A 136,731-nucleotide genomic window follows, 5' to 3' on the forward strand; every position below is an offset into this window, starting at 1 on the left:
AACCGACGGTTTCCCTTCTTGAAAACCGAAGGCTCAAGCATCATATTACGAAGAGATGAATCCCTCTCCGAGATGAAGATCTCACTTTTGTTTTTATTTGGGTAGAGGCCGCTCCAAGAGGAGAAAACGTCCAAACCCTTTTTAACAACGTCACCGACGCCCAATCGCCTTGACGTGAAAGGAATACATCATCGGCGAAAAGAGGTGAGTCCGCTACTGCATTTGCATCTCCGAAATATTTGAAGTCATTGCTAGCAAGACAGGGAGAGCAAGATTCCGAGAAAATTTCCATGACTAAGGTAAATAGGTAAGGTGACATAGGATCACCTTGCCTAAGTCCTCTTCCAGCGAGGAAAACCCATGCAAATCACCATTGATAGAGATGGAATATTTTGGCGTACGTACGCAAACCATAATTAGCGAAATAATCCACTCAGAAAACCGAAGGCACGGAGAGCAAGCTCCAAGAAATCCCAATCAACCGTGTCATAGGCCTTATGGAAATCAACTTTAACAGCACATTTGGGCAGATAAGGCTCTAAGTGAAATCCAAAGCAAACAACTCTTGAGCGATGAGGATATTATCTCTAATCCTCCTACCCTTTACAAAAGCATTTTGTGAAGGGCTTATCAAATCATTTAAGACAGCAGCAATGCGATTAGCAATGATTTTCGTAATGACTTTATAAATGGTATTGCAGCATGCGATAGGCCTAAAATCAGTGACTGCACTTGCGTTAGGGACTTTAGGAACTAGGGTGAGGATAGTGGTATTTACCTCCTTTAGGAGCAGTCCAGAAGAGAAGAAATCTCGGATTGCTTCCACCACCAATGGCCCCACTAAGTCCCAATTAGTCTTGTAGAACTCTACCGAGAATCCATCGGGGACTGGGGCCTTGCCTTTGGCAAGGGAGAATAGAGTATTCTTAATCTCGAGGAGAAACCTAGGCTCACACGGGACCGCACTGAGCATCGAAAGTGGGTGACGAACAAACGTCTTCAACTCCCGGCGAAGGTTTAGGTAAAGCCTCATGATGAGAGAGCAGATTCGAGAAAAAAACGGACAAAAACTTGCGGCACAAGAACGGGATCGGTGATAATAGCCCCGGTGATCCTTAACGGAAAGGATCCTATTAGTAAAGTGCCTCCTCTTCACCGAATGGTGGAAAAACTTAGTATTCTGTCACCTTCTTTTAGCCATCTCACTCTCGACTTTTGTCGAAGAAGGATTCTTCTTGATTCCTCGGATCAATAAAGACACGACGCTGAGATTTTTCCAACTCGGCAAGAGAAAGGTTGTAATGGGTCCGATTGAAGGCTAACCCGAGTGCTTGAAGGGCCTCTCTTGCTTCGGCCGCTCTCACAGAGATATCCGAGAAGGCGTCTTGGTTAAGTAACTTAAGTCGAGCTTTGACAATTTTCAGCTTGGAAACAAGAATGTACATTGGAATGCCTATGATGGAAGAGTCCCAAGCCTGACGAACAATTGAGTTAAAGTCCGGGTGGTCAGCCCAAAATTCAAAATACTTAAACGGCTTCCTCCTTTGGACCGGCTGAAGAACTCTGACGATCATAGGAGTATGGTCCGAGATACCAGGGTTCAAAAACGACGCCTCAGAGAACGAGAAATGAAGGTTCCATTTGTTGTTAACCAGAACACGATCGATCTTCCTCATCTTCCTAGCGTCTCCTGCCGAGGTAGACCAAGTATAACGGAGGCCAACATATCTGAGATCCATCAGTTCTGTTTGTGCTAAGCATTGGCCAAACTCATCAAAATAAGGGATCCAGTCGTTGGAACCTCCAACTCGATCGGATGGGTCTTTAATGGCGTTGAAATCCCCAGCAACAAGCCAAGCCGAATCCCCGCATCAAGTCATTAAAGTGGAGGAGGTCCTCCCACAAAGGTCTACGACGCAGAAAAGTATGTTCTCCGTAAATAGCGGAGATACAGCGGCTCACACCAGACATATTATGCTTCAGACTACCATGCACAGCTTGGTCATTGATAGAGATAGGCACAAAATAAACAAGATCCTTGTTCCAACCAACCCAGATTCTACCACGAGAAGAATACTCATAGTTTGCAATCCAATTCCAACCACTAATTAAGGAAGCCGAGATAGAATCAAAATGTTCCTCGGGAACTTTAGTCTAAAAAAGGCCAATCAGGCAGAGTTTATTAACAGCAGCAAATCTCCTGATCTCTGCCCGCCTAAGAGGGTTGACCATGCCTCTAATGTTCCAAAAGCCAAAAAACATATCAAAAAATGATAGAGAGTAGAATTACCTCTTCTTAGGCCTGCGGCCTGTGGCAGGCGCTTTTGAGGCCACCGAGGGTGGTGGATCAGGAAGTAGCACGAGGAGCTGTTCTTGCATACTTCTAACACCATCCGGAGCTAGGCCTTTTGGCGAAGGCGAACCCACAGACAAAACATCTTCATCATTTACTTCCATTTGAGTACTAGAGTTGCATATTTCATCCGAGCTTCCACCGAAGTGAAGAGGAGGAGCTCCTTCTCAAAGCATGCTTTTTTCTTTTTCCTACCTTTCCCCTTCACCTGCTTCCATTCTGGATCAGCAGCAGGATCTGAGGACATAGCCACCAATTCACCACCATCCTCAGATGTAGAAACCTTAGCAACAGAGATCTTCGAAGGCTTAGGAGGAACAAGTGCAGTTGCCTCCAGTTGCAGCTGAGAATCAATCTCAGGATCTATCATGTCCATGCTTGGGGTAATAAGTGGAACTTGTAAGTCCACCATAGCCTGTTTTTGACAATTCTGAGGGAGAGCAGGACCATCTGGACAAGTAGGGGAGTTAGGATGCACAGACTTGTCTTGAGCAGGATGGGTTCCAACACTAGCATTGAAGACCTGATTAGCTTCTGCAGAAGGAACAACAGAGTTTGTAGGAGCAGCTGTTTTACAGCTGTGACCAAATATATCGCACACAGGGCAAGCAAGCGGTTTCCATTCATACTCAACTTCCACTTCCACTGATTTACCATCAAGGAGCAGCTCAATAGATTCACAAGTTGGTTGCTGGGCTGTTATTTCAACACAAACCCTAGCGAACGTTAGCATTGTCATATGCTCTGTCCGCTGATCCACATAAAGTGGTTTACCCACTGCACTAGCCACCTTTCCAATGGATTGAGCTGACCAAAATGAAAAAGGTAAGTTCCGAAGTCTCACCCAAACCGGAACGAACGATGGATGTCTTTCGAGTTCCAAACCTGGTTTCCATTGCTGGAACCAGAGAGAATTCCTTGCACTTGTTATATGGCCTCCTTCAAGGATTTTCCTTGAACTCCCTATCAGGTATGCGCAAAACAAACAGTCCCCGCCCATTAGACATGACTTCAAGTAGATTCGGACCCCAGGATTTTTTAAGAGCCTCTTCAATAACTTTAAACGGCAATCGCCTTCCAATGAAATACCCCACAAGACACTCAAAGAGCTTGGGATCAGCAGCTTCAAGATCAGATTCTGTCATCTGTATAATTGGTTTATTGTTCACAAAGGTCGGAGGAGTATATTCAAGATCATATCCTTTATGTACTCCACTAGCAACAACAGCCCAAGACCGAGTTACCGGGTTTTTCGACTCACCCATGCGTTGAGGGCGCTTGGATGTCGATCTACCTCTACTCTTTCCACGCGCCTTAATAGGAGCAAGAGGAGGTCGCGAGTCATTGTTCTCAATCGCAGCAGATGGGGGCGAAGGATTCGGCCCCTGTTTGCTCAGAGAAGGAGCAGTCAACGAGGGTTGCCCATGAACAGGATGAACAGGAGAGGAAGGGCTTCGATTACTCGGCCCCTCATCATCAAAACGGGCCCGGAGGGGTCCGGACTCCATCAATTCAGCAGACTCGAAACAGCAGAACCGCGAACCAAATAACCCCTAACCCATCGCAACCAAATTAAACCCACAGGAAAGCACGTACCAAGCAGCACTTAGAGGGTTTGAAGAGCAGTCAATGGCGCCCAAGATCCCCGAAGAACAGCTCCCTCCCTGCGGTAGACGAACGGAGCTCCGGGGCCTCACCACTGGAACACCGCAAACTCCCGAAGTCGCGCAGCAGCAGAACCCAAGAGGCTGAAATGGCTAGATCCGGACTTGTAGGCCACCTGCTGCAAAACGGTTCTGTGGGGATGGAGAGGGGTGCAAGGCGAATTCGTGTTGTTTACTCGATAGATGTCCATTGCAAAGAAAACCCGCCTGGAAAATAGCCTAAAGGTTCAGACCCAAAAAAAAAAAAAATCCTAAAGGTCCAGAATATAAGAAACATAGCCACCGAATACTGGGTACGGTAGTACCACTCTCGATATGGCTATGTCGCACGTCGTTTTAGAGTATCGATCCTCCCGTTTTCCAGGCATATTAGTTTATGTTTATCTCATCATTTTTTGACGTGGAATCCATCCTTTTCTTTTGTTTATCTCTTAATAACCGGCTAGAGAACCCTAACCCCATAGCCCTATGAATGAGCAGCATGTAGGTATTAAAGTAAGGTTGGCAGTGAGTAGAGGGCAGGTATTGAGTAAAATTTCTTAATTATATAGACTACAAAGTTGTTTTGTTTGACCGACTACTGGTAGGAGGATGTTACTTTCGAAAATGACAACAGTTTTACTTACCTAATTCGAGCGACTTTGCCTGCAGATTTACCTGTAGAGACAAGGGAATAGCAGCAAATTCTTAGTCAATGGATATCCCACCTAAAGGCACACTTCAAGGTGATGTATGTCGTCAGCTTGTATGTTTTACGTCAAGATAAACTAAAACTAAACTCGTGCAAAGACTGCAAAGGAAAAGAAAAGGTTCAGTGGCTTAAAGCATATATCCACGTAGATATTCAAGCGAACCGTGGATTAATTATGCTTGTTTTTGAAAATTTCGGACTGCAAAGGAAAAGAAAAAGTTCAGTGGCTTAAAGCATATATCCACGTAGATATTCAAGCGAACCGTGGATTAATTATGCTTGTTTTTGAAAATTTCGGATGCCTTATTAAGATAGAATAGAGACGTACTTACTTATAAACTGGGACATAGAAACTTAGGTCAAGCTTTTATTAGTATATTGAGATGTGCAAGTAGAGGAGTGGCCATAATCAAAGGGAAATTAATAGGCACCAAGAGTTCCCACCTGCTCAGGGCGCAGCAAAAGTTGAAAAAAGACCTTTGAATACTCCAAGAAGATGTGGTAATTCAATTTTCTTCAAGAAGAACCCAAACTGAGTTGACTAGAGGTCCCAGGGATTGAGTGACATCGAACTCGAGTGCGAAGAGCTGATAATAAGATAACATGAACGGGACCACTCGCAAGCTACAGCCATGTTCCAAGGTCCATGAATGGTGTGTCCAGATATGTTGCTGACATACTACAGCTGTCCTGCTTTGTATCTTATTGCGTTCCTTTTCGTTTTTCTGCATATAATAAAGTCCACAAGGTCATTTGATAGTATTTCCCTGAGTAACATCTAAGGAAATATCAAGTGACTCTCGATTAGGGTTTCTCTTTTCTTTTTTCACTCTAGTGATTAATTATAACCCCTTCACCTTTTCACGTACTGTTTCTCCTGCTTTTTCCAGGCATGATTATCTCGAGTTAATGACCTCTTTTCCTTGCTTAACGTTTTCTCTTTATTTGAAAAGGAAGATCGGGAAGCAAGTCATAGACGATTTGATGGTGTCATGGAGTTCCTTGAATCGGAAGAGAAAGAGGGGGTCTCTTTCGTGCAAAGAAAGCCATGCAAATAAATGCAAGTGGTGGCCAGAGATGAGTACATTAGGCATGGGAAGAAATTCATCTTCACTGAAAAAGTTGTGTTCAGACAATGATTTCGTATGATTCAGTCATATTGAAAAGGAAGGTATTTATACGACACATGAATATCGTGTCATTTAGACAAGAGAAAAGTTAAATTCAAATTGAATTTGCCACCTCTCGTCTAGTTGATAAGTTTTTTTTTCTTTTTTTTTTCCTTCTCTGTTTTGTCAAGTAGTTACTGACGAGACATTTCCAATGAAGGGGAGAAGTCAAACATTTGAAGTGCCTCGAGTTTCATAATTAAAAGAGGGAAAAACGACCTCTCTATGGTGGGGGCATGGATTCTTTGTATGGTTTAATATCTCTATCGAAGTCTCAACAAATCTCAACTATTAATAAATCATTAAAAAATTTCACACTTATCTTGATTCATATGAATTGATATATTATTAAAAATTTTCAAAATTATCCTTCTTCGTATGGATAAATAGTGGGGCGGAATGGGGCACCGAAAGGAGGCACAAACGGGCACTAGACCCGAGAAAATATTGGGTACGCCTTATGCTCCAACGTGTCAAACAAGAAGGCGGTGGGAGCGCAACGCGTGTCCTCGTGGGGCCCATAAAGTCAGGTGCCTGTTTCTCGACTCAGCGCTCCTCTCTCTTCTCACTCTCTCCCAAATAACTCACGGCTAGTGGCTGGTGGCTTGGCTCGGCTGGTAGAAGAAAGGACGGCCAGCGAGTAATAAATGCGCAAACGCTCCCGCTTAAAATTCCTCTCTCCTCACACTTGAATATTTTCGGGCACTTTCTCTCTCCTCGTGAGCTGCACTTCCTCTGTTTCTTCTCAGCGCCTCACCCCCTCCGCCTCCGCCTCCGCCTCCGCCTCTCAAAAAAGCCTCGCCGCCGGTCATCTACCTCTGGCACGTCGCCTCCTCCAAGAGCCCCGCCAGTCACAGCTGGTTCCCGACCCCCTTCGCCTCCGACTGTTTCCAACGCGGAGATCGAGCATAAGTTTTGTGCTCGCGTTGGTCTCTCGGCAACTTCTGGACCTCCGTCCGATTTCCTCCCTCCGACAAACTCGTCATCAACTCCGACTCCGAGCCGCCGCTGCCGCACCCGACGGCGTCCTCCGTCTCTCGGCATCTCGCTCGTCCTCCCCCTCCCTCAGGCCGAAGACGCCGCCGGCCTCCGCCGCGGCCGTCGGCCTCCGGCAGAGGGAGGCGGCCTCGGCTTCGTTCCGAGCGGCGCGGGCTCCCGCCGTCGGCCGGGTGCTGTCCCCATCGTCGCTGGCCCGATCGGTCGCGAGGGAGATCTCGGTAGATCCGGGCGGGGTCGCACGGCGAAGAAGGAGAGGCGCGGGCTAGAGGGCTGGAGAAGGATTCCCGCTCGCCGTGGACGAGGTACGTGGACCGGGCTACACCAAAGCACCGGAGCGAGGGCTTTCCTTGGACATGAGCCGAATCGGGTTCACGGACGAGTTCGTGGAGGAGATAAAGCCTGGTTCCAGGCTGCGTTCAAGGCGATGGAGGAGCTGGGGATGGGCGCCATCGCGAACGTCATCATGTGCACATCAGATGCTGTGCTAAGGAAGAAAGCTTTTGATGTACTGGAAAGGGTTAGTGTTTTTGACTTAAGATCGTCTGCTTTTGCATCACTAAACAGCTCGTCGCTCTTGTAGTCCGTTTCTCTCTTGTTTAAGTTGTGCAATTATTTCCCAGTCTCCACATGCTTGCTGATATTGCAATATCTCAAAGGTTTGATGTCTTAAAGCCCTGATTACAAATTGCAACTCTTCCTTTATGGCAACTGCATTAAAGCACGCTTAAATGACATAAGGGTGTCTTTTCTTTACATGGAAGGATGCATAATGTGACCTGATTGCCTACAACTTGTGTAGGTTGCCATCCTTCTAGAAACAATAGAGCACATTTTTTAGTAGTTATTGAGTTCGATGGTCCTCTGTTGCGGATAAGAGTGGCAGAGTGCCATACTCTTGTCAGGATTCTAATGGAATCTACCTGTTCAATTTCAATCTCCGTTGTTTATGCTTCAGATAGGCTGCCGTACTCTATTAGGATTCTTCTGGAGTTGGCCATTCGGAACTGCGACGAGTTCCACGTCAAGAGCAAAGATGTCGAGAAGATCATCGACTGGAAAACACTTCTCCTAGACAAGTCGAGATCCCATTTAAGCCGGCTAGAGTGCTGCTGCAGGTACATGGAGCTGCGCATCGTGTGTCATTGATGCTGATTGGGGTTTTGAAGAGTTGCGATGTTTGATATTTGATGATGCGTCGTCATTTGTATCAGGATTTTACTGGGGTGCCTGCTGTTGTTGATCTTGCTTGCTTGCGTGATGCGATGAATAGCCTCGGGGGAGATCCGAATAAAATCAACCCACTGGTGAGCTTTATATGTCAGCATGTCGCTCGTTCCAGCTACTCGTTGGTGGTGAAGGAACTTTATCTTTGTGTGCGCAAGTAGTTGAACTGTCATTTGTGAACATGTTAACCATCGTGCAGGTTCCAGTGGATCTTGTTATCGACCACTCTGTTCAGGTTGATGTGGCAAGGTCAGAAAATGCTGTCCAGGCTAATATGGAACTTGAGTTTCATCGGAACAAGGAGAGATTTGGCTTTCTCAAGTGGGGTTCAACTGCATTTCATAATATGCTTGTTGTTCCGCCGGATCGGGGATTGTCCACCAGGTAGTAAAACATATAGTGCCTATATACTGATCATATGTATGACTTTAGCATAAGAAGTGGAAAAACTGTATATACCCGTGGTGGAACTATTACATGCCGTGTCCTTTGAGAATATGCAATTTTCTTGCTTTACCAGAATATTGGCCTGTGTCATTGAGTTGACAAACTGAACTGGAATCTATTTGCAGGTTAATCTAGAATATCTTGGCAGAGTGGTCTTCAACACAAATGGCTTGCTTTACCCGATAGTGTTGTTGGTACTGATTCACATACAACTATGATAGACGGATTAGGAGTTGCTGGTTGGGGAGTTGGAGGAATAGAAGCAGAAGCTGCAATGCTTGGCCAGGTAAGAGAATTCAATATATTGTTATTATTATTATTTTTTTTTACTGTGGATGGCTGATAAAGTAGTGTCATTTGACACTAGTATGTCCTTTTCAAGATGTTATTAAATTATGAACATACATCCATTAATTTTTTCAGTCATTTCTTAGCATTTCTGTTTTCATCTCTTATTTTGATGCAGCCAATGAGCATGGTCCTTCCTGGTGTGGTTGGGTTTAAATTAACTGGGAAGCTGAAAGATGGGGTAAAAGCAACCGATCTGGTCTTGAACGTAACACAAATGCTGAGGAAGCATGGCGTTGTGGGCAAATTTGTTGAGTTTTATGGTACATCTTCTGATTCCCCTGCATCGTTAATCCTTTCTGTTCAAGATATTCCACAGCCACCGAATCCTTCTTGTTACTGTTGTTTTTAAATGTTGTGTCACTTTTGCAGGGGAAGGAATGAGCGAATTGTCATTGGCAGATCGTGCCACCATCGCTAACATGTCACCCGAATATGGTGCCACTATGGGCTTTTTCCACATTGATCATGGGCAGTATCTTAAATTGACAGGCAGAAGTTTTAATCACAGAGATTTTCGTCATAATTTGTAGCGAATTGTCATTGGCAGATCGTGCCACCATCGCTAACATGTCACCCGAATATGGTGCCACTATGGGCTTTTTCCTGTTGATCATGTCACTCTGCAGTATCTTAAAGGCAGAAGTGAGGAAACTTTAAGTAATCACAGAGATTTTCGTCATAATTTGTACTGAGTACTGAGTACTTGCTTGTGTTAACTTAAGCAACTTCATAGGTTGCCATGATAGAATCTTACTTGCGGGCGAACAAGATGTTTGTGGATTACAATGAGGTGAGTTTTATGAATGTTTTTGACTTTAAGAGTACATCATTATTTCTTGCTAAGAATCTGTGTTGGAAGCAGCCCCAAGTGGAGAGAACATACTCCTCTTATCTGGAACTATATCTTAAGGATGTAGAACCATGTATTTCGGGTCCCAAAAGGAAATCCCCAGTGGATACAATACTGTTGCCATGAAGTAGGTTTAGTTTTTGCCCCCCTCACCCTTCTATTGGCTAAGAATCAAAGCTTTCCAGGCCACAGGATCGAGTCCCATTGAAAGAAATGAAAGCTGATTGGCATGCATGCTTGGATAATAGAGTTGGATTTAAGGTGAGCCTTTCCGGAATCTTGTATACTCTTTATAAGTGATCGTGCATGGTCATGGGGCTCTTTGTTGGTTCCAAAATTTGGGAAGTGAATTGCCCTTCGCATGCGCTTGTACTTTGGTAAATATACTAGAACAAAATAGTTAACTAACTATGTGTTGACTTGTGCTTACTACTGACATTGATTCTACCAGCTTTTCTTTTTTTTTTTTTTTTGATTTGTGCTGCTTTGACTGTGCAGAAGTTGATTGATGAGCAACTTTGTTTGTCGAAATCTTAATGCAGGCTTCTCTTACGTACATTGAATTTTTGAACTATGTTGTTGAAGAGTTTAGGAGCCTTTAGATGGGCAAAATGGCATATGCTTCATTAAGTATTATTGATATTGATTTTTTTTTCTGTGTCTTAACTTAGGATTTTGACTGATTTTCATCCATGTCTTTGCAGGGTTTTGCTGTGCCAAAGGAATCACAGGGAAAGGTTGCAGAGTTCACATTTCATGGGACTCCAGCTCAGCTTCAGCATGGGGATGTTGTTATAGCAGCTATCACTAGCTGCACAAATACTTCAAATCCTAGTGTAATGCTTGGTGCTGCTTTGGTAGCAAGGAAGGCTTGTGAATAGGATTGGAGGTTGGTTGACAAAAACTCTTCTTCTGACAAAGTAGAATATATTAAGCAATACGTTTAGATGTTCATATGGATTTTGCTACACCCGTCACCTGATAGTATAGGCTCATGTGCATCTGCATGTATCTCTGCAAAAGTTTACTCGATCTGCTGTCCACTGAATTGATTCTTCGCTCATGTGTAATATCTTTAAGCATTATATAGTTGCAGCTGGAATCAATGCAGCATATTTTAAATTTTAACAGAAAAATTTGATGAGTTGGTACATTTGATTGTAGATGACTTAGTTTTTTATTTTTTATCTGAACAAAATAAATCTTGTGTTAGGTAAAACTGTGGATTAAGACAAGTCTTGCTCCGGGCTCTGGGGTTGTGACCAAATATTTGCGGAAAAGGTGCCTTTAATCGACCCAAGTATTCTTCCCATGTTAGCAACCATGGATCTTCTTGCTAAGCTAGACATGTTTTTGCAGTGGTTTGCAGACATATCTGAACCAATTAGGATTCCATATTGTTGGCTATGGATGCACTACATGCATTGGAAACTCAGGAGATATTGATGAATCAGTTGCATCAGCTATTACTGAAAATGGTATAGATTAATTCATAATCCTGCATAATATCATCAAGAAAATGTTATAAGCTCACTTAACTGTTGAATTTGCACAATGTCAGATCTTGTAGCTGCAGCTGTATTGTCTGGAAACAAAAATTTTGAAGGACGTGTTCACCCCCTAACTAGGGCTAACTATCTGGCTTCTCCTCCTCTCGCGGTTGCCTATGTTCTTGCTGGCACGGTGTGTAACATGCAATTGTATTTGCAGTTGTTGGTTCTTTATTAGCGATCTACTCCAACCTTGGTATTATCCTCGGAATTCGCTTTTCTTTGTGATTGCAAATCTAGTTTTTGGCACATTCCTCATGGGAGACAACCTTTGCAGGTAGATATTGATTTTGAAACCGAACCCATTGGGGAAGGAAAAGATGGAAGAAAAGTATACTTGAGAGACATTTGGCCATCAAATGAAGAAGTGGCAACTGTAAGCCAATATTTCTGCTAGGAGCTTATGGAAATCTTCACTTTGACTATTAATTATAGAGATCGTAATTGGTGATTCTGTTTTTTTCTCTCATATAACCTGTCTTCAGGTTGTCCAATCGAACGTGCTTCCATAATGGCAACATATGAAGCTATCACTAAGGAAATCCTATGTGGAATCAGTTATCTACACCTTCTAGCACTCTCTATGCTTGGGACCCAACATCAACATACATTCATGACCCACCATATTTCAAGAGCATGACAATGTCTCCTCCTGGCCTTCATGGCGTGAAGATGCCTACTGCTTACTAAATTTTGGGGACAGCATTACGACTGACCATATTTCTCCGGCTGGTAGCATTCACAGGGATAGCCCTGCTGCAAGGTATCTAATGGAACGTGGGGTTGATAGAAGAGACTTCAACTCTTACGGAAGTCGCCGTGGGAATGATGAGATCATGGCAAGAGGAACCTTTGCTAACATTCGCCTTGTCAACAAGTTTCTTAAAGGAGAAGTTGGACCTAAAACAATCCACATCCCCAGTGGGGAGAAACTATCTGTTTATGATGTTGCCATGGTAATTTTCTTCACTCTGCAGACCCAATACAGACACCGCATCACAAATGACAGTGTTGTGAGTGATGGGGCCGCAGTATTCATAGTTGTTGGTTGGATAAGCCATTCTATTTAGATTGGCCCTGAGAATTATGCTACTTACCATGTCTATTGCTAGTTCTTTTCTGCAAATTTTTGTTTAAGTCTGAAAGAAGCTGATTTTTTGTTTGGTCCATTCTTGCCAGCTAGATCAGCCTCCTAGCAACATCCTTCTGGGTCATCCCACTGTTAGTTGAGATTCATTTGACAGGTCAATGTGATATCATCTTAATTGGGAGAACTTTTTAAAGAAAATAATCTGATTTTAACTGTTGGCCTGCTGGTTAATATTCTATTAGCTGAGTATGGGCTCCATCAATGACTCATTATCTGATTGCTGGTGCCATTGTGGCTCATACTAGCTTTGTCTCTTGTATGGCAGAGGTACAAGAGTGAGGGGCATGCCACCATTATTTTGGCTGGTGCTGAGTATGGAAGTGGAAGTTCTCGCGATTGGGCTGCCAAGGGTCCAATGCTGTTGGTGAGCATTTTCATGTTTTTTTATTCAATTTTTTGTCCAATTTTTTCCCTGTAGGCCTAAGCTGTAATTCGTGTCAGGGCACGAAAACTGTCATAGCAAAGAGCTTTGAGCAGATTCACAGAAGCAATTTAGTGGGAATGGGTATCATTCCTCTATGTTTCAAGTCTGGGGAGGATGCAGAAACACTCAACTGACTGGCCATGAATGCTACACCATTAATCTTTTGAATAGCGTGAGCAAAATAAGGCCTTGTCAGGACATCACGGTGGAGACAAATAATGGCAAGTCATTTGTGTGCACAATACGGTTTAACAGAGAGGTAACGATATTGATCTGTCACTTCTCTATATCCTTGGAAGATTCATCATCTTTTCATCTCCTTGCTAAGTTTCGGTGGCTTCCATATGTAGGTTGAGCTGGCCTATTTCGATCATGGGGGCATCCTGCAGTACGTCATCAGGAACTTGATTGGAGGTAGACATTGAGCGACCAGGCAGGTTCAACAGCCGGCTCTTCTCGGTGTTCCTAGCATTTCCATCCCATCCGGTCAACATGGCTGGAGTAAATCTCTATGTCGGAGAGTTCTTCCTCCAGCTGTTATGGGAATAAATTGGGGGAATAAATGGGACGATTTCTGCGTCCTTGGATGATTATCATTCTAACTCTGTGGGCGGCAGATAAATTAACATTGCAAGGTCTGCGATAGCGTTCATGATATGTGGACAAACTAGTGTTGGCCTCTCATTTTGTTCAAAAATCTTTGGGTTCGGTTTTCATCGGACAAATGATTTGGATTTTAGAAATTTGCAAGATTTTTCAACTGTGTCCCGAAATGTGATCTAGTCAAGCAGTTTGCCTCTTTCTAGTGTAAGATGGTGGTGTAGAATTTTGCCTAAGAGAGGATCTCTTTCAAAGCTATAAAGACAAACGCATTTAGAGAGAGAGAGCATGAAATTCATTATTGAGGTGGTGGAGTCCCATATTCACGTGTACTGGGAGTCATGTGTCGGGGTTGTCCGTGTAGAAGTTCCAAATGACAACCTGACCACGTGACCATTCGTCTTGCTAATAGTCGAGTGAGAACAAAGTGAGATTCGTCGTCTCATTGGTGTGGTTTGGGTCGAAACCGATCAAACCATTACAAGGCCAAATTCACAAAGAGACTTTGTACAATGTGTGGAACGCTTTTTGTAGAGACAATTTCATATGGGAATGGCTATTTGATGCATGCCGATCCCAGCTCATGCTATCATCAGGCCGTATCTTGGCTAGAACAGCAAATGACCATTCACAACTCATGTGATGATATCGGACTCCGTATATAAAGGGCGGGTGGGGAATGCAAAACGCGCCACCCATAGCTTTCAAAAGTTCATGATAATAGCACTCATCAGCATCCTCATGTTCTTATGCTCATCTGATTCCCAGAAAGAGGGGAAGGAAGTGAGGAAGAAAGGTGAACCGCTGTACAGCCGATCATTCTGTACTACAGTAGAACTACAAAGACAACACAAAATTGCGAGTCATGGCATGCTGGTTGCTGACGTGAAAGGTGGACATGAGACCCGGAAGATGGGGCCTTCACCTGAGAATTCAGACATGTTACAGTAGTAGGAATTTACGAACTTTTGGACCTGCAAACAAAGGCAGGTGCAAGATGGAGTAGTTACGGGCAACAATCGGCACTGATATTTAAAATCTAGGTAATTTCAGGAAGGAAAATCAAGAGACCAATAGTTCAGTTTTACTTGGTGCTATATTTACTGAACTGAAAGTACATCTAATCAGGAAATCTTCCTTATCTGTAGCATGACCAACATACTAAATGAATGAACTTATCCAGCCAACGGTTACACGAACCATTTCTGAACATTCCTAAATGTATAAGGACAACCTCAGCAAACTTTACACCTCCCAGACAGTAAACATATTGGGCTCATTCAACCTAGAACTGCACATAACATCAGCTATAAACTGACGTAGCCTGATATCTGTCTTCATTAAATAAAGTCACATAGGTGTAAAATAGCGCAAGAGAGACCATAAATATTTCATCCATCATGCAATTAACAGATGGTTAGACACTAGTAATGAAATTTCTATTACTAACGTCCAGGGTGAGACACTTAGAGAAACTATCACTAAATCATATATTGCTAATGATTGCTACTGCAAGGAAACACGACCATGAACCACTTCACATTGAAAATGACAGTTATACTGAAACACAGCATTTGTATCCTAATCATCTGTTCCCAGCAGAAAAAAATTTACCTTCTGCTCAGTATCTCAAACTTTGTACTCATGCACACACAACCACTTAGTAGATGACCGTTTGTTCCCCTTAATAACAGGGCAACCACCTGACATGAATCAGAATGGCTAAGTAAATGGTGACAGAAACTAGAGAATAAATTCGATAACTCATTTACAAGATCGACATATAATTTTAGTAAAATTGTACAGACTTTGACATGCTATCATATTATGAACTCTAGGCATGACCAAGTACACATAACAGCTGAATAGAGAGCACAACTAACCATGCAAACTGGATTTATCCAGAGAACCATCAGGTTTCATACTCCAAAAAAGAAGTGCATCACCCATTTTTGGTTTAAAGGAAAGTCCTATCTGTCCGTTTCGCAGGAATATTACATACACTAAGGGTGCGTTTAAAAATGTTTTTCTGTTTAAAAATTGTTCCAAAGAAGAAATAAAAAAAAGTGTTTGTTTCAGGAACAATTTCTGAATAAAAAAAAAACGCGTTTGTTAAACTTGTTCGGGAACAAAAAAAAATAAATAGAAACATGTTTGGTAAATTTGGATAATTTTTTTATTTCTTTTATTTTTTCTATTTTTTTCTTATTTTTCCTTTTTTCTTTTTTCTTTTTTCTTCTTTTGGCCGGTCACCGGCCAAGGCCTTGGCCGGCGACCGGCCGGCGAGGGTCGGCCTCGCCTTGATCCGGCGAGGCCGAGCTTGCCCAGCGGCGGGCGAGGCGCCTCGCCCGGGCCACCGCCGAGCGACGCCGACTCGCCCAAATCCGGCGAGGCGAGGCTCCGGGCCATGGCGAGGCCGACCCTCGCCCAGCCTACGGCGACCCTCGTCGGCCATGGCCGAGGCCGGCGACTGGCCAAAAGAAAAGAAGAAGAAAATAAGAGAAAAAGAAAAAAAAAAAAAAAAAAAAAGGAAAGTGTTTCTCAAATGTGTTTGAAATAAGAAACACAATTTGTGTTTCTTATTTCTGTTCCTTTTTGTTCCTGGGAACAAAAGAACAAAAAAACAGAAAAAGTGTTTAGAAACAAGAAAAAGAAACACAAACAAACGGGGCCTAATTTATTAGGAAGAAGCTGCTCATTGGTACATATCATGCTCTCTCCAGAAACGATAAAGCACATTTTTGGTGAAAGGAATGTAATCACCAATTCCAATATTAGTATTTTCATGTGCTATTCAGAATCAAAATGAGCAGGCATTCGCGTATATGACAGAATGCCTATTCAGAATCAAAACAAGACACTTTCTGACCTTGCCACATCAACATGAACAGAGTGGTCGATAACAAGATCCACTGGAACCTGCACGATGATTGACATGTTCACCATTTCAGCATGATACAATTGAGTGAATCAGAGAAAGTGTTACCTTAGGGAAGAGGAAGACTCTAGAAGGCACTCATTCTAGGGCATGCACATGTAAGGTGTCAAAAAACATGTCATCCATATAAGGAGATACCTGTTGATAGTAAAATGCAAAGAAAAGGGTATCCACAGAACAAGGGTCCCTGCCTAATCATTCCCAAAAAGCTTTTGTCTTCACGATGGGTGCTTGTACTTGAGGAAAGCTAGGAGGCCTGTCAACAGGACGCCTCTGTAGTAGACAAACATCATTGTATGAACATATACTAGAATTACTATTACTTTTATAAGCAAAACGTAACATAAAACTGTATAACACAGGTATATAACTACTTGCCCTGTCTGAGTCCTTTGGTTGAGGAAGATTATAAAATGCAGCCTCAAGCATTGCCTGATTGTATATCCGATCATGATGGCCTCCATGACTCAAACTTGATGAACCAAAATTATCACCAACAGCACCAAGGTCAGAGCTACTGCTTCGCCCAATAAATCCCAGGTTTCGAGAAGGTTGAGTAGGCTGATAAGGTTGCCCAGGGGATAGGTCAGTATCTCTAAGAAGCTGAGCAGGCTCTGCAAAAGAGCCCACTAATCCAGCCTGTGGCATAAAACAGACACAAGAACCTATGTTCACACCATCTTTAGCACCAAAACTTACGCAAGCATGTAAGCATATACATTAGATGCACATAGACGTTGGTTGCGTTTAGGTGATACTGTTGAAGCATTCACAAAATGCACCAGGAGTTAGCACATGTATGAAGATCAAGAAACATCAGAAACACTTAATCAAGAGAACTAGCCAACATCAGACCAATCTTACTACAGTTAACAATCACTTAGACTCTCTACATATGAAACCATCTGATATAGTACCAAGAGGCGAGCAACATCCAGGTAAGAATTCTCCTCAGAAAGATTTAACATTACCCTCATCACTCAGATGTTTTCCTCTATGTTTTAGGAATTCATGGTTGGCTTACTAATGTTTGCCTGGTTATAGTTCAAGCCCACTAGTCATGAACCCCTGCCACCCAATGCTAAGTCACAAGTCTGCACTTAAACTGACCAACCAGAGTCCCCACCTAATTTATCATGTCATTTCACTAATCATTCAGTTTGAAATTATACATTTATGTTATATCAGGAAGCACTTAAGTTCAAGCATAGTCAACTCGATCAGGATTCTGACTTCAGTAGCAATAAAATAAAGTGAATAACAATTTCGGCCATAAAAACAAACCAACAAATCCAAAAGATTAGATGCCATTAAGAGAAAAACAAAATTCTTTGATATAATTCCTGCATCATATGAATCTAAGGTCCTAAGTATTAATTCTATTACATGAGAAAAACAAAATTCTCTGATATAATACTTGCATCATATAAATCTAAGGTCCTAAGTATTGATCCTATTACACAAATTACGCCAGGAATATGTATGATTGGATCGGATCCATCTACAGCTAAATAACTAATGCTAAATAAAGTCATGACTTTTGTGATAAGGGTCCCAGCACTCAAGCATATATTGTACTGTGTTATCAAAAAACAAAATACATTATAAGGCACTGCACCATTGATGTTAGCAATTTCACCTCGTACAGCCCAAATACCAAATTGGAACTTGGGTCCATGGCACAAGAATGTTATGAACAAGCGATTCACGGTAGTATCTTTTGAAAGTATCACATGGTCAAAACTATACTACAGTTGCATAAGGTCCACTAGAAACAAGTTTTTCTGTGAAAGAAAAATCATTGTCCTATTTTAGGACTCGTGAAGCTAAAAGCATTTGAACCTCAACAGTGATGCAATAGCTTGATAGAGCACAAGCATTTCACATGGGCATTGGGAAGATAAGCAAGAAATACAGGAGGCAAGCCATCATGGGCAAAGCCATAAATTGGTGGCCAGTAGATAATCTGACAGACAACATGACTTTGATGTATTGATAAACCAGAGGCAAAACCAGTGGTCCAGCATGATAAAATAAGAAAACCAGATGCTTGGATTAACCACTTAGCAGAGTGCAGAACCACATGGCTCAAATTAGATTGTGTATGGCTTCAGATGAGAAGTATTACTCTCTAAATAGTTGACACCAAAGCTTCACATGACTTTACATCATAAAGAAAAAGCAAACAGTATCCATTGATATTATAAGAAAAATACAAAAGAGCATTTCTAGGAAAAAGAGAAACAGAAGATTGACAAGTAAAGCTGCTTCATCAATGTTGAAATGTATTAACTTACATCTGATGCTTGTGGGAATATCAGATCATCCTCATTCATTGTATTCTTGCCCACTCCATACCTAACAGCAGAATCAGCACCTGAATAATCAGGTAGATTCTGCTCCCCAGCTGCTCCTGAATTTTCCCCTTGCCAACTTCTGCTTTATGCATGCCTGGTATCAAATAACTATGGTTTGCAATACAGGCTGATGAAAATATTTTGAAGTAAACCGCATCAACAACTGATCTTAAGATAACTCCAATTGGAGTCTAGCCTTGCTGAAGCACTCTAGCAGAACAAAGTTGAAAAATAAAGTGGCCTCACACCCAGAGTTACTGAGATTTTTCATCAACATAAGGAAATAAAAATTCAAATACAAACATTTGACTTTCATTGCAAAACAAAGAAAATAAAAGGTAAGAAAACATGATTTTAGAAACTCATTTATATGTTTGAAGTTTTGAAATATTTGACATTAAATAAAAGTAAAAAAGGGAGTCCCAGTGAACAAGGCTCACCACACAAACAAACAAAAGAAAGGCTGAAAACGTTAGTCCTTCCAAACAAACAAAATTACAAAAAACAGTGGATGGTTGGAGTATTTAATAGATAAAGATAGAGAATTGCTCCATGAAGAAGAGTCCTAAGGTCTTTGTATGCACAATCAATTATTTGATGAAAAAATAAAATATATAATGTAGCAATAATTTAAAGCTGTAGTACAGAAATGGGTTTACCATTTGACTATCGATGGGTTTTAAGAGTTAGATTACCTTTTGAAAAGGATGAACTAAAATTGTGAGTTTATATAAGATGCCAGGCATATTATCAGTGTTTGGATCAAAAAATGTAACTTGGGAATCTAAAATTCCCGAGGCAAAGTATATTACATGAAGTTAATTCGTCAAGTATCCTAATTATGCATTAAACAATAGGTATACCTGTACCCCGTTTGTGTAGCTTTGTGGGATTCACAATGAAAGTGACAAGGCTTCATTCAATAAGTCAGGTTATGGGGAAAAAGAAAGTAAACTGAAGAAGGGCAATGAATCGCAGACTTATATGACTAATAATAATATTATATATGTATGGATAACAAAAACACAGTCCATTCCATCTACTGTTTTTTCTTGTTACGTCCTTTCAAGGAAGAAGTATTCAAAACTGTGTTAGGCTGCCTCCATGCAATCCTAGCCATTTGGAAATATTCAAATTGAGTTTCTAAATTGAATAATAAAGCTCCATGCACAACCATGCAGACCAGCAACAGTATACAGGTAGCAAGTATGAATGCTCATGACCCAATGGCTGCAAAGCAGGCCCTTCCTTCCAGAGCTAAAAGCCCGAAAAGACAAGAGAAGGCTAAATTCCAGAAATTGGAGCCATTACATGTCTTAAATGATTCAGAAACTCTAATTCTGAGTCAAGCTGATCCCAATATTTGATGGTACTCTGTATTGTTGCAAATAAGAGCTATGTAGCGGAATCTCTTGGACCTGAAAGAGCAAAATATTGCTGACTGAACCGTTGATGGATGGAACCCAGTTGTTGTTGCAGAGCCAAGCCAGATACATTGTTAAGACCTGGCATTTGTGATCCTAGCCCTATACTGACTTGAGGAGAGATCGATGAGCTTTGAGAATTGAACTGCACAATTTTTGTAGAAAGGGTATGGAAAAAGTAATTGAACTTCAGAACAAAGCCAAAATGACCACAAAAAAATTAAAAAAAAAAATTGCTACCCATATGTGGCAATTACTAAAAAATACAACACAAAGATTACAGCATATGAAATGCTTGCAAACTGTTAAGTAGAAACCATCTCATAATAACACTGTGAATACACTGATCCTACTTCAAGTCAGGGATAGAATATACAATTGTATCTTCAATAGGCATTAATAGTGTGGAGTAGATGGACTTATTGGGGGTGGATACTAAATTCAAGTGTTGGCTCAATAGATAGTACAAAAATTGACGAGACAATTTTACTCATGACTAATAACAAGGTATCTAAATTCAAGTGTTGGCTCAATAGATAGTACAAAATTGACAAGACAATTTTGCTCATGACTAATAACAAGGTATCTAATAAAATGCACACAGTGGGCGTGTCTGCCAAGAACTAGAGAGAGATTTGAAATCTATCACAGAGCAACTAACTTCCAGTGATAACTGAAGATTGTGTCCTAATATACTCACTATTGACGGAAGAGTATTTGATAAAGAATAGATAAAATTAATCGAGAAGGAAGAACCTGCTGCAAGGGGGGGGGCTTGCTGTTGTGCAGAAAACTGCTTCTGATTTCCTCCAGCCAAGGGAGGCATGCCCAAAAAGATGCTGTGACCTTGTTGCTGCATTTGATGAAAACGCTGTAAAAATTTCTCCCTTTGATCAGGGGCTATTTCAGTTCTCCCCGGGCGTGCCCTTGGTCAAATGTTGTACAGAAATTCTATGAGCAGTTATATCAAACAAGCATCAGGGAAAAGCTGGCCCACACAGTGGTAGCCTCTCTATATACAAAATGCTCAGTCGCCTACCCAATGAGGACTGCCCAACCATCTTTCTCTAATTACGTTTCTTTCCCTCTAAAAACTCTGCCAATATGCTCTCCTTTTAGAAAAAGTACAGAGAGGATTAAGGAAAAAATTTATTTCCATTTTTCTTTAACTTCTGGGAAGACTTTTGCTTACCAAAGTTCTGCACGGAGAGAATAAGTCATAACCGGTCCACTTTACAGATCTCTGGTCAACGGACACCAGAGTAACAAGTTCCATCAATTGTGCTGACTACAGTGCTTTTGACTACCATACAACCATAATCAAATCATTTGTAGCTAATTATACCCCCTAATCCTCCCCCACCCCACCCCACCCCAAAAATATCATCTCAAGCAATCTTTGGCACAAGAAAAGCAACCTCAAGGGATGCCTTTGTTTGTGAAAAAATTCTCCAAGAGTGTCTTTGGTAACCACTACTGATGATTTTGAACTGTTTAGTCTGAAGAGGGCAAATTCAGAATCTAAACAAACAAATGCAAGCCATGGCATTATAAACATAAAAACAGGTGTAAATATGTTTCAAACGTGGTAGATACAGACTACATAAGATAAATGAAAGCTGAGTCCAAGATGAATTTTTGCATTACTGAGGCAAACAATCAAATACATGCCAATAGTGATGGCACTCAAAAGTGGCTATGCAGATTTCTACGCATGGTAAGACAGATGCGAAATGATATGAACCTAAGGATTCAGTTGATGCAAAATGATAGATTCCGCCGTACAATCAAATCAGAGAACTTTATGGTTGCAAATTTGGAACATGAGTTGGCAAAGCACAATCAAGAATTAAAAATGATTCAGCACCCAATCAAGCATTGAAAGAGGTACACAATAGCATACTGACTGATTCTGGTTAAAAGAAACTCCAGGCCTCCACTCCATGCCAGTAACTATAGGAGGTGAAAAAATCCTGCCAGCCATAGATGAACCCTCAGCACCACTACCAGTATCAACAAATCCAGTTACTTCATTAGCCTTCACCCCCTGAGGTAAGAAGATTCTATTGTCCAAGGGGACACTAGAGACTGCATTGTTCCACTACTTCCAAGTCTTTGCTCAGCTTCTAAAATATTCCTCTTTGCTATGTCTGAAGTAGAAGGGGCCAAAATATTGGTTCCGCTACCTGAAAGCATGTCGGCTGAAGGTATACTAGATGACAATTGACTGGATAGAGCACCCCAGCCATTCCACTCAAAATCCCAGCCTCATTAAGGGAGGTAGATGGTTGGCGACCTGGGAAGTTCACATTTTCTTCCTCCTTGCCAGAAGTAGAAAAATTAAAAGTAGATGAATTGGCAGAACCTTCATTTTCTAGGACACTAAAAACTTGAGTAGGACCAGGAATAACTGTTGAAGTAGTCGACACACCAGATGGGCTATGAGAAAGAATATTTGATGAAACAGAATCAGCATGAGTTCCCATAGGTGTTGAAACGGCACAAGTTATGGTACTAGTTGTGGTTGGCTGAATTGCTGCAGTAATATCTGAATTGGCATCTTTAGAGCTTGTGTCTTCAACTTTCTCTTGGACCAAGGATCCTTCTTGATGATGAGCAGTTGTAGTAGTATCCTAAAGAAGCAATGATCAGCAGGCCACATCAAAATAAAGGTGAAGCACAGCAATTTTGAGGAAACAAGCACAACTTTAGCAGCACAATCATGGCCTTATCATATAATCTAAGTTGAAAATAGAATAATAAATATTTACCACCAGGAAGGACCATGCTCATCGGCTGCATCAAAATAAGAGATGAAAACAGAAATGCTAAGAAATGACTGAAAAAATTAATGGATGTATGTTCATACTTCATAACATCTTGAAAAGGACATACTAGTGTCAAATGACACTACTTTATCAGCCATCCACAGTAAAAAAAAAAAAAAAAAAATAATAACAATATATTGAATTCTCTTACCTGGCCAAGCATTGCAGCTTCTGCTTCTATTCCTCCAACTCCCCAACCAGCAACTCCTAATCCGTCTATCATAGTTGTATGTGAATCAGTACCAACAACACTATCAGGGTAAAGCAAGCCATTTGTGTTGAAGACCACTCTGCCAAGATATTCTAGATTAACCTGCAAATAGATTCCAGTTCAGTTTGTCAACTCAATGACACAGGCCAATATTCTGGTAAAGCAAGAAAATTGCATATTCTCAAAGGACACGGCATGTAATAGTTCCACCACGGGTATATACAGTTTTTTCCACTTCTTATGCTAAAGTCATACATATGATCAGTATATAGGCACTATATGTTTTACTACCTGGTGGACAATCCCCAATCCAGGCGGAACAACAAGCATATTATGAAATGCAGTTGAACCCCACTTGAGAAAGCCAAATCTCTCCTTGTTCCGATGAAACTCAAGTTCCATATTAGCCTGGACAGCATTTTCTGACCTTGCCACATCAACCTGAACAGAGTGGTCGATAACAAGATCCACTGGAACCTGCACGATGGTTGACATGTTCACAAATGACAGTTCAACTACTTGCGCACACAAAGATAAAGTTCCTTCACCACCAACGAGTAGCTGGAACGAGCGACATGCTGACATATAAAGCTTATCAGTGGGTTGATTTTATTCAGATCTCCCCCGAGGCTATTCATCGCATCACGCAAGCAAGCAAGATCAACGACAGCAGGCACCCCAGTAAAATCCTGATACAAATGACGACGCATCATCAAATATCAAACATGGCAACTCTTCAAAACCCCAATCAGCATCAATGACACACGATGCGCAGCTCCATGTACCTGCAGCAGCACTCTAGCCGGCTTAAATGGGATCTCGACTTGTCTAGGAGAAGTGTTTTCCCAGTCGATGATCTTCTCGACATCTTTGCTCTTGACCTGGAACTCGTCGCAGTTCCGAATGGCCAACTCCAGAAGAATCCTAATAGAGTACGGCAGCCTATCGGGAAGCATAAACAACGGAGATTGAAATTGAACAGGTAGATTCCATTAGAATCGACAAGAGTATGGCACTCTGCCACTCTTATCCGCAATGCAGAGGACCATCGAACTCAATAACTACTAAAAAATGTGCTCTATCGTTTCTAGAAGGATGGCAACCTACACAAGTTGTAGGCAATCAGGTCACATTATGCATCCTTCCATGTAAAGAAAAGACACCCTTATGTCATTTAAGCAGGCTTTAATGCAGTTGCCATAAAGGAAGAGTTGCAATTTGTAATCAGGGCTTTAAGACATCAAACCTTTGAGATATTGCAATATCAGCAAGCATGTGGAGACTGGGAAATAATTGCACAACTTAAACAAGAGAGAAACGGACTACAAGAGCGACGAGCTGTTTAGTGATGCAAAAGGCACGATCTTAAGTCAAAAACACTAACCCTTTCCGGTACATCAAAAGCTTTCTTCCTTAGCACAAAGCATCTCGATGTGCACATGATGACGTTCGCGATGGTGCCCATCCCCGGGCTCCTCCATCGCCTTGAACGCGGCCGGAACCGAGGCTTTATCTCCTCCACGAACTCGTCCGTGAACCCGATTCGGCTCATGTCCAAGGAAAAGCCCTCGCTCCGGTGCTGGTGTAGCCAGTCCACGTACCTCGTCCACAGCGAGCGGGAATCCTTCTCCAGCCCTCTAGCCCGCGCCTCTCCTTCTTCGCCGCGCCGTCGACCCCGCCTGAGGTCTACCGAGATCTCCCTCGCGACCGATCGGGCGCCGACGTGGATGCACCCGGTCGACGGCGGGGAGCCTGCGCGCTTCCGGAACGAAACCGAGGCCGCCTCCCCCTGCCGGAGGCCGACGGCTTCGCGGCGGAGGCCGGCGGCGTCTTCGGCCCGAGGGAGGGGGAGGACGAGCGAGATGCCGAGAGACGGAGGACGCGTCGGCGGCGGCGGCGGCTCGGAGTCGGAGTTGATGACGAGTTTGTCGGAGGGAGGGGAGGAAATCGGACGGAGGTCCGAAGGTTACCGAGAGACCAACGCGAGCACAAAACTTATGCTCGATCTCTGTGTTGGAAACGGTCGGAGGCGAAGGGGGTTGGGAACCAGTTGTGGCTGGTGGGGCTCTTGGAGGAGGCGACGTGCCAGAGGTAGATGACCGGCGGCGAGGCTTTTTTGAGAGGCGGAGGCGGAGGCGGAGGCGGAGGGGGTGAGGCGCTGAGAAGAAACAGAGGAAGTGCAGCTCGTCACGAGGAGAGAGAAAGCGCCCAGAAAATATTCAAGTGTGAGGAGAGAGGAATTTTAAGCGGGAGCGTTTGCGCATTTATTACTCGCTGGCCGTCCTTTCTTCTACCAGCCGAGCCGAGCCACCAGCCACCAGCCGTGAGTTATTTGGGAGAGAGTGAGAAGAGAGAGGAGCGCTGAGTCGAGAAACAGGCGCCTAACTTTATGGCCCCACGAGGACACGCGTCGCGCTCCCACCGCCTTCTTGTTTGACACGCTGGAGCATAAGGCGTACCCAATATTTTCTCGACTAGACCCTTGTCTTTATGAGGGGAAAGCTATCCATTTCTTCCCCAAATATCAAGAAGAAGAAGGAGGAGGAGAAAAAAAGAAGAAAGAGAAATGGCTTGGCGGACTAAAACGGGCTAAGCCCAACTCGGCCCAATATTACATTTGTGTAAACCAGGAGAAGCTAGAAATGGGCCAGGCTTCCCAATCCTCAATGGGCCATCTTGGTTACCTGCATTTTGTAGGGACTTGACTCGAAATTGAATCAAGTTTATGGGTGAAATACTGGGGTCTTGTAAATTGGTTAGATAAACGTAATTTTAAATTTGCTTATACCATAATCAATTGTGTTTTGAGGCTGTCAAATTTCTTCTAATTTACTAGAATGGCCCATTAAAAGGACCGCGACTAGGAGGATCGATGCAATCTTTGAAATCCCACGTCGAGCTCGCATGGATGGGTTAATTAACTTGTAATCATGATTCCCCGATTTATAAAGTGGGTGTTCTCGAAATTGGCATGCTATACTCTATCTGCTCTCGGCTATTTTTTGTACTCGAGGTGCCTTACTTACTATATAGCCTTGTGAAAATTACCGATTGTTTTCATTTTAAAATATGTAATTTCACCTCATTGATTCCGAGAATTTTCGTCATCAACTTAACTCCATAACTTGTACTAAGATTAGGCAGCTTAAAATTGCTGGACTCAATCAAGCTAAACAACACTTAAACTTATTGTATAGATGTTAATTCATTCATAAACTTTTCAATCCCGCCAATCTAATCTTAAATCTTTACTTTACACATAATTCCAATATAATTATTTTGATCAATTTTCGACTAAAATCACTGATGTGACAACATCCCATATAGGACAATTGGCAATGACTAGATTGTCATGTTATCCATTTTCGACTAGGAGGACTATATTGAAATTTCATGCAAAGATTTACTACTAAATTAATTAATTTAAAATGCTTAGTACTTATTTGATATCCGTACAACAAAGTTAGGATCGACTGAGTAATTTGTCCGGCATTTCTATCACAACCCTCTTCACTAAATAAGCTTTGGATCTTGTATTGCTTCATAAACTCGCACCGGAGCTCTAGGACAGGTGATGTATTTTAATCAAGACTTGACTCCTTATGCACGTCTTTGTCTGGCGAGTGTTTCTCGCCTCTCTCGCATCTCCCAAAGCATTTTCACGTGCAAGCTAAGCAACCTTTCACTTTGTCCTTTTATTGCATTGGCTAGCCTGACTTATTAAGCCAACCTTTTTTGACGACCTGACCGCAGAGAAACTTCGTCGGTGTCCCTAGGAAAAATTGGCCATCACTCTAGGGCGATTCCAGGATATGATGAACGATAGGAATCGAGCATATTTAGGTTGTTTAAAGCAGCAAAAAGCCTTGTTTTCCTCGGACCGGTTTAATAGACCTAAGTTTACAAGTCATCCACATCGCCTAGATTGATTTTATCTTTGGTTTTGATCTGCTAATGTCCTTTTCTTCTAACACACAGAATGTCCGAACACTAAGCAAGGTCGTGTGACTCGACCAGTCACTAAGGCATGTAGATATTGAAACATTGCACCCATCTCTCAGATAAACTTGAAGAGTGGTGTATATCTACATATTATATTCACACATTCTTAGACAGAAGGTGATGATTTCGTTATTGACTACTATATTTGTTTTGACTGATGAAATGCAGCGAATAAAGTTTTCAATTGCTTTCCTCTATAATCTAAGCAGCTACCCAAATTTTTAAAAGATAATGAAACATTATAAGCAAGTCTACGTATCGACATATGCATATTGTGAAAGTTTCGTGTGCTTAAAATTACTTTAGAAAATCAAGCTTGCACCTTATGATTTGGAAAAACAAAAACAATGAAATAAAAGCCACTCCAAACACACTCAAAAGAGGGACTATGCAAATCTGCTTTCCCATCTATGCTATTATATGGTGAATTCGCAATTTAGCATCAATGACAACCAAACACGGATGACAAGTTTATTCCTTACGCATTTTTACATATTTAGATGCTTGTGTTCTAGAATTCCCAAAAAAAGTTAATTTGCTTTTGAAATTCCCGAGCTTTAATTCCCTTTCTGACTCCATTTGTCTCCATCACGTGGCAGCAAAGCATACACATGAAGAGTAAATGCATGCAAGATTTTAGGACCTGGCAAAAATTAATGAGTTCCTCAAAGACCTAAGCATTTGTTTCTCCTCTTTCTTTTAATGGTTTTACACCGTACTAATAATTTCATCCTCATAGATCTGATCTAAAATGTTTTTACACCCTTTTTTGACCACAGTAAAACCAAACTAAACATAAATTGTAAAGACGCATAAAAAAGAATGTGATTTAGAACTGCACTATTCGACATTTTTACCAGAGCAACTTCTTCCAGATTTTGTTTAGTGTCTTGATAAGCCAAGGCTAGAATTTTTCAAAGAAATAAAATTGGATCCAAAGACAGTTAGGTCTTCTGACTTTTCTCTTTTTTGTGAACCGACAAAATTAGGGCATTCATGGCACATGTGGTGAATGATACAGCATTGCTTACACGAAACCAGGAAGCAAGAATAGAATATGTTATGTATATAGAAGTTGTAATTGGGTCAACACGGTTAACGCAGGATCGGAAATTGACGAAATCAAGACCTTGGATCTGAGTCAACTCGCTTAATTCCATCAAGATCTGCGCAGTCCAAAATTGTTAAATCCATTTTTTTCAAAGCCTTGGATCCACCGAAGCGGCTGGGTACCATGTGGATTCAGTCAATGCTAATTAGGGTTATTTGATTCTACTGCATCATATTATATGTGCCCAATTGAGCCCACGAGAAAGTACAATGGTAAAGAAAAGGGCACTCGGCAAATTCAACACATTTGCCGCCGGAAAAGAAGATCCCCACACGTGTCGCCGGCGACCGCCACTTCAAGGTCAAGCAAGAAAACTAGTGCACCCCAGTGGAGGAATTAAAGTATATGCTTTGGTTTGGTTTTATTCATTCTTCCTCTATGCACATAAATCTAAGGGAAAACACATAGCAATCATATGCAAGAGTAAAGAATGACTTTGTCATATTCTTGATCTGGCATAAGATCTGTTCGACTCTTTTTTCCCCTCCAGATCTCCGGTGAATTGAGAAAGATTGTATGTATAACATCAATAGGTAGATGAGATTCAAATATCGGCATAGGAAAAGTAGTACTCTTCTTTTCTACATAGCAATCGTATAGAGCCTTAAAGTTACGCGTCGAAGTATACAAGCACATTTTCCAACACCATTGTAGAAGTAGGGAATTCGTGGAGAATTAAAAGGGCATTTAGTAGCTGGATCAACCTTCAATCATAGATAATCGTGAGCTCAAAACTAGTTTTATAGAGGTCCACTCACATATTTGAACAAATGGACCTACTTTCTTTTGGACCTTTAGTTAAATTAATGGTATCTGTTCTTTGGGGTGATGAAAGGCCATTCATGTTTTTGCCATATTTGCTTACTTTCGATCCATATTAAAATGTCTTAAGAAAAGTGTTTTTTGACTTGTTCAATTTGGGTATTTTCAACCCAAATGGAGGGAGAGCAGGCATTAGGAACTTAGAAGGATCAGATTTGAAATTACAAATAGTGCACTTCCTAGGATTGCCATCTTCACAACATCTGAATTCAAGAAGATTTCATTTCATATGATCAGCAGAATTGTAGAATTCACTTATATCTACACGACACTTTTCATTAACATTGTAGCAGTAAACTCGCCAGAATAAGCATCGAATAGTCATTTTCATTCGAAAGAAAAGGGGAAAATGTTTATCACTGGATTTTACTTGGCACCTACAGGTCGGTGTGATGCTTGATTTGGTGCATTGAATTGCTGCATAATTCATGCAAATTGTCAGGCGTATATAATATTTTATGTGCCGAGAATCTAGAGATCAAGCCAATAATATTCTCCAAATTCAACTTAAGCAAATCTCAATTAATTTAATGATCACATTCCGTTCTCATGCATCACCTAATATTTTATGAGGGAAGCTCACACTTTAAAACATCCGTGAACTCTCTTGGCTTGCACTCTTGTAGGGCGCAGAAGCGAGAGAGAAATGGCTTCAGTTCTCATCAACCTCACCACCATTCTCTCTCTAACTCTCCCTCTAATCCTCATCTTTGCCCAACCTCATGTCGCACTCTCGACTGACCCTACTGAGGATGACGACAGCTTCTATGTGCTAGACGAGCCGCTGCCGAACCTCCGCTCCAGAAGCCGATTCTTGGCAAGCATCATCAAGAAAGGCACGCACTGCGACCCCGTCAACGACAATGTCTGCAATGGGATCTCGGCGAACAACGGGACAACCCTCCTGTATTGTTGCAAGACCCATTGCCGCAACGTTCTTGGGGACCGGAACAACTGCGGCGCCTGCAGCCAGAAGGGCAACCTCGGGGAGCTGTGCTGCAACGGGACGTGCATTAACATCGCGTACAGCACGGACAACTGCGGCAAGTGCAACAACAAGTGCTCGCCAGGGCAGACATGCCAATATGGGACTTGCGGCTACGCTTAGCCAGACGCTAGCTTTAAACGACGGACGTGATGGAGGTCGAGGTTTCGGAGGTATCTGAGGATGGAAAGTGTAGGCTTAGGTATGAATGAGAGGGTTTGATTAAATACTTTTGTCTGCATTTATAAGAAGGTTCAGGGTCTGGGGTGTTTCATACATTGTCCAGAATTCCATTACTTTTAGGAGAGGAAATCAAGAAAGCTTTACATTGTAATAATAATGATGAGACGAGTTTCATAAAGGTATGTACATCTTGGGTGCCAGTGTGGTACTCAGATTTTCCAGTTTAATTCGTGCTCTCTCTTTCTCTCTCTCCCTCTCTCTCTCTCTCTCTGCCCTTTTGTATAGCTGCCATTTTGCCATCTTGACCGGTTTCAATTGCAAGTGAGAGAGGTGCTGCTGTTAGTCACTCTCATATTTTATTAAGAGAATAGAAAATTGACGTTTAGGAAGAACCCAGCATTTAATTTTTCTGTAAAGTATTTGGAGGAATTACTCTACAAACATGTTATGTAGCTTCAAGGATATGTTAGGTAAATGAAACATTGTGCGTGACATGCATAGTACTTTATTTTCCAGATACACGTTGCATACGAATGATTTTAGTCGTTTCTTATCTGTTTATGGTATCATAAGGTTGGACCTAACAATGCAACAATGAAGCAAGTAGGCTAAGTAAAATCTTAGCTCAGGGGTGTCGAGAAGTGTCGGGGCTTTACCCCCCTGAGATTTACCTGGTGGTGGGGGCGTTCCCATGTTTTCGGCCTGGGAACCGAAGTCGTGGGTTTGATTCTTGTCCGGACCAGTCCAAATTTAAGTGGAGGTTATCACGGTGAGTTGTTATGCTAGTTTTCCTCTAAATAATCAGTTAATTACGATCTTGTCTCGGATCACGAAAAAGAAAAAAGAAAAAGGGTTTTAGGGCCTAGCTAAGGATCCGGGACACTCTTGAATGCTTCGAGGTCCTAGCTGCCAAAACAGGGGGCTCCACTGATGGAGGGTGGCGCCTAGTTAAAAGTCGTGGATTTTTATAACGAACAATCAAATAAAATAAGGCTCATCAACGAATTACAGTAATTAAAATTGAATTCCCGTGTCATCTTTTTGTGAGGCAAATTGTTTCGTTCGTTACAGCATCGTTTGAGTATCGTTCTTGCTAGGGACAATACATATGAGAGAGAGATGCTGATGAGAGAGAGAGATGCTGATCGGAAAGAATGCAGATCCTAGAAAATGTCAAACGACTGCAAACACCAATGATGCAGCCATACAACGATCCGAACGGGGTTCGCCATAGCAATAATCTCACAGCCCTGTGCTCGCCACAGCACTAGCAGAGCCCTAACACATCTTGCCATGGGCCCAAACTAGCGCTACGCGCGAGCCGAGACGGGCCCGGCAGGAGGATGGCCGTGGTCAAATTGGTGTTCCAGCCGGCGGGGCTGCGAGCTTAGTTACTTAATCGTTGACTACGTACTGTTCAACCGTCCCGAATTCCCCTCAGAACTCCCGAGAGTAAAAGGTCTTAAAGGCTTGGACCCCTAAAGCCCATAATTCAAAAAGGACTCAATTAAGGTGAGACCCTGGGCTAATACCGCATTGGTGGGGTGTGCCAGGCCAAGGCAATAATGCAACGCCAAGGCGACGCTAGAGGACCCCAGTGGCAAGCTACTGTGATGAGCCCTCCCCCTAGAAAAATTAATTTAATATCATGTGGACCGATGGCCCATATATCTGATATTAAACTGATAAGAACAGATACTACACTTGATCTTAGCCAAAAGGCCGAGAAAGGTATTTTTTCTTACGGCCTCATGCCTCGCTACTTGTATGACGACCCGCCCGTCTCCCTGCTCTCCCTCCCGATGTGGGACTCATCAAAGCTCTCTATCGCATCTCACGCTCCCTCCCTCTGACCATCCGCCTGCGAGGGCTCACAGGCGTCTTGAATGTTTGGGCAGCGTTTCTTCACATTTGTTCGATAGCAGAACACTAATCTGCGAAGAAAAACTTCAGAGCCGAAAATGAAATGACGGAGATGCTGCTAGTTCTTGAATTCCTCTCTGGGATTTGCATTCATCGAGCAGAGCTTGCTGCTCCTTCTGAATTATGTCTGTTCTGATCAACCCCAGTTGTCTTTACCGAGAGCGAGAGCCCTATATTTTTCAGGTAGTATTTTGGATTGCGGATGGATACAGAAGAAAATCATGTACTTCTCACAATTCTACAAATCGGCAAATGGATATGCCGATGAAGAGGTTTTCTCCATATGAATTTCTCGTTTTCCACAGTTAGAACCTTAGATAAGCAATGGAAAAAACTACTGGGTTAAGTAACTACAAACACTGGGAATCCATTTGAACATGCACTAGACACATGCAATCGTGACTCAAAAGATTGCTAATTCGGACCTGCACATTACACGTGCACATTCGCAATCTCATTGCCGGTTTGGTGGTTTGATTCTCCAAGACCCCAAAATTTTTACAGCTTGTGCGCGCGCCCCACCTAGCCCATGGGCTAGCCAGATGAACTGAGTATCGAACCAACTTTTCGACCAGTTTCAGCTGATCCAATCCTGTACCAACATAAAAATCTGGTTCGATCTTCTGTGTGGCTTTGAAAATATTGCTTGGAACATGGTGACTACTAGGCCTGTTAGGTCAGTGACTCTCGGAAACCTGACTTGTATGCGAAACTGATAAGCCCTAGATATTACGTCAGCGCACGCCAAAAGTTACAAACTGATAAAATGATGGAAAGGATATTCAGGTGTACCATAAGCTCCAACCGATGAGCAACAATTGACTCTGAATATATGGAAAAGCATCTGAATTGAATTGGAAAAGTTTCCCATCGAAAATAGTTATCACCATCAATGAAGCTTTTCCAAATGTCTAACATATAACATCAACCAATGTTACTCCATCAACACTCGACCGATACCCAAAACTCAAAATCTCAGGTGTACTCGAAGGATCAACTTTGGATCCTCTGCAAGGACAGTTTCTGAAAGACAATTTGCTGACCACGATACCAGCAATGTTGTTGCAGCTTACAGGTATCGAATGAGCTCCACTGCAAATTTACCCTTTCTCGTTGTGATGATTTCCCCTATCTGCACAAGAAAAATTCAGATGACCAAAATGTCCCGTGAAGGACTCTAATGGAATTCACTAAACTCACATATGTCGTTTATTTTACATACCTTTAATCTCCCTTGACCACTAACAGAGACAATATCCCCACTCTTGAGTGTGGTTCCGTTTTTTGTTACAGTTGTCCAATTAACACGCACATCACCATTACTGCATAGAACAAAAGCGTTACTGCATTCTACTGCTGACCGATTAGTTAAAAGCAATTCTCATGTGTATCAGACAGTATAAAAACTAGCCTTCTCTTGGCTCCAAACTTCATGTAGGCAACTAGATAACCAAAATAAAGTTAGTTTTTGCCTGGTTATACTGTATCTTCAAACCAGCCATGTAACTTCCTAAGTACTGATGAAATCAAATGATAACCCACATAGCTTTTAACATTCTACAGTTCATCTGCTAACCAACATCAAATACATGAAGCAAGAGTTAGCTAAACCTAATGCAATATTGATGATGGTGGTTGGTAACAACTTTGGGACAACATAAAGTCATATCAGCTCAGGAAGGCAATGTGAAGGCCAGAAGTTTCCCCTGCATTTCTTCCTTCAAGGGGTGCATTAGGTGTGCTTGCATGTCTGTACACGTGTGTGCATGAGAGAGAGAGAGAGAGAGAGAGAAGGGCGGTCTTTAAAAGCCAGAGAAAATAAACAGATGCAAGATGCATTTGCCACTAAGAAACGCTCAATTCTGTGGTATGACCAAGAGGAAAAAATAAAGCAGAAAGGTTAAATTGCAATTTCAGTCTCTATTAAATGATGAAAGAATTGGTACTCTGCCTAATAGCAATGTAAACATAATGCTCCTATCTGTGCTCAATAGCACAGCATCATGTCCAAAGTGCAGTATGAGAGAATGGATCTGAAAGTTATACCTGATTAAAGCAGCTAGCTTTGACCGAGACATCTTAAATCCCGCACTAGCCAGAGCATCAACCCTTAACGATGCTTCCACCGATCTGAATGACTTGGTCCTGCAAACAAACATTCAGGCAATGAGCAGCTTTGCAAGTATAACATCCACAAGCATGCAAAACGGCATGCAGTGTGTGCGCAGACACAGACAGAGAGAATCAACCTTGGTGGTTCATATTCAAGAGTGAGCAGTGGTATTCTTGTGCAAGAGACTGGAACATTACCAACCTGCAAGAAGTTAGTATGAGTAATGCTGGATCAGTCGGAATGTCATGGTGTATATAACATACTCCTATGCAATTCATATATCTCAAGAAGCTCAACTCCACAGCGCTGCACAGTGGATGAAATCATCTTTCACTTACTTTTGATGTGGTGTAAAATCCTTATTACACTAATATTAAAGACAATTTGCCTTGGAATAACCAGAAAAGGAAATAAGAGTCAATGGATGTATATTTTCAGTAACTCATCAGAGGAATCTCTAAAAGGAGCAGGATGATACCCAGTTGCATCAGCTAAAGTAAAATGCATGAAAATTATCAAGTAGATACTCATTGTAATTCAGATATAGCATGAATGTCAACATGTCAAAGTTATGCCAGGGGAGATATCGTGAAATGGCAATGGAAACTCCTCTGTGTGCAAAAATCTTCACTACCTTATCCAGAGTTGCTGTGATAAAGTCCACAAGTTCAGGAACAATGAGGATTTGAGCCCCCCTTTCTCCCTTCAATCACCAATTTTAGCAGAGGATGAATACATTGCATGAAAAGAAGATGCAAATTTAACAAGATCTTCTTCCAGTAGAAAGGCTAAGAAATAAACCACATCTGAGACACCTTGGATACAATACAAATTATCTATCTTCAAGACAGCAAATGAAGAATCGATGGTAATGACAATGCTATATTCATAGGAAGTTGTTAGCAGCAATGGGATAACTACTAACTTAACTTACAGACATACAAGAAAGCAAAAGGTAGAGGTAGAGACAGCCTGATGTTTTTAAACAGGTTCCATTTACTTCCACAATGGAAACACTAGTATATTCAAATAGTATGTTCCAAAATCAACCGTGTTCTTGTTTATTAAAGCCTTATTTACCTGCAAGAGAATATCTCCAAGTTTTTCCCTTGCAATTCCTGTCCCAAGAATTGCACCAAGGAAGTCTCCATGAGAACACGAGTCAAATGAAAAATTCCCTGTGATACTGGAGAAGTACTCATCCAGAAATGAGAAAAAAGGGTTTGAAATACACTTTAAGATCAGATAAAGGTAAAAATAGGAAGCAATATACTTGCACGCACTTCCTACCTTGCTGCTGCAACTATGTCAGGTTCACTGGTCAAAGTGTCAATATGCCCAATGGAAATCCTGCATCGCTCAGCCTGGGTGCCTTGTAAAGTATACAAAGTTATTGGGTCACAGAGTCCATGAAGGAAAGATGCAGGATCAAGCTCACAGCAGGAGAGTAAATTAATTTTTAGATAAAGACCTATAAGAAAAACACAAGCTATAGGCATATGAAAGTGATTAACCTGTGGATATCCTCCTTGAGCTATGGCTTTGATGTCAGCTAGCTTTTCCAAGAGAAGCATAGACTCCTTCTGCACCGGAGGAGTGAGAAAATCGGTGTGCAAAACTATATTTCTTGATGATGTCCTTTTCGCCTACGTGAAAAACAAAACTTTCAGAACCTTATTTGCAATGAAGTTCATTCTTGGCAATAAAATTCAAAGATCTTAACATCAGTAAAATTGGGAGGAAAATGAAGAGAAGGAATACATGTTCAATCTAATCATTTCTGAGAAGTACCATTTCAAGAATGTGCTTCACTTCTTCAATGACATTCTTGTCCCCCAGTCCTTTAAGTAAATCATCCTCGTTTCTCTTTACAGCTTGTGCCAGGTGACACATTTGTGAAGCTATAATATAATAATATAAAGCTTGGTCAAATAGTATAGAAAGCAGTAGATTGCCAGCAGGGTATTGCGAAAGCAAAATATTAAGGACATGTGTGGAATGACTTTTATTTTTTGTTTTTGCTTATTCTAAATTCTTTTGGTTGTACCAAAATCATGCATTATGAGTTTTTTTTTTTAAAAAAAAAAAAAAAAAAATCCAATATCACAATACTTGAATGGCAATGTAAATTTACGTATTTTTTAATATTCTGAAAATAGAATAATATTTATAACTTTAGAACGAGAGCAAAAACAAGTGGTATTTCTTGTGTTTGCTTAACTGTAAACAAACATGCCAAAATAATAATAATAATAATAATAATAATGACGATAAGAAATAAGAGTCACAATAGATGCACTAGAACTTTATTGTTGTCCCATGTTATAATTGCCAAAAGGATAGCGTCCATGACTGATCGAATGCCTCCATACTCAAAGTTACTGAATGTTAAAAGGGACATCTGTGGCCTTATGTCCTGAAATGCCATTGCAAGAAAGAAAACCCGACTACCTTTTCCCTAGTTATATGGTGATGGTTTGTCAGTAATATTCCTCTAAGGGGATCTGATAAATAAACTCACATTGCTACAGGTAGGTGCTGCCACCCAATAGCGGTACCATCAAGGAAACCTCAGAGAACAATTTTTCGTATCATGAAGTGGCAAACACAAATCTATATATCTACACTGTATTTAGCCAAAAAAAAAAAACTTTTAATCCAATCAGCAGCAAAGGATATAACATTAAGGTAAAACCTTTTAACTTCTTTCTTCTGTAGATGCCTCTAAACTCTAAAGAACCAATCGCTAGATTGTTTCTGTTTCAACATGTTAATTGTATTTAAGAAACTTCCTTGAAAGTGCTGGCAAGCCAATATTAACCAACCAAGCAAGTGAGCTTGGATTCAAGCAGTGTCAGAGGAGCCCAAGCATCAAGAGTGGAGACCATCATCAGTATCTCACGCATAACCTTCATCATTCATTCTTTCATTGCAAAGAACAAACATGCCATACAACTAATTTGGCCACTCATTTAGTTTCTTTCACTATGGTGCCCATACGCATTTAACACAACTTCAAGTGTTCTTCCCCTGCACCATTTAGATTTAAACAGAATCATCAACCAAATCTTTCCATTCAGTTACCAACATATCTATACTCAAGAAACCAACCAAGTCCACCCTACAGCTAAATTCCACGTTTCTTTGGATGATTAACAACATTAACATTCTCTTCTGCTGCCCCTAGTAAATTTACTTCCGTAGCTCCAGTCAAAGCTTTAGTTTACTGCCATCATCTCATCACCCACAACGAATTCGGGCAATTTCATTGCCCATTTCCCCCAAAAATCACATCTTTCACAGACATTCGCTCCCAAGATAGGCCAAAATGCGTGGAGAACCAAAGACGAGTGATGAAAGTTCTAATTTACTACCATCATCTCATTACCCACAACGAACTCGGGCAATTCCACGGCCCGTTTCCCCTAAAAATCGCACCTTTCACAGACATTGGCTCCCAAGATGGGCCCAAATGCGTGAAGAACCAAAGACGGGCAATGGTTCGGCCGAGCCGGAGGTACCTGAATGGCCAAAAGGCGAAAGGAGAGGCGAGAACCGACGAGTTGCGGGGTAAGAGAGGCGCTGGAAACAGATTGCGCGAGGCTGGGGACGAGGGTGAGGACGCGACAGGGCTTGAACTGCTCTTCGCGCAATCCACTGCGCTTTGCAGCTGGCGAGAGCCATGGCCTTCGAACCAGTTTCGCTAATCCGACATCATCTTGTGGTCCTACTCCTGCTTTTACCTTTCAAGTTTTCCCCCGATACAAGATATTATTACATAAATCGGGTCGAATCATTTTTTCCAAAATGAATTATGAATTTCAAAACACAGACTACATACTTATGAATTCCATGGGATACATCCGCTTGGTAATAGTATACGAGATTAGTTTTTCTTTATTTCCCAAATTACTAATCCCATGTTAATTAAAAGATTGAGATGTTAATTAAAAAAGAAACTTCTATAAAGAAATGTGTGTAGGAATGATGCACCGTGAATATTTATTTTTTAGGACAAAAGATGCCGTTGAGCTGAAAATAAGAGATCTAATTGACCTTGATAATTGATTTGATCGTAGGATCCAAATTTAGGATCCAAATTTGATAACTAGATTTTTATATTTCGATTGATGATTCTTGCTATTCGCTATCGTTCACCAATTTAGAGAAATATTTGCTCAGTAATAATAATAACAATATCGATGTAAATATTGCATCTTCAAGTAGGGGAAAATCATAATTATAATGGCAAAATTGTATACTATTAAGGGTAAAATGTCCTTTTATCGTCGATGGGAAATATATGCACCATCTTAAAAAAAAAGGGGACGTCAGGCACTAATGCATTAATTATCTTCTTTGACACTCAGTTTCGAGTTGTCCATAGCTTTCTCAGGTTTTTGGCTGTTGATTTGGATTGAAATGGCCGCGCCAGATTAATGTGCATATGCATAACATTATCGGACCGTTCGTGGAGGACGATCCGTGCATGTGGTATGCGCTTCGCACTCGTCCTCATGAGGTACTCCTAGCGAACCACCACATGCATAGCGCACCGGCAAGCAACGATTCGACTCAAATGAACGAACGGAGACATCTTGCAAAACTAAATGCTTCTCAGCCTAGATAGGATAATAGAAGGAACATGATAAAACACATTGCATGAGCAATACTGGAAAAAAGAGCGTTTGGTGCGTTCTATCCCAGGCAAGTTCTCATATTTAGATGCTGATGAGAGATCTGAGGCTGGGAGCCTGACATAAGGAGTGTTTTAGGCCAAAATGATCCGGTTCCAATCCGGAACGAGGTATATACTGTCGTGAAAAATCCATTTTCCGCTTTAAGTAGATCGACCGTGCTTAGCAGTTAACAGGACGAGCGCTGGTTGACGGGAACTATATCACCCAATGATTAGTAGTACCGTAGAAGGATGAGTGGTACTGCATCCTTGCCTGTTTCGCCTTCCAAGGATGAGCAATCCAAATATCAATCGCCAAGCCACACGCGCACATCCCACAGAAAGAGAACCCATAAAATATGAGAGCAAGAATACTATATATTAAGACAATATTCCAGAATATCCGACCAGTCAAAATTCGAACAACTTTAACTATAATCCGCAAATCTACTCTGCCCGCTATCCGGAGGTCCTATGCCAAACTGAGTTTCTGAAAGTATTTTGAGTTAAAAATCCCATTCCTCGTTGGGACTGAAAAGAACTAGGTTACCCCGGAGTTAAAGCTTTCTATAGGCAAAACTGCCCGTTTGCTAGGCCTCATCCATCCAGCGGTTCTACCTCCTCGTCTTCCTCAGGGAAGAGAGTAATATGCATAAGCTAGGGCCACCAGAGCTCCCAAAACAGCAGCGGGAACGGCCCACATCCAGTAGGCCTGCGACCTCCTCCGCCTCAGGATGGCCTTTGGAACCGATTCGACTCCTTTCGTTCGAGTTTTCACTCTGTAAGCACTTTTCTTTTGAACCTTCTCCTTCGCAAGGGCCAGAGCCTCAGGAGCTTTCCCAATCGTCTCTGCTTCGGCAGCCTCCTCAGTCAGTTCCTCCGCATCAGGATTCCACGTCATCACTTTCTTCTTTTCCTTCTTTTCACGATCCTGAAGAAATAATATTTCACAAGAGAAAATGAGCTTCTGCCAGTTTCAAAGCTAGAACCGAGTAGGTAAAGAATTGGAAAATTTATTAGGCATCCAAAGACAACATGTTAAGCTTCAACGTTCTGCTGCGCAATGGGAAAAGGTAGTTCTATCGTCACTTTCCCGTAATGCATAAAAAATATGTTAAGGGATTCAATGAAAGGGGCAATTTCTAGTAAAGAAAATATTAGATGATTACCTTGAGTTTCTTCTCAGCCTCCTTTTGAGCTTTAATTGCCGCTTTCAGTGCATTTTCTCTGCCATCTTTTTCTTCCTTTCTAGAGCCTGCTTCTGCTTTTCAATTTGCTCCTGCCTCTTCATCTCCTTCAGCTTCTCTTTGTCGACTTCAGTCACTTTCGGAGCCTCCTGCTCCGGTGTCGCCACAACAAAGTCCTCAGCGTCCTCTTTAGACTTCGTCCCCATAAGCTCAAACGTGGCAGCTGAATCAATCGCTTTCTTTACAGCTTCTTTCTTCTTATTCTTGACAGTAGCAACATTGTCTTGCGAAGGTGGTTTGAAATCTTCTTTTGGCCCTTTCAATTCAGTTTTCACCGGTTTTTCTTTTCTGGATACAGCAGTTGTTCCCTTGGTCACTTCAGTTTTCACCGTTGTCTCTTTTCTGGATACAGCAGTTGTTACCTCGGCAACTGCTAATGGCTTCTCATTGGCATTCCTAATTCTTCCATCTCTGCTCAACAGTCGGGCATCCAATGATGGCAACACTCTTTTGAGGTAATCATCTCTGAAACTCTTGCTGTCGTTCCAGAGGGAGAAAAACTTCTCAGCCTGAAAAGGAAGCGACGGGTTAAAGCAAAGGATGAAAGCGTAACATGCAATCTACATCAAATTAAGAATTAAGGATCACAAACCACATTCAGCGCAAGCTCCTCAAGAGCACTAACATCCTTCTTTGCAAAAAGGTCTCTTGCGATGTTCAAAATCGCACGGCTTTGGTAAAAAGGGGCATTCTGAAACAGAATGGAAAGTAAAATGTTATGAGCATCATCTACAGGAGAAAGTATCATATCTCTCGACTTAATGCTCCTATAATGAAAAACATGTTGCAGTCCATTTCCTTTCAGCAGCAGAAAAAGTTACCCCGTCAGTTTCTCAAATCCCCAAGAAGGATCAAGATTACATTCGATCTTTAGAAACTGAGGAGCTTATTGATTTTGTCTGAAGTAGCTAGGCATTAATTCTAAGCACAAGAAAACAGCACAGCATCCAGAAGATTAAAAATTTTAAATGCTAGAAAGTTTATTTATTATCATCTAACGAATATAGTTAATACAACCATACAAATAGAATTTTCTAGAAAATATTTCTAAGTATGCTGATCATAGACCAAAAAACCTGCTAAATAAAATAAAACCCAGTAAATAACATTCTTCCTAATTGGCAAAATGTATACACAAATTCCCCACTAATCACATTTTTGAGTCATAAACGGAAAACAAAAGCCTCTATTAGGCCATTGAGCATAAAAAAGACAGTGAAGGATAAGAAGACTGCCTACAGCTACAAATCGGAATAAAGGTACCAGTCACCACCAGTCTGAGAGTAATTATTATATATTCTTCAAAGTACCATACTAAAACATATGTAGCTTTAAGTAAACCATACAGATCATGTCCAATACTGACCACACATTAGCATTATTCACACACAGATGACTCGAAAACTAAGCTGCTAAGTTGGCAATCCATGTAGAAGCAATCTAAGAAAGGCCAGCACTAGGTGTGTATCTAAGAACATACCGCCTCATCACGCCGTTTCCTCAGGTCCTGCAAGTTTTCATATGCTTTGTCCCTCTTCTCAATGGTAGCTGACAGCTCATCTTGCAAAGACCTTATATCATTCTCTATACCCTCCAATTCTTCCCTGAGATTCTTAATTTTTCCCTTAACTGTCTGCTGCTCCTTCCTCACTCCATCCAAGCCAACTCCCATATGCTACAATAAAATAATGTTACTGTGGTCAGATAATTTCATTATTTCCTGCGTGTATCAAATCATAAAGAACAAGGGTGTGTTAAGCTGTGCTTTGAAAGTGCACACTCCTTACTTTAACCTGGTCCTGAATCTCTTCTCGCTGACCATATTTACCCTGCACATCAGCCCTCAGTGCAGCATTTGCAATAACCTTCTCCCGTGTGCCCTCAAGCTGTTTTAATACCAGTAGAAGTTGCTTCTCTTCAGCCAATGGAATGCTCTCATGCTGTATGCGGTAATTCAAGCTCTGGATCTGCAACAACCAGTAGCAACCAACAAATCATAAATTAAAACAAAAGGCTAACAATGTATTAAAATAAATAAGGACAATATAGAAGGTGGTCTATACGCTTAAAACTACCAACTTATGAGCTCATTAAGTTCTTCTTCTGATGAGCATATGCCACTACCATGACCAGCATTGTTCCCATTGCGGAGCTTGCCTAGAGCATCATGCAACGGTTCCATTTCCTTCCTCTTTTCTTCAGCAATCATATTTAACTGCTTGTTCTCATTGCCCAAAGCTTTCAGCTGAGTGATTATGTCTGATCGCTGGGACTGCATATGAAGAAAATATTGATAAATGAAATATGCTACCAAATTGATTGCACTACGTGTGTTCGTGGGAGAGAAGTGAGGCTGGTTGGGGGACCAAAGGGGTAATACGCCTTTGCTTTTTCTGTGTATTTTGATGTTTGGCATCGAAAGTCCAGTAAAAAAAAAAAAAATCAATTGGCCATGAGGAGAAACCGCTACCCTGAAATATATGAGATTGTGCATTTTCTGAGTGAAAATAGATCCAAACAATGCCAATGTATTGATGAATTTGTAAAATAGAGGTGTACAACTTATTATGATTGACTCTTACCATTCTGTTTTAGTAAAAGTCAAACTTAAGAGTTTTGCACGAAAATTTGTAAGAATCACCCCCTGAAACCAGGAGACATACACTAGAGCCTGAACCACCTAAACAAGCTTTTAATGCCTTATAGAGCTAATTCCACGAAATGGCCCTTTCGTGGTGGTCAAAGCAACAATCACCATATAAAAGATTCATCTATTTTTCCCTAAGCAACCTAATCTAACTGAAAGATATGCTTAACCAAACTAGAGTTTTGAGGCAACCAGTAAAGTTGACATAGGCTACATTGGCATAAGACTGATTTCGACTGCATGGCATCTTAATTCAAGAACTCTCCTACATAAGGCATTAAAGCAATGATTTTGCTTCAGAATATGAATGTCACCAGCCACCAGGGCAAGCCTTTTTGAGCAAGGGGTACAATACACAATTGGTTAGTAATTATGTGCTAGCAATGCTTATTTAAATTACTCAACATTCATGGTCAAAGTTTGTTATAAAAAAGCAGCTTTTGCATAGTGACATAACCTTTTTTTCTCAAATGACAAACGATGAGAAATGTTGACATCCATACTTAACCCTTACGTACCCTTCGGCACGTCACATTCTAATATGCTTAACGTAAGGGTGACAATAAATGCACGAAGCCTGTTCAGTTCTCAACTAACATACTCAACCCTAGCGAAGTAAAACAACCATCAATGACTATCGTTTTCTTAAAAATGTAATTCACACATGTTTTGTCCTCAAAACTCTGGTGACCTCAAAAGTGATGGAAATTTTCTTCCATTTGTAACAGATTGAATATGCTAAGCAACAGGAACGCCCCCTACCCGTTGCTTGTCATTGGCCTTTCATATCAAGGCACTGGATTAGAAGAACGACAAGCTGTGAAGCCCTCAACCCTGAGGTTTGACTATCTCGTCTACCATACTCATAATGATTTAAAAGGGAAAGGATACCATTCTAGTACAATGACTGGTACTTGAAAAACTGCGAGTGTTTAAACTTACCCTTTTTGCTCTCAGTTTGTCGGTGATCTGGAACCTGGCTTGATTCATCCGTTGAATCTCCCTATCGGCTAGGTCAATTTTGACCTTTATCTGAGGATCATCGTGCGACCTGCACTTAGGAATATAAAAGGAGTGAATCTTATCTGGTGCCGGCCATTCATCAGCAGCATCCTTGGGTAAGTTGGCATCAGAAACTTTATTTGCTTCGCTGTTTGCCAACCCATCTCCATGAGAACCAAACTTTATGTCCGCATTGGGGATCAATCCATGTTCCAGCTTCCCATTCTGGTTCTTAATCAGCAAAGACCTGTCCGCCTCAGCTAAAGCCTCCACAGGTGGCGGTGCCACCTCAAATCCATTGACTTCAATAGCCATGTTTGCTACTGCACCAATTAAAAATCATGTGTGCAGAGCCAAAGACAAAAATTAAATAAACAGTCATCTAGCCACTCTCCCCCACATAACTCTCTTACCGTCGTTTCTGTTTTCATTTTGGGTTAGCCGTCTCAAATGCACAAGAATGTCAGACTTGAAAGTTCATTTCGACAGCCATTACTCTTGTAATAAAAAACTAAGGAAAAAAAAAGAAAAACGAATAGCAGACCCAGATCTTTTGATCGAAGACACCCAAGAAATGAATCTCCTAAGAGCAATTCTCAACAGCTCTTGATCATTTGCAAGGACAATGCATAAAGACACCAAAATTTAAGCACAATCAAGGTAAGAAACAAAGCGCAAAACGAGCTCCATCAAAATGAATGTGATGTATCTCTGCATGTTGATATCCGAATCCAAAGTAAAAAAAAAAAAAACAAGAACCAAAAATCTGGGCAGCTTCATCTTCTATCAAGACCATCGCTCACGATCCCACGATCGGAAAGAAATGCAAGAAATCAAACGGGCACATCGCATCGTTCCAAAACATCAGATCAAACATGCATGCAAGCTCAAACGAGAGATCAAACACTAGAACGACGGGAACCCCACAGGAGAAGCACGACCAAGAAAAACAAGATTTTTAGGCGATGACACTCCGCTTTGCCTGATCAAGATTAACGCCCGCTGAAAACCCAGAAAGAAAAAAGAATAAATAAAAAAACGGCCGGGAAAGAAAGAAACACGATCGTAGCAACACAGTCTGAAACGGGTCGAAGCAAGAAGATTGCCAGGAATAGAGAGAGAATTCTCCGGGAAAGAGAAGCGACCAGAACTGGGTGTTCCGTCGACAAAGAAATCTAAAGAACTGCAAACGGGTCAGATCTCGGTCTCGTTTTCTCTATCTGACAAGCCTCTCTGAATCAATGAGTCAGCCGTTGCTCCTAAATTCGGGAGAGAGAGAGAAAGAGAGAGAGAAGGAGATGGTTTCGGTTCTTCTTAAATCTCTCGGAGCAGTGAGAAAAAGAAGTGGACTTTGGACTCGGGAGGACTACCGCCTTTATAGGCAGTTTGAAGAGCAAGGGCAATTTCGGAAACTTACTTTTGCATGCAAGGACATGGATTGCTCTTTCTTTTTCTCTCCGGGCCCCTCCTGAATCCAATTTTAACTTTTTCGAACCTCATCCACATTGGAGTATTCCGACGTCATCTGTCTTTTGGAACTCCTGTAAGAAAATCTTTGATTATATTAGAGTCAATCAAGCACTTCAAGGAACCAAAAGAAGAAGAAGAAGAGAGAAGAGACATTAGAGATGTTGACGGAGCAGTATTATCTCGCAAAGTCACATTTAGATGGTTTGGAATCTATCATAATTGAAACAACAGAATTCTAAAAAAATGTATGTCTATTTATATAGGTGTTTGTCCAAAAATACAGACTACCTGACTTTCTAAATAAAACGGATGACCGATGATAATTTAGTTGTTTCTGTTTATATCTTCCTTATTGTGTAGGATCATCCAATATAATCATTAAAATATCGTGATTTTTTATGTTGGTATTGATTATGTATACTTTTTCTCTACTTGAACTGAGATTCAAACTGTCTATTGACGTCACTAATCAATCGCGCCGCCAACTGTTGAATCAATTTTGGTGAATTCATTGATTGCATTACGAAGAATATGACTATGGCTTATCTTGGTAATGGAGAATGAATAGGACAAAGTCTCATCGTTTATTTCGTCTAAGCCAATTTAGCAACATATTCAACTGTCGAACAAATTAAAATAAATGGCACCATTGGCATGGAATCATCGAAGTAAAGGAAAGTTCAGTAAAAGTCATAGATTTTGTGTTTAACACATCCAAATTATATGACTCTTTGAAAAATTTCAATCCAATCATTCCGGCGAATAAATAAAATTGCTTTGTGACACTCGAAATTACCAACGTGACATTCTTTAACTTACGAATTTTCAATATTGGTCTATGACTTGATTGCATATCTCAAAGAAATTTAGAATTTGATTGCAAAAGCTAAAACTGTGCAAGATTTAATTGCAATTTGTATATGGATCTAAGGCTAATGATGTACCTTCCCCCAATAAATTTTGACCAGACTTAGAGAATAACATATGGTCAAAATTACTGAATCAACTCCATTCAAGAGTCCAATCTAAATAGCATGTAATAAAATGGATATTTATAATCAATGACTCGATCTGAACTGTTTTTGCAATGTGGATTTATTGCAAATCGCCCCGCAATTAACAACTCTAATCCAACGCCCCTACATGGATTTGCCATTTGGACACTCATGTAAGAAAATCTCCCCTCATTAATGACGTGGAAAATGGGTCCGAAACGGATAATGCGAGAGGATGTGGGGGCCCACGCCACGTGGATTTGCATTTTTAAAAATAATTTTCCTTTTCAAATTTTTTTTGAGTTTTGTCGTCTTTTGACTTACGATGCGGAGTTTCGGGCAAAATCCGTTCGGACGTGGACGTGAACCTTTGTGTTCGCAGGTGAATCTGCGGGCCGCTTTTTGCATAATTACCATAATGCCCTCCAGTATTATGCTATTTCCCTAGAAGGCCCACTGCTTTGACTTTTTCCATATTTGAAGCACAGCGAGTGGGGGAAAATTGGAAATTTAAATCGGGGCATTGCCCATTTAACTTCAACTTCCTTTTCAAGCAAAATTTGCCCTTTTTCTACACAAATGGTAAATGCAAAAAGCCATTTCCATCTGGCAAAGATGGTGAGTAATTTCCATAAACCAAAAGCATTTAATATTCAGAATCGGACATACTTTTAAAAAAGGAAAACCGTGAATAAATCAAATACTTCAATAAAATCTTATGTAAATGACATTCTAACATTAAATAGGACACCGTGAGATTTACTTCCTTTATTGACATGAGACAAGATCAAGTCTTATTAGGGGAGAGTAATGGTGTAATTCTAGAGCTATGCCCTAATATTTCTAACTAAAGAAAGAAAATAGTAATTCATTCAATTCAGTAATAAGAAATTATAGTAAGTACGAGATTTGTCTAAAGTTTCTCATGAAATATTGCGAATAGATACATCCTTTATATATCTATGCTGTTATATAGAGTAAGGGGCAGCTATCTCTTTTAAAGAATATCAATTTTTTTCCATCTTTTCCTAGATATGCTCAATTACTCATTTATAAACATGGACAGATGAGTCAATGAATAATTTCATTTATCTCCCATAAATTTCAATGTATATAGTCTTAATCAAAATAACCTTCTCACGAAAATTTTCTTTCCAAGAATTAATGTAAAACTCTCTCACTTATAATCATTAAAATGTATTCCCTATTTGATTTTGATTTTGATTTTGATTTTGATTTTGATTTTGATTTTTCTCTGTCTCCACCCAATCTATGCTCTTTTTTTCCTCACACGAACTGGTTTGGTCTCTTTCTAATGTAAGTGATAATAAGCATTGCAAATGTGAATCCATCGTGAATTATAGTTATAAATATGATGATGATTATTATTATTAGTTGTCTAAATTGTGCTAACAAACGTTGGTGGGAGAAGGACCCGGCCACCTAATTTTCTGAAATTATGCTTTGGGCCCGGTTTTGCAAAAATAAATAAATAAATTACATATCCACCCCTAAACCATGGGAGTGATTGGTATTGGCTCCCACCCTCCTGAAATCGAATACTGCCTACCTAGTTCTGGACTCACCCGAAAACTAGATCTCGGCCTGGTTTCTGGATGGTTTCCGGGTGGGTCTAGAAACCAGTTGTGACCTAGGAATGGGAAATGTTTTGGCGCGAAAAAGTGACCGGAAAACCATAAAAAACATTTATGCGTTGCTTAATGAAGTGAATAAACATGCAAAGGTCTTCAAGAAACAGAGGAAAACTCACAACTCCCATGACCAAGGAGGTAGTGATGGTGAACTTGCGGTCGCTCTGGTAATCCTTGTAAAAGATCTGCACCACAAACAACCACAACAACGCACACATCGGATAAAAAACTCAACCTATTGAAGAAAACAACGAACGAGAAAATCCGTGGGATGCACGCAAATGGAGATATGGGCTCGAGATTGATGAGGAGTGACCTTTGGCTTTTTTGCCGATGTCAGAGTAGAAATCCAGTAGAGAGAGAGAGAGAGAGAGGGGGGCGTGAGTGATGATAACACCACTGTATGAGCGTGCTGCGTGGCTGAGAGGTGAGTAAAGTGAATTAGGGTACTCTAAATAGTGATGTGAAGTGAATTAGGGCATACTAGTAATCAAGGTTTTTATTTTTGTAAAAATAAGAAGTAAAAATTATGTATCGGTCCGGGTGGGGAGTCCACACCTGAAATCAAGCGATATTCACCAGTTTCCATTTGTAGAATTAGAACCGCCCAAAACCGACATTTTTAGCTTGATTTGGATGGTTCTTTTTACTCACCTTGATTATACCAAAAGTTTTAAATTTCTCAACAAGAATTGTTAGGATTTACAGAAACTTCTGATCTACAAAAACTTCCCATTAAGAGCACGCCTCAATTGCAAAATATGAGGAATGATGAATAATTAAATTCCTACTTAAGATATAATTCGATTTTGATATAAATAGAAGGATTGAATATGATTATTAGAATTATTTCTATTTTGACAATATCAAACGTAGGTTATATTGACTTATTATGAGATTTTTAATCTAATGTGCTATTGGTCCTAAAAAGTCACAAGCTAGGAATGTAAGGAGGAAAAAAAAAAAGGGGAGTGTACTGTTCATACAATAATAATCTTCTCTCAAAATCAAGACAGATATTTCGACCAAAAAAATAAAAATAAAAATCAAGATGGAGATTGAGAATGTTCACAAAGAAAAAAATTCTCTCTTTTTATTTTCTTTTTAGCCATTCACAGTTGCTACCTCTCAATAAATGATATATGAGGTGTAGCTTTTAATCTAAAAGCAAAATGATGAGAAAAGACCCCAAAAAAAAAAAAAACCATAAAAAGTTTTTTGGCTTTACCCACCAATAGTCTTCCTTTTGAAGACATATACATTTGATGCACCAAACAATTTTGTATCCATTTTACTTCAGAAGCTAGTAACACAAAAAATATGCTTCTTTTTGTCTATTACCTTGATAAATATGTCGGTTAGGCGCGTTTGGTTGTGTTTGTTTAAAATTGTTCCAGAAACAGAAATAGAAAAAAGTGTTTGCATTGGGGAACAATTTTTGAACAAACAACGCGTTTGGTAAACTTGTTAGGGAATAAAAAATAAACAGAAACATGTTTGGTAAATTTGGATAATTTTTTTATTTCTTTTATTTTTTCTATTTTTTCTTATTTTTCCTTTTTTTCTTTTTTTCTTTTTCATTTTTTTCTTCTTTTGCGGTCGGCCGGCCAAGGCCTTAATGGCGACGGCCGGCGAGGGTCGACCTCGCCTTGATGCGGCGAGGCCGAGCTCGCGGATTTGGGCGAGCTCGAGCTCGCCAGCCGGCGAGGTCGACCTCGCCATGGCCGGGCGAGCTCGAGCTCGCCTAGATCCGGCGAGGCCGAGCTCGCCCGGCCGGCGGCGAGCCTCGGCGGAGGCCGAGGCTCGCCGGCCGCCGGGCGAGCTCGGCCTCGCCCGATCTGGGGGGCGAGATCGAGCTCGCCCAGCCGGCGCGAGTCGGCCTCGCCATGGGCAGGCGAGCTCGAGCTCGCCCAACCATGGCGAGGCCGACCCTCGCCCGGCTCACGGCGAGCCTCGGCCTCGCCGGGGACGGCGAGCTTCGGCCTCGCCGGGGCCGGCGAGCCTCGCCGTGGTGGGCGAGCCGCCGGCCCTCGTCGGCCGGTCGCCGGCCATGGCCGAGGCCGGCGCGGCCAAAAGAAAAAAGAACAAGAAAATAAGAGAAAAAGAAAAAGAAAAAAAAGTATTTCTCATTTGTGTTTTGAAACAAGAAACACAAAATTTGTGTTTCTTGTTTTTGTTTCTTTTTTTGTTCTGGAACAAAAGAACAAAAAGGAAGAAACACACACAAACGCGTTTCTGTTCCTTTTTGTTCCCGGGAACAAAAAACAGAAATTTCTGTTCTGGGAAACAGAAACGAGGGTGTTTCCATGCACACCCTTAGATTCTTCGAGCCATCAATCTTTTATAGTTTTAACTCGTTCTCCTTCAATGCTTACTATATGAAATAATAATGTATCTTAATATGACTAGTCCTTAAACAATAAGTTACATTCTTTGCTAAATGCTCTGCCCTTTGATTATCACTCCTTAGTGTATTCACTGGCTATTTTCAATGTAACCCATCCATATAATCTTGTAAACACATGATTTTCTTATAGGCTTCCGTGATAGCCACGTACTCTATTTCTGTTGTTGATAGAGTCACTACCTTCTATAGTTGAGATACTTTACTTGTTATTGTGCCTACAATTATAAAAACATATTTACCAGTACTCTTACCGCTATATTGATCACCCAAGTGATCTGCATCCACATAACCCTACAACTCTAGAAATGTACTTTCATAACAAGTAAAGTAATTTGATATACCTACTAGGGCTATGTTTGGGAACTGCCTTCCCAAAGGACTTTGGACGGGTAAAGGCCTTTGAGCCAAATATTTGGTATTTGGCAAAAAAAATTTCCACTTGGCTTTGCCAAAATTTTGAGCCAAATAACTGCAAATGCAGGACAAGCCCGGTGAAGCATACCATCAGATAAGGAAGCATAAGTAATACAGGAAGAGTCGTATTGCAACGAAAGACTGAACAGACTGGGCTATGTCAAAGATATCATCAACGGCAGCTTCACAGATAGAAGCTTCTATCTTATCAATGGAGCCTGATATAGACTGCGTAAAACTTAATGGTCTATCGGTTCTCTTCCAAACCATCATCAAAGCAATAGACCATAAGTTTAGAAATCATCTGCAGCCCACATTACAGGCATTTTTCAATTTCAAATTCATAAATTTTGGCTTACACAAACAATAACAAAAGGCTAAAAGGTGTTAATTTGAATTATGTTCTTGGTAGGGAGAGTGTTTCTTTAAGTTCAAAAGGATATATGTAATTGTCTAACTGATGCTTGTGGAAATAAATCTTGCCACTGATGGTATATACACAACAGAACACGTTAAGGTCCAACTCTAATTCCCAATTCTGATACTAGAATATCAAAATTGCTGACATACTGCAAGTGCCAATAAGATCATCATATTCCAAAATTAGCAGATATCTATTTTAGTATGGTGAGGCAAACACAAAGCTGGGACACTTACATGTTCCTCTTTCCATTTAGAAGGACTCAGTGGGTCCTCCCAAAAGTTCACCTTTAGCGGGCCATGGTGTTCTGCATCAAGAGATCCCCAGAAGACGTAAGGATATGACCCAATTGGAATGGCTTCCCTATAAATTTCTCATCGCGTCAAGTCCCATCGCAAGTGAGCAACCACCGAGTGGACAAGAACATGATATGCTAACAAACAGAATCATTTCGCACTTTCTCAAAAGACGTTCAATACAAACTTTCAGAAAAGATTCAAGCTTTCAACTAAAACAAGCACGAGAGAAGGAGGGTCTGGAAGACAAAATAATTCATATGCGGAAGCCAGGATCAATAAAAGACAAATCTCCAGCCATTGTTCTTGTTCACGTTCGTCAGAAAACCTGAAATCAAAGAAAATTGGGGACACGCTACTACCCCAATTTACTCTCGTACTAATGGTGTATTCTGAATGAGAGAGTTTGAGTTAGACCTTATCATCACCCGTCAAAAATGAACGTACGTTCCTTTTTATATCTCGTCTTCCATCAAGACGGTTACCAATGGGCGGTTGTCACGAAAGTGCAAGCGTGAAAAAAACTTCATGTCGAATAGTCATGACTTTAAGAGAAAATATGGGTCTAAAATGTGGGATCATAAAAAATAAATAACATTCTCCCACTTGATCCCATCATTTTCATCATATGAATTATCCAACTAATTCCACGAAAACTTTATGCTTAAAGAAAAGAAACAAAACACATGGATCATGGCGACATGTTCTCTAAGAGTGAGTAATATCTTTTATGTATCACAATGCATCTTATTTCTTTAATGTTAGCCTATATGTGACAACATATCTTAATGAATAAACCTCATGTTTATTCCAGAACCAAGGATAAATGTTATTCTCATAAACAACAAAATGTGTACACAAAAATTGAGAATCAACATTACAACTGAATAAGAGTTTCATACAACAAAAATCGTTTATATGACGACAAATTACATGATTGGACCTATTCCCATACTAGTTACATGATCCTTATACTTCATTGGTGGCATGCCTTTAGTTAAAGGATCGGCTATCATCAATTCAGTGCTAATGCGTTCAATGACCACTTTATTCTCCTTAACACGTTCCCTTATGGCTAAATACTTAATGTCGATATGCTTACTTGACTGCCACTTTGGCATTTTTAGCCATAAAAACTGCAGCTGAATTGTCACAATATATTCTTAATGGCCTAGAAATAGAATCAACAATTCTAAGCCCAGCAATGAAACTCTTCAACCATACACCATGCGAGGTAGCCTCAAAACAAGAAACGAACTCAGCCTTTATAATGGAAGTAGCAGTCAAAGTCTGCTTGGCACTTCTCCATGACACGGCTCCACCAGCTAACATGAAAATGTATCCAAATGTTGATTTTCGTGAATCAACGCAACCTGCGAAGTCCACATCCGAATAACCGACCACTTCCAAGTTGTCAGTCCGTCTATACATAAGCATATAGTCTTTGGTACCTTGAAGGTATCTCAACACTTTTTTTGCAGCTCTCCAGTGGTCTAAACCTGGATTACTCTGATATCTTCCCAACATTCCCACAGCAAAAGCGATGTCAGGTCAAGTGCAAACCTGAGCATACATCAAGCTTCTAACAGCAGAAGCATATGGAATGTTGCACATTTGTTCCCTTTCTAGATCGTTCTTCGGGCATTGGTTCAAATTGAACCTGTCACCCTTCACAATGGGTGCTATACTTGGTGAACAATCTTTCATCCGAAATCTCTCTAGGACCTTATTGATATAGGTTTCTTGAGATAGTCCTAAAATGCCTCGAGGTCTATCTTTATAGATCTTAATGCCAATGACATAAGATGCCTCACCCATATCCTTCATGTCAAAACTCTTAAAGAGAAATTATTTCACCTCATGTAGCAACCCCTTATCATTGGTTGCAAGTAGTATATCATCCACATACAATACAAGGAAACAAATTTTGCTCCCACTGACCTTCTGGTATATACATTGATCCATGACATTCTCTACAAAATTGAATGAAGAGATGACTTCATGGAACCTTAAGTACCATTGGCGGGATGCTTGTTTCAAGCCATATATAGATTTCTTAAGCTTGCACACCAAATGCTCACATTTACTAGAGGAGAATCCTTCAGGTTGTTTCATGTAAACCTCCTCCTCTAGTTCTCTATTGAGGAACGCCGTTTTCACATCCATCTGATATAATTCCATATCAAAGTAGGCAACCAAAGCCAAAACAATACAAATAGAATCTTTCTTAGATACAGGAGAAAAAGTCTCAGTTCAATTGATTCCTTCCTTTTGAGTGAATCCTTTGGCAACAAGTCTAGTTTTATATCTTTCAATGTTACCCAATGAATCCTTCTTAGTTTTTTTTTTTTTTGGTAAGGTAAATAAATAAATAGGAGCTAGGTCAACTACAAAAGATCGAGTCCATAACCTACACTCTCAAAGAGATAAGAGTGAAGGGGAACCGATGTAAAACGGGAAACAAAGGAAAGAAAATACAACCAGCCAAGAAGGCACAAGCTAGGGAAAACAACCAAATGAACCATAGGAAGCCCTTCACCCTAACAACAATGTCTAAGAACGGAGAACCAGAGAAAATAGGAAAGGGCGAGACTACACGATCAGCAACCAAAGAAGACCGCCGGATCGAATCCCCACGCCCTTTGAAGCCTCTTGTTACTCGGAGAAGGAGGAACTTTCGAGAAAGAGATGGCTTTGTCTCTGACCACCTTAAGGAGGTGATTTTTGAGAGCAGGAATCGCTACTGATTCGCCATGGAAGATAATTGCATTCCTCTTCTTCCAAATAAGATGACACAATGCACCAAAAGAGAACCGAACAATCTTGTGATAGAAATTCTTTCCACTGAAGAACTTCATAGCCCAAGCGATCAAGTCTTTCTAGCATCTATTTTTCCAAGGAAGGTTACATCTGGCAGCCCAAAAAAAAGCCAGAGAAGCCAAGATGCGGCACCCGAAGAATAGATGATCAACAGAATCGGGAACTTCACTGCAAAAGGCACACACATTGAAATCTATTCTGCCATAAGAAAGAAGCATCACCTGCGTAGGAAGGCGATTTTTCGTTATAAGCCACAGAATAAATTGATACCGAGGGGCCAGGGCGTTGTCCCAAACCAAAGAGGCCCACTTGATAGGAGTTCTTTTAACTCTAACGGATTCCTAGGCTGAGGCAACCGAGAAGGAGCCGGATGAGTTGAAGCACCACGTAAACCTATCCTGCGCAGAGGATAAGGATGGAAGAGTGATTGCCCATCTGTTCAAAAAATCCCTGAGCGTGACTCCCATCGGGGAAGATAGGTCGGCCACAACTGCATTATGAGGGAGACCAACGCTTTCCCTGAATGAGGGAGGAATGAATCCATCCAAAGGGCCACAAGGAAGCCATAATAATGCTAAAGAGAGACAGAAAAACCATTGCCTATCATCCACCTGAAAGATGACCGAAAGTATGGTCTAAGCTGAAGGATCTTCTTCCAAGACCAAGAGCAAGTCCTAGGCTGAGAGGCAATCTAGAAATTCCTTTTATTTAGGAAGATTGTATGCACCCAACGGCACCACAAGGATTCCTTATCCGAGAATAAGATCCATATAAATTTCACCATGGAGGCCCTATTACATACCTTCAGTTTTGAAGACCCAATGGCCTTCACACCATTAGGTAACTCAACCAAATCCCAGATTTTGTTAGATGCCATAGAACTCATCTCTTCCTTCATAGCATTGTACCACAAATTGGATTTATCACTATCCATGGCTTGTGAAAACGTTTGGGATCATTCTCGGCTCAATATTGTAGTCGACTCTTGTAAATACACAATATAATCACTAGGAATAGTCGATTTCTTTATTCTAGAAGATCTTCTCAATGTTGCATCAACATTCTCTTGAGGAGCGTGTTGCTCAACTGGTTGTTCAACAGTTTCTGGTAATTGCTGAACAACTGGATCTACTAGATCAATATCAGCAGGTTGTGGAACTTCAACGATTGGTTGTTTAATAGCCGGTTGAACTGAAGGGGCATTATGAGCAACAACCAATCTTAAACTTGAGGTGGAAGATTGAGTATCTGTATGATCTTTCTTAGGATCAAGGTCCTTCGATCGATCACTCCCACTAATCAAGTCATTTTCAAGAAATTTAGCGTTTCTTGATTCCACAATCCTAGTGGTGTGAGATGGACAATAAAACCTGTATCCCCTAGACCTTTCGGCATATCCAATGAAATACCCACTTATGGTCCTTGGGTCCAACTTCTTTCTTGTGGATTATAAACTCTCACTTCAGATGGGCATCCCCAAACGCGCACATGATGTAAACTCGGTTTCCAACCCTTAAATAACTCAAAAGGTGTCTTTGGGACAACCTTTGTCGGAACTCGGTTTAATATGTACACAGCCGTCTTAAGTGCTTCAGAACATAAGAATTTAGGAAGTTTGGAGCTGCTAAGCATACTACGCACCATGTTTAATAAGGTCTGATTTCTTCTTTCCGCTACGCCATTTTGGTCCGGAGAACCAGGCATAGTATATTAGGCAACTATCCCATGCTCTTGAAGAAATCTTGCAAATGGACCAGGTGCTTGTCCATCTTCAGTGTATCTACCATAGAATTCTCCACCTCTATCTGATCTCACGATCTTAATTTGCTTATTGCATTGTTTCTCTACTTCCGCCTTAAATACCTTAAAGGCATATAATGCTTCATATTTATTATGAATCAAGTAGAGATACATATAACGTGAATAATCATCTATAAAGGAGATGAAGTATTTCTGACCACATGAGTCCATATTCGGACTACAAATATCCGTGTGTATGATTTCTAATATTTTTGTATTCCTCTTGGCACCTTTCTTTGTTTTGTTAGTCTGCTTTCCCTTCTACACAAGTATCACAATCAGTAAAATCTAAAGTACCGAGTACTCCATCATTTACTAATCGCTTAATTCTTTCTATGGAGATATGTCCCAATCTCCAGTGCCACAACATAGAGGAATGTTCTTTCACAACACATCGTTTCATACCAGCTTTATCATGAACATGCATTGCATCATAATAGACATTGTCTTGTAAATTAATTCGAAAAAGACCATCAGACAAAGTACCACTCCTGACAATTTCATATTTAAATGATAAACAAAAGTTTGAATATCCCAAAGGTACAAATCTTGAAATTGAAATTAAGTTTCTAGAAAAACTAGGAACATAAAATGTCTTTTCCAAATCTAACACAAAACCACTATTGAGAACTAGTCTATATGTCCCAATAGCTTCCACATGCAAACGCATCTTGTTTCTTGAATAGATGCTTTGTTCACTTCCCACTAGCTTCCTGTGGTTTTGAAAACCCTGCAAGGAATTCGAAATATGGATTGTAGATCCAGAATCAATCCATCAAGTGTTGTGACTTAAATAAGTCATATTAGATTCATAACAAACACAAGAGATTTGATTACCTTTCTTCTCGAGCCAGGCCTTAAATTTGACACAATCCTTCCTTATATGCCACTTCTGTTTACAGAAGAAACACTTGGATTCTTTCTTAATGTCAGCTTGGGGAGGTATTTTACCTTTTCCCTTATGCTTGCCATAGCCCTTGTTCTTTCCTTGTGTTGCCAAATGAGCACTTTCTCCCAATTCCATAATCAGTCTTTCTTCCTCTTGTACACACATGGTCATGAGTTCATTAATTGACCATTTATTCTTATGTGTGTTATAAGAGATCTTGAAAGGTGCATATTGTTGTGGGAGAATGTTCAGAATATAATACACAAGGAAGGATTTAGATATCTCAACCTCAAGGTTCTTAAGTTGAGCTGCAATGTTCCTCATTTGCATGATATGCTCACGCACACCTTTAACACTAGTGAGCTTCAATGATGAAAACTTCCTAATTAGGGTAATGGCATGCGCCTTCTCAGAACTCTCGAACTGCGCATCTATGGCCTCCAATAAAGCCTTAGTATTGCTATGCTGAGTAACCAAACCACGAATACTAGGAGATATCTTAGCTCTTATAAACATGGCACAAACGCTGTTGGACCGCTCCCATTGGTTATAAAGAGCTATCTCAGCTGGAGTGCTCGAATCAGTAGGAGCAGGTGGTTCGTCTTTCCTTATAGCATAGTCAATGTCCATCCACCCCAATTGAAGAAGAACCGACTCCTTCCAAACCTTATAGTTCTCACCATTCGGTATGGGAACATCAAACTTAAATTCAAATAAATTCACGGGTTAAACCGCATATCAAATAATCATGCTTATGTCACAAAATTTGAGGCAAATATAAATAAATCATGTTTTATCAATGTAAACATGTCACAATATGAATTAAATAACATAAAAACTACCTGTGGGCTAAGTTTTTAATTTAAATAGATTCATAATTACTTCATGAAGAAATTATCATATTATATGCATTTTCTTAATCCCTCGTGGGTAAATTAAGAAAAATAATATGATATTTCATCCTAATTAATCATATTAATATAATGAAAATTCCTATGGGATAAAATTCATTATATTAATATAATTAATTACAATCAATGTCCATTTCTTAATATGATCCGGAGGCTCTTAATATATAATTTAATTAATTAAAGATCTTTGTGGCTACTCTCTAATTAATTAATTATATGAATCATTGGACATTAATTTCATGCATAAAATATTCATAAAAATGCATGAAATGACAAAATAGTAAATAAAAACATCGAAAGGGCAGAACAGTAAATAAATCGGCCAAGGAAAAGATCGTAAAATTTCTGAAATGGCAAAACGGAAATTTATGAATTTGCGTAGGGGCAAAAACGTAAAAACAGCCCCGCGGCCACGTCGAGGCACATGCCAAGCACGTGCGCGTCCGGTGCACGGGCGCATGCTCTAGGGGTGTGCAACCGGTCCGGGTCAACCGGTTCCGGATCGGCCCACCGGAAAACGAGGGTCGGGAACCGGTTCGGTTGAAACCGGTCCGGGAACCGGTTCCCAAATATCAGACCTGTTTGAACCGGTCCGGGAACCGGTTCCGAGGGATTACCCACCCGGGAACCGGATCGCCGGACAGTTTGGAACCGGTTGGAAACCGGTTTGAAGCCCCCAAAACACACGAGCAAAACAAAACCTAATCTGTTTGTATGTGTCTCTTTCTCCTTTCCTTTATCTCTGCGAAACGAAATCCCTAAATCGCGAAGCACCCAAGCACCGACGCCGCTCTGCCGCTCTCGTCGGTCGTCACCCCCCGCGCTCGCACCACCGCTGCCATTCCGCCGGTCATCGAAGCTTTCTTTGAGCCGCTGACCCCCGCCAAGCTCCACCGGTTTTGCCCGCGAAGTCGGCGACACCCGCCGAGCTCGCACCGAGCACCGCGCCGCCTCCGTTCGATCGCCTCATCCCACCTGCTGCTATTGCCTCGCCGACGCCCTTGACCCGCAAATCTCCGTTCGATCGCCCCTCGCCGCGAAGTCGCGGCCCCGCAAATCTCCCGCTCGCGATCTACCGACGCTCGAACGCGCCCCCCGCTCCGCTCGCCGACACCAGCTGAAGCCGCGTCCCACCGAGTCCCTTGCTGCAGTACCAATTTGTCTCTCATCTTGTCACATTTGGATCAATACATAAGCTATATTTAGAATATCGATTTTATGGTTAACAACAGCTTGTTGTTTTAAATCAGATTTGGGAGTGCTTCTGTTCTGTTTTCTGGGATCCAAGCCATTCTGAATCTCTGATTGTGCTGTCCATCAGGTAACATTAGTCATTTTGTATTCTTTTTTCACACTAGCATTATTTATGTCCTTAAATCTGCATCCAACTGTTGCTGTCTTCCTTGATCTTGTCTGCATTCACAACACACTTTTAAGCATTTCATCAGCATCAATAGAGTTTACAGCAGGAAGAGCGTCCTGCTTATCAAGCTTCTTCATGACAGAATTGGCAGAGTTAATATCACTAGAGTTAAGCTCAGTGAAACGAGGGAGAGAAGACACTAGCGGGATTAGTTAGGGATAGGACGAGTCTCTTTGCTAATTTTCTGTTTATTTAGGTCAGTTTTTTCAAACATCAAGATCGACACGTAGCTATTGGGATCAGCTGACGTGCTTTCTTAAATAGTCAAATGAAGAACAGGGAGAGATCCGAGCTAGATTAGGTGCAAGCAGGCCTTTAAGAATGCCAAGAACAATCATTGCTAGTTATGTATTTTTCAGGAGATAAATTACTGAAAACTAAAGATGAAGGAAAATTTGCAAAAGAACATTTAAGTTTTGTAATTCATTGGAGGTCCTTTAAAAAGTTTACACTTGTGGTACTTACAACTCACAATCATTAGTTACATAGACAGTTACTAAGAAATTAAACATGCTTTACGTGACTTTTTCTACTTAGCAACACTAATTTACAAAGGGTTACATTCGTGATTGACACCAAAGATGCATTGTAAGCATGTCTTTCTTGAGCAGTCCTCATACTTCAACTTTGTGGAATCCTAATGTTATATATACATATATTTTTTTTTTCAGTTTTCAGTCAATGGATCAAGACCAAAACATATCAATGGAAGTAGAGGGACATGATGAAATGAGTCCACTCATGGAATTGCCATTCCATGGAGCTGATGAAGTGGAATCTGCAACCATGGCGCGCGAGACAAGGTCGGGGTACCTAATTCTCATACTGCTTCGGGTAAAAAGCGAGCTAATCAATCAAATTGTTGGGATAATTTTTCGAGAATTATAGATGAGAAAACACAGAAAACAGTTAAGGTGAAGTGCATTCATTGTGGGATGGATTATGTGTATAATGTTGATCATGGAACCTCTACTATGTGGAAGCACTTGAGAAAGTGCAAAAAGTATTCTCACACAGATAAAAAGCAAATGTTGTTTGCATCACGTGACAAAAGTGTAGTTGGCGAGGTTGGGGAAAACACTACTAGTGATAGTGTCTTAACGACATGGAAGTTTGATCAAGAACGTTGTAGGCATATGCTTGCTCGAATGATTATTATTGATGAGCAGCCATTTTCCATGGTTGAACGTGTTGGTTTTCGGGATTTTACTACTGAATTGCAACCTCTTTTCCATCATCTTTCACGATTTACAATGGCAAGAGATTGTATGAAGTTATATTTGAGTGAAATGACTTGTTTGAAAGCTTACTTTGGTAAGCTTAAATCTAGGATTGCACTCACAACGGATATGTGGAGTTCCATTCAAAACTTGAACTATTTGTGTCTTACTGCACATTATATTGATGAAAATTGGCAGTTGCAAAAAAGAATAATCAATTTTGTGATGATGCATAGTCACAAGGGTAAGGAGATTGGTAAAATGGTGGGGAAATGCATTTATGATTGGGGAATAGAAAGGAAGGTGTCCACAATAACAGTGGATAATGCAAGTTCAAATGATGTGGCTGTTAGTTATTTGAAAGAAAAATTTTCAGAAGAAGGATTTTTTATCTTGAATGGTGATGCTTTACATATGAGATGCACTGCTCATATACTTAACTTGATAGTAAGAGACGGATTGAATGAGGTGCGTGATTCTATTGCACGCATCCGAAACATGGTTAGGTATGTAAGGAGTTCTCCGGCTAGAGCTAAGACATTCAAAGGTTGCATTGAGAGTGAGAGGATTGCATACAATGGTTCGGTTTGTCTTGATGTTGCCACTAGATGGAACTCCACTTATATGATGCTAGACACCGCCATAAAGTTCAAGAAAGCTTTTAAAAGAATGGAAGAAGAAGATTTATATTTCTTAAGGGAAATTGACAATGATCCTCCTGAAGATGAAGATTGGGAAAATGCCATCATTATTTCTAAATTTCTGAGACGGTTTTATGATGCAACCAAAAGGATGTCGGGTAGTTTATATGTTACTTCAAATCATTATTTTGAGGAGATAGCTAAGTTGTACAAGTATTTGAATAATGCGACGAATTCTTTAGACCCAAAGCTTCAAGCTATGGGTTTAAAAATGAAAGAGAAGTTTGATAAGTATTATGGGAGTTTGGATAAAGTTAATATGATGGCATTGATTGCGGTTGCATTGGATCCTACAAAGAAGTTGAACTATGTAAAGTTCTATTTTGAACAAATCTATGATGATGAAGCAAAAATTGATGAGATGCATGATAAGGTGAAGGTCGCCTTGGAGAATTTGTATAAATCTTATGAGCGATCTTTTGTTGGCTCTTCTGGTAAAGGAAAATTTGGTGATTCAAGTGTGAGTAACAGTAGTAGTGCTTCTAATGTTGATATTGATGACAATGATTGTGAATTCGATGCTTGGCACAAAAGCTTTCTCCATGCGAAGAAAAAAGTATTGGATGAAAACAAATCTGAGCTTGATCGGTATCTTGAAGCTGAAAGTGAAGATATCCTTAATATTGATCTTTTGATGTGGTGGAAGACTCTTTGGGTCAAAGTATAAAATCGTATCTTTGATGGCTCGAGATGTTTTGTCTATTCCCGTGACTACTGTTGCTTCAGAGTCGGCTTTTAGTACATCGGGACGTGTACTTGATGGCTTTCGAAGTTCTTTGACTCCTAGAGTGGTGGAAGGTTTAATTTGTACTCAAGATTGGTTGAGAGCTGTTCGTGTGCCAATTAATGTTGAAGAGTGCATCGAAAATGCGGAACAATTTGAGGCGGGTAAGTTATATATATATATTTCTTTGTATTTTGTAATTCATTCGCATAACTATCTATTAAGTGCATGCCTTATTTAATCTCTCTTTTTTTTTTTTCTTTTTTCTTTTTATAGATTTGGATTGTCTTACCAAGGACATTATCATAGGAAAATAAACTTCATTTTGTCGAAACTCCAATTTTGTGGTAAGTAAATAGACTTTATTAAATTCTAAAGTATGGATTATTGTTGATTTTTCTTTATATATGAATTTTAGGTTTTTGTCAGAGATTTTGTACCATGTGGAACGCAAGGCCGAAGAAGGAGAAGAAGATCGAGCACATGAAGGACAAGGTTGATATGAACTCGATGTATTTTGTGGGATATGGGGATGCGAGATGGTCGAATTATATACTTGGTTGTTTTTTTTTTCAAGAGGATTCCAAATTTTATACATGTTCCCAATGAGTTTGGTCGAAGGATGTGCTTGGTCCGGCCTTTTGTTTAAGCGGATAACTTATCTAGAATTGTTTTTTCTAAGGTTAATTTTTATGCAAAACAGGGTCCAATGAAAACAGGGTCAATCCTGTTCCCGGACCGGAAAACAGGGTGGGCCGGGAACGGGGTCCAATGAAAACGGGGTAGGGAACGGGGTCCAAAAATGAGAACCAGGTTATAACGGGGGTAGGGAACAGGGTCTAGGTCTAGACCCTACCCACCCTGGACCCGCTCACCCCTAGCATGCTCGGCATGCGTGCCCGCACGCGCGCGGTTCAACGCGCAGGCGCGTGCGTTGCAGGCGCCTGGCAACTGCCACACGGGTGGATCCCACGCGCGCAACGGTTGCGCGCGCGTGGGCTCCACGCGCCTTCTTCCTCGCGCGAACAGAAGCCTTTCCGTCGGTTTTTCGCCATTTTCAACCGCGATTTCAGCTCCGTTTCTTCTTCGGCAGCCCATCTCAGATCGAAATAAATGATGGGTTTTGTAAAACATGCCGGCACGATCACATGGGTCCATGTTTCGGCGAAAATGAGCAAAAATTGGCCCCAAAATCAGACGAAAATTTCCAAAACACAATTCCTTCAACCACCGCGACTTCCGCCACCCGATTAGCCTCCGACGAACACCGATATACCAGAAAAACTCATGGCTAATGTTCCTTATGGCGGTGCGACTATGCGGGTCCGAAATCAAGGGGTGGGTCGCCGGAATTTGCCCGGAATTTGGGAGTTTCTCTGTTGGCCTCAAAATCCGAGTTACTGTTCATCTCTAAAATGCCCGAAAAATACACCAAAATCCGAGAAAAACAAGGCAGAGGCACTAGACACGCTCTGATACCAAATGTAAGACATAAATAATTCATAAGCGGAAGCCAGGATCAATAAAAGACAAACCTCCAGCCATTGTTCTTGTTCACGTTCGTCAGAAAACCTGAAATCAAAGAAAATTGGGGACACGCTACTACCCCAATTCACTCTCGTACTAATGGTGTATTCTAAATGAGAGAGTTTGAGTTAGACCTTGTCATCACTCGTCAGAAATGAATGTACGTTCCTTTTTATATCTCGTCTTCCATCAAGACGGTTACCAATGGGCGGTTGTCACGAAAGGGTATGAAGCTTGGAAAAACTTCATGTCGAATAGTCATAACTTGAAGAGAAAATATGGGTCTAAAATGTGGGATTACAAAAAATAAATAACAGGGTAAACCGCCAGCGCCGGCGAGATCGCACCGATGAACAAGAGCAGCAGTCGGAGGCGTGGAACAAGGAATAGATGGTTTCAGGTTTCAGCGAAGAAAGCCGAGCCGAAGCCACCGCTTGGCGAGCAGCAGCAGCAACAACAGCAGCCCACGCTGCCATAGTTCGAGGCCACTTCCGATCGATGCGTAATGCGGGGAAACGACGGTGGAGGGAGACAAAGTACGAGGACCGCACCGCGAGCACGTCAAAGAAGCCATGAGAAAACTCTGAGAACGAAGCAGGGTGGTGCAGCAAATATGGACACTTCGAGAAATGATAGATTATTATAAATTTTTATTTTTTTGAAACTTAGATCATATGACAGAATGAGTCGGTCCGATATCAACTTTACCGTAATCACATGATAAAATTTTTGTGAATTTCAATTCGGTGATTACTTTATCTCTGGCCAAACAACAATATTAATTTTTCCCATCAACAGTTGACACTAAGGATGCGAATGGTAACATTTCTGTTCTTTTTTTGTTCCAGGGAACAGAAACAAAAAAAAAAGTGTTTCTATTCCGGGAAACGGTTTTTGAACAAAAGAACGTGTTTGGTAACGTTTGTTCGGGAATAAAAAATGAGTAGAAACACATTTGGTAAATTTTATTCTTTTTTTGTTTCTTTTAATTTTTTAATATTTTTATTTTATTTTCCATTTTCCTTTCTTTTTATTTCTTTCTTCTTTCGGCCGGTTGTCGGCCTCCGGTGACCGGCCGACGGGGCCGGCAGCCTTGCCCAGCCACGGCGAGGCTCGCCGGCCCCGGCGAGGCTCGGCGTCGCCGCCGCGGGCAAGGCCGAGCCTCGCCCCCGCCGTCGGAGCCGAGCACTGTGCCCCGAAGCCCGCAGCTCGACACCGCCCGAAGTCCGCAGCTCGACGCCGTCCCGATCCCGAAGCCTCTAGTGCCGCGCCGCCGTCGCACCGTCCTCCGGAGCCCCTCGCCGGAACCCTAGCCGAAGATCTCCCCTTGAGCGAGGCTCGGCCTGGCCGGGGGCCGGCGAGGCTCCGGCGAGGTCACCAACCCTCGACGGTCAGTCACCGGCCATGGCCGAGGCCGGCAACCGGTGAAAGAAAAAAAGAAAAAAGAAGAAGAAAAGAAGAAGAGAAGAAGAAGAGAGAGAAGAAAACGTTTCTTCATTTTTGTTTTGAACAAGAAACAACAATTTGTTGTTTCTTTTTTTGTTCTTATTTTGTTCGGGAACAAAAAAAAAAAAAGAACAGAAACGCAACCAAACACGTTTCTGTTCTTTTTTTGTTCCCGGGAACAAAATCCGTACAGAAGTGTTCCAGAAACGTTTCAAAGAAACGTTTCCATGCACGCCCTAAACCTTGCTCGATTTTAGCTATGTCTGATGCTTTTCGATATCGTTCCCTTTGTTGAATATATTGATAGCATAAAAATATCAATATTACTGGAAGATTCTTTCGTAAGGGAAAGAAACCATAGGGAAGTAGTTCGAATTTCAAGGTTGCAACGATAGGTTATATATTCAAATTTCCTAAATCTCTTATGTCTACCCTAGCTAAATGTCATGAGATATCAACGACAACGTTTATTGCATATACTGAGTAAGGGTGAGCATGGTTCCAAGGTAGAACCTGAAATCTGAAAATTGGACTGATGGAAACCCGTAGGTTCCAAATTCTAAGGTATCTAGGGTAGGTTCCAAATTCTAAAAATAAAAAATCTATTTCGACATGTATATTCCAGGTTTTTACTTAGAGGAATTTGGAATCTAGAACTTAAAATAAGTTTTAATATTTTTCTCGATTCATGTCTTCGTACAATCTTACAATATTCTAGTGATGAGTTTATAATTTGAAAACACTAATTTGAATTCCCATTTTATTACTAAGACCTTTATTTTCGAAGGTGGCCGGAAACGGGGTGGCAAGTGGGGATTCGAGAGGAAGATGGTGGAGCCGGAGCGGAGAAGCAGTGGCGGGGAAATTTCAAAAGCACGGGGGAGAGGCACCAGTCGGCAGCTCACTCGTCGGTTGAAAAATGTTTAACCCGTTTGAGAGAGCGATCGTCGTAGATGACAGGCCCAATTGCATCGGACTTTGAGAGAGGAAAAAGCTCCTAACGCTAAGTTTACTAGGGCTGTAATGGTCGGGTCAGGTTGGGTCGAGAATAGCCCGACTTGAATTGATTCAACTATATGTCATGCAAATTTAGTGACCCGATCCGAATTATTTATTGAAATTTTTTTCATATTTAATTTAATATATGAAAATCCGTATCCACTTAATTAACCCACTTTAAACTTTTCATATGCATGTAGAATTGCAATCTTTACTATAAGATACTAAAGAGTTCGCTTTTAATATTGTATAGAATTTTCAATTTTTATATTGATTCACAATGAAAGAAAAACTAACTATGTATTAGTGAATTTATAAAATTACGACAACATATACATATGTAATAAAGCCTGAACGAGTTGGGCATTGTGAATATACATGTGCACTTAAATTCATATTTTATCATATCAAGTCTCAATTTAATTAGAACTATCTAGGAAATCGTGTGAGTAATATAACTACTGACCAAAAAAAAAAAAACATAATATATTGGATATATTATATCAACTTTGTGGCTAAAATATAACATATATCTTTTTGTAGCATTGAGGTACTTTGCAATGATAGTATAATTAGGCACCAGACTATTAATTTTCTTTTTTTCTTTTGCACCTTAACTCTCTCATTTAACAAAATTTTTGTCACGAGGATACTATTGAAAGATAAACCTATCTCGTAGACATTATGGATTTCCATGTGAATCACTATCTAGAGCCGAAAACCAAACCTGTGACTCTCAATCGGTCGGTTTTGGAATCGTCGGCTCCAAACAGGCCAAAGCATAGATTTTGAGCCCTACTTCCTCTTCGCCATTCTCGCTTTGCTCCACCACTATACTCTGTATGATCTCTCCTTCATAAAGATCTATCTTTCCTCAAAAAAAAAAAAAAAAAAAAGAACATTCAATCTGAACTAGATTTCACCCGTGCCCTTTTGCTGATAAGCTCTCACTTGGTATAAATCTTTCAACTCACGCCCCAATTAGACAATAGGAAAAAAATAAATTAAACACAAAATATGAGAAGTCGATAAGGCGCGCCGCCCCGGCCGAGCAAACTCGCTCGCCAGCACGATGTGATGCGCCGCCTCCTCCTCCAGAGCAGCCGTTCTTGGAGGCAGGCGCACCTGGTGATTGATTGAGATACACGACAGCATTAGTCGGATTCATTTAGCTGGCTTCGTCAGGAAAATTTTGAAGTTCAGGGAGTGGGGAAGCTAGTTGCTTTGGCACGCCGTAAAATGGATAAAAAACAAAAGTGAACTTAAACCAATCACGGTTAATTAATCTAATCATGATTACTTAAATTAATCATCCTTAATTATGAAAAATCTCCATTAGCATTAATCTAATTCATACTTAATTATAATTAACTAAAACTAATCACCATTAATCATAATCTAATCTCACCCTAAACACAATTAACTTCCTAATCAAGGATTAAGAGTTAACTCATGGTTTTCAGCGACAACGGGCTCAAGGCGATGACGGCGCAACGGCATCAAGAATACAACATTCCCGGCTTGAATGGAGACTTGAATGGTGGCGGTGACACCACTTGAGGCTCATGGCCACCAAGGGTGGTTCGGTGGTGGTGGGTGCTCGGCTTTGGCAGTGGCTTGTGGCGGTTAGGACAAGCAAGCGGTGGTGCGGCATTGAATAGCGGAGAAAGCGGCGGCAATGGCTCAACAGACGGCCGGTGAATGGGTAGTGAGAAAATGGCGTGGCTTGTGGCAGCAAAAAAAAAAATAAAATTAAGGGGATAGGAAAATGAAGAAAATTGTGCAAGTAGAAGGAGAAGGAAAGAAATGGATGAGTGGTTGGGCGGAGGGCATGAGGGGGAGGGTGAACGTGAGAGAGAGAGAGGGAGAGAGAGAAAGAACTTGAGATATTTTCCAACCATTTCTCTCAAATCCTCCCATCCTTTCATTTTTTTCTTTCTGTTTTATTTTCCTAAAAGTCCACTTTTTGTCTAAAACTTACAACTTTGCCATTGGGCTTGGTTCCCTTTCTAGTTTTCAATTTTTCGTTCGATAATTCATTTTTCGAAAATTTCGAACTTGTCAATAATTCAACGAATAATGAGGTGACGTCTAATAAATTAGTCTTGAAACCCTCGAAAGTTCCATATCCAAAATCGAATTAAATTTCATGGTTAAAATAAATTAAATACAACTTTAGTACAACTTAAATTATCGGATGGCTTTTGGGGGTTTTTCACGTGATTAACTTGTGGTCGATAATTTTCAATTCACGTTTATGCCTCTTCGAATTATGCATGACATTTGGCTGTCATGCAATCACGATGGTTCAATTACGTACACTGAGTACAAAATTAACAGAAAATCGGTTTCTTGTCGTTCCACTCGAGTATCGTAATCGTGCGGAATTCCTTGCGAATCAACTAAGTATTTCCGTCGAATTAATTTATATCCATTCACTAACTGACTTATAACAGTGTCATATTAACATTTGTTGATTTTTACGGTCAAGCGGTCGATCCCTAATTGAATTCTCTGATTTTTCGTGTTTTAACCCTTTACGACCTTATATGATAGATTAATTAACTTGTGAGTAATCAATTAAAGTAAAATATCCATAAGCACATCAATGAAATAACCATTTTATATATTTTGAAATAATGACCAAATTTCGAAATATCACAAGAAAGATATGGAGAATCACAAAGCAGTGCGACATGAAGATGGCATGAGGCTCTTGAGTCTTTGATGCTGTTCACATAGGGGTGTCAAGAACCGAACCGAAAACTAAATCAAACTGAACCGAAAAATTCGGTTCTTTCGGTTCGGTTCTCATTAAAAATCAATATTTTTTTATTGGTTCGGTTTTTATCGGTTAATCGAACCAAACCAAATCACAAACCGATAAAATTTAACCATTAAAAATTCAGTTTTATTCTCTCCTCTCCTCTCGTGTCTCATCTTGGTCGGCTTGGAGGTGCAACGGCAATGGCAACGGCGACGGCAACGGTGACAATGACAACGGCAGTGGCAACGGCGGCAGGGACAGTGACTGCGATGGCGACGACGACCGATTGAGGGACAGAGCCCTTTCTTCTGCAAGTCTCTCCTTTGTCCCTCTTCCATGGACTGAGAAATCTCCGCAAGGGAGCCGGGGGGCGTTCGAAAGCTACTTGAGGAAACCTCGACGCATCACGAGGAACGTGCAATGCCGAGCTAAGCTGCTGCTCCCCGAATCTCTGCTCGCTGCTGGGCTTTCCTCTTGCGTGTGTTGTCCCTTCATCTCGACTTCCAATCCGCTTTTGGTATTCTACCCACCCAGTCAGTCAAAGGAGTTAGAGCAAAGAAGAATTGATGTCGCCTTCCTACCTCGGCAGACGGACAGCACAGTAAGGGAAAGGGATGGCGGTGGGTTCACTCCTCTCACTCTCATAAAAATTTAAAAAATAAAATTAAAAAATAAAAGAAAGACGCGCCTTTTTTTTTCTTTTTCATGTAGAATTCTTAGTTTTCTCCAACATTCCAAAAGGCCTTTTCAGAAAGCAATGATAATAAAAAAAGGATTTTATGAAGGAGGGAAAGGTTGACACGCACCCAGTTTTCTTCGAATGCCCACAATTATTTGTTTTTTGTTGTTTCCTAAAACTAAATATTTTCCTAAAACAAAAATATTCTCTCATCTTTGTACTCGCACGCTGCAGAAAGTCACAAAAGTAATTTCCCTTTCCCCTGCCCCTTTCCTTGGATTTTGGGAATTCAGTGAATTTGAAGCCTGCCCAAAAATAGAAAAAAGCTATCCTTTCCCAACTTCCTTCCTTCCTTGCCTGCTTTCTATCTTTCTTTTCTTGGAACCTGTAAGGTAAAGGAGGGAAACGGCGGATTCAACAGTCCACTGGTTGGTGTCCCGTTTCGAATCGAACGATTTTATTAAATGGGTAATTTGTACGAATACAGTTTTTGTTTGCTAATGTATGAATTGTGCTTCAAAATTCAAAAATTGAGGAAAAAAGAATTTGAAGTTTCGGAAAGTCATGAAGTATGTGATCTAAATTGCAAAATCCTCTAAATTTGAAGTGTAGTAACATATTGAATTTAGATTATTTCGAGTTGAATAGAAAAAAAAAAAAAAAAAAAAAAACCGAAAACCAAAAGCTGAAAACTAAAAACCAAAAAACCGAAAAACCGAACCAAAACTTCAAATTCTCGGTTCGGTTTGTATTCGGTTTGGGTCTCATTCGGTTCGGTTCGGAAGTTTTCTAACGGTTTGGTTCGATTCGGTTTTCAAAAAACCAAACCGAACCAAACCGTTGAAACGCCTAGTTCACATGCAGTTCTAGCCGGTCAATTGATGAATCTCCAATTGCTTAAGCACATCGCAGTGAGAATGTCTACTCTTAATGCCCTGTTGATGAATTGTACACTCTTGGAGAGTTTGACGTTGAAAAATTGTTGGAATCTCGAGCATTTGAGCATAATCGTGAGTCATTCGACGCTAAAGACATTCGTAGTTGATAATTACATTGCTATTTTTATCAGGAGTGATTTGGGATTGAGGCACTGAACTTGAGATTTTTTCAAGTATTCAGGATCTACAGGTATTTTTGAGTTGCATTTGACTGGAGATTTGGAAGAGGCTGAACTTGACTTTGGATTCCAGTTAGAGTTCTATGAGGCGGTGGCGATTTTCTTTAGAGACTTTTATCGTACTTGGACTGCCTCAGGGTTTTGGAAGATTGTAGTTTCAGGCTTTAGATATACATGCCTTTTGTTTCTTGAACTTTAGGGTTTACTATAGATGATACTCTTTTCTTCAGAGAAATAAATCCTTCAACGACTTCATGTGATCAATTTTTCTTTTGATCACTTGGTGACATAAATCTTCGAGAATTCACATAGTTGTTTCATCTCTTTTGCCGCACAATTAATTCCAAAAAAAATAAATATGATGGAACTCATCTTTCAGCGAATGATCACGTGAGCATTTACATGCTGGCTCTTCTTGTATATTGTCCTCTATTGACTGTCATCGATTCATTATCCTTTTTCCTCTGTTACATTGAACTGTATAACTTAGTAAAATGACTTTCAAACTCGCAAAAATTGATTATATAAGAAATAATATGCTCCTTACTTATTTATTAATCGCACGATACTCATATATATTCTAAAAAAATGGACATTGGTCAACTTCTTTGATTAAAGGATAATCAACCGCCATTCATGTTTAATCCAAGCAAATTTTGGTCCAGTGTAATTGTTAAACCTTTACAAGTGCGTTATTCAGACATTGCCGGTTATGTGGTGCTCATTGGATTTACTTACAAAGGGCTATGTTTGTGAGGGGCTTCCCAAAAGCGTCTTAAAATGTATCATGAAAATGAATTGAGTTGTACTAACAAGATAGAGTAATAGAGTACTATTTTTCCAAGTGGCTTCTTGTGTTTTATTTGTTTGTGTTTGGTTTGCTTTTGTCTGTATCTTTGAACATATCCAAGAAAATTGTAACATTCGGATTTACTTGTAATGCATTTGACGATTTTGTTGCACAAGCAAGCAATCGAACAATTATTTAGACGGAATAAGAAAATAAATCAGATACCAGATTTATGTATTTCGTTTATAGTGAGTTACGTGCATGGGAAGAGTAGCAACGAATTCCACAACCACACTTGCCTAAACTTCAATTACACCTAATAACTCATGTAGTGTTTAGCATTTCTCTCGAAATAATCAGGAAAATTAATCAAAAATTTTTAAATCAATTACGTTTTTGCCAATTCAGTCATAAATATTTCAAATTTATCAATTTAGTCCTAAACATTTTGTATTTGTGTCAATTTAGTCCATTCGACCAATTTTGGCCAGTCAGAGTTTGCCAAATCAGTTATAAATATTTCAATTTTACTAATTCAATCCTAAAATTTTTACATTTGTGCAAATTCAATCAATCCAACAAAATTTTCGTCAGTCAAAGCTGATGTGGATGTTGATAGCCCATGCTATGTCGGATGGTCGGCGTCCATGTCGGTGATTTTCAACCGAAATTGACCGGATGAAATGGACACGAATATAAAAGTTTATAATTTCATTGGCAAAAAAAGATTTGGAACTAAATTGGTACAATTGTAATATATCTAGGACTTTTTTTTTTTTTAGTTATTCTTCCTATTTCTATTATATTTGAATGCATTAGATGTATATATTTTATATTATTTTCGAATGATATCTAGTATAAGTTTATAGACACTATATTTTTGTCAAAATTATAGACACTATTTTACGAGTACAAAAAATGCGTTTCTTTTTGTGGTTTGGCAATGTTGGTTTTTCATTGTGATATTCTTTATTACTTAGTAAGTCAATTATATATATTTGACAAGTTTTCGTACTTGCATGTGAATAAATACTCCTAAAAAGATTTTAGCAAAGAAAAAATATTCCTGAAAAGAAGAAGAAGAAGAAAAAATAATGGAGGCAACAAGAGGAGAAGTGCTTTTTAAGGGACGCTTGATCAGCCTCTCTGTTATTGGATATCGCATTTTTAGTGAAAAATGAAAGTCACATATTTAAAGGACCAACTTTTCGTATTTGTATAACTTTTGATAATGAGAATTTTGAAATGAATTATTTTGACTAATTTAAAAGAGAATATGGACCTGCCATAAATACTAATAGTTACAGCAAGTAAGATTGTGCCAACATAATCTAAATAAATAATACATACCGAAACTTACGCGATGGAGCAGATTGAAAGAATCACAATTTTTCATAGATCACATAACTTTTATAAAAAAATAAAAACAACATAAACATAAGAATGAAAACATGAGGCATGGCCCAAAACTTGCAAGTTATTGTATGGATAAGCATAAAGAAAACATGTCACTTAATGCATGGACATGTAGGTAGAGAAACTTCATGCATGAACTTGATCTTAAATGTGAGAACAAAACAGAAATGAGAACTTGTCAATCCGAACAATTCCAGGGGCATTTTCTATTAATTCAGTGTTCAGTGTATGCTTCTTCTTTTTCTTTTTTTTTTATAAAAAAAAATCCATTTTCGTTATCATTTAAAAGATCATTACCGTGATTGTACTATCTCGTTATTTCTATTATTTTTTATAGGTGGCCATGGTCCAGATGGTCCCGTTCTTGAAAACTAGGACCTAGGCACCGCACGAGCCTTACCCCGAAATCGAAAGAGTTTATCCTTTCACATGTTTTTGTCTCGTATTAGACATTCCTTCGATAACTTTTTGGTAACTGACATTTGTATTCGTAGCAGGAGGACTATTTTCGGCCATTATTCAAAAGTTAGTCCCGGTTGCCAATTTCCATGAATTGGAATGCTTGATTGGGAGGTTTCGGTAATGCTAGCATCTGTCATTTTCCAACCATCGTGTAGTTCTAATTTTCTTTTTTTTGGGAAAAAAAATGTCAAGTAATTGTTCGTGCTTTAGTTGTCTCAGCGAAGGGGCACGTTTGAAACACATCGTTATAGTTTTGCACCTTCTCGCTCCTTTCATATATGCATGCCCAGATAACAAACGAACAAGTGCATAAAGCTTATGCTACTTGAAGCAAAAAAATCTAAATTGTCATGGACATGTTCTCCGAATTGACAAATGCTCCGATAGTCACTATCATTTCCTTCTTGCCCTTTAAAGAAACCGCAAGGATGAGTGTACTATTCCGGTGGCGTTGCATGTGGCGTTCAACGGCGAACATTGAGTTCGATGAGAGGTTTTTTGTTAGAGATAATATACTTGTTGAAACCCAACATGTTCAAAGACTTGATTTCGTCAACTTCAGTCGGCATTGGCTAAATGAATACGCCACCGAACTCGATCTGTGAAGGTTCAAGCTCTATATATCGAAGCCTCGCAAGTTCGAACCCGATGTGCAAAAGTGCATTTCATTTGCCATTTTCCATAATGTTGGAGAGCTTTAACTGGACTTCTCCGATCTGACGCCGGACGAGAACGATATGGAGAATCATAAACCAGAGTTCGATCTCCCCATGCAAGTTTATGAAATTGGCATGCTGGCTTGAGTCATTGACGCTATTCGCATGCAGTTTCAACCAGACCTGGTTGATGAATCTGAGATTGCTTAAGCACGTTTCGTTTGGCTGGATCGCAGTGAGAATGTCTACACTGAATGACCTATTGATGAACTGCACGTGCTTGGAGAGTTTGAGGTTGAAAAAATGTCGGAACCTCGAGCATATGAGCATTTTCGAGAAGGATTTGGTGCTGAAGACGTTGGTAGTCGATGATTGCAATTTCTATCGAGAGTGGTTTGGGATTGAGGCACCGAACTTGAGGTTTTTCAAGTACTCAGGGTCTGTAGGGATTTTTGAGTTGATTTTAACAAGGCGTTTGGAAGAAGCTGAACTTGCTTTGGATCTGAGTTGGAGTTCGATGAATTCGGTGGCGATCTTCTTCAGAGACTCCAGATCACCTCGAGTCGTATCTTCATCAGGATTTAATTTAGTACCCCATTACTTTCTTCATGATAACTCATTAGGTTCATCAGGATTTAATTTTGCCGCTTGAAGCGAGTCGCATTGGTCGTTGCAGCCTTGCCGCAGCGAAGATTGGCAGGGATTTCGTTCACCAGTCCATCATTCAGTCACTTAAACTAGCATATGACCCCTAACTCAAAGCCTGCAAGTCCCGAATGAGAGGCATTGCTAGTGATCATGGATCCAATCCATTGAGTCCGGATAGTTAGATTAACACAGGCCCTGTGGTTGGTTATCATCTAGGTTGACCTTGAGCAAATTAGGGTTTTACCTTTCAGCTGAATAATTTTAACTTCTGCAGTTTCTGCTTGCATTGTTCTGGTTAGACTCAAACCCAAAAAAGAGGGCTATACCACCCTCCATGTTTGGTATTTGCAAGTGAGAAGCCCTTGTTCCTTTCACTGTTTTAGTTCTCTTCTTTATGAGCTTCACCTTCTTACACATGTATATGCTCCTAAAAGCGCTAAAACACACGCAGGAGCAAAAGCTAAAACCATTCAAGGAGAATAATGCTGGAGACGGGGTTTAGTGGGGTTTGGCCATTCCTTTCTCGGCGTAGGTCAACATTCTCAATATGTGTGTCAAAGACAAAAGTAGTAAGGAAAGATACACATATATCCAGATCAATCTCTGCGTCTTTGTCCCACGAAAGGACAGCCAAAATTAACTCTTGCTGAATATGTACCCGTCTGCAAATTTCCTCTCTTGGTTCTCTTTTACTCTGCGGTTATTGCTTGGTCAAAGACGCTGAGTCCTTCGAGATATCACCTTAATAGCGTCCCCCTCTCTCCCTGGCTCTCTGAAACGTGCCTGCGAGGGAAAGATTCTGTTTTTCATGCCTCTTTTATCGTCTCATTTACTTGCTTTTCTAAGTACATTTTCAATATTGTCCTCTTTTAACAGTCTCCTTATTTATTTTCTTATCTGTTACAGACAATTCTTGATTATTATAAGACATGTTCGTGTAATAACGATATGGTCATGTTCATCAGGTTGTTCCAACTGGGATGGAGCCCTTGAAAATGTAATCGCCTCTTAATGTAGGACATCTTATTTTGAACACTGCAATGCACCAAGATGAGTTTTGGGGGATCGCTTCTTCCTTGGGAGTTTGTCTTTGTCTTTTGTACATTATCCTTGCATCAGATTTCTTTCCATACGTATGGTTTAATGTTATGTAGGAGTGATTCATCCTTTTTTCTCTCTTCCAATGAACTATTTTGATTTGACGGCACATGATTATAAAAAACTTTCAAACATGTAACATGAGACATCGACATAAAGATTTGACGTTTCATCGACTTTCTTCAGGATTATCAACCGCCGTGTAGGTTCAATCCGAGCAGATTCTGGTCCGGGGATATGAGATAAGCTTTACATGTGCGTCTCGGACATTGAAGGTGGTGGAGGTGAATGGCTTTCAAGGGACGATCAATGAAACTCGTATGTTGAGGTATTTGCTATGTCAGGGGCGTGCCTTGCAAGAACTCAAGCTGCATCTCTCCAATGAAGCCGATGGTCTGTGGCGATCGTTCGATTTACTTACAAAGGGCTGTGTTTGTGATGAGCTTACAAAAGGTTGATTAGGGATGTTCCGAATCATGACCATCGTGTTTCTGTTGAGTACAACTTCCGGATCATCGCAAACAACATCGTCGTTCGTTGCATTCTCCGCAACAACACAAGCCTTACAAAGCATAGCTTCACCGTAACCATGTTTGTTCTCGTCACGGCAATCGTGTTGCTTATGAACCCATTTTCTGCCCCTGCCGGAGGACCTCATCAGATTTCTATGCTTCTGTCTCTCTCTCATCCACTGAGGAGGCACGAAGTTCCTCACACCGCCTCTCTTCCTCTCCTTGCAGAAGGGCGTTCTTGGAACCTCCATTTTTCCAAGCTTCTTCCCAAGATCACCACTGAAGACCGGGTCAGGCCCTTTCTTGGTCGCATGCTCACCTTATCTGACGGGTCGAGGGCGAAACGTCATGTGGCGTTGAGGGTTCAGATAAAACTGAACAGGCGAAGGACACTGCAGCTCGAGAACACCAGGTGCAGAGGTTGAATCTGATGAAGTCGGAGCTTCTAGGGAGCGAAGTGAGATGGCGTATAAGGCTGCCTCGCTGGGTTTCTGGCACATGCTGTGAACACAGTAACAATATTCTCTCCCGGTTTCTTTTCCGAACAGCTCTGCTTCACCGCGCAGAGGGCTAGGGTTTACGAGTTTATATCATCCTATTTTCCCTTCCCTTTTTCTCAATAAGAAAAACCCAAAAGAGAAGTAGGGTCGCGATACCCTCTTCACTGGTCTCATATCAGCTTTCCATTCAACCCCGACCAAGAAACCGTCAATTATGTGCTGCTCGAAAGAAGCCAATCATTTTTCTCTACAGAGACAAATTTTAGGAAAATATCAATCAAATCATATTGATTTAACTATGGTTGTGATAATTTTTAAATGTGCACTAGTTAATACGGGAATTTCTTTTATTTGAGGGTGGTCGATCCTCTTGTTAGTTTTTGTTCAAGAATGAAAACACAAAGTCCAAGTAAATAGAAAATTCTTTGCTTCACATGTTAACTTGATGTTCCTGGTTAAAGACGGAGCGATGTTGTTCGGGTTATGATTGTATTGGTTTGATCAAAGCCTTGGCTGGTGAAATTCCCCTGATCAACTTCTCAAGTACATCTTTATTTCCCACTCCCAATTCTCCAAGGAGTCCACTAAGTTACAAATCCTTCGTCAATTGTCCGGGATTCCTTGGAAAGCGCCACTTTTTCCCTCATTCTAAACGCGAGTGCTTTTCATATTTGCGGTACAACAACCAAAAATCTTCACTAATTAGGAACGTGTGGAATATAGCCAAGTCATAATATGCCTCATTTTAATCTCGTGGATATTTATCTCGCACTTTCTGTTGGAAGAAATGCGGATTGCGGATTGCCCGAGACGTCTTGATCTTAATTGATCATGATTTATGTATATATGTTAATTAAATATTAGATTTAGATCTAGATTGATTTATTAGATCATTTACTTCCTTACACAGAATACAACTTGTATTATATCTAGGAGACTTGTACATTCAGAATCATAATGAGAGAATACAACAAAATTTTCCTACGTTTCTCTCTCTCTATCTCTCAACACCGTCCAATCTTCCTTCTTCTCTTTGCCTTCTTTCTTGGTATCAGAGCCTCTCGGTCTTTGACTCGCTTCCGCCTCAAATTGCTGCCAAAGAGAATTCTCAACCTATGAAGGGATTAATCTTTTGGCATTAGGCATACTCTCGAAGGAAGAATTTTTTTTACTTACCATGGCTTCTCGGCAAGACCCCAATCTAGCTACTGACGATAGGACCACCGGAGAAGAAGATAGTCCTCAAACTCAACAGATCCAGAATCTCCCGACAATAATTCCAGCATCCGACCAACAATAAGCTCAGGCCCAACCCATGCAGCAGCAGCCCACACAGGCTCAATTCCAATTGGGGCAACCCATGATGGGCCAACCATACCAGTGGATTCCATATCCACTTTATATTGGGCCAAGCCCAAGTTCCTCATCGCCTGTTTTCGTGGCCCGCTAGCCACGAATGGGGCAAGCCCAACCATCGGGATGGAGCATATGGGTGGGTCGGGCGAATCGGGTGCGGGACATAATCCCTACCCGGGATATCTAAATGAGGGTTATCCGGTCGGGTCGAGTGGATCGGGTCAAGGGACGAATCCCTACCCGAATTTCACAATTGAATTTCTCCCCGTTCCAGCGGTGGTGTTCACTGGGCGACTAGAACTCGATGATCCTTTGTACGTCTCCAACGTCGACAGACTGGAGCTTCAACTAATAAGCCAGCAACTAACTGGACCAAAGGTCTATTCGAAGTGGTCACAAGAGCTCCGGCGGGCACTGGCAACAAAGGACAAAGATGGGTTCCTCGACGGAACCATTGCAATCCCCTCCGATGAACGCTTAGCTCAACACTGGTGGAAGTGCAATCAATTCGTCCGAACATGGATCGAAAATTGCATATCCCCAGAAGTTGCGGTTGGACTTCCACCCACAGAGGATGCCAAAACTATGTGGGAAAACGTACGAGAAATGTACGGCAAACTTGACCAGGCAAAATTTTTTAATCTCATGCAGGAAATCAGCGAGCTTAAATAGGGAAATCTGATAGTCACGGCTTGCTTCAACAGGATATTGTCTCTCTGGAATCAACTCGAGGTAGTAGAAGAAAAGCTTGAAGGGCTAGAATCTACCCTACCCTCAAGCAGTATAAAAAGATCAAAGAAAGAGAAAAAGCCACGCGATTCCTCCTGATCCTAAACGAATCGTACCTCACGTTTCGATCACAGATCCTTGCCATGGAACCCATGCCACCGATCGGGCGTATTTTCCAGTTGGCGATGCAGGAGGAGAGTCAGCGACTCGCAACAACCGAACACACGAGGAACAGCGAGAGCATCGCTCTCGCTGCTCGCGGTGAACGGAGAGACGCGGCCGCCAGGACAACCCTAACCCTAGCTCGCAAAAGGGAAAGAAAGAATCCCTTAGGGTTCGGCGACGCAGACTCCTACGGCTTTAAAAAGGACGGGATGAACGGCCCAGATTACACGCGAGGATCGCGCGGTCCAAATTACATGCGAGGATCGAATGGTCCAGATTACACGCGAGGATCGGACGATTATCAAAGGGTCGAGATCACGCCTGGATCGAACGGTGAACAGGAGATTGCGTTCAAAGGAGTGGATGGCCAGATTTTTGCCACGTAATCAAGGAATTTTGCAAAAAATTCAAAAGGAAATAGTAAATTTTTTTGCGGTTATTGCAAGCATACTAACCATACCATTGACAATTGTTGAAAATTGCACGGAAAACCCGGAGAAAATGAGAAAAAAATCTCCACAGCTTATTAGGTCACTGGACCAACTGGTCCACAAATTGATCAAGCCTATTTCATATGGTCAGTATCAACAACTCATGCAGGCATTACAAAAATTGGATATATCCAACAAAAGGGGAAGTTTCTCAGGTATTTCACATTGCCTAATTAATTCTATTTCCAAAAAGGCATGGATTATAGACTCTGGGGCAAGTGACCATATTATATGCGACAAGGGATTTTCACATATAAATGAAAGTTTGAATTTTCCTATTTCCGTACAATTACCCAACGGAAATACTACCCATGTCAAGGTGACAGGAACAGTGAATCTCAATCCTCAGATTATTCTCCAGGATGTGCTCTATGTCCCATAATTTCAATTCAACCTCATATATGTGTCTAAAGCCTGCCAAGAGAATTATTGCCGGGTAATCTTCGATGCTGATATCTGTTTATTTTAGGCCCTTTCGACTGGCAGACTGATGGGCTTGGGTAATCTTTCTGAAGGGCTCTATTTCTGGATGATTTTTCCAAGTAATTTCAATTTTTCCTACAATCCATTGAATAAGAAATCATTGTGTAATTCAACTGCCAATGATATAAATTTTACTATGCATATGAGATTGGGTCACAGTGCCTTATTTCCATATCCTGAGTGTTCTATATGTCCCTTTGCAAAGCAATCACGTACACCATTTCCATCTAGTACTTCACGGTCTAGTGAAAATTTTGCATTAATTCATGTGGACATTTGGGGACCTTATCACACAGTCAATCATGATGACTCTCGTTATTTTCTTACGATAGTAGATGACTGTTCTTGGGCAACATGGACTTTCCTTATGCAATCTAAGAATCAGGTCTACTCTCACCTGAAAAATTTCGTTATGCTATCCAAGACTCAATTCAAGAAATCCATTTAGCGTATCCGTACTGATAATGGGAGAGAATTTTTCAGTCATGAATGCTCCATGTTATTCAATTCCCATGGTATTCAACACGAAAGTTCATGCGTTTACTCACCACAACAAAATGGAGTGGTTGAACGAAAGCATCGCCATCTACTGGAAGTTGCTCGTGCCTTAAAGTTGTTGGAGAAATCTTCCTTGAGTGTTTTGAAGCTGACAACACGTTTTCATCAATCTAGTCTGAAGATTTGCAAACTCTACTATTTAAAGTTTGAAGACCTCCAGACTGCCAGACTCAAGACTCAAAGTCTATTCTCATTGATAGTTTCTAGTCCATTGAAGAAGGCCTATCCAAGACTGGATGTTTCGTTAAGGATTTGACCTTATTGACTGGAGAAGATCTCTTGGATGGATATGACATAACAGAATCCTTTATTCGAATCAAGATTGATTGAGGATCCGATGATTAGCGAAGTATACTTGGAAGGTTCTACTTATGGAAACCGAGATCCTGATTGTATTGGGCGAGCAGAATTGATGGGCTATTGTCATGTTCCTTAAATAGCTCCAATAATCTTCCTAATTGATTCTGTCCAACGGGAAAATTGGAAGAATTCCTTTGGTAAGTGCCAATGGGTATGATGGCATAAAGGAGTATATAAGGAAAACGTTCCAGTTGTTCGAGTGGGTGCGCGATAGAAGAATTCCAAAGTCTGAAACTCTTTGTTCTTAGTCAATTCATTTGTTGAGCGAAATCTTATACGCAAAAGAGAGTCTATATCTTTGAGAAACCTTGAGAAAGTGTGGTAGAGTATCTACACTGTGGAATCAAGGGAGAGCTCTGCTGTAACAACTCTTTTGTTCATAGTGAAATCCAGCCGATGGGCTGTCAGTGCAGAAGAGTGGACGTAGGCTTGGAATAAGACGAGCCACTATAATTTATGTGTTCTTTTTCTCTTCCCTACTCTCTTTTACTTTGATCATAATTTGTTGTGTTAACAAAAGGCGAACTTCCTTTCTATTGTCTGTTTAGTATTGCTCACTTATCACGAGAAACTATTTTTACACCTATTCACCCCCCTCTAGGTACTTATACTAGTTATCTCAAAAGTTTCAAGTATTAATTCCGAAAAGTTATTGGGGAGACTGTGTTGTTACAGCAGCTTATCTTATTAATCGAATGCCCACTCGGATCCTCAATGGGCGAATGCCATTCGAGCTGCTATTTGGGAAGAAACCTGAATTGAATCACCTTAGGATCTTCAGATGTCTCTGTTATGTTGCAACAATTGGATCTCGAGATAAATTTAGCCCACGTGCACGGCGATGCATCTTTATGGGATATCCTAATCTCCAGAAGGGATATCGGGTTCTTGAGATCTCCACACGAGAATTCTTAGTAAGTCGTAATATAATTTTCCATGAGAATATTTTTCCATTTTCTGAAAGTGCATCTCCAGATGAAGGCCCAGAGACAATTTCCAGCCATCATAATTTTCTCTCTGATGAGGCATCATATCAAGACCTCTCTTACATACCAATAGCACAGCCAAGGAGTCCGTCCTAGCTCCACCGAATTCCAATACAAATTTGAATTCTTCAAAATATATTCAAGAAGATGCATTGGAAGATTCCATTACCAATATGGAAGTTCTTGACACTGCACCAACTTCCTCATCAGAGATATCACAACCTACCACTGGAGCTGAGTACCCTAGGCGATTTGGATGAGCTACAAGACCTCCAACCTGGACAAAAGATTATGTCTGTGCTGCTCACAACTCTCCAGGTATTCAGTATCTGATCTCCTCATATGTTTCCTTTGATAGATTATCTCTGGAGCATAGATGTTGTATTTCTCGTTTATCCGACGATAAGGAACCATCCAGTTATGAAGAGGCATCCACTAATCCAAAATGGCAAGAAGCCATGAAGGCAAAGTTGAAGGCACTTATTGATAATCATACATGGGATCTTGTCCCACTACCATCTCATCGCAAACCGATTGGATGCAAATGGGTCTACAAGATCAAGTATCACGCTGATGGTTCTATTGAACGATACAAGGCTAGGCTGGTAGCCAAAGGGTTCACCCAAAGAGAAGGTTTTGACTACCACGAGATGTTCTCTCCACTTACCAAAGACGTAACAATCCATTCATTTTTAGCTGTTGCTACCATTAATGACTGGCACCTACATCAGATGGATGTCCATAATGCATTCCTCCACGGTGATTTAGATGAAAAAATCTACATGGATATCCCTCAAGGCATACGAAGACAAAGGGAGAATAAGGTATGTCGTCTCCGTAAATCTATTTATGGAATAAAACAGGCATCTAGACAATGGTATGCTAAATTTGCCAACACTCTTACAACAGCAGGCTTCAGACAATTCAAGCACGATTATGCTTTATTCTCAAGAACTAAAGGTATGTCATCTATCTATTTAATGATTTATGTCAATGACATACTTGTTATGGGAAATGATAGAGCATCTATAGAGAATTTCAATGAATATTTGCATGCCACCTTTCATATTAAAGACTTAAGAGCACCAAAATATTTCTTTGGAATTGAGATTGCCTGATGTCGCGACCTCCCCGAAGCAGGTTGGACCACCTAAGGGTTCGACTAATGGATTGCTAAGCCTAGACTTAACTCGAGCTCTCCCAAGCCCATACCAATTCGCGACTTATGGTTTAAGTTCTTAATATGCATATGATTTTTATCATGGAGTCGCCACTAATCTATTTTTGATGGATCGATTAGAAACCCAAGTAAAGTAATGAGAGAATTACTTCACTCCTATGAACCAGAGATTAAATGAGTTCGGGGACTTGGTTACACAAGACTTGTCTAATGCCCTTTTGGTACCTTTTCTTTTTAAAAGAATGTTTTGCAGGCAGCTTGAATTGATTTTAATTTACCTCCGTAACATGTGAGTGATCATGCGGGTGCGCAAACCACTAATTTAACACCCAGATAAAGTAGTGTATAAATGACAGGACTTACCCCATAGCAACGAAAGCATCTGCAATGTTAGATCATAATTCATATCAACAACCCTAGATATGATTTTTAATTAACACGCAATTTCTTCTTCTTCTTTTTTCACTTATTTAATGAAAATCATGCAATATGCAATGCATGCTACTAATCTAACATGAAATGATATGACATGGCAATATGTCCTAAACTATATGACATAAATAAGCATGCAGTCTATCATGAAGCATGAAATTGATTTATTCTAATTTTTTTTTGTGTTTTCCATGAAATTCAAATTAAATAAATGCAACAATTAAATATGCAATCTAAATTAACCAAATGACATAATTCTAATGATGAGCAATTTCCAATTAAATGAACCTAACAATAATCACTAAATGACGTGCATTTCATGAACCTACTTCTACATGACATGCGCATGATTTTTTATATCTTTTTGTATTATTTTTTTTATGAAAATTCGTAATTAAAATCACTAAAAATAAAAATATAACTAAAGCGAGACATTATCTATTTTAAGTTAGGATTAGACTAATCTAAATCCTATCTTAACTTAGAAAATTATCTCATCATGCAATTTTATTTCAAAAGATATTATCTAACCTAAATATCATCTAAACATGCATTAAAAAAACTATTTTTTTTATCATGCAATTTTATCTAGGAAAATCAATTTTAATCTGCATGATATGCAAAGGCAATTTTTTTTTGTATTTTTGAGATAAACAAAACAATTAAAAGATGCCAAATCCTCCATGGTTGTTTCGCTAATAAAATCAATAAATTGATCTTAAGCCTTAAAGACCGAGATATCAATTTTATTTCCGCGTGATTAATTATTCCATCTAAAACCTTATAGATGAAATAAAAAAATCATTGTGCGGTTGCGAATTAGGTGATACGTCGGGGATTTTCAAACATGCATTAAGGACTAATTCAAACAAAGGGACAAAATATTAAAAATAACATAATGAAATAATTCTACCTAATAAAATATAATAAACCTACCTAATTTGAATTTTTTCCAAATTTGCCTTAACGAGCGGTACTTTGTAGACCACAATGGAGGCTCGGCGCGGATAAAGAAGGTGGCTGTGGTGATGGGTTGTTGCCCGTGGTGGTTCGCCATCAACCGGAGCTCCGATGAGTGGCAACAAACATGGACCAGCAGCGGCAAAGCAGCAACCACCGTTGGTGCAGGAGAAGCAGAGGGCGTGCGACTCACTAGCGTCGGGGTCGGGCTGTGGCGGTTGCAACGCAACAGCAGCTTCTAGTCAAGCCCGTCGCGGGCTTTGTCGGGGCAGGCTCGCGACCAAAGATCCTGCAATAAAGCTTGTGGAGCCGACTCGGTTCGGACACGAGTGAGAATAACGGGCGGTAGGAACGCAACAGCGGCTCTTGGTCAATCTGTTGTGAGCTTTGTGGAGGCGGCTCGGGCGCAAGCAACTCGGAAGGGAGAGCTGGTGGACTCGGCGGAGCGGCGAGCAAGCTGGTGTTGAGTCGGCGAGCTCGGGATAGCGGGGGTGTTGTGGCTGGTGGTGCTTGGTGGATCGAGTGGCGGCGGTGCGGGCAGCAGCAACGACGGCGTTCGGGCGGGCTGGTGCAATGGTTGTTGCATTGGTGGCGACGAGCAGAGGTGACTGCTGGTTGCAGGTGTCCGGGACGGTGCTGCTGGTGCTCGGGCGAAGAGCAACGCAGGCGCGGGCTGCTAGAGCGTCGGCCCGGGTGCAGCGGCAAAGGGCGAGGCGATGGCGTCGGGCAGGCGCGAGAGGGGGACGTCGGGCGCGCAAGTGGAGCGGGGCTCCAGCGACCGCAAGTGAGAAGAAAAGGCTGTGGGGTTGCAAGCGTTGCTCGTGGCCCGAGCTGCGGGCGACGAGCGATGAGCGCGACGGCAAGAACGATGACGCGGCGTCGGGTGTGGGGTCACGGGCGGAACTCGACGCGGGCGGGCACCGCGTCGGGCGGTTAGGGGCACGGCGGCGGCGAGCGGGCAAAGGTGCGGAGGCGAGGGTTGTAGGCGTGGCGAGCTACTGCGGGTACAATGGCGAGCGGGCCGAGGTGCGGCTGTGGAGTTGCGGACGTCGCTGGTGGCAGCGAGGTCGACACGGCGACCAGCGGCGCGGGCGAGCAAGAGCGGCGTCGGGTGGTCACGGGTCGGTGCGGGCTATAGGCGAGCGGGACGCGACGGTGGCTGGTGGCACGGCGATCGGCTCGTCGGCGCTCGGGCGGAGGGGCAGGTTGCGGCAACGGCCGGCGGACTTCGGGGTGCGACGATGCGGCTCGGGTCTGCTACGGAGGTGCTTTGTTTGAAGAAGCGGCGGTGGCGGGCCGTGATGGTGGCGCGCTCGGGGCTCGCCGGAAGGAGATGCTGGTGTCGGCCGAGGTGCAAAGTAACGGGGATGGTGGCACGCGAGGGTAGAGCGCGGCGGCGGGCTCGGGGCTCGCCGGAAGGAGGAAAGCGGCGGGTGGGCGGCTGCCGGGCGACTAGAAGCAACGAGGAACTCCCAAAGAAGATGAAAGTAGGGGTCTTTTCCTCTTCTTTTTTTTTTTTCTGCTGTCCGGTCACTTCTTTTCTCTGTCTCACTCTCGTCTCTCTCTCGCTTTTTCTCTTTTTTTAATCTCCTCCCCTTGACTTCATATTTTTCTCTCTCTCTCTGACGAGAGTCTCTCCTTTTTTTAATCCCCTCCTTTCTCTCAACTCCTGTGTCTCTCCTTTCTTTTTGACCGAAGGAGAAACCCCTCACTATGAAATTTTCGTTTAGCTCTCCTCCCCTCCTTTCGTGTGGCCTCTTGTGGTCTTATTTATAGGCGTTCCACTGCCTCTCGAAGATAGCCGACTTTAGTGTGAATAGGTGAACAGGAGGCAGCCGCAACTTTTCCTTACTTGTTCAAGTTTGGTTCTTTTTTTCAAATATGGTGGCCACCGATCTGCTCTCTAGGAAGGAAAGTATTATAAAAACGTTAGCCCATCTTTTGCATGCGTCTGTAGAATTTTCACGTCCCCCATTCCATGCGTGCATGTGCATGCATTAATGAGGGGGGAGAAAATGGACGTTGGATTCTTCTCTTTTCTTCATGCTTGGGGCTTCTTGTGCGGCTACTTGCCCCTCCCTTCTATAGGATTGCCTCAACTTTTGACTTTTCTTGTTTATTATTTGCTTCCTCCTTCAGCAAATTTCTCGTTGCTTCCCCTGACAACCCACACTTGAGAGAGAGCATATATATCATGGGCTCATTTTGCTTCTCTGAGGATTCCTCTAGAATTCGCACGTCCACCGAATTTGTGCGTGCATGCGCATGCATTAATGAGGGAGAGACAACGGACGTGCAAGAACTTCATTCCTCTCTTTTCTTGACTTTTGCTCTTTTGCATGCTCAGACCAGTGGAGAGAGAGAGCATCCCTTTGTGCATGTAATCGACTGCAAGCCGCTGCGTCTTATCGCGCTTTTAATATCGATGCAAATGCGACTACATGAAATGCAATTTTACTATTTTTTCTTAGGGGTTAGAGATTAATCCCTAAACTTTTATGTATTTAATTACTAAATGATTAGTCAAAATTTAGGTGTCAACACCTGATCTGACAAGGGGATTTCCCTTAGTCAACGGAAATTTATATTAGAGATTATATCAGAAGCAGATCAATCAGGATGCAAGCCAGCTGTAATTCCCATAGAGCAAAACACTAAGTTGACCACCACATACTATGATAAAGGAATATCTCGAAATGACGATCTTGTGCTCAGTGATTCGTCAAGTTATCAAAGACTTGGTGGGAAACTTATATACCTGACAATGACTAGACCTGATTGTTGGAGAAATCTTCCTGGAGTATTTTGAAGCTGACAAAACGTTTCCATCGGTCTAGTCGAAGATTTGCAGACTCTACTATTTAAAGTCTGAAGACCTCCGGACTACCGGACTCAATACTCAAAGTCTATTCTCATTGACAGTTTCTAATCCATTGAAAAAGGGCTATCCAGGACTAGATGTTTCGTTAAGGATTTGACCTTATTGACTGAAGAAGATCTCTTGGCTGGATATGACATAACGGAATCCTGTATTAATTCAAAGATTAAGGATCCGATGATTGGCGAAGTATACTTGGAAGGTTCTATTTATGGAAACCGAGATCCTGATTGTATAAGCGAGCAGGATTGATGCGCTATCGACATGTTCCTTAAATAGCTCGAATGATCTTCTTAATTGATTATGTCCAACGGGAAGATTGGAAGAATTCCTTTGGTAAGTGCCAACAAGTATGATGGCATAAAGGAGTATATAAGGAAGACGTTCTAGTTGTTCGAGTGTGTGCGCGATAGAAGAATTCCAAAGTCTGAAGCTCTTTGTTCTTAGTCAATTCATTTTTCGAGCGAAATCTTGTACAAAAGAGAGTTCATATTCTTGAGAAACCTTGAGAAAGTGTGGTAGAGTATCTACACTGTGGAATCAAGGAGAGCCTTGCTGTAACATCTCTTTTGTTCATAGTGAAATATAGTCGGTGTGCTGTCAGTGCGGAATAGTAGACGTAGGCTTGGAATAAGCCAAACCACTATAATTTCTGTGTTCATTTTCTCTTCCCTTCTCTCCGCTTTACTTTGATCATAATTCGGTTTGTTAACGAAAGAAGAACTTCCTCTCTATTGTCTGCTTAGTATTGCTCTCTTATCTCAAGAAAATATTTTTACACCTATTCACCTCCCTCTAGGTGCTTATACTAGCTATCTCAATTAGTATCAGAGCCTATGTACTCACTTTATTTGAAGTGTTTTACTTTAGAGTTAAAGATCCATGGCTAGTATGTTAGCTCCAGGGCTAGTGGAAGGGAAAAATAATACCAGACCGCCTTACTTTGATGGAAAGGAATACAACATATGAAAAAACAAGATGAAGGCGTTCCTAAGATCAAAGGATCCTCTAGAATGGGATCTTGTAGACAAAGGAATCATTCTTTAAGCTGCACCTATCTTAGAGAGAGGAAAAGAAACCGTTGAGTCTAGTGAAATGACTCGGGAAGAGATAACCAAGAGACAAGCTCTTGATGCAAAAGCAATTTATTCTTTATATTGTGCTTTGTCACCTACTGAATATAACAGAATATCTTCTTGTGTTACAGCGAAAGAAGTTTGGGATAGATTACATATTACCTATGAAGGAACCGATCGAGTGAAAGAAACTAGAGTCAACATTCTCCTCGGTCAATACAAAGCCTTCAAAATGAAATCAGGAGAATCTATAACTGACATGTTTAGTCGTTTTACAGAAATCGTGAATGGTCTTGAAAATCAAGGTCAACCAATTTCTGATCCCATGAAAGTAAACAAGCTACTGCATGGACTCTCCAAGAATTGGAATCACATAAAGACCTTAATAAGGGAGACACAAAGAATTATGCCACTATCTGTCGATGAGTTGGTTGGGACTTTTCAGTCTTATGAAGTGGAACGAATCAATGAAGACGAAGATCCTAAAGGTAAGAAATCCATTGCATTAAAATCCAATGATGATTCTGATGTTACAAATTCTGAAGATGACATGGATGATGAGGAGCTTGCTCTCATGATAAGAAGATTCAGAAAGCTGAACAGAAAAGGAAGAAGATTCAATCTAAAGAAATAAAGTTTTCAAAAGCAACAGACTAAGTCTGTTGAGGATGATGAATCAAATAGAGATGTAGTCTGCTTTGAATGTAAGAAAAAGGGACACATCAGACCCAACTGTCCTCTTCTGAGGAAGAAGAAAGGAAAAGATGAAAAGTATCGAAAGGCTCTTAAAGCGAAAACACGGAGTGATACGAGTGTGAAGAAAGTGATGATGATTATGCCAATATATGTCTGATGGCACAATCAGATTCAGATTCAAACTCCGAGAAAGACTCAGATTTAGATAGTGAATTTGAGGTAAGTAACTCTAAAATCCCTATTAAAGTCTCTAAATACATTGATGAGTTGTGTTTTAGTCTTAAGACTTCTCTTAAAAGGATTTCCAAACTTAAAAAGGAAAATTCTGCATTGCAACAACAGAAAAATGTTTTGAAAGAAAAGGTGAAATGTTTAGACATGAATTTTTCTACTCTTAAAGAAAGAGAAGACAACCTTTCGAAAGAAATTGTATTTTTAAAAATGACATATCAAATATTTCCAAAAGATTTTCAATAGGATCTGAGAAACTTGAGAAAATTCTTTCAAAGACAAAGACCTTATTTCAATAAATCTGGTTTGGGAATGACTGTGGAAATCATTCCTTTAATTGATTTTCCTAAAGTGAATGAAAGATTTAAGCAAAGATCCACAAGAGATGCTTACAAAAATCATTTTAAAAAGGTCTTTGTAAAACCAGTAGGTCGCAATGCTCTTAGATGTTCAAAGTGCAATAGTTCATATCACTTTGAGAAAGAATGTCCTATGGTATGGAAACCTGTTAAGAAAGTATGGGCAAAAATCGCATATCATACTAACACCAATGGACCCAAGAAAATATGGGTACCAAAGAAAGTTTGAGTCTCTTTTTAAAATGCAAGTCACTATAAAAAAGAAGGTAAAATGGTATCTGGATAGTGGATGTTAAGACATATGATAGGAGATTCAAATTGCTTCATAAAGCTCATTCAAGTTGTTAGGGAAATCCCTTATGATGTTTTGAAGATGACAAAATAAATCAAATGCTACTAACATGTTTAATGGTTAAGTAATAGACCATGCAGATAATAGAACATATAAAGGATATTATCAAAGTCAGAAGACGGCCAGAAGACTGAACGTAACACATGTCCAAAGTATATTCTGAAGACTGCCAGACTTTAGTGTCAAAATCTGTTCTACATCAGAAGTCTGCTCACTCTGACAAATTCCAGACTGAACGTGAAGGAAGAACCAGAAGACAGACTATATGCTGAAACTGAACCAAAAGACAAACTCTATATTGAAGCTGAACTTATTCGGACGGTGTTCAGACCTTAAAGCTAAACTTCGGAAGCGAGAATATGTTCAGACTCAGATTGTAAAGTCTATTGCTCTCAGATTTTACATCCAGATTCGACAGAACTCAAGTCCAATCATATAATGGCTAGTGATCTAGTTTGGATTCCACATCAAGATTGATTTGATTGATTCAATCTAATTGATTGACGATTGGATCTTGAAGACAAGAACTTTCTATACGAAGAAGCTTTACTTATGGAAACCAAGATTCCGTTTGTATGGGCGATCGGAATCAATTTGGGATTCTACCTTTGTCATTCAACGGCTACCAAATCTTCTAGATACAGAGCTGTCCAATGGGTATATTGGAAGACGATTCTCCGGAATACTGTCCAACGGCTAGTTTGGAAGTGGATGAGTATTTAAGGAAATCATGGACCGATGAGCAAGTAAAAGATAGAGCGTAGAATTTATAATTCCAAAATCTGAGCAACCTTCGATCATACGCTTGTTTTTAGAGAGCTTAAACGTTTGTGATCGTGAGAGAAATACCAAAAGAGTGACTTAGTGAGATAGTGTGATCTACTAAGTGTTTGCACTCGAAGTTGTAATCTCTTGTTGATTGTATAGTGGAATCCAACCAAGAAAGCTGTTAGCGTGGGAGAGTGGACGTAGGCTTGGATTAAGCCGAACCATTATAAATCTTGTGTTCTTATTCTCTTCCTTAACTCCTTTATTTTACTCAAAGTTTATTTTATTCCGCATATATTTGCTAAGGTTTAGTTTAAACACCTATTCACCCCCTCTAGGTGTTCATACTAGCACTCTCAATTGGTATCAGAGCCAAGTGCTCGGTTTATAAAAGTGTTTTTACTTTTGAGCTAAAGATTCTTTATGGCTAGTATGTTGGCACTAGGACTTATGGAAGGGCAAAGCAACACAAGGCCACCATATTTTGATGGAAATGAATATGATGTGTGGAAGAACAAAATGAAAGTATTCCTAAGATCCAGAGATCCCTTGCAATGGGATGTTGTGGAAAGAGGAATCAACCCCATTGTTGAGTCCACATCAAATAAGAATGGCAAAGACAAAGAAACCGAACCCCCCGCTCCTATGTCTCGGATGGAGATGTCCAAAAGAGAAGCCCTTGATGCAAAAGCCATTTATTCTTTATATTGCGCTTTGTCTCTTGCTGAATATAATAGAATTTCTTCATGTGAAACAGTAAAAGAAGTTTGGGATAGACTTCATGTTACATATGAAGGGACCGATCGTGTAAGAGAGACAAAAGTAAACTTTCTACTCGGCAAATATGAATCCTTCAAGAGGAAGCAAGGAGAGTCGATTGGAGATATGTTCAACCGTTTTACAGAAATCGTGAATGGTCTTGAAAATCAAGGTCAACCAATTTCTTCCCCAATGAAAGTCAACAAACTCTTGCGAGGTCTCTCAAAAGATTGGAACCATGTCAAGACCTCAATCCGGGAAACTCAGAGGATTATGCCACTTTCCGTTGATGAATTGATCGGCACTCTTCAATCCTATGAAGTGGAACAACTCAACGACGAAGATCCCGAAGGTAAAAAGTCCATTGCTTTAATATCTAATGCTGTTTTCGATGAAACAAACTCAGAAAATTTTATGATCGAGAAATTCAAAAAGCTGAATAGAAAAGGAAGTTTAGTGAAAGAAGACAATACAAGCAGAATGGCCAGAAAAGAACAATGAAAGAAGATGATGTGCAAAGAAATATATATTTGATAGCACATTCAAAATCTGGAGTCGACTGGACACGAGACTCATAATCCGATGAGGAAATCGAGGTAAGTCATTCAAAAATTCCTCTCAAAGTTTTGAAGTATATAAATGAGGTTTGCTCAAATCTCAAATCTTCTCTTAAAAGGATCTCCGAACTTAAAAAGGAAAATTTTCAACTTAGGCAACATGATCTTTCTCAAAAGAAAATTTTGAAATTTTGCAAAAAGATTTTCTACAAACAAAAGAAAGTCGAGATTTACTTGTCAAAGAAAATGATTCTTTGAAGAAAGAATTTTCAAATATTTCGACAAGATTTTCAAATGGATCAAAAACATTAGAGCATATCCTTTCTATACAAGTTCCTTACTATAATAAGTCGGGACTTGGTTTCAATAATGAAAATGATTCTCTAATTAATTTTCCTAAAGTCAAGGAGAGACTTAAACAAAGACCTCCAAAGACATTTTACAAAAATCATTTTCAAAAAGTGTTTGTAAAACCTATTGGTGGAAATGACGTCAAGTATTCAAATTGTGAAGATTCGGAACACTTTGAAAAAGATTGTCCTAAAGTCTGGAGACCTATTAAGAAAAATTGGAGAAAAGCAGCATATTCTACTAACTCTCATGGACCCAAGAAAAAATGGGTACCAAAGAAAAGATGAGTTATTTTTGCAGGATATAAAGAAGAAAGAAGAAAGAGAGTTTGGTAAGAAATGTATATATTTTTATTTCTCTTTATGCTTGATATTTGATATATCTTTGGTTGATTGAGATTTTATAATGATCATATTTTGCTTTATTGACGAAAGAATCGCATGATTTTTTTTTATGACGATCTTTAATTTGATACGTGCGATCGTTTTTAATATCATGCTTAAAGACAAATGAATTTATTTGGTTTAATTTTATACTCTCAGATTTAGTCATATTTTGCAAAGTGAAAATCTGTTTTACGTGATGATGCAAGATATGCTTAGATATTCAAAGATTTTATTCTCTCTGTTTTTATCGTACCATGACTAAGTGAGAATTTATTTTTCAAAATACCATTGTGCATAATATTCTTTCTTTGAATACTTTGTTATGATGAATTAAGAAAGAATATTTGATTATGAAGATTTTCTATTTTACCCTAACGAAATGGAAGGATCCAAATTGATGGATACCAAAAAGAAAATGAGTTGATTGTAGGAAATTCTTTAAGGGATGAATGATCGCAAATCTATGCAAATCATGATGCAATCAGAAATGAATGATTTTATTTTATGGTATATTTGAAATATATACCATGGGTGACAATAAAATATTCCATATGAATTTTGGGGGATAAGTACACTAATGGTGCCATAAGTTGTGTACGGCACTCACTTTGGTGCCAAAAGTTTCCGTTGGATCACTTAAGTGCCAAATCGGAGGAAAAACACTCACTTTGGTGCCACCAGCGAAAGATTCCGGCCAAAATGATTTTTTTTTTAAAAAAAAAAACATCAATAAGCCTTTAAATGACATCGTTTTCGGTCCTCCTTAAGAAAACGATGTCGTTTTTCCGTCCTACGTGGATGGCTTCATGAAAACGACGCCGTTTAGCTCACATAGGGAAAAATTAGGGTTTCCGCCGCTCGGCCACCGTCGTTCGCCAGCCGTCGCTCGGCCACCGTCGCTCGGCCACCATTGTAGTTGCTCAACCAGGTGAGCGAGGAGAGACTGAAATTGTTGCAGGAAAAATCGAAGGCGAGGGCGGAGGAGGAAGAGGAAGAACATGGGTCGAAGGGGCTGTTGGTGCGCTGCTGCTGTTGGTGCGTTGCTGGTGTCGTTGCTGGTGTGTTGCCGGTGCTGTTGCTGGTGTCATACCGGTGCCGTTGCTGGTGTGGGTCTTTAAGGAAGAAGAAGACACGAAGACGAGCTTCCCTCTCTCTCAATTTGGGGATTAGGGTTTCAAAGTTTGGGGAAAGATGCCAAACGGCGTCGTTTTGGTGTTTGGATCCTAACTCAACTCTCCGACGAGCCACGTCGGCGTCAAAAATTAATTAAAAAAAAAGGCCACGTTGGATTTCCGGCCAATTTCGTCGGAGTTGGCACCAAAGTGAGCGTTTTTCAAATTTTTTGGCACTTAAGTGATTCGATGGAAACTTTTGGCATCAAAGTTAACGCCGTACACAACTTATGGCACCATTAGTGTACTTATCCCGAATTTTGGTAAGCTTGATCTGAAAATTATGAAGATTCTATACTATCTTCTGGATGTTCAAAGATTATATTCCTTATGCAATTTTTTTGGCAAATTGTTGAGGAAATCCCTTATGCGTCGAACAAAAGGTTGAGTAGGTCTGAATTTTAATAATTGATAATTTCATATATGCTATTCAATTATTTATTTGAAGAAATGGCATTATATATTACATGGATATTATTACAGCTTATTTGTGGAAAAAGTTTGTTAAGTTGATGCAGGTTGAATTCGAGAAAAGCTTAATTGAAGAAAATAAATTTTTGCCTCGAATTTCAAAATGCAAGTGATCATTGCAGATGTTGTTGCTACAAAGGAAATACTGAAAAAAAAATTATGTTCAACAAGCAACAATTATTTCTATTCGCAAATATTGTCATGATCACAGGGGGAGAAATCAAATCCAAAAGAAAAGGAAAAGAATCGTGATCATCTCAAAAATGCAACAAATTGAGGGGGAGCATTGATCAATTATGGAAAAATATTTTTGGATTGATCGTGATCTTATTATGAATGAAAGGAAAGGTAAATGTGTCAGAATTTGTTCTAAAAAATCCGGTTAGTGCATCTTTTATTACCTTTTGTCATTAAAAAATCTTTTATTGATATTATCATTTTATTATGATAAAAAGGGTACGTGAATTTTATGATGCATATGTGATTTTCATTGGATATTTGCTTATATATATATCATCGAAGTGAGCTATATTGCATATCTTTAATATTCGATTTACTTTATAAAAGCTGATTTTTGGAAATTGTGATTCAGGCGAGATATTTGTTATCATTCTCTACGTGATACTTTTTCCATTATTATCGCTTTTTGATTATGACAAAAATGGGGAGAATATATGAATATGCATATGTGTTGATTGGTTGATATTATTGCATAATATTGAGCTACGATTATTTTTCTATATATTATTATGCTCAATCTATTTGCTATCTTCTGATATCCTTTGATTTAAATTAATATCTTTAAAAGCATGTTTACAAATCTGCATAATCAGAGATTGTTTTGTCATCATAAAAAATGGGGAGATTGTTAGGGAAATCCCTTATGATGTTTTGAAGATGACAAAATAAATCAAATGCTACTAACATGTTTAATGGTTAAGTAATAGACCATGCAGATAATAGAACATGTAAAGGATATTATCAAAGTCAGAAGACGGCCAGAAGACTGAACGTAACACATGTCCAAAGTATATTCTGAAGATTTCCAGACTTCTGTGTCAAAGTTTGAAGACTGCCAGACTTTAGTGTCAAAGTCTATTCTACATTAGAAGTCTGCTCACTCTGACAAATTCCAGACTGAACGTGAAGGAAGAACCAGAAGACAGACTATATGCTGAAACTGAACCAAAAGACAAACTCTATATTGAAGCTGAACTTATTCAGACGGTGTTCAGACCTTAAAGCTAAATCTGTTCAGAAGCAGAATATGTTCAGACTCAGATTGTAAAGTCTATTGCTCTCAGACTTTACATCCAGATTCGACAGAACTCAAGCCCAATCATATAACGGCTAGTGATCTGGTTTGGATTCCACATCAATATTGATTTGATTGATTCAATCTAATTGATTGACGATTGGATCTTGAAGACAAGAACTTTCTATACGAAGAAGCTTTACTTATGGAAACCAAGATTCCGTTTGTATGGGCGATCGGAATCAATTTGGGATTCTACCTTTGTCACTCAACGGCTACCAAATCTTCTAGATACAGAGCTGTCCAATGGGTATATTGGAAGACGATTCTTCGGGATACTGTCCAATGGCTAGTTTGGAAGTGGAGGAGTATTTAAGGAGATCATGGACCGATGAGCAAGTAAGAGATAGAGCGTAGAATTTATAATTCCAAAGTCGGCGACCTTCGATCATACACTTGTCTTTGGAGAGCTTAAACGTTTGTGATCGTGAGAGAAATACCAAAAAAGTGACTTAGTGAGATAGTGTGATCTACTAAGTGTTTGCACTTTTCAGTTGTAATCTCTTGTTGATTGCATAGTGGAATCCAGCCAAGAAAGCTGTTAGCGTGGGAGAGTGGACGTAGGCTTGGATTAAGCCGAACCACTATAAATCTTGTGTTCTTATTCTCTTCCTTAACTCCTTTATTTTACTCAAAGTTTATTTTATTCCGCATATATTTGCCAAGGTTTAGTTTAAACACCTATTCACCCCCCTCTAGGTGTTCATACTAGCACTCTCACAAGTAAATGGTGGAAAAGTCTCTTTTGGAGGAAACAGTAAAGGAAGAATTGTGGGATTCGGAACTGTAAAGATTGGAAACCTCACAATCAACAATGTTTCCTTAGTGGAATGACTCAACTACAATCTGCTTAGTATTAGTCAGTTGTGCGATACCGATTTTAAAATCAACTTTCAAGAAGGAATATATTCAGGAACCAATAAAGATTCTACTCAGTCATTCATGGGTCGAAGACATGGAAATATCTACCTCTTGGACGTGAAACTAGATGAATCGCAATGTCTAATCTCAATTCAAGACGAAGCGAACTTATGGCACAGAAAACTTGGGCACATCAATATGAAGCAAATAGCCAAAATTTTAGCAAAGAAGCTAGTTCGTGGTCTACCCAATCTGTCATACCAAAAGTCTTATCTATGTACACCATGTGTATTGGGAAAGCAAGTAAGAAATTTCTTTAAACCAATAAATCAAGTTTCCACTAATTGTGTACTGCAGCTTCTGCATATGGATCTCTTTAGACCAACCAGAACTCAGAGCATTGGAGGTAAGAAATATTGCCTAGTAATTGTGGATGACTATTCACGATTTACTTGGGTATATTTCCTGACAAGTAAGTCTGAAATCTTTTATTACTTTGAAAAGTTTGCTAAAAAGATTCAAAATGAAAAAGGGTATGTTATTTCAAGTATAAGAACAGACCATGTAGGTGAATTTGAAAATCAAGATTTTACAAAATTCTGTGATAAATCTGGTTTTCAGCATGTGTTCTCCTCTCCATATACTCCAGAGCAAAACGGAGTTGTGGAAAGAAAGAATAGACCACTTCAAGAAATTGCTAGAACTCTTTTAATTGAAAGCAACATCTATTCACGTTTTTGGGCTGAAGCAGTTTCTACAGCATGTTATATTATTAATAGAGTTTTTCTAAGACCAATTCTGGAAAAAAAACCCCTATGAGTTATTCAAAGAAAAGAAGCCTATTGTTTCATATTTTCATGTGTTTGGATGTAAATGCTTTATATTGAAAAATGCAAATGATCGAGTTGGCAAATTTGAAGAAAAATCAGACGAAGGCATCTTCCTTAGATATTCTACCTCAAGCAAAGCCTACAAAGTCTACAACAAGAATTCTCAATCTGTGGAGGAATCAATGAATGTCAAAATCCAAGATTCTATGCAAAATGAATCTATTCAGACTTATCTTGAAGATTCTAAACTGCTCCAGACTCTTCAAAGTCTAAATCTCAAAAAGCAGCTCAGACTTCGAAAGACCAACATCAAATGATTGTTGAAGATTCAAATGAAGAAAGTGATCATCAACCTAGCAAATCAACCAGTAACTAGAAGCATAAGTTCAGTCATCATAAATATCTCATTATATGCGACATTAATGAAGGAATTCGCACAAGATCCAAAAGGCACAAAGAGTCTAGTGCTGTGGCTCTTGTTTCTAAAATAGAACCCAAAAGCATAGAAGAAGCTTTGTCTGATGAAAGCTGGATTGAAGCTATGCAAGAAGAACTCAGACAATTCAGTATTAATGATGTCTGGGAATTGACTCCTAAACCAAAAGGTAAATCTATTATTGGAGCTAAATGGGTTTTCAGGAACAAGATGGATGAAAAAGGAAAGGTCGTAAGAAACAAAGCAAGACTCATGATCAAGGGATATACGCAAGAAGAAGGGATAGACTATGATGAGACTTACGCACCAGTAGCGAGGTTAGAAGCAATTAGATTATTACTTGCTTTTGCTTGTTATAAAAATTTCAGGTTATTCTAAATGGACGTCAAAAGTGCCTTCCTGAATGGATTTATCCATGAGGAAGTCTATGTGGAACAACCACCTGGGTTTGAAGACCCAAGGAAACCAGACTTAGTATTCAGATTGAAGAAGGCCTTATATGGTTTAAAGCAAGCACCTCGAGCTTGGTACGACAGGCTGAGTAAATTTTTAATTCAAAACAGCTTTGTCAAAGGTAAAGTAGACACTACTCTGTTTATCAAAGAGAAAGCAAAAGTTTTTGCTTGTTCAAATATATGTTGATGATATTATTTTGGATCCTCTAATGAAAGTCTGTGCAAGAAATTCTCTAAGTCTATGTAGGATGAATTTGAAATGAGCATGATGGGTGAACTAACCTTCTTTCTTAGACTTCAAGTGAAACAATTGAAGGAATGAACCTTTATTCATCATGAAAAATATGCTAATGATCTTGTCAAAAAGTTTGGACTGGAAAATTGCAAAAAGACTGATATACCAATGTCAAGCTCTTTGAAGATAGACAAAGATGAAGGAGGAAAGAAAGTTGACCAAAAGCTATACAGAAGAATCATTGGTTCACTTCTTTATCTTACTGCTTCTAGACCTGACATTTTGTTTAGTGTTTGCATTTGTGCTAGATTTCAAGCAGACCCTAAAGAATCCCATCTAAGTTCTGCAAAGCGTATTATCAAATATATTGCATCAACTTCAAGCCTTGGTCTTTGGTATCCTAAAAAGGGGGACTTTACTCTTCTTGGATACTCAGACGCAGATTTAACTGAATGCAGAGTTGATAGAAAGAGCACATCGGGTACCTGTCAACTACTTGGAAGCAGGACAGTGTCTTGGTTTTCAAGGAAGCAAAATACAATGACTCTTTCTACAGCAGAAGTAGAGTATGTAGCTCTTGGAAGTTGTTGTTCACAAATTTTGTGGATAAAACAACAGTTAAGAAACTTTGGAATTGAAGATTCATGCACAGTGATTAACTGTGACAACACCAGCGCAATCAATCTCACTAAGAATCCAATTCTTCACTCACGAGCAAAGCATATAGAGATCCGACATCACTTCATTAGAGATCATGTTCAGAATGGTGAAGTTTCGATTCAGTTTGTTGACTCAAAGAATCAACTGGCGAATTTATTTACAATGCCTTTGGAGAAAAATCAATTTGAAATTATTCGTTCCAGACTCAACATCTTGAGGTTTGAAGAAGTAAAAGTCTAGAGATTCTCAGACTCAGACAATCGAGATTTTTTATTATAAGTTATTTTATTCTCTCTCATATTAAATCTTGAAAAGGTACGATCATCTATCCATAATTGATTTTTGCTACTTTCAATTTCCGTGATTAGTGCAATCTTTCTTTTTCGAAAATGGAGTTAATTTTAAATGGCAGTTATCTAATTTTTTTAAAAAAGCAGTTTTTTTTTAAAGGGCATCTTTTTACTTTCCATTACGACATTTTGAATGCCTCTTTTCAACTGACCTATATACTATCGGTTCCTCTTCGTTTAACTCCAAAAACCCTAAAAAGTATCGATCTTCCACTTCTGTCTTCTTCTCTTGTTTAATCTTGAAAAGTTGTCATCTTTCTTGGGAAAGTCAAGTTTGGAATCTTTTAAAGATTGTGAAAGATGTCGTCTCAAAGGAAGTCTTCGAGGATCGCGAAGGGGGACCTCAGCAAATGCATGAGGGGCCTACGCACTTTGATCTCACCGAGGAAGAAGAGGTTCCTAGTCGGCAGAGCCCACAACATTCTCAGCAGCGTCCATCTTCTCCATCTAGACCTCAGAATGTTGCTCGTCAAGAAGAAGAAGAAATAATCGAAGATGTAGAACCTATAAAAACTCTTAAGCCCTCTTTTACCTACAAGTTTTATCGTGCTTTGAAAAGGGGTGGAACTCCTTTGAACTACATTGACGAATTTCTGAAAGACAAAGGGTTCAAAAATGAAACATTCTTTTTACACGCAACGGAACGGTTGGGAATTGCCCCTTTGGGTCATGAAGAGGCAATAGCAAACATTCCAATCGATCAACGTGTTGGAGGGCTGAATCAACCAGATGGGAATGATGATGACAAGTTGTACAGTCAATTTCAACCGAGAATGGGTGTTGCGGCAAAAATTAGGGGCAAAATGACAGATTTGTTTCGATCGGAGGAACACAAGTATCTCTACTCTAAGTTGTTGAAGCGTGGGGTCATAAACCCTAGAAGTGTAGATTTTGATTTCCTTGGCTATTTGTGAACACTAATTTAAGGGAAAATTCAGTCTTCTTCAACTTGAGCAGGTTACATTCGAATCTCTGAAGCCTATCTTTGAACTCATTGCATATTTCTATTCGAATCTCAGTTTCTTAGATGCGAATAGATTCTCTTTTAGTGTCCGAGATCAGGACTATGTGGTGGATGTAAATATGTTGGCTGATGTGATTAGGGTTGAAATAGGGAGATATCAACATTTCAATGTCTCTATTGCTCGTACTACGTTGGAACTTGTTAAGGATAGAAGAACAGAGGGAAAGGTTTCCTACTCAAGGATGAGTGCGTTCAACATTATGTTTCACAAGATTGTGATCAATTGCCTCAGACCGAAGTCTACTTCAAAAACTGATGTTTCAAACTCAGAGGCAAAGCTGATGTATGCCATCAATGTTGGGAAAAAGTTCTCTCTTCCTCATACTATTATATTCCACATGTATAGAGCAGTGGTGAAGGACAAGGGTCAACTTCCTTATCCAGCTCTTGTGACAAAGTTATTCGGACATTTGAATGTTCAGCTTCCCCGGATTCTCTGTGTTCGAACCTGTGATCAAATGGTAGTGGGACTGAAAATGATGTCTAAAATGCGTCTGAAGGAACTCAACAAGGCGTTGGAGAAATTCAAGGAGAAAACCCCTGTCAAATCTCATCAAATCTCTTCGGTAGCAAAAAGAAAAGGGAAGGAGCCCATGGTTGCTCCATCCAAGAAAAGAAGAACTCTCATTGTTGAGGATGAAGAAGATGAGGAAGACATCACCATTCCTGCGGTGGCGTTGAAGAATGCGAGTCGTTACGTTTCCGGAATCAACGAACGACAAGAGAAATACTCGAACAGAGGACCTGGAGAAAAAGAAGATTTGGAAGCATAAGAGAAAGAAACGAGAGGAGAGAGAAGTTGAAGAAAGAAATGCGAGAGGAGGAAAGAATTGAAGAAGAAGAGGAAAGAGGAGATCAAGAGGAAGGAGAGCATGAGGAACACTCTTCTCCACCTAAAGGCATGGAAACATGGGGAGATCATGAGAAAAGAGGAATGTCATCATATCCTACTACCAGTGAAGGAGTCAGCCGCTCTCCAGCGGATCCAGAGGACATCTATGCTTCTCAATTTCCTGAGGAGAGACATGATGTTTCATCACCCAATCTGCGTGGCTACGCTGATTTGCCATCGTCTGCCTTTACTCCATCGATCGTGCGAAGCCGACTGCGAGATTGATAATTCAGCAGATTTTCGCAGAATTCTTAATATTCTCTTAGAAATGCAGGGTCAGATATATGCTCTGGATGCGAAGTACAGAATTTGCAGAATGCGAGTCAAGCTTCTTCAGTTTCTTTGAATGATTAGATCCAAGCCTTTGCTCTTCAGATTCAAGCAAATGCTAAGAGTGAAGAGGTGACTCAACTGAAGGAAGAGTTAACAAAACTGGAAGGCATTGTCCAGTCAATGGGAGATTTCCAGCTTGTTCGTATTCCCAAGCATTCTTGATTCCATCTCAACCTTTTTTATGATGACAAAAAGGGGGAGAGATGTGATTTGAACTTTGAACCTTGAACTTTTTTGAACTTGAACTTTTGATTTGTTTTGATGTTTGACTTCACTTTTGTGTCCGGCTGTGAATTTGGATTTTGGATTTTGGATTGTTTGCTTATATTAAGTACTATTGATATCTTATGGATGGCTTTACTTATATGCAAGACTAACCTATTTTCTGTTATTGCAGATTCTAGTGTTATCAATAAGCCATTTGTCTTTATGAGATATCCATATTTGCTTGAGTAATGTTTTACAGGTCAAAGTTATCCAAATTTGTAGGAAAGTTTTGTCACCATCAAAAAGTGGGAGATTGTTGGAGAAATCTTCCTAGAGTATTTTGAAGCCGACAAAACGTTTCCATCAGTCTAGTCTGAAGATTTGCAGACACTACTATTTAAAGTCTGAAGACCTCCGGACTGCCAAACTCAAGACTCAAAGTCTATTCTCATTGACAGTTTCTAATCCGTCGAAAAAGGGCTATCCATGACTGGATGTTTCGTTAAGGATTTGACATTATCGACTGGAGAAGATCTCTTGGTTGGATATGACATAACGGAATCCTTTATTGATTCAAAGATTAAGGATCCAATGATTGGCGAAGTATACTTGGAAGGTTCTACTTATGGAAACCGAGATCCTAATTGAATGGGCGAGCAAGATTGATGGGCTATCGACATGTTCTTTAAATAGCTCGAATGATCTTCCTAATTGATTACGTCAACGGGAAGATTGGAAGAATTCCTTTGGTAAGTGCCAATGGGTATGATGGCATAAAGGAGTATATAAGGAAGACGTTCCAGTTGTTCGAGTGTGTGCACGATAGAAGAATTCCAAAGTCTGAAGCTCTTTGTTCTTAGTCAATTCATTTTCTAAGCGAAATCTTGTACACAAAAGAGAGTTCATATTCTTGAGAAACCTTGAAGAAATGTGGTAAAGTATCTACACTGTGGAATCAATGAGAGCCTTGCTGTAACATTTCTTTTGTTCATAGTGAAATCCAGCCGGTGGGCTGTCAGTGCGGAAGAATGGACGTAGGCTTGGAAGAAGCCGAACCACTATAATTTTCGTGTTCATTTTCTCTTCCCTTCTCTCCGCTTTACTTTGATCATAATTTGGTTTGTTAACGAAATGAGAACTTCCTCTCTATTGTCTACTTAGTATTGCTCTCTTATCTCAAGAAAATATTTTTACACCTATTCACCCCCCTCTAAGTGCTTATACTAGCTATCTCACTAATATCTCATATGCGGTTCAGACACTTAGCCAGTTTATGCATCAATCGAAGCGTTCTCATCTGATGCGGCCTTAAAGGTCGTGAAATATTTAAAGAAATGTCCATGACTTGGGATACTTCTATCTAAAAAATGTGATATGAGGATGACAGCATATTGTGATGTAGACTATGCAACATGTCCTATTAGTTGAAGATCTGTCACTGGATATTTCATTAAGTTGGGAGAATCTCTTCTTTTTTGGAAGACCAAGAAATAGGCCACTGTGTCTCTATCCTCGGCCGAAGCAGAGTATCAAGCTATGGCTAAGGCCACTTGCCAAATAGTTTGGATACGAGGATTACTTAAGGATCTTGGATTAGAAGTGCAAGGACCCATAAGGCTATATTGTGATAATGATGCGGCTCTTAAACTTACATCCAATCCTATAGTACATGAAAGAACCAAACACATAAAAGTGGATTGTCACTTTACGCGGGAAAAGATCCAGGAAGGAGTAATTGAGACAAGAGGGATTGGGACAACGGAACAACCAGCAGACATGTTCACCAAGCCCCTATGTCAGAGACAACACGCATATCTACTAAACAAGCTAGGCGTCTTGGACATCTATAAGCCACTAGCTTGAGGGGGAGTGTTGGAAAATACGCGGATTGTGGATTGCCCAAGATGTCTTGATCTTAATTGATCATGATTTATGTATATATGTTAATTAAATATTAGATTTAGATCTAGATTGATTTATTAGATCATTTACTTCCTTACACAGAATACAGCTTGTATTATATCTTAGGAGACTTGTACATTCAGAATCATAATGAGAGAATACAACAAAATTTTCCTACGTTTCTCTCTCTCTCTCTCTCTCTCTCTCTCTCTCTCTCTCGACTCCGTCCAATCTTCCTTCTTCTCTTTGCCTTCTTTCTCTTACTTACTAGAGAAGGGGTATACTAAATGAGGTTTCAAGGGTTCACACCAAAGACTTATTTATTAAGGGTTTGTTCATTTTGTGGAAAATGAGCCATCTCCGGACAATATTTTCTGGTGTTCAGCTAAAACCTAAAAATGTTTCGGAAAATATTTTCCGGTGTTTAGTAAGGAAAATGTATTCTGCTCAAGCTCGAGGCTCGCCAAATAGACGAGCGCGGGGTTGAGATCGACGAGCTTGAGGTTCACCTGGTGACGGCCGACAACTAGCCAAGAAAAAAAGAAGATGGGAAACAAAGAACAGAAAAAGGAAAAAAAAAAGAAAAGGAAATTAAAAATAATTCGAATTAAAAAGAAAATAAGAAGAAGAAATGGGAGGAGGAAGTGAGGATTTGTAGAGATATGAGATAAAAAAAATCAAGTGAGAAAAATATTTTCTACTTTTCAAAAGTGAAAAACATTTTCCCTAATTTAAAACACTTTTTTTTTTTTCATTTAAATGGAAAATATTTTCCCTTAGGAATATATTTTAGTGAAACGAATGGGCTAAAAAAGATAATTTCAAGGAAATGAATAGATGAGGTGGCAACCGAAAGTTTTGCTATTGGTCTGTTGCGCACAGAAGGGGTTTAATAATCAAAACGTGTAAGCAAGACTTTTTTTACCGTGTCCCTAATTCGGACAAAAGATCGGAAAAAAATTCGGACAAAGGACAAAATCGCACTTTTAGCGAATCAGCGCATAAAAATGCGTCTTTTTTAGGGCACGCCTGGGAAACGTCTCTTTTAGGGCACGTCGCCGGAGCGAAGGATCTTTCGGCTGTCTCGCGACGAGAGACGGAGGCCGGGTTTGCGAAGCACGAAGCGGCCGGGTTTCACCAGGGGCGCCGTCGCTCCGGGTTAGGGGCGCCGGGTTTGCGAAGGAGAGGAGCGCTTTGCAACCGTAAGAAAGTAGTTCCTTTATTATATTTTAAAAGCGTCGTCGTCAGCGGGTCCAGTGATTAGACAGATACATACATTGCTACGGCATGATTTCTTTTTGATAGAGACTTAAAAAAATCGGGCTGGGGCCATTTTTTGGCTGATTTGCGGGTGGGATCGAGAGAAAGAAAGGATTTTTTCTTTTGCATCTTTGGTGGAGGAGGAATGTGTTTTAATGTTGCGGCAGTCTGAGTGTGAATGGTTTTCATATGTTAGGGGGAGATGGCAGATGCGCCACGGGGGCCGAAGAAGGGTCCCCTTTGGAAATGGGTCCTGCAAAATGGAAGTGGTTGGAAGTGTCAGTTTTGTGGAAAAACTTACGGGAATAGCCACACTTACTCTGCTAGGATTCGAAGGCATCTATCTGGACTGCCGAATGTGCGGCGTGGTGGTATAGAAATTTGCACCAAAATCAGTGCGGAGCTTAGGAATATATTCCGACAGGAATTTAGGATAATTGATCCAGCTCAGGTAGCTGCAGCTCCTGGAGCTGTTGGTGCTGCACCTGGAGCTGTTGGTGCTGCACCTGCACCTGGAGGTGTTGCAGCAGGTGTTGCTGCTGCACCTGCAGCTGTTGCTGCTGCACCTGCAGCTCCACCACCTAATGCAGTTTATTATCAAGATGAACCTGAGGATGATGACAACTCTGAAGATTTATCTAATCCTCCAGTTTTCGAAGGCCTAGAAGATATACTAGGAGAGATATATGAAATGGACTGGCAGCAGCAGCATGCTCCATTGGTGCAAGGAGTAAATCAGAATCCAGATGAAATGGAATTGGTGCAAGGAGTGAATCAGTATCCGGATGAAATGGACATAATTCATCCCGGAGGAGAGCATCCTCATGGACAAGAAGAACAACCTGACCAGCATCAGCAGGGCCTGGGAGTTCAACCTGACCAGCATCAGCAGGGCCTGGGAGTTCAACCTGAGCAGCATCAGCAGGGCCTGGGAGTTCAACCTGACCAGCATCAGCAGGGCCTGGGAGTTCAACCTGAGCAGCATCAGCAGGGCCTGGGAGTTCAACCTGACCAGCATCAGCAGGGCCTGGGAGTTCAACCTGACCAGCATCAGCAGGGCCTGGGAGTTCAACCTGACCAGCATCAGCAGGGCCTGGGAGTTCAACCTGACCAGCATCAGCAGGGCCTGGGAGTTCAACCTGAGCAGCATCAGCAGGACCTGGGAGTTCAACCTGACCAGCATCAGCAGGGCCTGGGAGTTCAACCTGACCAGCATCAGCAGGGCCTGGGAGTTCAACCTGACCAGCATCAGCAGGGCCTGGGAGTTCAACCTGACCAGCATCAGCAGGGCCTGGGAGTTCAACCTGACCAGCATCAGCAGGGCCTGGGAGTTCAGGGAATTGAACTAGCAGATATTATAGCGAGGAGAGACGCATCAGCCGCTGTCATCAATGCAGTAACAGGCAATATATATGATCTAATGTCAAGGTATCAACAACTAGTGACTGGTAACTTACGTATAAACCACATGTTAAATGGAGGAGGGCCTCCTCCTGCACCAGCTGAGCTAGAACAGCTTGATGAAGCTGTGGCTTACATCCAAGCATATTTTGGACTCAATCTGTAATCCCTTTATTAGTTTATTTCTTTTCTCCCACGAACATATTGCCTGGATTTGAGTTCTCTGCTTTCAATGTTCTTTTCTCCCACGAACATATTGCCTGGATTTGTCGTTTCTATGTATTTTCTAAAGTTGCTCTGATTTCAATGTTCTTTTCTCCCATGAACATATCTCCCCATGCAAGTTTATGAAATTGGCATGCTGGCTTGAGTGATTGACGGCGTCCATTTGCAAGGAAGTGACAATGAAAATAATGCTATCTAAAATTCAATTAAATTGAGATTAGCTTATATAAGCAGATAAGTGGGAAGTCCATAAGTTTTAGTCTATTATATAATTTAGATAGTGGACAAGCAGATATGGTCTCACGTTTAAATTATTAGGCCGCGGTTTGTACGTCTGATTAGGTAGGCAAGTGTCTTTATTGGTATTTTCTACACTCGATTGTTAACAACTCAAATGAAATACATGTGAAAATTACAGACCCTAAAAATGGGAAAAGTTAGATTCATGTAAAATATGTTAAACAACAAGTGACAAGTTTCAAATTAACGGGATACCAAATCAAGGTGAAGCAAGTTTTACCCCTTGCAAGAACGCATGTCTGGTAGTAATTAGGGGGAAAATTAGAAATATCGAAGGGCTTCAAAAATAAAATGAGATTGATATTGACTAATTTCCCAACCATGAAGGCAAGTTGAACTCGTCTGCTTCGAGAGGATGGGATAAGATGAACTTGGAAGTCTATGCGAACCTTTCAGAGAAGACTTGTGTCGATAACTTGGCTTGTCAGAAGGCTAAAACCTACCGTGAATTTAATATAGGTTAGAGCACTCTCAGCCGCCACCTAAGTCATTCTCATGCTAAACTGCAAAATGGGGTGGCCTGGAATTTTCGGCCTCCTCTGTTTCCTCTCTTTCTAGCATTCCTTCATTCCCTTTGCCTCACCCATTTGCCCTCCTGACCAGCGCCATGCCTGGCTTCTTTTCAAGAATTCCTTCGTGGCGTCCCACTATAGTTGTGACAAATATGCTGGGGTCACTTCTTATCCAAAGACAAACTCACGGAACAAGGGTGTAGATTGCTACTTGTGGGACGGTGTGACTTGCGATAATGTCACTGATTATGTCATTGGTCTTGATCTTACTTGCAGTTGGCTTTGTGGTGCTCTCCATTCCAATAGCTCCATCCTTCTCTTTCGCTATCTTCAGAACCTGAACCTTTTCAATGATAACTTTGCTAGCTCACACATTTTGCCTAATTTGACTACATTTGACAAAATGAGTCATTTGAGTCTCTCTAGTTTGCACTTTTTTGGCACCATTCCAAGTGAAATCTCTCGTCTCTCCAAACTGGTGTCACTTGATCCCTCAAATAATTATGAAGTACTCTCAGGTTGGAAAATTCAATCTTCATAACGCTTCTTCAAAATACAACGGATTTGAGAAAGATTGTTCTTGATAATTTAGATATGTCTATGGTTTCACTAATATCCTTTGCCAATTTGTCTTCTTCTTTGACATATTTAAGCATTTATGGTTGTTCCTTAAGGGGCATATTTCCTCATAAGATTTTTCGATTACCCAACCTTATAACTCTCCATATAATTACCAATCACAACGTACATGAGATTATTCCCCAATCCAATTGGACTGGTCCTCTTGTGTCCTTATCTCTCAGAAATACAAGTTTTTGCAAGAAAAATACCTGATTCAATTGGTAACATGAAGAGTTTAAAAATTTTAAATCTTTGCAATTGCAAATTTAGACACATCCCCTTATCACTGTGGAATCTCAAGCAACTTCAAGTTGTATATCTTGCCAGGAATAAGTTGAGCGGGGTTGTAGAGTTTGAAATCTTAACAAAGCTTAAAAATCTACGAATGCTTAATATTTCTCAAGAACTAAATCTAACTTATAATAGACTATACTATACATTTCCGATGCTTGAAGGGTTGGGGTTGTCGTATTGCAACTTGACCAAGTTCCCCCATTTCTTGACTTCGTTGAAAAGATTAATCGTCTTAGACCTCCATTCCAATAAGATTAATGGGGAGATTCCCTATTCGATTTGTCAACTGAGTTCACTCCAGTTTATGTATCTTTCTTACTATAATCTCTCTGTGAATATACCATTGTGTTTTGGTAATATAACCAATTTTTTGCATTTAGACTTGACAAGCAATAAACTAAAAAGGCCCTTACCATGCTCCTTAGCCAAATGCACAAACTTAACAAAATTACGTCTTAGTTACAATGAGTTCAGTGACATCTTCCCATCTTCGCTGAAAGCACCACTCCGTAACACAAAAACACCCCCATCAAATCAAAAGCACCGTGTTCTCCATCGCCTTTCGAAGACGGAGATCACTGCATTTGCCAATTCGCCAGCAGGTCACGCGGCATATGCGACCGCGATCCTCCCTACTTCGTGCTGACCAAAGCCCCTATCCCCGTCATGATGAACCGGAACGTGTTCGAATGATGTCTCGCTTTCTTTGAAAAAGACAGAACAACACGATCCCATGTTTCGCAGGGGATGTTCTATTACCCCTACCCTTTTCACCATTTCAATTAGATTACCTTCAAAGAAGCGAATATTTCATTTGGACAACGAAACTAATCTCGATCCCACGTCACGACACCTCACGGACGTAATGAAAGCACCAGAACGACAATGTTTGCAGCAGAGGACCCCGTCTGCTGATGCTAGCATACGCTGAGCATGTACGATTAAATGCGCGTGTGGGCACATAAATACACAATATCCAGATGGACCCTAGAGATTTCTGAAGTTACGTGGTCATAGAATAATTGATGAACTACGGTAGCACCAATAAATCTGTCCCCCACCTAACGAGCTAGTAGCTATGCACCGTAATTAGCCCCTCGAGCCTCGACTCGGAAGCGGTCCATCCGTCCCCGCCGTTCTTGTTTTTCTCCGGACTGCCACATTCAACTGCCTCTCTTTAATGTGTCGAACATGATATTGTCCCACTTGATTTGATGTATGCCAAGACCTACGCCATGCATACGTAATACCTATCGTTATGCATGCTCTAGTCGACGGGTTTTATCTGTTTGTGATCTTTGTTTTTTCTTGGCAAGCGAAAGAGAAATAGGTACTAGCAAGATTCCTTTCGAGGCCGGAGTATATGTTTGTCGTTCTGCTTGGGTGACTTGATTGGATAGTAAGCTTCGCTATCCAAATAAAGGCCATTCGATGCTGTAATTTTCCACGATTTGCTGGGTTGAATAGGATTTCTGGGCGTGGACTGCTGAGCTCGACCTTGAAAATGATACTTGGGTTTTCACATTTACAGTAGTTGCTTATGGAAAATCCTTTCCATTGCGTGAATGGAGACTGAAATCGAGAAAGAAACGAACGTAAGACCAGAAATCAACTGCTTGTACTTAGTCGCGACAAGGATGCTATCAGGGATGGTCGGAGTAGTTCTCGGATAGAAGCACCAGTTCAGAGCCTCAATTTGGGAATTGGACCGGTTTAGGATGCTTCTCAACTTTGTTACCCGTGAACCAATTCGGTTCACTTATGAACCAGCCTAGAACGAGTCAGCTCATTGCCTACTTGAGTCGGTTTCGATGTTGAACTTTGACTTGGGAGCCGAACTGGTTCGAACATGTTCTCAGCTTTGTCACACGTGAACTAATCAGCTCCTGCACGTTGAAGTGCGTTCTAGCGTTAAACTGGACTTAGTGCGCAGTCCTTAACGCTATAGACTAATGATGTGAAATAAAAGGAAACTATGTCAGATGTTTGATATATCAATAGTCTAATTGCAGTATAAAGGAATAATTGTATGTGGACATATCCTTCTAAGTAGTCTTCACTTTTTCCATTAGAGACATAAAAAGAGGCAACCGACCCTGCCCAAGTCGTCATTGATGTCACTATGAGAATCTAGCACCCGCTACTAAAGAATGCTTGAGTTTAAGACTATTAAGGGATCGCCACCTACAACCATACTCATAACCCACTAGTCTAGAGTAGGCTAAGTTCGATACCAATGTCACGAACTCACTAAAGCTTTGGATATTCAAGAACACGTTCAAAACCAAGATTCACAAGTAAGTTCCTTTTCGCGATATCGCATTCGATTTCAAGAAATAGAGAGAGGCAGTTGATGTGGTCATACATTATCATCAACACCATGAGAATCCCTCGCACCCATATGTTCAGATTCGAGACTATCAAGTTATGACTCATCACCCACCCATAACCCATTAATCTAAGATTCATAACTCATTCAACAAGATTGAGATACACAGAAGGTGCACTGCTACAAGCAAAGCTCATCACGCATATTCGCTCTTTGCACGAATGGTAAAAGCCGATGTCATTACACCATTATCATCGGTCAGCATATGGCACATTTACGTTGATCCTCCTTCGTGCCATGGAATTCAACGCTGAAAAAAAATTGAAGACACGATCCTCGTTCAACACAAAAGACGAGGACGCAGACAAAGTTAAGAGAACGCTATTTGCCAAAACAGTTACGACTAGTGTTCTTGGTATGTGCAATTTTAAAACGCGCCCGAGACCATCTCAAGGGCGCCATAACTCGAGGGGGCACGTAAAGACAATGTCAGTCATCGCAGCCAAAAACGACATTATGACATGGTCACCTCTCTCATAGCAGACCGCGCAACGATGAGAACGCAGCGACATACACGACATCCGCATTGATGAGCACACCGAATCGTGTGAAAGTTTAGAAGCTACTCATCTACAGCGACATTCAATACCGCAGCTCTCACTTTAGAGACGCTGATGATCTTTTCGACACGTGAATCTCATTATGCCCGCATTGATGGCAGCTCTGACTGGCCCCCCCAAGGTTCATCTCCCGAGAGGCGACATTAGCTATTAACTTCCCTCCATGTGAACCCGAAACTTGCTATGTATTTCTCAAATATATGATCATGCGAACCTCTAAAAGTGGTTCCACAAAATGCTGTGATTGGGAATCACTTTCCAGCTTAATAATTGCAGCCTTTAAAGAAATTGAATATCCAATGCAATCATATAGGTAAAAAGTAGCGCAAGGTTTGGCCCTACGCACAGGAGTTTGGAAACATGTCCCGTTATACTGATGAAGCATGCATTCATTCATACATTCAGATTCCAACTTGCATAAATATGATACTGGGAACTCCGACCAGGCGCAGCAGAAGCGCCAGCACGACGTCAATCCCTCAGCGATTAACACCAAGTTATTTATTCATAACCTAAGAGCAAACACACTACCTTAAAACAAACTTGACCTTAACAAACAGCACACACGAGACACAGATAACGAGAATGAGAATGAAATTAGAAACCCTAGCAACCATGCAGTGTGACGTCAGAAGTTCCACATGCAGTCAAGCTCCGACGAGCCCATTCCCATTCGGCCACCGAGGTCCACCGCCTTCTGATCATCCGGAGCCGTCCAGTTCCCCAGAGAGCTCGAAGTCGAGCTGACCAAATCATTAATTCCACCACTCAGATGCTGGTTACCGGAGAAGAAGTAAGGCAGCTGGAGATTCTCCTGCAAGGACCTCAGGCTCGGAAAAGCCGAGACGCCGATGCTCCTGGAGAATCGGGTCATCGGGTCAGTTGCATTGATCAGGGGGGCCGTGGGAGGAGCCAGTTGGAAACTAGGGTTGCTGCCGAAATTGTGGGTTGCCGACGAGGCGGCAGCGGCCGTGGAGAAACAGGACACGTGCTCCTTAGGGATTGAGCTGTCGTAAGAGATGGGGACGCGGTCGATGAACCCCGCGGTGGTTGAGGTGTAAGGAGAGGAGTCGAGCAGTGGTGGGAGAGACACCGAGGGTGAACCGATTTCCGGGTACAGGTTCATGTGGGCCATGCGGGTCTTCTTGCCACCACAAGGGGCGGCTGCGCCGCAGCCGTTGCTGGACTTCTGGAAAACGCGGGAGATCACCCACTCATCCTGCAAAGCAAAGCCAAAACGGTTTACATAGAGAAAAAAGACGATGCTTTTCAGAAATGCATCGGATACCATTTCGTGCCGAGGCACACGCACAATAAATGCAGTAGTCATTGTTCAAAACTAGCCACTATTAGTAATAACACTCTGATCAACCTTGGGTTTCGTGGAAATCCAACGGAAGTGTGCTCGGCGAATAGTCCTGGCACTAAACCGTATATGAAACATCTTTAACATCTCTAACAATTAGAAACCAGTAACTCAAAACAACTTGCGGAATTAAGTCGTCCTACAAAGCTGTTCCCTGACATGACCCCCAACTTACATGACAACTTGCGGTGTCATGGAAATGACTACTCGGCGTCTTCACAAGTGAATATAATCACTAGAATTATAATTTTAAGAATGAGAAACTCACTGTCAGAAAAAGAGGAAAAAATCCTGAAACCCTGAGGGGATACGTAACTCCAAATAAATGCAGGAAAATCTGAATGACACTTCGACACGTTAAACTTCAAAACGGAAATGAAATGAGCGGGTCAAGAGGTCAACTTCCGGCGACAACAAAACAACAAAGTCACTTAAAAAACCCTTTTTAACGGCCCGAGGCTTAACTCGACTGAACTCTCCCATGCATACGAACTGGCTGTTCCATACACTGAGCATCTGCGACGTCTTCATGAAAGCAGTTAAAAGGCAAAGGTAACAGGGCTCGAGAAAGCTTCCAAGCGCAGCGAAGAATGCGAGTAACATTATCACTGACGCATTAAACCCGCAGAGAAAAACCACTCGAAGAGCGTAATCAAGACACACCTCGGAGACAGAGAAAGGGGAGGGAGAGAGAGAGACCAAAATGCCCCCAACAAAACGATACGATGAGACGACGTTGGAAGTGAAAACTAGTATAATACCTTGGAGGAGCGGGAGAGGAAGGGGTAGGCGAACTTGCCGTCGAGGCGGAACTCGTGCATGACCCAGTTGCTCTTCTCACCCTTAGGGGCTCGTCCCCGGTAGAAGACGAGGGTCTTCTTCATACCCACCAGCGACCCCGTCTTGCCGCTGTAGATCTCACGGTCCTTCCCCGTTGCTTTCCAGTACCCCGCCTCCGTCGCCCGGTTCGTGCGGAGCCCCGTCGGGTACTTCCGGTCCCGCAGGCTGAAGAAGTACCACTCCTTCTCCCCCATCTTCGCCTTCTCTGCAAGAGACAGTGTCAGGAACACTCGTTCGAAAAGAGAGCGCCACCGCTGGTTGGCGTCCTGCGTAGCATTGTCTTACCGGGAAGCTCCCAGGGCTCGCATTTGTTGAGGTCGACCTCGGCGATGGCTCGCCCGGTGAAGCTGCTGTCCAGGACCTTCTTAAGCAGGTAGTACGTGATGAGCTCCTCGTCGGTGGGGTGGAACCGGAACCCCGGTGGCAAATGCCCGTCGCCATTGACGAGGTGGTGGTTGCTGAACTGGTGGTAGTTCTCCATGTCGAGACAAAGACAAGAAGCGAGCGAACGCAGCAAAACGATTCTCGAGTGAACTCGGAGGGGGGTCGTAGAAACGAAACCAAATGACTTCAAGAGAAACCTAGATTGACCCACGCGTCGGAAAGTGTGGAAGAAGGGGAAAACCAGGTCACATTCATTGCAGAGCGGACTGTGCTTGGTTCTGTTTAGAGTAGGGTTTGGTTAAAGGGAAGGAGGGGAGGGAGGTGGGTTGGGGTTATTATACGAAGCTGATGAGAGGGGAAGGATTTGATGAATCGAGAGTGACAGAGAGTAAAAATATAAAGGCAGAGGGAGGTGAGTTGAGAAAATCTGCGTCGCTCTCTGAGCCGTGACCTCTTCTGTCCCCTGCAACTCCTGCCAACACGGCCCTTATCATATCCATAGCTAGAGAGAGAGAGAGAGAGAGAGGACGATGATGTATGCTTCTGAGGGAGATGGAGTGGGCGGTGGGCACACACACTAGTTTTTTGCTGAGAGCGAATGCGTGCGGGCGTGAGAAAGTGTGCAGTGGGGTATTCCTGTGTCAGTGAGAAGGAAGGGAGAGAAAAATGTAATAATCATTTGTTTTACTCGTATATTATATTAATTTGGGTCGGGAACAGAAAGTAGTTTTTGCATCTGCGTGGGCGAGCGAGCCTAAACCCCAGATGAACACAGAGATCTTTCTCCTCCCCTCCTTCTCTTTTTCTTCTTTCCGCCCATGATTTTCAAAATACTTTTCATTTTCACCCTCTCTCTCTCTCTTTCTCTGCATAGATCAAGAAAAGCTGTTTCGTATCTCAAATATGTCAGCACAGTACAACATTTTATTTTCGGGAAAGAAACATTACTAGCAAGCCGGACACATGCGGAAAAATATTTTGCGAGAAATTGTTGCATTATTGAGATGGAACGGATAGGTCGATAGCTTCACTATTTTATGAAATTATGAAGGCAATAATGAGAAATTATTTGAAACCTCTCCAAGCTTTATTGCTCTGACTCGATTTTTTTTTTTTTTTTCCAGCTCGAGTCAAATTCAAGTATTTTGGAGCTTACGTTCGAAAATTATTTGGTTCACATAGCTCACAAATCAGATCCTGTGATTGTATTTTATAAATTCATTCATAAGTATTAAGATAGATGAGAAATGTTTGTTTTCAGCTCTTTTTTAAGTATTTGTGTTTGACCATATATAAGTCCACTGCATAGTAAATTTTTTTTACTCGATTCAGTTCAATTGGGCTTCAGCAAGCATCGAGCATTGTATGCTTAACTTGAGCAGACTTCGAAAAAAAGTCACGGTTATTCATTTAATTAAATTGGTCATGTTTGAGACTTAGTTAAAGCATTCATAAACTTGACCTAGTTATCTCATTGCACTCTTTGGGTGAGTATTGCAATGAAGATAAATGATTGATTGATGATTTTTAATTTTTGATATATCCCAAACTATTGAAAATTTAATAATAAATAATATAAATTGTCGTGAGGCCCACTCCTTCAATAATTCGCGACTCACAACGAATTTTCATATCAGAAAAGTCCTATTACAAATTAATGCAATTCACACCAAACTAATTATACACACTAAACAAATTAAGGTTACGTCATAATTACAATTTGTTTGAATTAGATTTGATTGATGAATGGGTAGCTTGCTCTCCCACTTAGGCTCGATTGGATCAGATAGCAAAATGGACTAGGCCGAATAAGTAATTTCCTTCTTCAACCTCGTTCACTCGTCCAAACTCGGCAATTTTCTCATAGAAAGAAAAATAGACATAACTCCCTAAAATGTCCTCGATTTTAGGTCAAATCCCAACTCATCCCCAAACTTTTTTGTTAAATAAAAAATTATTAACTTTCACTTTAGTTTCAAATCTATCAATACATTAGAATAATTGCTATTAATTTATTCTAAATTATCGACATCAAGGCAAATTAGAGGTTTGTCAATACCATGTTTTCATGGACAACTTGTAAAAAAGCTTATAAATAAGCTCATGTTGATAATTTTAAATAAATCCGTGGTGATTTTTGGAAGAATAAATTTAAAATTGAAGTGAAAGTTGGGGTTTTTATTTGGACAAAAAAGATGTTATGGGTAGAATTACGATTTGACTTGAAGTTGTGATTTTTTTAGAGCATTAACTAAAGGAAAACTATAACATTATTTAAGCATGGCGCATGCCTTGACAAGGATGGTTATTAACAAAGTTTAGTTCAAAATCTATAGAAAAATCCACACATAATTTCGACATTATTCATGAGATATTCTAGTCAAAATATCTATGTTGGTTTTGTTTGTTAACTGCTGTTTATTAGATAGTTTTGTCTATCCTTTAGCCTCTACATGTAATTTTAATTACTAAAAAGAAAAGACATGGGAGGTTACATCTCTTGCCAAACTTTCTTTTTCGGCCAAACGGCCTGAGATTTGAAAAAACGAAACAAATGATATTTAAAGTTTTCTTGACGTGCAATGTTATTGCTAAAGTTTAATTAATATGATGTGATTTCTGAATTATTAATACACGTTTGATTATTTCTCAAAATTTCATTACAATTAACATGTGATTTTGCGGTTTTCTGAAGCCGAAAAGAAAAGCGTGGGCGAATCAACCGCAACATCCTCGCTTTCGACCGAGGCGCTAGATTCAATTCTTTGCGTGCGCTATTGCCGTCTACTCTTTATGATTACGCGCCAGAACGCAATTTGCAGTGCCTATCCTGCGTACGGACCGTCCCGAGTTGTTTTGTAGCGGAGCAAACCGTGAAAAATAAAAAACTCACGGTTTACCCGCTACGCTCTTATAGGCTCTGTGCTTAGCCTCTTCCTTCTCGTTCTTTGCCGGGCTCCAATCCACGGCGAGCACGTGCAAATCCGCGCGACACGAACATCTTACGGTGTCGATAGTTTTGGTCTCGTTGGATAGAGATTTCAGGAGGTGTACGTGCTCTTTTCCATCGAATGGGGCTGCGAATCCTGCGTGGTTAGTCATCGTCGTTGAGGATGAAGAGTTCGACTCCATCGTGATCTGCTAGTGAATCCGAGAGTTGCCCAAGTACAGCATCGACTCTCATGACTAGTGTAAATCGCATGATTCCCGCCTCAGTCCACTAGTCAAAGCACAAAACGGGACATCGAAAATCCACATAATCGACGGCACGCGAGATTGAATATTTGTTGGAATTTTATTTGTTAAAATAAAATGAGTGCTTTTTTACTTTGCCCCACATAGAAAATGTGGAAGCAAGTGGGTCAATTTAAAAATGTAGAAATTCATTTTTGTAGTTAAAGAAATGATTGGGTGGGACTATACTTCACCATACCCTCGTGCGGGTGCGCGATTAGCACTATGCACGCCTGTGATTTAATTAGACTTAATCATTTGCTATTTATTTATTTATTAAAACGAAAATTCGAAATTCGAAATTCTATTTAAAAAAACTATTATTCCGAATTTTATTTGTGTCTTTTCAATAAGACCTTTAGAAAAAATTACTTATTCGATTTTGCAATTTTTTCTGAAATGTTGCAATTGTTTGGTTTTCGACTTCTTTCGAAGAGTCGCATTTGTTTATCCGAACAATTTTTTAAAAGACGTGTTTGTTTATTCTTTGGCAATTTTCACGAAGAGTTATATATATTTGTCATTTTTCGGAAAGAAAAAGTAATCAATTTTTTAGTCTTTTTTTTTAAAAACTGTAGCCAATTTTTCGATTGTTTTGAGAGATTGCGGAGAAATACTAGAATTGTTTATCTAGTATTCTCATCCGAGACTTTATTGTATCCTAGAGGATGTTTGCCCGTAACCATTAGCAACGTTATGGGGCAAATAAATTATTAAAGAAAGTGATATCACGTCTCAAAGTCCGAATTATTTTACTCGATCCGATTTCATTGTTCAATTCATTTCGAAACCATATTTTTCCAACAATATGTACAATGCGTATATCTCTTAACTAGCTCTCCCTCCCAGATCGGGGGTGAAAGAACTAGGCTGCTAAATCGAGGAGTCAACTTTTCGACCTACAAGCTCTCAGGACTAAATGGCATTACAATGCATCGATACTAAAATCCCTCCTCGTCGGGATAGACTCCAACGCTCTTTGACATTGGCACTTCTTGAAGATCTTCTCGAGCGCGAATAGAGAAGAGAAAAGGTTTAAAAAAGAAAAAGAAAAGGAAAAATGGGGGAGCCGAGAATGATTCTTATGTTGTCTCGTTCGTCTCTGATTGATTCCCTCTGCATTTATTCCTCGGTGAAAATGGTCGCGGTCGTCAGGGGTAAAAATCGACGGGGGAGGGGCTTTTCCTAATGTTGAAACAAATGAATTAGGTGGCTCCGCACATCCTTGTCATGCCACCTCACCAGACCCCATCAAAAATAGCAAAAAGGGTCTATTGCTTTCCACGAAATCATGGCCATCGTCGTCGCTATTTGTCCACCTTTTCGGAGATCTTCCCGCTTCTTCCCCCAGAATCGGGGCACATCATTAGAAGCGGGCCACAAAGAACGATGGACGGGCTGCATGTCGTACATCATCATCGGTTCTACAAATCGAAAAATAAGTGATTGCGTCGAACACTGATTTCTAAAATTGATACATCATCTGCTAATATTGAAAGCTTCGTGGCGGAGCCGTGGATTTGACGTTGCACGATTTGAGCAAGTACTATTCTCGCGGTGTGTAATAAATTGAACTTAGTCAAGGTTCAAACAGCTTTGTCCAAATGTCCACACCAGGACGCCGAAATGTCAAACTTAGCAAGATTGATGCAGAAGATTTGTATGGTACTTATAAGCGTCGGGCCGTCAATTTGCATGTAGTCCACCGACAGTCTAAAACGACATTTAATTAACCGATATTTTAAAATCGATCTTGTCTTGCCATTCGCCAGTGTTCTTAGTTACTAGGCTTTAGCTATGGAGGTCAGTTGTTCTCTCCTTTGATTTTAAGCTTTCCTTTAGCATAAGTTCAAATCCTCAAGTTACTCATCGATAATGTGAGAGCTCGAGCGTTGCTTGTAGGAATCGCTTGAGCTTTACTTTAACCTCGCATTTCGTGGAGAGGACGACGTCGGGTTCACTCCAAATAAGCAGCATCCATTCTCTCCAAAGTAAGAAGATAAACCACAAACTAAAATGCTTAAGAGCTTTCAATTTTATTCTGGTTTCATTTTATCCTATTGGAAAAATAAGCCACCTTTTAAATCTTTTATCAATTGCATCTCAGATCCTTTAGCGCCATTTTTGAAAGGTAATATTCTGTAGAATTACCTTTTCTATATCATATATCGGAAGATATTCTGTAGAATTACCTTTTTATATACTATAATATTTTGAATTATTTTTGTAAACAATATAGGTCATTTAAACAGAGTGTGAATTTAATAGGTATCTTGTCAGTACATAATCCTAAAAAAGGAAATCAATAATGGAATAGATTTGATATGTTCGGGATTGTTTCGATAGCCCAAAATAGCGGTGATGAAAATCGAAAATGGGAAAGCGTTTATAATACTTTTATTACAATAGGCAAAAAAAAAAAAAAAAAACTTGGACATTGTATGTACTCGTTTTTTAAGTGATTGAAGGAACGATATTATTATTATTATTATTTTTCGTGCGTGTCCCTCTCTCTTCATTTCCCTTTTTTCATTTTTTGAAAAACGCTCTTGATGCATCGACTCAAAAGTCCCATCCATCCATCAACCCGTCCATCAACAGTGATCAGAAGAGGGGAGGAAAGGAGGAGGAGAGAGCAAGGGGGGGAGTGATGCTACCGGATTTGGACGCGTCATGCTCGGATTTTGAGGGCTTCCACCCCTCCTCCTCCCCCTGCTCCCTTCGCAGGCTTTACATCAAATCACACCCACCCTCTCTCTCTCTCTCTCTCTCTCTCTCTCTCGCCTCTATTCATTCTCCCACTAATCCCTTCTGAATCTCTCTCTTACAGTCGCCCTTGCTTTTTCCTGGTTTCCGAGGAGGAGGCCCTAGGCTTACCTCAAAGCAGCAGTTTGCTTAAAATAGCCCCGATCCCGCCTCCCGATCCCACCCCCTTTTTAGGCTAACGTCTCGCTTTGCCTTTTCCCTCCTTGGCGATCGTGTAGTTCAAGCCCAGCGGCAAAGGGAACATATTCCCCTCGGGCATTAAACCACCCCCACTAATCCTACGTTAATCATTTAATGACCCACGTAAAAGTTAACGTGCGCCGCTCCGCGTTTCAGCGTATATATAATACCGCTCGCGCAGCTCTTTGTTGCACCAGAAGGGAAGAAGGGATGTGCGCAGGCAGGTCTGTGCTGCGATTATACGTGTGGATAAGGTGGAGCTCGCTCTGTAAAATCCCGTTCTGTAAACGTGAAAGAGGTTGCGTGGTTTCGTTCTGCAACTATAACCCAGCTTTTAAATGCCTTTCGTCGACTTTTCATGTTAGCTTCTGTTCTCGCAACCAGCGAGGGGTGAACACCTGCCTCATCCCAGAATCAGACACAGAGAGAGACCGTGAAAATTGTCACGCGTTGTTTTAACATATACGAGATGCAACGTTCGAGATTCCTTCGACATGGGGACTCCTCTTTTTCCTGGAGGCAAGCGAGTGAAATAATAGATATTCCAAAAAGAATTATTGGAGGGATCGTTCTAAATGAAAATTACACGAAACTTTGGGAAAGAATAATTAATTTCCCAAGTGAATAGAAATTGGAGGGCCCGCTTCGACGGCCCCGCCAATCCCAGGTTTGTCTGCCCTTGTCCGTATCTGAGGATTATTAAATAAAATAAAAACAACATCTTCCTTTCTCGGATTCTCGATGGGCAAACTCTGTAAATCTGACAAAACAAAAAAGATGTAGTTTCCATCAACGGCTCTCCCATAAAGAGTTATTATATAAAATTAATCAAATAATTTTTCGCTTTCGAAATGACTTAACGCATACCAGGAGAAATTCGAGTGATATTGAAAGTTGCAGCTTCCCTCTCCTTTTTTTTTTTTTTTATCAAAGATTCTTTTTTTTTTTTTTTGGTCGGAAAACAAAGATTCTTAAAAGGAGTACTTTTTAAGTGAATCCCAATTCAAAAATAATCGCACGTATAGAACCCAGTTCGAGTTTTCGAAAATTTGGAACAGTTGCTCTCTCATCCTTCACTGAAAATCGGGCGACTTTCATGTTGACTTTTAGGCAAATAACGACAGCGAGAGAGAGAGACGGAGAATAACCAAACAACCCCACCTTTTTCTTTTTTCCTCTCTGGCAGAATATAAAGAAGAAATTTTTTTTAAAATAATGGGATTCGGCAGGGAAACAAAAAGCGAAAAAGAAAGAAAGAAACAAAAAGGGCTCGTGTCTCGAGAGATCGCGTCGTGGATCGCGCATGACGACAACCTTAAGTCACCCCCTCCGCCGCCCCGACATACGGCCGCTCCCGCCCTTTTCCAATCCGGGGCCCCACCGCCGCTTCGGGGCCCCCACCGCGCTCCCCCTCCGTCGCCAACCGCAATTTATTGCCTTTGGCCTCTTTCCTCTTCCCTCTTTCATGAAAGGAAACCGCATTCAATTCGACCTATGAGGACCGCAGCGGCAGTCACTGACCCGGGTTCTGAGCTGAAGAAAGCTCTTAAATCGCGTCATCGTGCGCGGCTGAACATTTGTCGTGCAATTGCAATGCCAAGTACTGAACCGGCATATGCCGTCGCGCGTGCCGTGGAGAACGGTCTTGGTCTCGGAAGAGAGATTCGAGGAAGGAAAGTTGCCTCGAGGCGGCATCGTCCGTTTCTAGCTGAGGAATTGTTGAAGTTTTCATCGCCCAAAGTTGTCAATTGCAGTCGTAGCGAATGAAAGCATGGAATCGTCGATGCATCCGTTGTTTGGAGCCGTTGAGCTTCATGGTTTAACTATGGCGACAACCTTGGGAAAAGTACTCAAAGAAAGTCCCAAACATATTACAACGGCGGAAAGTGAAAGTTTATGACTAAATTTTTACTTAGATTTATGACATTTTTTTGGTACTTTTCAGCGGGTATATCTTGAGTTTATGAGAATATCTCGAAATGTCACAATCTAAATCTTAGCATACATAATGCAGAATTGGAGGCTTTTCGATTATATGATTTCGAGCCCAATCATGACAGGCGATGCTATGTATATGTTCAAGCCCTGTTTGGTTTGGTTTTAAGAAAACGTATTTGGGAAAATCCAAATATCTTTGGACTAAAAGAGTTTTTTTAAATATAGATAGCGATTAGTGAGTTGTAATTTTAAAGAACATTGGAAAACAACTTCAACTTAAACATCGTTTAGTAAAAATTACATTTATAAAGAAAAAAAGGTCTTTCTTATTCTTTTAGGAGATAAGCCAATGGTGGCCAAATCTAAATGCTAGACAGCCTCACATGAGGTGGCACAACCTCAGGAGTCACGTGACCTAGGCGATGTTGCCTAGGTTGGCGCGATCCAAGAGACCGTTGCCACTTAGGTTTGCGCGGGCATTATTGCCTAAGGTTGCGCGACCCGAGCAATTGTTGTCTAGGGTCGCTTGTAACATTTGGATTTTTTGCTCAATGTATAATGAGTCCCATACAATCACTAGTCCACGTCACGTCATTGAACTTGACATCGGTCCACGTTACTCGTGGGTTAACATGTGTTCTAAGAGAGTTATATGGTGATTTTGCGTACGTTTTTGGGCTGAAATTGTTGAAGGTGAGCCGAAATGGAAATTAGGTTGTTGATGTGGGTTTGATTTTTGCCCGATCCTGAATCTTGCTAATTTTGTATTGACTCATGTGATGTGAATTTCATGGGGTGTTCTTCACGAAAGTCTTCCCTTATTGGCCGTTCTGCAACTTATTTTAATCTCATAATTTTTGGACTTCGCATGACAAAATAAATTTGAAAAATTTTGGGATTTGAAATTTGTTTTTGGGTTCACTAGACCAACCTCTTCCTATTTTCCATTCTCTATAGAGTTTTTGATCCAGAATCTTAACACGTGTCCTTCATGAAAGTTGTAGAGTACATCATAGGATACCACATATTAAATTTCCATAATTTTTGGTTGGCAAAATATTTATTCTCCTACTAAATTGCATTCTGGAAATCTTTATTGTTTTGGGCCTGGTTTACAATAATTATTTAGAATTGCATGAGCTGAATCAGAAAAATATCCCTCTCGGTCTTATCTACCTCATATTAAAGTTTCATAATTTTTTTAATTCATTTACTTGGACAATAGCTATCATTTCCAAAGGCGCGTGGAATGCCTTATAAGGCTAGTTAGGGCCTAGGATTCTTCTAACAATCCATGTAAGATCAATATGGGTAAGTTTATATTAGTTTAGGGGATAAAGATAACTACGTATTTATTAGATTCACACTTGAGTCTCTGGATAATAGTAACTGCATCATGGTGTAACTATGTGATTGAGAATGTCGTCGGTCCTTGATACGACGATGTCTCGTGTTGTAGTAGGGATACCTAGAGAGGTGACTGGGGGTGTAACATGATTCCCCTATATGTGTTTGTGATGCCGGATGGATGCGAGATGCTTGGGGTAATGGGGTTCCTCGAATGATGATGACAACATGAATTTACATCGAATATAACTTTAGTACCTCTAAACTAAGCTATTGATTATCTATTGGGAATAGTTATTACCTTTATGTTCTCAGGTAAGTTGATATGAAAGTGATTTACTAAACCTTATATCAAGACTTTCTTTGTCAGTATGACGACCAATTTGTGTAGTGTAGACCTATGGATCTTCTGCTTTCTAGGTTTAGACTCATTGGTTGTTGACTTTATCTTTTCATATCAATAGAATGTCAATCTCACCTGCCTTTCTTGTGATACATTATGGAGTACTAGTCGATTTCGTGTGGGAAGATGATGAATTCATAGAACTTGATTTCCCGGATACAGTGTTTAGTCGAATTAAGTTGTGTATGGTTGTTGATGTAGGGCCCATGATGAGGTAGGTTACTTTTGGTTTCGTCATAATGTACGCCCGTGTCAATAGTTGCATAATGGGTCCACTTCCACTACTCAATAACAAGCTAGGAGATAGGGGCAATCTTGCCGCATAGACGGGAACTAGGAGGGAAGTTGGAATTTTTGAGTTGGGAAGATTTTTTACCAAGTCAAAGGGTCAGGGTCGGGTGACCATGTGTACAATTAAGTAGGGATGGGGTGACCAACGCACAACCTGATGTAACGAGTACTATTGGCATTTTGAATTTCCTAGTATACCCCACTTGTCACCTGATATGTACGTATGTATGTATGTAATAAATGAAGCTAGCTTGTTTAAAATAGTTCACTTGCACCCCTAAACTACCTTAGTCCTTTAGGCTTCCACATGCTTAAGATAAGTGAAACGAGAAAGATAATGGCACCAGTACTTCTATATCGGTCATAACGTGCTATAGGCATCAATGACCATCGCTTGGGGTTATGTGACCTCAAGTGTTGCTTGGGTCACACAATTAAGGTCAACAGTCACCTGTGTCGCACAACCTAGGCGTCACCTGAGGTTAGGGGGCGATCGCCAGCTTATGCGACCCCTTGGGCTGTGGTTGTCGACCTTTGATCTTCTTTTTCATACAAACCATGGAGAAACTTAATAGTAAACGAGGGGCCAAAACTTGCATTCCGAGAAATGCAACTTCCTAAAGGAACTTCGAACCTACTTTGAGATAAAAGCCCTTGGAGCCATTTGGAGATGTAATTGTATTTCCCCAAAGTTAAAAAAAAAAAACAAATTACTTGCTATTTACATTTCGTCAGGGGATTTTAGAGTCTCAAAACTCATTTGGAATGCTGAACCAAATGGGGCTTAATTAGCCCTATTTCGTTGAAATTGCTCTTATAATGAAATATATTTCATTGAAAATCATTATTAGGTTTTATCGAAGGGGATAAGGGTTTTGCATCAATTTTGGACAAAGGATATCTCATGCAATAATAATTTCAATTTCTTTAATCCAAACAACATTGTACAATTCAATATCAAGTTGGAATTTAATAAACCACAAGACCAAAAAGTTACAAGATCAATCTCAAACTATGGCGGAATTCGATTGGCGGCACAGATTGAGAATATTGAGATAATGTCGAAATTCAATCAATGATGAGTATTGAGATAAAGATACATGTTGAAATCTAATTAGCAATGCAAATTTGAAAGTTACAGCGAAGGAAATTTAAAGTACAATGCAAAAAAGATAATTAAAAGATAACATTTTGTTGATTTATGAGGACACTCATGTGTTATACACGTTATTGCCACTTACCTCTTCGTGTGCATGATGATCAAATCAACTTTGGGCATCATGAGACCGATATCGGAACATATACTCAGTAGCTAAAATCAGCAGAATCACTCGATGAACGCTAGTCAAATTTTCCACCCTTAGGCATGCTTGTCTTTACAGTAAATCTTGATTTGGTCCCGTATTTTTGGTTTCTCTTATTTTCCCTGGCTGTGCGTACTCAGTACGGCACGCCCATCTCCGTACCATTTCCGCAGGGCTCCGCGCAACCTCAAAAGGAAATTTGCAGGCGTCGGTCAGTCCAATAATGGCGATGATATAATTTCAAAGGGCCCGCTGCGGACAACGGACACCCGTGCGAAGAAGCAGCGTCCCAAAATCCGTTTGGGCCGTTGTCAAGCCGTCTCGCTCGTTGGGTGGGCTTTCTGATGAACACGCTCGCGGGCTTCATTCATGTCCACGGCCATCCTCGGACGTCGCTATACCACATGGAAAAACCCGCTCATAAAATCGCAACGTGATTTGACTGTGCAACGATCGAAGGGACGAGCCAGATTTCCAGAAGTCTTTCTGCGCACGTCGCTTCCGTTTTCTAATTCTCGAGTTTGAAGGGAGCTTTTCGTGGCTGTGGATCACAGACAGCGGCGCTCGAATGATGGAGCCTTCACTATTAAATCGGAAGCCTGTATTATTAACTGTCACATCCTCTACCTGCAACAAAACAAACCTCTCCCCATCATTCCAGTCTCTCCTCGGCATAAGGAAAGACTTTAGAACATCTTTTATTGGCCGATAATATATTATCTATCTCTTAAAGTTAGAAGAAAGAGATAATTACAATATATATTTCTATCGATAAGATATTATGTAAAACAAATCTCTTTCAAATAGATCCTGACTCCATTCTATTCGGTATCTCATCGAAGTCAAATTTTGTTTTCAAAGTTCATTGAACAAGTCGCATTTTATCTTTTAAGGCCACCGAATTTCTTATGCAAGGAGCAATCGGTGCCTTCTTACGAGTCTTTCGTTATCACGCATTAAAATAGGAATAATCGATTTTAGGATGGGTTAATTCTCATCTGAAACTAGGAATCATACCGAGGATGGTTAATTCCCAATTTATGGAATTGGAAGTGACCCTGTGTAATCGAATCGAGATCAGTAGTTTGGTATGATCGGTTCCTGGATTGTCTTAGGGCCCACCGATGTGTAATTTTTTTAATTTTATTTTATTTTTCACAGGTTCTTAAATATTTGTTCAAAGTTACCTTAGTGTAGGATGAAATTACTCGCCAAAGGAAAGTTACCAATAAAAGGAGAGATTACTCCCACAAATAATTTGTATTTTTTGCCCTTATCGAATTAAATAACAACAATGATAACATACTTTGGGTTAGGGTTCCTAATTCAAAGAACCGTACAGGGAATCATACGGATTCCCTCAGTTTACAAATTAGACTAGGACTCATCTGAAGAAACTCAAAGGAATTAAGAAAATGACGATTCTAAGGTAAATTTCCTAGGGGAGGAATGTTCGTCATTGAAAGCCATAATATTCAATATTTTCTTCTACAATACATACTACTATCTATATTAAGAAAACAACCAAATGAAAAACTAGTGTGAAAAATATTAGCGACGACACGTGTCACTCAATTATTCCTTAACCCATTACCACTCTTTCGTTAGATTTACTCAGCTGGGACTAGGGTTAAGGCAACAAAATGGATGTGCATTCCTCCATTTGGCTTGTGACACTTGGTTTTGAAGAAAATATTGTAATCTACCAGCAAGACGTTGAAAAGAGTGAGGATCATGAAATATCATGCGATGACTTACATACACCCTTCAGGTGGGCGGATAAAAACATCAATAACACTTCTGTCTCTAACTATACCCAAGAAAAACACAAGGTCATGAGCATGGATCAAACTTTATTACACCATATGATCTAAAAACATTAATAACCCTTTTGATAGGTGTGAGGATCATGAAATATCCTTTATGTCAGACTTTGTTGCACCATTCGAAAGGAGTGAGGATCATGAAATATCACATGACGACTTACATACACCCTTCTTGTAGGTGGATAAAGATATTAATAACCTTTATGTCTTTGACTATACCCAGGATGGTAATGAGCGTGGATTGAACTTGTTGCACCATACGGTCTAAGGTGTGGATAGCACTCACACCCAAAGACTCGAAGAAGCTCATAATCGGGCTCTTTAGAGCTTACCAAACGGACTACTCATTCCCAACATTAGTGACATTAGTAGATTGATGAGAAATGTGGCAGTGAGAAATGCAATGACCTAATAAATCAACGGTACCCATGCATGGTAGAGCATAGAAAGACCCAACTCAATGATGTGTCAATGTTTCCTTTCGGCATTTCCTTCCTGTTTTGGTGTATATGGGTAGGAGACCAATATTTTAATTCCTTTCTCATTCAAATGATTCACAAATTGGCTGCTATTGAATTCCCCTCCATCGTCGCATTGGGAAGATTTAATTTAACTTTCAAATTGGTTCTCAACAAGATTTTGTAACATGACAAAGATGGAAAGGAACTCAGACTTTCTTTTCATTGGATACACCCATAAGAACCGTGAAAAACTATCTATGAAGACTACATAGAAGTTAAACAATTGAAAAGATTCTACTAGGGCAGGCACCCACACATCGCAATAGATTTTTTTAAGTGGTTTACTAGCTAGAGACTTTGAGATATTAAACTGCAGCTTGCTACTTTTTCCAACTAGGCAGCTGTTACATATTCTCTTTGTCATCTTTGTAGATTTGATCTTATTGTTGTTCTCTAGAAATTATATTATTTGAAAGTTTGAGTGCCCAAGTCGAAAGTGTCAGACTTCACTGCGAGCGGTCCGCTATGTTTGAGAGTATCGTGCATCTATTTGTGCTTGATTTACCTTATAAAGAGCCCCACAGTCCTTAATAGATACACCAAATTCATCAAAGATTAGTGAGCAACGGTAATCCTTAGTCAACGTAGACACCGAAATTAAGTTTTTCTTAATCTCTGGGACAACCAAAATCTCATTTAAAGGAAATGAATGCAAAGATGTTGAGCCAATATGGGTAATGGGCAAACAAACTCCATTTGCCGCCATTACCGTGTCTAAACCATAGTAAAGAGAGAAAGAGTTGAGGTTACCTGTCGATAATGTGATATAGGCTATTGCCCTAGAATTTAGGAACCAATCTCCTCCTTGATCATCCTACAATTGAAGAGCGGTTAAGGCATTTGGTATCGGCTCGTTTTGATAAGAATTATTAAAGCGGTATCAACAACATAGAGCGTTATGTTCCGGCCTCTTGCATATCTTACATTGAAGTTTTGTATTATTAATATAAAACTATTTGTCCGAAGTAGAATTACCACCTACATGCAGATACTCCTCTCAATTAGAAACCTTAGTTGGAGTGTTTGTATAGGGCTGAAAGTCTTGATTATGAGAGAGTGAATTTGGTTTGTATACTCCACCAAATTGATAAACACTAAACTGATAATCACAAGATGAATCACCAAAAGTTCTTGAGGGTCCATAGTTTTGGAATCTAGGATAATTTCTGAACCTTCTTCTATGAAAACCATGGCCTCTTCCTTTATTGTCAAACTTGCTATTCCTTCCTTTAAAACCTCCGTTAAATTTTATTTGGCTAGCAAAAACAAATGTTGAGTCAAATGAATTTGAATCATCCTTACTACTCAGTTTAGACTGATCAATCTTTTCACAAGTAAATTAGGGTTTATTTGATTCGACAAATAATTTTGACATCACACTCCATATCTCCTGAGTTAAGCAATAATGTCTTCATAGCTTGACTCGGGTTTTAGGCAATACATAGTTTTTTAAATGCCTCATAGTCACTTTTGAGACCCTCTAAAACATCAAAGACCTTTGTGATTTGATCCATTGGTTTCCCAATTGCGTTTAATTGTTCACAAATCAATTTGAACTCACGCAAATACTCGGTTAATGGCCTATTGTGCTTTTGACAAGATTGAAGCTTACCCCTTAATTCAAATTCTTTGGCCACAGATCCTTGAGTAAAACGACTACACAATGTACTCAATACGTTAGAAGTTGATTTAAGACCAATTTTGAGTCCCAACACATCCTCAGACACGAATCCACTGATCCATAACAACATAGTTGGTTAGTACGATACCATTACTAATACTCCGGATTAAGGATATTTTCAGTTTTTTCCCATTTTGTATGTAAGATTATGAGTGGTGGACGTTGAATTTGACCATTAATGAAATCCAATATATCCTGGCTTCTAATGAAGCGAAGAAATTGTGTCTACCATAAAAGGAAATTTCCTTCGGAAAGTTTGATAGTCACAAAGTTTGACAGGTTTACATATAGGGTATGGGCATCTCAGATTTGGGTTTTCTACCATGGTTGTGTAAATGAAGAAGAGATGAATTCAAGGAAAATGATGAAAACAAAAATGGTAAAACCGGCTCTCAATATCAAGTTTTGATACCATGAAGAAAATTAGAGAAATTAAGAAAACAATGATTTAAAGGTAAATTTCTCGAGAGATAAATGTTCTTCACCGAAAGTCATAATACTTAGTCTTTTTTTCTGTGGTACATACTGCTATTTATATTAAAAAGACAATAAGATGAAAAACTCGTGTGAAAATATTAGCCATGCCACATGCCATTCAATTATTCCTTAACCCATTACCACTTTGTAGTTAAATTTACTCAGCCGGGACTAGGCTTAAGGCAGCAAAACGGTTGTGCATTCCTCCATTTGGCTCATGACACTTGTCTTTGAACGCAATAATTGCTTCTGCTCGTGACATTTCTCTTCTTCCCTTGGTTCACCAATATTGTTAACCTTATCACGATGCACGCCCCTATATTAAAGAATACACAACACATCATTAATTGCATGAGAAAGGGATTGGAGCTAATGATCGAGAGAAGACCGGAATACATCCCCATCACCGCCCCCGGCATGACAACAAGCGACGTTTCAATAGTCGATTGACGAAATCTAAAGTTGATTCGAGCATCGTCATCATCGTGCTACGTGACCATACAATACAGGCGGGAGGTGTTTCCTATAAAATGGTGGGGAAAGAACGGAAGCATGGCGGGGATAGGAAGAAGGCGTTGCAGGATAAACGCTCCAAGTTAGAGACGTCGAAAACCCCCGGCTCTCTCTATCGCCTTGCCTCCTCTCGTGTTTCCCTTTCCTGTCTACCTCCGTCTTTCGCTTTCGCTCCCAGTCCCGTTGACGCCATGGATTCTTGCGACGCTCCCGCTGACAAGAAACCAGGTGAATGAGTCTATGGTCTTTAGCCGTTTGTTTTGTCCTTCAGGTGTTTGTTGTTCATAAATTTAACGATCGAGATTCTAATAATAAAGAACATTAATAAAGTAAATTTATAATCTCCAGTGGCAACTTTTCCAACATGGAATGGGGAGATGAGGGGTTTAAATCCCCACATTTTCAGGGAAGATAGGGTGGGGACACGTAACTTTCAGGAGTGGGTTTTGACTCCCACGCCCTGCAAGAGGCAGGGCAAAAGTCTGAGAGTAAGTGTAGAGTAGGAATAGAGTAGGACTGACAAAAAAAAAAGTAAATTTATTTAAAATGTCACTCTAACGTTTAATTTGTAATAACTCCTTTTAATATACCTCCTTTTAATATACAATTCTTTTGTTCAAGTTTTTTTAGGGGCATTCTTTGATAAAAGCTGTTTATTATTTTAATTTGTACTTGAGATGTCTTAATTAAAAAAGCCATGTTCAAATTCCTTACCCAAATCCATTTACAAAAATTAATTAAGCACATTAGGAAGTAGAAGGGAGGAAATAGAATTTGTATGAAAACAAGAGGAAACAACAGAAGACGATAGAATGAAACTTTTTTGTTTTGATCAATCCAGACGGTCTTGTGTTCTCATGACAATGTGGGACTTTTGCATTTTCAATAAATAGTAACTTTCACCCTTTCCACCGGTGGTTTTGATTAATTAGTTCTCTTGAGGTTGTTTTTGTCAACTCAATAAATTAGAGCGTTGTAAATATTTAGAATGTGAAAATAGCATGGACCTATTTTATTTCACCAATATGGATAAAATTCTCAATATGGAATTGATTACCGAATTATACTTAAATGCAACTATTCAATTCTTTTTTGAGCAAATGGAAAAATTAACACAACCTTCACACGGTCATCTCTGCACCACTCTAGATGTCCACTTGCAAGGCTATGGAGATAAGTCAAAAGCGTAGTTTACATTCCACATTGAAGGTCTGAAGATTAGATAAGACGACATTTTCGATGAAATCTCAATTTCCATTACCATGCCCTTTAATTCCGTCCCTCCAAATTTACCCACAAGCGAAGTACCTCACGATAAGTTGTTAACATAGAAGAAAATTTTCAAAATTGCGCCGGAAAAATTGAATAGAATTCTTAAGCAACACGCTATCAATCCTCGTTAAATTGGCAAAATGGGAAAAACAAGAGAGAGAGGAAAAAAACCTTACACATTTCATAATTCTAAGTTGTATGATTTCACTTTGACTTTACAATATTGCACGAATTTAAAAGCGGGTCATTTTCCTAATAAAGAGCAAGAGCAAAAAATGGCACTTTCGGTCTTTCATCACCCCCCAGCACACGTTCGCCCGCGCGAACGAAAGCGAGGCGCAGAAGAGGAAATCTCCAAAGGAAGGATGGGAGACGATCCATCCGTCCGATCGGTCACATCGCACGGCACCGCACGCGTCGTCGCCGTTCATGGCTCCGATTAGGGTTACGTCACCGCCGACCGCCAAGACGCTGCCTTCTGATGGCGACATCCCCCGAAGAGCCGCCGCAAAATCCGCCGATGTAACCAGGATTTTTTTTATTTTTGATTTTTTTTCGGGGGTTTTCATTGGCGATGGGAGAAGAAGTTTTAAATTGTGCGGCAAAGGAAGGTATAAAAAGGTAGAGAAATGCGCCAGTTGATTGATTGTGAAATGTAATAGGAGGGGACGGATTTTGTTTAGTTAGACAGCTTGATCTGCCCGTTTTGCTCTTTCTTAGGATAATATCATTTTCTATGTCTGATATCCCAACTTTCTTTGATTCCTTCTATGTAATTTTTTGCTGAATTTCATAGGTACGTGACTTGATTGTACATCTTTTGATACACATGAACTTAATTACATTTACTCTCTTTCTATAGGAGAATATATAGTGAGCATCCATTTTTAATCATGACAAGTCTTTCCTCGGGAACCCCTTGTAAGTAACCAAATCACAATGTCCTGTGCAGTCCAGCAGTTTGTGTCCATATGAAGATTTTGTGATCTTTACCTCGATATTAGGAACTTCAAATTTGATTGGTGAAGGTTCAGCACATTTTATTAGTATGGGGAAGTGGACTTAACATACTTTTTCTTGGATATTAGAGTGAGACTGATCATATTTACTTCAAACAAATGAGAACAAAAGAGAGGTATATTTTTGTCATGGCTGTAGCCTTTGTTAATAAGTATGACGTTAAGCTAGTCGTATAACATTCAAAAGCTATTAAAAGTTGAGGTTTTTTTTTTTTTTTCTTCTTCATGACTTTGTTGCTGTTTCGATTGCTTTACTTTGGATGCTTTCTTAGATTCCGTTTGGTAACATTTTTATTTTTCTCAATTATTGTTCTTTTGTTCTCTGAAATAAAAAAAGAATAGAAATTCATTTGGTAATGTCGATTAATTTTTTTATTCCTCAGGATAAAAAAGTGACTGGATAATAGATTTGAAACAGAAATAAAAAGTAGAAAAAAGTAACTTTTTGTCTTCGATAATAATTTCTAAAAATAATTTTTTTTTATTTTTATTTTTTTCTCTTTTCTTCTTCTTTGTTGGTTGCTATCCTTGCTGCTGCCTACCACTAGTCAACTGCCACTTGCCACAGCTGGTCAACCACTACGCCTGTCGATTGCCGCCGATAATCATCGACACCGCCACCCACCACCCATCACCTTGGGCTACGGCAACAACGGCGATAGCAATGGCGGCGGCGGTTGGTGGTCATTAGTTGTGGATGGCGGCGGTCGGCGGTGATGATAAGGAAGAATAAAAAAAATTAAAGAAAATTCATCATTACAAAAAAATTGTGAATTGTACCAAGCATATTTCTGTTACTTTTATATTTCGAGAATATAAATTTTGTATAGCTACCAAACATGTTCTTTTGCTAAGAAATTATTCCAAAGAATAGAAATAGAAAATACTATTTTTGAAAAGAAATTATTTTTCAAAATAAAAGTGTTACCAAACGGACCCATGGTGTCCAACTTTGTTGATCACTTTTCAAATTCAGTAGGGTCTTTTTTTCACTAGAAAAATACAATGATTAACTTATGAGGCTTTCTACTAGTTGCTTGGTTTTGCATTGAACTTCTCCATTTCATAATTTCCAATACATCTTCTGATGACATTGCTAAAGTTTATGACTGAACTATTACTTAGGTTTAGGACTTTTTTAGGGTACTTTTCTTGGAGGACCCTAAACAAGTATTTTTCGAGTTTATGAGAAATTCTTGAAATGCCACAAGTGGGATCCTAGTGTACATAATGCAGAGTTAGAGGCTTTTTAGTTAAATGATTTTGAACCCAAACATGGCATGCGATGATGCATATATGTTTAGTTGGACCTGTTTTGTCAGAATTGCTCCAATAACAAAATATCTTTCATCGAAAATCATTATTTAGTTTTATTAAAGGGGCAAGTGTTTTGCGCTAATTTCGGATGTATAATATCTCGTGCAATAAGAAATCAAATTTCTTTGATCCAAACAACATTGTACAATCTCATATCAAGTTAGAATTTAATCAACGACGAGACCAAAAAGATACAAAGTCAGTCTTGAATTATGCAGGAATTCAATGGGTGGCACAAATTAAGGATATTGAGATACAATGTTAGAATTCAATCAACGATGAGGTATCTAGTTAAAGATACATGTGAAAATCTAATCAATGACGTGAATACAAAAGTTATAACTAAGGAAATTTAAAATACAGTGCAAGAAAAGTAAATTTAAAATATTGTGCAAGAAAAGTAAAGATAATTAAAAGACAGCATTTTGTTGATTTATGGGGTGTCTTATTAGATAGTTGGTGGTATTTATGGTGAATGTGTAGTGACCTTGTGGTCTATTAGTTAACTGATCAAATAATGTCGATTCTATTCTTTTGTTTCTAGGAACAAAAAATAACTAAAATTCATTTGGTAATTTTTTTGTTCGCGGAAACAAATTTGTTGGTAGAAATAGATTTGGATTAGAATTAAGAAGTAGAAAAGAAAATTGCTTCTTTGTTCGCAAGAACAATTCCATAATCAAATCCATTTTCCTTTTTTTCCACTTTTCTTTCCTTCTTTTCCTTTTCTTTTCTTTTTCCCTTGCTTTCTCTTTGGCTTGGCCACTAGCCAAACAAGGGTTGGCAACCTCATTAGAGCGTCACTAGCGTTGACGAGATTGAGCCTTCTTGGCAACTAGGCGAGGTCAGCCTCATGCCTCCTTGGCGGATGGCCTTGCCCCTTGCTGTGGGCTAGCAACGCTCCAACGGGGTAACCAACCCTTGTAGGGTGATCGGCGTAAGAGGAAGAAGGAGAAGAATAAAAGGAAAAAAATACAAAATAAATTATTACAAAATTAGACCTTACTAAACACATTTTTATCTTGAGAATAATTTTTTTTTTTATAATTACCAAACGTTTTCAAATACTTAGAAACTCTTCCATAGAACGGAATATAGAAATCATTTTTAAGCAAAAAGTATTTTTGAGAATAAAATGGTTGTCGACTAAGCTCTTATCGATTACATTCGACGGGTGCCTTTTCCCAAGTAACTTCCATTGTTTTCATCCATGTTCCTTTATTTTGGCAAACTTCACTTGCAAAACATAACTATCGTCATTGTGTCTTGATGATTCTATAGTTATCGACTACGCGTTCCATGATTGCGTTTTTGAATGGTTACTACTCTCTCAACAATTGTGTGTATTCAATGTCAACAGTTTTGGAGATTTCACTTGTATTTAAAACACTTTCAATGAGAACTTGTTGCTAGTGCTTACTAACCGTTTGTCATTGTATTTCAACAATTGGACAAGTAATATAAAAGAACATTACCGTGGAACGTCGAGTGTAATGTTGAGAGCTCGGTAGTTATAAGATGACACCCATTTGTTATGCATGTGATTATCACTTATCTTCGCATGTGTTTCAATGATCAAATCAACTTTGGGTGTCAACAGACTCGCATCGGAACATGTATTCAAGAGCTAAAACAAGTAGAATCACTCGATAAACACAAGCTAAATTTTCCACCCCTTGGCATGCCTATCTTTACAGTAAATCTTGATTTGGTGTATTTCTTATTTTTTTGGTTTCTCCTCTTTTCCCTGGCTGTGTGTACTGCGCACCCTCTCCGTACCATCTCCACAGAGCTCTGTGCAACTTTAAAAGGAAATTTGCAGGCGTGGGTCAGTCCAATAATGGCGGTGATATAATTTCAAAGCTTGCGCTGCGGACAATGGACACGACGGAGACAAGGCTGAGCGCGCCCGTGCAAAGGAGCATTTTACGAATCCGTCTGGGCGTTGTCTAGCCATCTCGCTCGGCCGGTGGGCTTTTCTGATGAACGCTCGCGGGCTTCATGTCCAAGGCCATCCTCGCTCGTAAACTCGACCGTTCACCTTCGGACCACAAGATTCACGGAATTGCAGTCGGCGTTGGACGTTGCTACACCACATGGAAAAACCGCTTATAAAATCGCAACGGGAGAATTACCAAAAAGTCCTAAACTAAGCTATTGCGATTGTGCGATTTAGTCATAAACTTTTTTTTTTAGCCAACTTAGTCCTAAACCTTTTACAATTGTGTTAATTCAGTCCATCCGGCCAAAATTGGCCGGCCGGTGTGATGTGGGCCTTGGCCGGCGGGCATTTGGCGAACGATTTTTAATAATTTTTTTAATTTTTTTCGATTTTTAATTTTTTTTTAATTTTTTTTTTAATTTTTTTTTTTTTCTTCCTATCTTCTTCTTCCTCGGCCGTGGCGGCCTTGCCGGTCCCGGGCGAGGCTCGCCTTTGCCCGAGTGGGCGGCGGGCGAGCCTCGCCAGCCAGCGGCGAGTCGACCCTCTCCCGACCAAGGCGAGGCCGCCGTCGCGGATCTGGCGAGGCTCG

General features: G+C 40.3%; 3 protein-coding genes, 3 long non-coding RNA genes, 1 other non-coding gene and 2 pseudogenes across 8 annotated transcripts; 2 read left to right on the forward strand and 7 right to left on the reverse strand.

Moving 5' to 3' along the window:
* The first annotated feature begins 6,276 nt into the window (after window positions 1-6,276).
* Window positions 6,277-13,756, forward strand: LOC104440061 (annotated as a pseudogene).
* A 356-nt stretch (window positions 13,757-14,112) lies between these two features.
* On the reverse strand, window positions 14,113-15,444 carry LOC120294962. Its single transcript, XR_005552316.1, has 3 exons — window positions 15,356-15,444; window positions 15,087-15,175; window positions 14,113-14,446 (listed from the first exon to the last, which is right to left on the reverse strand). It is a non-coding gene; the product is annotated as an uncharacterized LOC120294962 (long non-coding RNA).
* A 3,367-nt stretch (window positions 15,445-18,811) lies between these two features.
* LOC120294802 lies at window positions 18,812-21,096 on the reverse strand. The gene is made up of 3 exons (XR_005552118.1): window positions 20,948-21,096; window positions 20,079-20,336; window positions 18,812-18,846 (listed from the first exon to the last, which is right to left on the reverse strand). It is a non-coding gene; the product is annotated as an uncharacterized LOC120294802 (long non-coding RNA).
* A 944-nt stretch (window positions 21,097-22,040) lies between these two features.
* On the reverse strand, window positions 22,041-24,186 carry LOC120294322 (aconitate hydratase 1-like). The gene is made up of 6 exons (XM_039314366.1): window positions 24,016-24,186; window positions 23,827-23,919; window positions 23,522-23,707; window positions 23,171-23,332; window positions 22,378-22,824; window positions 22,041-22,238 (listed from the first exon to the last, which is right to left on the reverse strand). Exons 1-6 carry the CDS (start codon window positions 24,184-24,186, stop codon window positions 22,041-22,043), a joined length of 1,257 nt encoding a protein of 418 aa, XP_039170300.1.
* A 7,686-nt stretch (window positions 24,187-31,872) lies between these two features.
* LOC120295177 lies at window positions 31,873-32,068 on the reverse strand. Its single transcript, XR_005552535.1, has one exon. It is a non-coding gene; the product is annotated as a U2 spliceosomal RNA (small nuclear RNA).
* Window positions 32,069-33,085: 1,017 nt separating this feature from the next.
* On the reverse strand, window positions 33,086-38,124 carry LOC104448460 (putative RNA-binding protein YlmH). The gene is made up of 10 exons (XM_010062283.3): window positions 37,891-38,124; window positions 36,161-36,270; window positions 35,884-36,015; window positions 35,660-35,733; window positions 35,450-35,555; window positions 35,004-35,072; window positions 34,506-34,570; window positions 34,303-34,401; window positions 33,479-33,578; window positions 33,086-33,388 (listed from the first exon to the last, which is right to left on the reverse strand). The coding sequence occupies exons 1-10, from the start codon at window positions 38,051-38,053 to the stop codon at window positions 33,326-33,328; spliced, it is 981 nt and encodes a 326-aa protein (XP_010060585.2). The 5' UTR covers window positions 38,054-38,124; the 3' UTR covers window positions 33,086-33,325.
* Window positions 38,125-39,678: 1,554 nt separating this feature from the next.
* On the reverse strand, window positions 39,679-44,258 carry LOC120294323 (annotated as a pseudogene).
* A 14,868-nt stretch (window positions 44,259-59,126) lies between these two features.
* LOC120294238 lies at window positions 59,127-62,889 on the forward strand. 2 transcript variants are annotated; one of them, XR_005551736.1, is made up of 3 exons: window positions 59,127-59,168; window positions 59,269-59,339; window positions 62,790-62,889. It is a non-coding gene; the product is annotated as an uncharacterized LOC120294238 (long non-coding RNA). The 2 variants fall into 2 exon arrangements; XR_005551735.1 differs by lacking the exon at window positions 62,790-62,889 and having other exon boundaries at window positions 59,269-59,395.
* A 49,260-nt stretch (window positions 62,890-112,149) lies between these two features.
* LOC104451522 (protein CUP-SHAPED COTYLEDON 2) lies at window positions 112,150-114,208 on the reverse strand. Its single transcript, XM_010066161.3, has 3 exons — window positions 114,013-114,208; window positions 113,649-113,932; window positions 112,150-112,740 (listed from the first exon to the last, which is right to left on the reverse strand). Exons 1-3 carry the CDS (start codon window positions 114,206-114,208, stop codon window positions 112,150-112,152), a joined length of 1,071 nt encoding a protein of 356 aa, XP_010064463.2.
* Window positions 114,209-136,731: the final 22,523 nt, after the last annotated feature.

This window comes from Eucalyptus grandis, chromosome 6, assembly GCF_016545825.1.
Source record: "Eucalyptus grandis isolate ANBG69807.140 chromosome 6, ASM1654582v1, whole genome shotgun sequence".
Taxonomy (NCBI): Eukaryota; Viridiplantae; Streptophyta; class Magnoliopsida; order Myrtales; family Myrtaceae; genus Eucalyptus; species Eucalyptus grandis.

Coding starts and splice junctions, on each gene's coding strand:
- LOC120294322 (XM_039314366.1), bottom strand. CDS start 24,186: ATGCTTCCCGATAGGCTGCCGTACTCTATTAGGATTCTTCTGGAGTTG. Junction 23,920..24,015: donor CGGCTAGAGTGCTGCTGCAG/GTACATGGAGCT, acceptor CATTTGTATCAG/GATTTTACTGGGGTGCCTGC. Junction 23,708..23,826: donor TGAATAAAATCAACCCACTG/ATAAGCTTTATA, acceptor ACCATCGTGCAG/GTTCCAGTGGATCTTGTTAT.
- LOC104448460 (XM_010062283.3), bottom strand. CDS start 38,053: ATGGCTCTCGCCAGCTGCAAAGCGCAGTGGATTGCGCGAAGAGCAGTT. Junction 36,271..37,890: donor TTCGCCTTTTGGCCATTCAG/GTACCTCCGGCT, acceptor ATTATATTATAG/CTTCACAAATGTGTCACCTG. Junction 35,073..35,449: donor TTGGAGATATTCTCTTGCAG/GTAAATAAGGCT, acceptor TGGTGATTGAAG/GGAGAAAGGGGGGCTCAAAT.
- LOC104451522 (XM_010066161.3), bottom strand. CDS start 114,208: ATGGAGAACTACCACCAGTTCAGCAACCACCACCTCGTCAATGGCGAC. Junction 113,933..114,012: donor CGAGCCCTGGGAGCTTCCCG/GTAAGACAATGC, acceptor TGTCTCTTGCAG/AGAAGGCGAAGATGGGGGAG. Junction 112,741..113,648: donor TCCTCTCCCGCTCCTCCAAG/GTATTATACTAG, acceptor TTTGCTTTGCAG/GATGAGTGGGTGATCTCCCG.